The 144,179-nt window shown below is 39.7% G+C and overlaps 1 protein-coding gene across 5 annotated transcripts; it reads right to left on the reverse strand.

Moving 5' to 3' along the window:
• Positions 1 to 24,084: 24,084 nt before the first annotated feature.
• Positions 24,085 to 106,901, reverse strand: IGF1 (insulin like growth factor 1). 5 transcript variants are annotated; one of them, XM_015152532.3, is made up of 5 exons: positions 106,646 to 106,890; positions 101,998 to 102,154; positions 47,790 to 47,971; positions 46,214 to 46,265; positions 24,085 to 30,807 (listed from the first exon to the last, which is right to left on the reverse strand). In XM_015152532.3, exons 1-5 carry the CDS (start codon positions 106,706 to 106,708, stop codon positions 30,782 to 30,784), a joined length of 480 nt encoding a protein of 159 aa, XP_015008018.1. In that variant the 5' UTR covers positions 106,709 to 106,890; the 3' UTR covers positions 24,085 to 30,781.
• Positions 106,902 to 144,179: the final 37,278 nt, after the last annotated feature.

Raw genomic sequence — 144,179 nt, forward strand, 5'->3', positions numbered from 1 at the left:
ATTTAATTCAATAAACATTTACTGACTTGAGTTATGTCCCAGGCACTGTGCTAGGTGCTGGCGAGATGAAAAAAGGAAAATACTCACAGTTTAAAGGGTGTGACAGACACATAAAGAAACAGCCATAATATTGTGTGATAAATGCTTTAGCAGAAGCATGTACAAAGTGCTATGGAAACTCAGACGAGAGCGTGATTAATTTCTCCTGGGAAGGGTCAGGAAAAGTCACAGAGAAGAGTTTACATTTGGAAGGTAATCAAAAGTTCTCTCAGAGGTCAGAGAGAGGGGAGGGCATTCCAGGCAGAGAGCAAAGCCGAAACAAATCCAAGGAGAGTGAGAGTGTTTGATTTACTCGGGCAACTTGGACTGAGTCACCCAGTGGGCCAAGAGCAGTGTTTTTTCCAAGTGTGGTCCTCATGCCATCTTCATCTGTAATTCCTTGGGGAGCCTATCGGAAATACATATTTCAGGATCTTAACCTCATACTTACTGATTTGTAATCTTAACAATGTTTTTTCATAACTACCCCCTCAGTGATTCTTTAAACCAAAAATAAAGCAGTTGTTCTCTACCTTGGTACATTATAATCATCAGGGAGCTTTAGAAAATACTGAGGCCTGATCTCATCCTCCAAGGTTCCCATTTAAGAGGTTTGGGATATAGCCTGGGCGTCTCCATTTTTAAAGCTCCACCAGTGATTTTAATGCATGGAACCACTGCACCCAAGTTTGAGGACCACAGAACGAGAGCATCAAATTCAAGAAGGCAAAGCAGGCACTTAGAGACCTGTTACAAATTATAATGGAGGTGTAAAAAGTTCACACACAGTTTTCTATGCCATGTTGGGGAGTTTGGTTTCGATTTTGTAGACGGTGAAGAGACAATGCGGGAGGTGGCTCCTACAAGCTCATATTTCTGTATACGTCTCAATGAATGGTGGTGTTAGAAAACATGACTGAATCTGGTTTGTACATCCATGGTGTTGAGGGAAGGGATGCTTACTACCGCTCCTTGAAGTGGGCTCAGCTGTGCCCTCAGAGTAACTGTTCTTCTTTCAGATAGAGGCTCTGAATACTTCTGTTGCTTTCTTAAGAGACACAGTGGGCACCTATCCTGTGCTCACTGTTAAAAAATCCTCAACTGTATCCCAGGTAAATTCTGAGCCGTGCAAAGCTTCATGGAAGGAAGACCTAAGGGAGATCGGTGGTGGGCATTATATATTCACATGGTCTCCATTAGGCCCAGAAGTTACAGGTATTGACTTCAACCTTGAAGTTCAGGAATAGAAGAAAATGTGTTGCATGGACTATGGTGCCTGCAGAGCACAGAGAAGTTTTGGGATGGACCGCAATGGCATAGAAGAAGGAGAGGTGAGAAGTAAGGGGGGAAAGTGTAGTTATAAGCCAATCACCACTCCACAGTGAGGTGTTGGGACTTTTATGGACCAACTTGATTAAAGTAGAACCAGATATGTTGTGAGTACAGTTGTGAAGGAAAAGGAAAGGAGGTCAGAAGTCTAATGCCAGAGCCAGCTGAAGGCCCTAACTAGCAGCTAGTCACACAGAACTCAATGAAGTCTCTCCCTCTCATTGTCTCCTCGATTTTCTCCCCTTTCCCTCTTCTATCTTCTCAGTCTTTTCCCCTCTTCTTTAACCCTCTGCATCCTCACAACCCATAGTGCTCCCAGAAACAATAGCAAAGCCTACCAGACTCCAACATTTCTTAATGGGCCCACAAGTTACAGCCTTTGTTGAAACTTAGAGCTAAGAAGAATGTTGGTGATTCTTTGGTACAACCTCTTCAATTTGCGAATGGACAAATGGAGGTCCAGAAAGGAGACATGATTGTCCAGAGAAAAAAAGGTCACATAGCTAGTTAGTGGTAGAATTCAAACAGATCCGTATCTTCTGACTTTCTCTATGAGCCTGCATCTGCTGTGCTATGCTCTGGTCACAATGGGGAATTCTCATGCTTTGCATGCTTTGTGGGGTAAATTGTATACTCTTCATGTTTGGTTCCTACAACCACTTTGTAAGAAGGCTATAGCAATTAGTTCATCATGTGTGCTACGTTCACTAAAGAAAGAATGTGCTTTGCTTAAGAATGCAAGTTTCACCAGAAAGGAAGTAGAAATTTATAAAATAGGAAAGTTCAGGTTTACATAATTTCAGGCCATATGAGTAGAATTTTTGTATAGTAGATTCTAAATCACTGTTTTTCATTATCATGATGTGGAGTCCCAGAACCGTTACCCTAGGATAAGGAAAGACTTTGTCTGATGGTTGTGTGTGTGAGTGCAGGAAAAGACAGGATGTGGTTACATAACTTGTACAAAACACCAAGATGTTTGGTCTTGCTTCATTTTGAAGGCTTCTAAACTTGTTTGCTGGTGCCATCACGAGTAGGTGGAAGATGAGATCATTGCTTCTCTCATAAAACGGTGCAATGAGAATGTTACCTGTGACATTATGGAGTCTGGGAATCCAGTGTAGCATCTGACTCGGTGCCTAGCCCAATAGCAGGCACTCATGGGTTATTTTTTGAGTTGAGTTGAGATGAGGCCTGCAGGTCTGCAGCAAATTACTATTGATGTCATCTTGAACAAGTCGTTTTCTTTCTCCAAGCTCACTCTTCTCTCTTACAAAATAACAGACAAGAACAAGACAACTTCTGACATTCCTTCCCACTCAGAGATTGGCATCCCTTTTTAAAAAAAATCCCAGAAATTTGGACTTAGGAGACCCTTTGAAGGTCAATTAGCCCAACCCACAACTTGTTCAAAGCAGAGCCAGATTATTCAAAGAAGTAGAGATTTGGCAACTTCATGGCTTGTGTAATAGTGAAAAATCAGCCAAAAAGAATAATTGAGGTTAAAAAATCATTTGAGAGCCAGAATTACTCTCTTTGGTCAATATCCATCACATTAATGAGGAATAGTTAAATCTCTATTTTGCTTTGGTTTTCTCCTTTGCTCTCTACTGATATATAACATATATACATCAGCAAAATGCACAAGTCTTAAGTGTACAGTGTGAGGAATTTTTACATATGTATCCACCCATGTAACTATCTCACAAATTAAGATACAGAACATTTTGACAACTGGAGAAAATTTCCTCATGCCTTCACTACCCTCTGTCAAGGGATAGATCTAATTTCTATCACTGTAGGTTTGTTTTGCCTACTTTTGAACTTCATATAAATAGAACCACAGCGTATATAACCCATTGTGTCTGACTTTTCACTCAACCTTGTGTCTAAGATTTATCCATATTGTTGCATATGTCAGGAGTCCTTTTGTTGTTGCAATGTGTGAATTGTAAGACTACCACAACTTAAGAATTCATCAGTGCAGAGTATTAGCTACAGACAAGCAGAAAAAGTCAGAAGATTTGTGTCCTAATCTTATTATTAAGTAGTTACATGAACCTCTCTCTGGGCCCATTTTCCTCAACTGTGAATGAAGAGGTCAGGCTAAAGAATCACTGGCAATTTTTCTAACTCTAAAGGCCAAAGATTGTATATGAATTGGAGACCAAACAAGCGTCTGGAAGATATGAAAAAAATCACACATCTGACAAAGAACTCATACTAAGAATATGTAAGTGACTCCTACAAATCAATAAGCAAAAAAGAAAAGTCAATTAAAAATGGGAAACATGAGTGTGTGTGTGTGTGTGTGTGTGTGTGTGTGTGTGTGTATTTGCTGCTCTTGTTATAGTAGAGAAAAAATTGTTCAGTGGGAAACCTTAGGGTCATCATAATGACCATGTAACAAATATTTTCAAATATGCAGAAATGGGCCATCCACATGATGCAGGAACTGATTTTTGAAAAAGGATCCCTTTGTATTATTTTCTGTAAGGGAGGCAACATGTTTAATTTTAGTGAATACATGAAATGCATGTAAAAGGGCTTCACCAACTGTAAAGCTCTCTGCAAATGAAAAGCATTATTATTATTCCAGATACAATATAAGTGCAGCTGACATCAACCACCATTTATCCCAGTTGCAGGTGTAACAACCAACAAGGGTATTTTCCTTTGTTCCTTTGCCATGGCTGTGAGAGAGCATCTGAACCCAATACATAAATAACAGCTGTGATTTTAATTGAGACTTTTGAGTGGATAAGCAAGGTGTACACTGAACACATAGCAACAGATAAGTTTTCATTTGGGCAGCCACATTATTATTTCCTCAGACTTTGAAAAGGGAAAGTTTTAACAGGCCTCTTGGAAGTGACCCTTGTTTTTCCCCCCACCTGTTCGCAGTTACTGTCACAGAATGCGTCATCACTCTCCCACGCGCACAGTGGGAAAACAACTTTGCCATCCAGAGCAAAGGGAGTTTTTATGCTGTGTCAGGGATACAAGAGTCTGCGTTCATTGTCCATTTCCCAATTAGGCTCCCTCCCTAGGGGCTGGAGCTTCCTGCCCAGAGAGCCTGCCTGAAATCCTTATCATTTCAGCAGAAATATGTCAGCACGAGAAGTCACTGCAAATCAGATTTTTACCAGAATGCTTGTGGTCTCTGCCTTACCCTGTTTTTCCCCAAGATTTTGCAACTCTGGTCTTGTCTTAGGAGGGTGAGAAATTATCCCATCAACGTAATCAACCCAGATTGGTCAACCAAAGGGAATTTGCTTGTTGAATCACATTTGCTGCTAGTACCTTCTTGGACAAGGGTACCTCCATGACTCTGTCCCTCGACTGGGGTGTCTAACTATTGGGTATTTTCTTTCTTGTATTGGGTATAGATGTGTTTCAGACTTTGTATTTGCCCCTTAAAGCTTCCCTTATGATAGATTTAGCAGCTCTGTAGTAATACACACCGAAAACTAATCTAAACACTATATAGTTGTAGAGTGGAAAGAGTTTCAAAGCCCAGCAAATCTGAATTGGAATCAAAATTTATCACTATACCTGGGTGATAAGCCTCAGTTGCCTTATCTGTAAAATGGTGATAAAAATACCTCCCTAGCTCTGAAGATCATTGTAACGTCAAGAGAGGCAATGCATGTACACCTTCCCAGAGAGGGTCTGGCCCATAGTAATTGCCTCATAAATAGTGAGTGAGATGATTGTTCCATAAACTGTACAGCTGGGGAAGATCCCCCAATGCAGGCACACGACTAGCCCAAGTTTAACAATAGCTTAATGGCAGATCTAGGAGAAAAATTAAGATCTAGAGCTTCTTTCCACTCTGGAGCAAAGGGGGCTATATCTAAGAATTGTTTCCTCAGGTTTGGGGAGGAGACAGCAAAGCAAAACACGTCAAGGTAAATTAGGATGCTTTGATGATTTCTTAAACTGAGTGGTCTTCATTGGCATGGAAGGATGGTTTTTGTTTTAGAAATATCATCTCTGCTTATGTTTACAGCATATGTTTCCTGTTCAGCCAGAGGCATCCATATTGCTTTGAGGAGAGTTAGGGCTGTTAGATTAGGACAGCAAAAAGAAACTAATAAAATAGATTCTCGCATCCCACAATAAAACATGGATTCGAATGGTAAAGCTTTGACTTGCAAGAGCCAGGTTCTTTATGAGAGAGGAAAAAGCTTGAGAATCCAAAGGGAAAGTCTTTAAGGAAGCAAGTTGTCTGTGACATAAAGTTAGGTTACAAAGAGAATAGGGGAAGAGCCAGGTCACCCCACCCCTTCTCTGGGCTAGTGGGTAGTTGATACTCACCTGATTGGAGGAGGGAGAAAAGTGATAGGCTGAGGGTTGGAATGAAGATGCTAGAGGGGACTATGGGGAGGAGACCCGGCAAGTGTAAGGGGACAGTGTACCTTGCAGACCATGCTTGCCATTTAGGGGAGGGCCATGTTAGCTGTCTCTCTCAGCCTTTGCTGCTGAGAACCTTTTGTAAACATGTGCTTACATATCAACCCATAGATTTTCAGCAGAAGTGATACCCCACAATGTTCCCAGATTTTGCTAAGGTCCATATGAGTTATCTATTTGGATATCTCTTTTTCAGTGACCAAGGTCACTAATAAATACCATGAAACATAGGCAAGATTTCCAGAAGATGCTTGGAGATGTGGAGCATAGGCCCTCAGCATTTGTACTGGATGCAGTAACCATCCTCATGTCCTAGGTTTAATTTTAGGAGTTGATACAGCGTGTCAATTAAGAGTGTGGTCTCTGGCATCAGACCAACTACCTTAGATCCTGGTTCTCTCCTCTTATTAGCTGGGAAATTTTAAGGAAGTTTATGAAATGCGTAGAGCCTTAGCTTCCTTGTCTCCCAGATCACAGTATCATAATTTCTGCAACATAGTTTGCAGTGACTAAATAAATAAATACACAGGAAGGACTTAGTTAGAACAATGCCTGCTACATAGTATAGTTTAATGATAGCTAGTTGTAGTTGTTCTTACTGCCCGTGCCAGTCAAATTTGTGTGTGTGTGTGTTTGTGTTTGTGTATGTGTGTGTGTGTGTGTATGGTACAGATCTAACAATCTCTGACAGCTATTTTCTTTTTTTGCAATAACCAAAAGAGAAGTTATTTATTCACTATCTCACCTTTCTGGGGTTGTTAATTTGATTTTCTATTCATTGATTTGTATATGCTTTCAAGAAATATTTATGGAGTCCCTTCTACGTGTCTATCAGGCACTGAGCCAACTGCTGGGGATAAAATGGCATGTAAGATAGGCATATCCCTGCCCTCATGTAGTTTACAACTACAACTAGTCTATTCCAATAACTCTTTTCCCTTTATCTGATTTTGGGGCCTGGGCCAATCTCCTGAGCACATTTCCTAGTACTGGCAATTGGGGTCCTGCAGCAGGCCATAAAATGCATGGTATATGGGTTTAATAATGTCAGGGGAAATTTTCAGTTAATCCCTTGGACTGTGGGTACACCCAGGATTCAAAGGCCAGACCAAAACGGCACGAAGAGAAACAGAGAACTGGTAATTATCTGGTGAATTTGGGTCATGTGGAAAGCCAAACCAAATTACTTTCACGAAGGAAAAAATGATTTTTTTTCTCTTGAAGTGAATTCGTTTTGGTGAGATTTTGCTAGGGTCTTCCCTTCCTTGCTTTGCATTATTAAACCAGGTATTTCCTAGAAACCAGTACAGTGTGGGTAAGACATAAAGACAAGGACTTCGAGGGAAATGAAAACTGCTGATCCACGGGGTATCTGGGGAGCCCTGGTCTTATTCCCAATATATAACATATAAGGAACGTTGTACTAAGTTGGCAGTGCTACCATAAATCCAGTCAGCTCATAGGTGCTCTAATCTGACAGCTTCTGTTTATTTGTGAAACAGATGTTTTAAGTTAAACGTTTTCTTGTGTCTTTTTGTTCAAAATTATATCGTATTATAATTTTGTATTTCTAAGGCAAAAACAAATGAAGGGAACATGCTTAATTTTTAGGTTATGAGTAATTTATTGTACTTTTAATAGAGGATTTCAATGTATTCCCCATCCAGGAAATGGTAATGGAAATTGCCTACTTCAACATGTAATCTATAAAATCTAGTTAAATACTGTAATGAGAATTTGTCACTTTGTCACCTAGCTGACCTTTTACAACCCTGAAACTCAAAGTGAAGTGACACCTCCCTCAATTCAGATGAAATGCCTACATATTTTACTGTGTTTTCACCAAGAAATCCCTTCAGCCAAAATTTCAGCTAGTCCAAGTCAATTTTTAAGCAAAGTGCATAACCAGAAATTGGCACAAACATTTGTGTATCATCCTTTCCATATTCAAAAGCTGTCTGAGACTCATTTGATTAAGCATAAAAATAACTCTGTGAATGTCATTAGAAAGGCTGCTGAACATTCCATGTCTGGTCCCTTGAATTTGTATTCTGGGGATGCATTATTAAGTCACTGCTAAGTTGTTTCTCTTGTAAGAACCTGATCATGCTCTCTAGAGTCTGAAAAAATTATTTTCATATTGAGTTTAGAAGCCTTAGTTTTTCTATTTCCATTCAACAGAAAGGAAACAGCTGGTAAGTTAGGGAAGGCCAGTGTATTTGGCTACTGTAATCTCCACTGCCTTCCCTGGTTAACAGAATATCTTTATTCCAACCAGGGCTCCCTCCCTGCCAAATCTCCTTATTAAACTGAGTTGTGATTAGAAAAGAATAAATGACATTTTATTTCATATGTGGCTCCTTTCAAACTTCCATACTCCTCTTTAAGTTTTCCTCTTGCAAAACTTGTCCTTGGCCTTCAGCATTTCTTCTCTCTGGCAGACCTTCAACATTGCAAAGTTCCTGACAAGTCCACACTGAATGAAGCACCTCCTCATTCGTTCCTGTGGGATCAACTGTTATCCATGCACTTATTCATTCCACAAACATTAATTCTTACACACAAAATGGCCATGTGTATTCCAGACTCAAGTGGTCATCTCTGAGGATCATGTATTGGTTCAAAAATGGAATGCTCTTTTTCTGTCTCAGATTTGTTTTTCTGTTAGGTGCAGGTGCTTTATTTCAAAGTCAAGGAAGTCCAAAATACAGGTTGCATATGGTGGAATGGGTTCCAAATGTGGACAGATGTTGACAGAAGAAGTGTCAGTTGGGGAACTTATTACAAATGGATATTTAGGGTCCCAGTTTCTAGAAGTTCTGAGCCAGTTGGGTATGGCTCAGAGGTTTCTTATGTGCAGCTATATGTTGTCCCACTGATGTGTAGGGCTAGAGTGATAGCAGCAGATGTGGAGAAAGAGGATGGACTGAAAAATGACCTAGGAGGCAGAGTGTGCAGGGCTTGATGGCCACAGATAGTTGTAGGAGTGAGAACAGAGGAGTTGAAGATAACCTGTGTATACATATTTGTTCTTAGTTCATTTGTAAAAGAAAAAAAAGATACTACTTATTTCAGCGATGGAAAATTACCCAGGATTGTTTCAGCAAGGCAACACTAAAAATATTCCCCAAACAATTTTTTGGTCTCAAAAAATAAATACCAGATGGAGTGTACACTATTTGATTGACTGCAAGGAATTTCTTGAAGGTTGAAAGAAACTAAAACTTAATGTTGCATTTAGCAAAGACTTTGACTTTTCTCCTTTGTACTTTCAACCTGGGGCGAAAGTGACAGTCATATTGGTGTCACTATCTATTTGTAATTCAGAACTTCAAAAGGACCTTCTCTGTTGATGTATTTTTCTTTTTTCTACTAAAGTTGTCTTGCCTGCCACAATGAGCATTTTTTTTTTCTTTGTCTGAGACAGGGTCCCACTCCATTGGCCAGGTGCAGTGGTGTCATAATGGCTTACTGCAGCCTTGATTTCTCAGGCTCAATAGATCCTCCTACCTCAACCTCCCAAGTAGCTTGAACCACAGGTATGTGCCACCACACCCGGCTAATTTTTTTTTAAGAGACAGGGTATCACCATGTTGCCTGGGCTGGTCTGAAACTCCTGGGCTCAAGCAATCTACCTGCCTCCACCTCCCAAAGTGCTGGGATTCCGGGCATGAGCCATCATGCCTGCTCCATAATGAACATTTTATACCTTTTACGCTCACTTCAAACTTCCACCCTCCAGCATGCTTCTTCACCATTGTCCTCACTTTCAGTGATGGCCTTGAATTCTACCTCATGGAGAAGGTAGACACTATTATATAGGCACACCCTACTTTTTCTGCTAAGTCTATAAACCTACTTGCAGCTGCACTTGTTTTTTTTTCTTCTTCTTCCCTAGCTGTTATCATCAAGGAAGTAGCATTTCTCCTGCAAGATTCTGGATTTTATGCCTTCTCTTCTTCTCAAAGACTTCATTCTTTGAGTTTTCTCTTTTTTCTCTTTTTTCCCCTTAGCCTCTAACTTTATACTGGATCTTTTTTTTTTTTTTTTAATTTCCATAGGGTTTTTTGGGGAACAAGTGGTATTTGGTTACATGAGTAGGTTCTTTAGTGGTGATTTGTGAGATTTTGGGCAGTATACACTGAACCCAATTTGTAGTCTTTTATCCCTCACCCCCTTCCCACCCTTTCCCCCTGAGTCCCCAAAGTCCACTGTGTCATTCTTATGCCTTTGCATCCTCATAGCTTAGCTCCCACTTATGACTGAGAACATACAATGTTTGGTTTTCCATTCCTGAGTTATTTCACTTAGAATAATAGTCCAGGTTGCTGTGAATGCCATTATTTCTTTCCTTATTTATGACTAAGTAGCATTTTATCATTTACATAAACATACACACACACACACATATATATACACACGTGTGTGCATATGTATATATATACAGACACACATATATATATATCACAGTTTCTTTATCTACTCGATTGATGGGCATTTGGGTAGATTCCACATGTTTGCAATTGTGAATTGTGCTGCTATAAACATGCATGTGCAAGTATCTTTTTTGCACAATGACTTCTTTCCCTCTGGATAGTTACCCAGTAGTGGGATAGCTGGATCAAATGTTAAGTTCTACTTTTCATTCTTCAAATAATCTCCACAGTGTTTCCCATAGTGGTTGTACTAGTTTACATTCCCACAAGCAGCTGAGAAGTGCTCGCTTTCACTGCATCCATGACAACATTTATTATTTTTTGATCTTTTGATTATGGCCATTCTTGAAGGAGTAAGGTGGTAACATATTGTGGTTTTGATTTGCATTTCCCTGATCATTAGTGATGTTGAGCTTGTTTTCATGTTTGTTGGCCATTTCTATATCTTCTTTAGAAGATGTATAGATTGTGATTTTCTCCCACTCTGTGGGTTGTCTGTTTACTCTGCTGACTGTTCCTTTTGTCATGTGAAAGCTCTTTAGTTTAATTAAGTCCAAGCTATTTATCTTTGTTTTTATTGCATTTGCTTTTGGGTTCTTGGTCATTAAATCCTTACCTACGCCAATATCTACAGGGGGCTTTCTGATGTTATTTAGTTTCAGGTCTTACATTTAAGTCCTTGATCCATCTTGAGTTGATTTTTGTTTAAGGTGACAGATGAGGATCCAGTTTCATTCTCCTACATGTGACTTGCCAATTATCCCAGCACCATTTGTTGAATAGGATGTCTTTTCCCCACTTTATGTTTTTGTTTTCTTTGTCTAAGATCAGTTGGCTGTAAGTATTAGGGTTTATTTCTGGGTTCTCTGTTCTGTTTCATTGGTCTAGGTGCCTATTTTTATACCAGTACCATGCTGTTTTGGTGACTATGGCCTTATAGTATAGTTTGAAATCAAATAATGTGATGCCTCCATATTTGTTCTTTTTGCTTAGTCTTGCTTTGGCTATGTGGGCTCTTTTTGTTTCCATATGAATTTTAGGATTGTTTTTTCTAGTTCTGTGAAGAATGATGGTGGTATTTTGATGGGAATTGCATTGAATTTGTAGATTCCTCTTGGCAATATGGTCATTTTCACAATATTGATACTACTTATCCATGAACATGGGGTTTGTTCAATTTGTTTGTGTCTTCTATGATTTCTTTCAGCAGTGTTTTATAGTTTTCCTCGTAGAGATCTTCTACCTCCTTGGTTAGGTATATTCCTAAGTATTTTATTTTATTTTTGCAGCTATTGTAAAAGGGGCTGAGTTCTTGATTTGGTTCTCAGCTTGGTCACTGTTGGTGTATAGAAGAGCAACTGATTTGTGCATATTAATTTCACATCCAGAAGCTTTGCTGAATTCTTTTATCAGTTCTGGGAGTTTTCTGGTGGAGTCTTTAGGTTTTCTAGGTAAACAATCATATCGTCAGCAAACAGCAACAGTTTGACTTCCTCTTTACTGATTTGGATGCCCTTTATTTCTTTATCTTGTCTGATTGCTCTGGCTAGGACTTCCAGTACTATGTTGAAGAAGAGTGGTGAGAGCGGGCATCCTTGTCTTCTTCCAGTTCTTAGAGGGAATGCTTTCAACTTTTCCCTATTCAGTATTATGTTGGTTGTGGGTTTGTCATTTCACTTTGTCATTTCTGTTAGCATCTTTTCTAGCATCTTCCATTAAAAATAAATCTCTTAATTCTGCAGCCCTGTTTATCTGATTCTTTCTGGTCAACATTCTTTTTAAAAGTCTTCTACATATTTTTTTTTTCTTCATTTCCACACCTCTCACTCATTCTTTACTTCAGCCTCAATGTGATGTTCGTTCTAATTCACCAAAACTACTCAGGAAAAGCACAAATAACCTTACTGAATATTTTATTTCCCTTCAATGCAGTAGAGCACTAACGGGCTCCTTGCAACACTTTGTCATCCTGATATTAATTTGGGGAAATTCCCAGCCATTATTATTTCAAATATTTCTTCTGCTTTTTTCTCTTCTCCTTCTGGTGTTCCTATTATGCATATGTTACACCATTTGTAGTTGTCCTACAGTCCCTGGATATTTTGTACTGTTTTTGTCCCCAGTATTTGTTCTCTTTGCTTTTCAGTTTTTTAAGTGTCTATTGCTATATCCTCATGCTCAGAGGTTCTTTCCTCAACTGTGTCCAGTCTACTGAGAAGCCCATCAGTCATTTTTATTTCTGTTATGGTGTTTTTGATGTCTAACATTTCTATTTCATTATTTCTTAGGATTTCCGTCTGTTTGCTTACATTGTCCATGTGTTCTTGGATGCTGTCTACTTTATCCACTAGAGCCCTTGGCATATTAATCACAGTTGTTTTAAATTCCTGGTCTGATAATTCCAATATGGCTGCCATATTTGGTTCTGATGCTTGCTCTGTCTTTTCAAATGGTGTTTTTGTCTTTTGGTATGGTTTATAATTTTTTGGTAGTTGGATGTGATGTATCAGGTAAGTACGCCCCTTGTAATGTGGGGTAAGCTGTGGGGAGCAGGCAAGCAATCTATAGTCATATGCTTAGGTCTCAGTCCTTTAGTGAGTCTATGCCTTTGAACTGTGAACTTCACAAGTATTCCTCAGTTTTTTCTTCCCTTTTAGGTGGAACAGCATGGCTAGAGTGGGATACAGTTGGGTATTTCCTTTCCCCCAGGTCAGTTAGTTTCTGATGATATCCTAGGAGGTTAGAATCTGATTAATTGGTTTCTTCTGGGGAAGATCTTGTTAAGAACAGAATTCCCTGGCCTATTTCAAAGTGGTTTCCTTTACCCTTCCCCTGCTGGAAGCATGAGGGGATTTTTCCCTTAGGCTTACTGTGGGAACTTGGTTGAGCTCCTGAGACCCCTAAAGTTTTTAATTATCTGACTTGTCAGCACTGAGTCCCCAGTAATTAGTCAATTACAGTTCAGGTGTTCCTCCACAGCACCAGTTCCCATGGCAGTTTCTGCTCATGAGCCTATCCTGGGAAGGCATGATTCCCTGTATTTGCCTGTCTGTCTCCAGTCTTGTGGATAGCAATTTGCCTTGTGTCTTCCCTTCTCTTAGGGATCCGAAAAGAGTTGTTGATTGTTCATTCTGTTCAACTTTTTACTTGTTTTGAGAATGGAGTTTTGACTTCTAAGCTCCTTACCTGCAAGACCGGAAACCGGAAGTTCCTGTTAAGAACAGACTGTAGAAAATGAAAGGATGGCGTATTATTTTTCTAGGGATGCCACAACATATTACCACAAACAGAGTGGCTTAAGCCAATAGAAATGTATTCTTTCACAATTCTGGAGGCCAGAAGTAAGACATCAAGGTGTCAGCAGGGCCACACTCCCTCTCTGAAAGCTCTAGAGGAGCATCCTTCCTTATCTCTTCCAGCTCTGGTGGCTTCTGGCATTCCTTGGCTTGTGGCCTTTCCCCATGTATCAGTGTCTCTGTCCAAATCACCCTCTCCTTGCTCTTAGAAGGACACCATTTAATGGATTTAGGATCCACCCTAGATCAAGGATGATTGAGTCATGGGATTCTTAACTAACCACATCTGCAAAGACTCTATTTCCAAACAAGGTCACATTCATAAGTGTGTGTGTGCGGGTGGTAGGGCTCGAACATATCTTTTTGAGGGATACATTTCAACCCACTATAGCATTAAGTAACCAAATTAAATTTTAAGTGAGCAGTGGCAGGGCTTATGATGATAGTGCATATATGAAGATTGTAGGAAGTTGGATTTGGTGTATGTTTTTAAGAGAGAGATTATGAGATTTGTTGATGGATTTCATTTGCAGTGTGACAGAAAGAACAGCATCAAAAATGGCTTCAACTTTTGACCTGACATAGGGTGAATAGTATTTACTGATCTAGAAAGATGCAAGTTTTGGGGGGAGAGGACTATGAAGGACTTTCCCCAATTACTTTAATAATATAGCATAGAATTCAAGAGCAACACTTCTGGCGGCAAATTGACCTGGGCTCACAAATAATGTTATGCCTTGGGGTATGTTACTTGATCTCCCTGGGTCTTGGGATTCCCATTTGCAAAATGGGTATTAAAAAAATAATACCTCTCTCATAATATTATTGGAATGATTTCATGTGATTATACACATGAGCTATTAATAGTCAGGGGCAAACAGGCAGTACTTCCTCTGTAAATCTTATCTATTCATCTGATTTTGAAAGAAGCCTACAGAGGGCTGGGTGCGGTGGCTCACGCCTGTAATCCCAGAACTCTGGGAGGCTGAGGCAGACAGATCACGAGGTCAGGAGATCAAGACCATCTTGGCTAACACGGTGAAACTCTCTACTAAAAATACAAAAAATTAGCCGGGCATGGTAGCGGGTGCCTGTAGTCCCAGCTACTTGGGAGACTGAGGCAGGAGAATAGCGTGAACCTGGGAGGTGGAGCTGGCAGTGAGCCGAGATCTCGCCACTGCACTCTAGCCTGGGTGACAAAGTGAGACTCTGTCTCAAAAACAAAAAATAGAAAGGAGTCTACAGAAATTTGGAAGGCCCCTTCAAATATACCACTGTTTTATTCTGACATCACTTTGGTGCATTAGGAAGATTGATGTGGCAGCAGCATATACGTTAGACTGGAGTGGGAAGAGCAGGAGGCAGGGAGCCTACTAAGTTGTCCATTGAGAGATGTCAAGAGCAGTGGCATGAGAATAGTGGGGAGAGAGAAAACAGAGGACATTATTGAGGGAACTGCACAGGACCTGGCAAATGATGCACTGTGAGAAAAGATAAAGATGTCTGACTTTCTAACTCTGGAAAGTTGGAACACAGTAACTGATGAAAGTGGCAAAGTGGAAGGGTAGAGTAACCTTGGGATGAGAAAGGGGAAGGAGCATATTCAGTTTAGACTCACCAAATTGAAGTACTGACAGTGTAAGAAGTTAGGCACCAAGTAGAATCATGGCATGCGTAAGTGCTCCATATCTGAATGGTTGGTAGATCTAGGTCAGTACTGTCCAATAGACATATGAGAGCCACAAATGTAAGCCATGTGTCATTTAAATTTTCCTAGTAGCCACATTTAGAAAAGTAGAGTGAAACAAATGAAACTAATTTTAATAATATATTTTATTTAACCAAATATAGCCAAAATACTTTCATTCCAATATGTAATTGCCATAAAATATTGATTATGTTATATTCCTTTTTTCAGGCTAAGTTTTCAAAATCCCATATGTATTTTATACCCACAGCACATCCCAATTTGTACTAGCCATATCTCGAGTGCTCACTAGCTACCCTGTTGGACAGTATAATTCTAGGTGGAGGTGATTGTCAGGCAGTAGATTGTGATAGCTGCATTTCAAAAGAGAGACATCAATCTAAAATTACCTGCATGGAAGAGGAAGCCAGGTAATAGGATGAACTTTGTAAGAGAGAGAATACTAAAAGAGAAGGGAAACTAAGACAGAATGGGGGAACGATTCATTTTGCAAAGGTTTGGTTTTTCCCTTAGACTGCCCAGCCCCTGAAAAGTGGTGAATTGGTAATAGTGATTCAATGCATGTTTTTAACATATTCACCTCTTGGTTTTTTTCATTCTACTATTTGCAAGCATCTTGCTTATTTACTGTCCATCTCCTCATTACCATAATGTAAATCTGTTTTGCTCACAATTATATTTCCAGAATAACATCTCTCACACATTAGTGCGCAGTAAATGGCTGTGAGTTAGAAGTCAAATCTCTACCTTCAGAGAATTTACAATATGATGGGTAAGGAACCATTACATAGAGGAAAAATATACTAATGATAGATTCATAGAGAATTAGATTCCTAATGAATGATATTACTAATGTGGGGTCCAGGAGTTCAACAGAGAGAAAGAGTCATTGATTTTGAAGGAGCCTAGAAATACAGAATTGAAGCATGGTCTATGCCTTAAATGATGGCTAGCCTTTGAATATTTGGGAAGCAAGGGGAAGCTTTCCAAGTAGGGTAAATGACTTATGCAAAGGTGTGGTGCATGTGAATATTTTAGTTGCAATAGCTGCTAAGAAGAAGAAAGATATCAAATTGAAAATGGTGGCCACTGAAGTTTCTCATAAAGTATGCCAAGCAAAACTTTTAAAATGCTATATCAAGTGGATTGAGAGAGGAGTACTGGTGAGCAGCCATTGCAATTGCCCAGAAGGCAGTAAGGGTTGGATTAACAAGGGTGATGCCTTTGGGGGTAGGCAGGAGGAGAGATATAAAAGATGTTTGAATAATGGCCATAGCATATTTTGATCTCTATTTTTAAAAAGAGGCTGTTATTTGGCATAAATGACCTTGAAGGATGACCTAATGAGCACTGGATGTTTGAATGTGTTGCTGAGGAAAACTCCAAGGTTCTGAACTTGGTTGACTGAATTATGGTGCCATAGACAGAAAGTTCCAAATAGCAAATTGCTTTTAGAGGTGGAGACTGAGAGAGGAAAATGGGTTGAAGTCAAAGTGTTGGAAGATATCCATGTGGAAATTTCCAGTAAGCCTTCAGATGACTAAGGGATTCAGAGAATGTAGGCGCTTTCCAAATCTTCTGTTCTTTTTGCCTATATAGCAAGTGTTTACTTTATGTGTTTCCTTGTGGCTCTGTTGATTACATTTTTATGTGTGGTTTGGAGCTCCTCTGGCTTCAGACCTGTATTTGTTTTTGGCATAGTTGGAGTAGAGTGCTAACGAGCTCAAGGTCATGGGTTTGATCCCCAAAAGGGCCAGTTAGTTTCATGGAGAGGAAAATTGCATTCCATGGTTCACAGACTTCACCCCTAATCCTGTCTGCTTGTCTCAAAACTATCTAGCATTGGTCCCAAGGGGGCCCAGTGAGAAAGTGTGAGCGGTTGTGTGTGCAAATCTATTTAAACTGCTGGGAGAATAACTCCAGATGGGTGGTTTATCTAGGTTGCTTCTTCAGGAAGCTTTGTCTGCTCTTCTTCCTCAACTCTTGGGACAGAGATCACCTTTTCAGAGACAACACCATGAACAAATGACCGTGAAACTGTCATTCTCATGTCTGCCCGCATCTGCATTCCTATGTTCATTTACTTCTCAAGCAAAGGGCAGTGTGAGCATCCAGGAGCCTGTGGTTCTTTGGTACAAGTGTCTACTTGTTAGTATTGGAGTATTATCAGTTTGACTTTGAGAACTAGCTTACTAGTGTTGTACAAAAAAGCCCTAGAGAGCATGAATGTGTCCAAAAGACTCTCTAAGCAAACCTTTCCCCAACAGATTTTCCTTATCAGGCTGCTTTTGCTAGTTGCATACTTTTACTGGGAAATACAAGTCAACACAGAATTCTTGTGAAGTGGTCATACAAGGATACAGCATAGAATGCTCAGTGTTCTTAAGAAGAATGCCGGTATCCATAAAACAGCTCCTAAACAAACCCACAGAAGGCATCTTCCACACAAGTACAGAGTTACCAGCACCTGCTGGGATGCATCTAAAATCTGTTTTTGTGGATACTGCATTTTCGAAAATCAGTCTTAGAGGTTCTCAAATTGCTTTTTTTTAGTTGACAGATATACCCTGGGTCCTACAAGAGTGACCCTGAAGAGGAGTTGGAATAATGTTATGCACACACTGAAAGATTCAAAATAAATCTTCATGGCTTAAAAAGGACTTGAAAATTCTTTTCAAGTTCACTTCTCTTTCAGGGAATTGGAGACTGCTACACCAGGGGTATTTCTCTTATTTGGCATTATGGAACATTTTGAAGACTGAGAAGTAAGAGACCAGACCATCAAATCCTATTTAATTGATTTCTAAGAATAATAGTGATGTCTTAAAAGAATATGCCATGGAGTAAATATGACTAAAAGTAAAAGACAGAATAAAATTATATGCTAATGAATCCAGCAAAACTGGTTGAAAAATTCTTAGTGTTTGGTTTCTGCACAGTGACAAGCAACATACTTATTTGCATTGTTCCTTCAAATTGATTACATTGAGGAGAAATTATTTTAATATTATAAAGGGACAGCCTGAAAATATCAAGTAAGTAGTTAAAAATTATTATATGAAAACGTTGTGCGTCTGCTGGCTGGGATGGGCTGGAGTGAAGAAAGATAAAGAATTATGACACAGTAAGAAAGTGCTAGACTTGAAATTTTTACATCTGCATTGTGGTGCAAGGATCCGCACTAGCCCTTTTTACCTGATTTTTCTGGTCAGAGTCAAATTCGGGGAAATGTGGTCAGTGTCAGAAATGTTGAGGCCATCAGTTAAGAGTATATATAGAAAATGGTGTGACACACACCGGGGCCTGTCAGAGGGTGGGAGCCTGGGGGAGGGATAACATTAGGAGGAATACCTGATGTAGATGATGGGTTGATGGGTGCAGCAAACCACCATGGCACATGTATACCTATGTAACAAACCTGCACGTTCTGCACATGTACCCCAGAACTTAAAGTATAATTAAAAATAAAAAAAGAAAGAAAGAAAGAAAGAAAAAAATGGTGTGACAAAGCCAATGGAGAAAATTCTACTTTGGCTATCTTAGATCCTTAATTAATACTCTCATTCTTAATAACAGCAGAAGTAATGATAATAAAAGTAATAGTAAAAATGCCAGAAACCACACAAAACAAGAGTTGATAAGCAGACTAGTGCTGGACTATGCCAGTGGTTTCATCTAGCCACAGGAAAATTTAAAAGATAAAAAAAATTAATAATGAATTTTCTATAAAGCTTAATTTACACAATTAAAGAGTCTGCCCTTTTTTCTTAGATTATATTCATGCCATGTTTTTAAAAAATTAATTCATTTTTAGTGATAAATGGTGATGATAGATGATTTTTTTATGTCCTTATTTTAGGCAAATAAAGATTTTGCCACCTTAGATTTTCTCAATTTCTACTTTTATTTTTGGAAATTTCACTATTTTGAGAAATCTAGAAGTTTAGGAACTATTGTATGATAATGTTTAATTCTTAAATACTAATTTGAGGCAGATATTGCTGTTTTTATCAAAATAAGAGGAAACTAAACCCCACAGAAGTCATTTTAATTTGTCCAAAGCACATATTAGAGCATGACACAAGCCCACATCTGCCTGATTTCTGCACTTGTTTCTTACCACTATGTAATTCCTGTTTGTACTAGTTAGGGCCTAGTAAGGACAGCAGAAACCCTTCTAGGCTAGGCATTTTAAACAGAGAGGATTCTTCCTTTTTTTTTTTTTAAAGACGTCTCGCTCTGTTGCCTAGTCTGGGCTGGAATGCAGTGGCATGATCACGGCTCATTGCAGCCTTGACCTCCTGGGATCAAGTGATCCTCCCACCTCAGCCTCTTGAGTTGCTGGGACTAGAGGAGCGCACCACTACACCCAGCTTTTTTTCTTTTATTTTTTATTTTTAGGAGAGATAAGGTCTTACTCTGTTACCCATGCTGGTCTCCAACACCTGGAATCAAGCGATCATCCTGCTTTGAGCCCCCAAAGTGCTGGGATTACGGGTTTGAGCCACTGTGCATGACCAACAGAGAGGATTTAATACAGGTGATGGAAGAGATGAGTCGCTAAGTAAGAGAGGGGAGTCAACCCAGAAAAAATAACATCCTAAAATCACTACCATCCCTATGGCTAGAGATACTCGGGGGGCGGGGTGGTGTTTGGGAAAAACCATCTCCATGGATCTAGGTCCCCTAGGGGAACAGAATGCTGCTTGCACTGGGAGGAAGGGATTATGGAGCCAAGAGCTGCAAGTACTGCTGAAGATGCTGTTGGAGGCCAAGAGAAAAGGAGGATAATACCTGGCTTCTCCATTCTTCTTGTCTTTTGTCTTTTGCTAATGCCTCCTATTGCCCAAACTTTCCCAGAAACCAGAACTCGCAGGTGCAGAGAAATGTAGCTCCTTGTGAAAATGAGCAAATCAAGGGAATGTTGGGAAATGAATATGAGAGCAAACAAGTAATCAGCCAGCACATTCTAGCACATATCTGTATTCAGTTTTTCCACTGTACCTTTTACTATAGCAGTGAGGTCTAGACATACCAGAGGATGCTTTTCAATATTAACTATCTAAGAGAATCTACTTGGTGATAGTTGAGAGATGAGGATGTCTCTATTTCCAATTCATCTTTAAAGCAGAAGAAATAAAAAGAAATTTGGCTCTGGGGTAACCTTATTTTTGAGTATTTTAGATCCTATAAGGGTGGCTGAATTAGAAGCTCTGAACTAAATAGGATGGAGAAGCACAATCCTGGGTCATGTTTCTTTCTTATTGTTGTCTCCTTCCCTCTCTCCAGGAACGATCACCTCCCACCTCTGTTTCCGTTTTAGAGATTTGGGGTTGGGAAAGGCAGTTCCATATTCATGGGGTGGAGTGATAGGTTCAGTCATAGCACGTGTATAGGGATATTTCTATGATCCCTGTTATCACCTATATGTCCATTTGAAGGGAGAGACCCTACTCAGGGTCCTTTCTGAAGGAGGTTTGGACGTAAGCAGGAACCACTGAATAAAATAAGTGAGGTGGAGTTAGAAAATTATAGCACAGTTCCTCAATTTTTAAATCTCCTCTTAAAAGAGAAACCTCCCTACCAGGCCACATTTCCTACCTTACTTGTAGTTCAAGGTCAAATTTTACTTCTGATGTACTGCTTCAATTGTCTCAAATCCAATGTACATCTGCTTCTGTTTTTAGTGATTGCTTTATTCTTTTACAAGCCATCTCATTCCATCACAGGGTGAAGAAAAGAACATTTAGAAACCAGAGGTTGTATTAACTATAACCATTATCCTTTATGGGATCCCAGGGGTTTAATCTCTATCCATAAACAGGTGAGGAAGATACCAGCTTTCAGCTGAGCTTTATGCTTAGGATGCTTCACTGAGAAGGAGGCGAAGGCTCTGCCATCCATCTGTCATTATGACTCGGGGAGGCTCATACTGGATGGGTATAGCCCAGTAGTTTCAACTCTATCAGACCCAAAGCTCTCCTTTTTATAACATATATTTTATGATCTACCCTTTAATGTCCTAAAGTGAAATTCACAGGTAATATCAACATATGCAATTTTAACAAAAAACAAAATGATACCTGAACTGTAACATAAAGGAGAAATAAAAGGAAAAGAGTTTGTAATAAAATAACATGCATTACAAGATAGAATGCTTAGGACAACTCTCCTAGAAAACTCACTGAAGTGGTCGGTTGTTTATGCTCGTGGAGAATCATGCGTGGGACAGCTGCATGTGCAGACTGATGCAGATGTGGAGTGGAAAGATTCAAACAGCACAATTAGCATCGCCACTGATGATGTGATTTTCTAAAACAGTGAAAAAGACTTGGTAAAGTTCTACCTTTTCTTAATTTGTATGGTAATTGCATCCCTGAAGAACTAGGTTTATGTTAAAATTGTGCAAAAACACTCTGAGTTTATAAATAAATTGGAGTTATAATCTGGACTTAGGTGATTATAAACAGGATTATCTCCTACTTGCAATGTCTGGAGACCTGGTCCATACTCAATAACTGTCAGAAATACTCTCCCCAGTCATTGCAACAGTGCCAAATGTCTCCAAAATTATCTAGAACCAGCACCACTCCGCCCATTGTGAATGCTTGTATGGGCTGTCTAAGGCCACTTTGGAGGGCAGGGATATGGGAATGTGCGTCTCACGGAACTCTAGGCTCTAAGTCCACAGTGTTTCTCCAGAAGCCCTGATTCAACCATAGCACTTGAGACTACACTAACTTTGATAAGCTGTCAAGAGAAAAATAGGTGGATTGTTGCCAGAGGTCTTGGTAAGATTCTTAATAATCAGCTTCCAGTTTCACTTAAGTGGGAATGGTTTATTCCTGGACTGTATAAGAGCCAACACATAACCTTCCTCATGGAGGTATCCCAATATTGGCTCTATATCCCTGGGTGTTACCTACATAGTGTGAAGCACTATCCAGAACTGACGCACACACGTAGAAGAATGGCAGTGGGGAATGACACATTATTAGATACATTGGTTACCATGCAGAAATGCTTCTTTATCCTGATAATGTCATACTCAATAATAGGTCATCACTCGAAGGTGCCATTAGTCATGTGTCTGTCTGTAGTGTGTAAAGCCAGTTTTGAACAAGAAAGTATCAGTGAGTATTCTGAGCTGTCCTCATGTCTGGATTGGGTGTAAGTGGTGGAGTAGTAAAAGCAAATGTCTTCAGACTCAGGTTTAATGTCCTCAGACCCAGATTCAAGCCTTCTTTGCTGGTCTGTGACCTTCAGTAAACTAAGTAATGTCTTTGAGCCTCCATTTCCTTATCAGGCAGTGTTTACAATAGTGCCTGATGCATAAGCTTGTTGGAAGGTTGAATGAGATAATATAGGTAAATCACTTGGCATAATGACTGACTCACAGTAAGTGCTTAGTAACTATTAACCACCGTTATTGTTAGAATGGTGGTAATTATCTCCAATAAAGATCTTACAGAAGAAAAAGAGGTTCTTTTAAAAAAAAAAAAAGAGGCTGTTATTTGATGTAGATGACCTGGAAGGAAGATAGAATTCCTCTTAGGGATGGAATTGGTTTTTCCTTTAGGAAAGAACACCACTTGTACATATTCAGTAATAAAAGGTGAGCCAGCCCTGCCCCCACCCCTACCACCGGCAAAGCTGTGATGGTAGAAGATTGTCCTGCATAAGAATACAATCTAATTTTCTTATAAGTTCTTTCCAAAGGAGGGGATAAAGGGTTTGATAGAAAGTGGTTCCTGGGAGAGTTTGCAGAAGAGTGGGAAAGATCTTGCTAAGATCACAGGAGGCACATGAGCAGCCAGAAATTCCTTGGATTCATAGTAACAGTGATGTTTGCTGTTGAAATGGAAGGCGTTTTCTGTCCTGTGCTTAACTCACCCCCTTTGCATTGTCTACAAAATCTGTAGTGAAAGGCTGTGGCTAAATCACCCTAGTGTGAACGAAAGGAGAGAGGGATTGTCTGGAGTGGAGCGGGGAGAGAAGTGATACAGAACACCATGACTACAGGAGGCAAAATGCTAAAGGCATGAAGAAGACATTTGGAGGAAGAAGGGGCCCACACAATGACAGTCCCAGAGAGATTCTTGGATATCTTGAGGGAGCAAAGGTGGGAATGAATGTGAGATGGGACACCAATGGCACGTGAGAAAATATTAGAGAAAACTTTACTATGATTTCCTTAAAACTAAGTACAAAACTTACGAGACTTTTTTTATGTTTAGGTAACTTTCCAAATAGTTAATGAATTTTTAAAAAATGAAATGAGATGCTTTTAAACAAGAGGGAGATTACCAATCTTTATACCTTGTACTTCTATATCTACTGTTGTGAGTTTGATATTCACAGTATCTATTCAGTAAAAAATTGGAATGATTTATTGAAATGAAAACTCAATGCTGAGAGATCACATTCTTATAAATCTCTTGGTATGGGAATGTATTAGATGCCATTTATATATTATGTGCCTTATTTGATATGTTTGAATCTTCTGGCAGGAGAATATTTTCCCAACCACTTTGTGTCAGGGATTATAAGTCACTGTTGGGTGACAGTGAGGGGATTTTATGTACAACTGCTTTATTGTTAATGCATATATTATACAATTCATACATCTCTTACATAGCTTTTGCAAGTCCTTTGAAACATATTTACTTTTAAATAGAATCTGTAAATTCTATGAGATATCTTCGTTTTTGTGTATGATTAGTTTTATTTTTCTGGGTATGTTTTCATGTTTAATTGTTGCAATGACCTTAATAAAAATGCTATATAACAGTAGAATTCTTAAGGAATGACACATTACACCAACATTATCCAAAAGAACTAATTAATCAAACATGACTAATTTTAATGTAATTACTAAAGAAAGATATACCATTTTATTATGACACTCTAGCCATACATTTTCAAAATATGCTTATTAAACAGTAAATGTAAGATAATGATTCAATTAGTTACATTTTTAGAAGTCATTAGGATTGATATTCCTCTGCCATAAGTGAATTGAGTAATAATTTCAAATACAATCAGAATTAATTTAATAAAAAATATGCTTTTCAACTAAGACAGATATAATGAATGGCCAGTCATTATTTTCTGGTTTCAAAGTAGCAGGGGAAATTAATTCAGTGTCTGTAAGTTTATTTATCACACTTGGCCTATAAGTGTGATAAAAATACATGAGGCAAAATACATGATGTAATCCCAATTCTCATAGTTCATTAACTCTTTTACCAAAAAGAGATCTGACATGGTATTTGGGGCCTTTATGTAAACTGAATATAAGCTGCATGATATTTGAAAGGTTTTGATATTTCGAAGAGACATTTTCATGATACACAGACACAGATAAAAGATGTAAGTAGACAGCTTGAGGTTTCAGAGTCCCTCCTGTGGTGTGTTTAGCAGCGGGTACAAGATAAATATCCAAACAAAATCAGATTAAGGGATTAACGGAAGTGACTTTGCTATGAGTTGGTGAGTGGGGTCAATGGGTGGCTTGAAAGGGATTTTAGAGCTCTGTTTTTATTTTTCCTACTTTACATCAGTGCATTTTGGGCAAAATAAAATGAGTAATGCTTACTTTTAGGCCTTAGTAATATTTAAAAAAAGGCAGATTCTAAGGATTGTGGAAGGTCATGTTTTTGAAAGTGACAGCTAATTCAGCTCAGGTAATTCAACTCAGAGTTTCTCAGGAGAAACTCTATCTCCATCTTAACTCATATTTCAGTTGGGCAGTAACATTTGGTTTTGTGTCCTCTCTTTTTTTTTTTAAATTTTAAAAAAGCTTGGATTTTTTTCCCCTTGAAAGACCCCTATCAAAGATAGTTGAAGAATGAGGAGAGAAGGACCATGTTTACGATCAATGTAATCATACGTTAAGAGGGAACACATGGGCAGGGCGTGGTGGCTCACGCCTGTAATCCCAGCACTTTGGGAGGCTGAGGTGGGCAAATCACAAGGTCAGGAGTTCAAGACCAACCTGGCCAACATGGTGAAACCCCGTCTCTACTAAAAATACAAAAAATTAGCTGGACATGGTGGTGGGTGCCTGTAATCCCAGCTACTAGAGAGGCTAAAGCAGGAGAATCGCTTGAACTCAGGAGACAGAGGTTGCAGTGACCGGAGATCGTGCCACTGCACTCCAGCCTGGGGGACAGTATGAGACTCCATCTCAAAAAAAAAAAAAAAAAAAAAAAAAAAAAAAAAAAAAAGAGGGAACACGTGAAATATATGTTTTCAATGAGGTTCCTTTAATTCTAGAGTTTCAGCTTGGTCAGCCCTCTATAAAATTCTGAGGAAGATACTAAAATAATGACTGGGTTGGGATGGGGGCAGAATAAAGACAGCTTCAAAAATCCCCTGGGCCTCTGTCTTATCTGTGAGAGGTTTCTTTAAAAAACAAAAGCATTGTTCCAGATAGGGATTGATTATTTAAATTGATATCTTTATCCTGTACCATATGCACTTAAAGCTTCTGACAGTCTTCTTTCTTTTTTAAATAGAAATTACACAAAGAAAAGATATCTATGTATCACTTTCTAATACCTAACAGGAAGGTCTTATAAAATATTAAAATAGCAATAAGCAAATATGTACTACAGGATTAAACACTAGCATTGAAAACAAAACAAAATCCAAAACCAAGAATCAACAACATTTTCCTTTTGTTGCTGCCCCCCTACCAGATCTGGACTTTATGATCTTTGCAAGGGAGGGGCATAAAGTTTCACAATTCTTCTAATTTAAAATAAATGATGCCATTGCATAAATCAGATTTATCTATTGAAAATATTGGTGGAAAGCCCATGTGATCTGAATGGAAAGATTCTTTCTTATGAGGAGAGTCAAACAGGTTCTGCTCTAATAAATTAGCACAATCTTTTAAGATTAAAAATAGTAAAACATTTTAAATAGTCTGATTACAGCTTCAACAAGTCAAACATACATTTCTATCTAGCCTATAGTTTTAAAGAGTCTATGTGGGTTTAACTTATTATTCCTCATTCCAATATAAAAAAAGAAGAAAAGAACCAAGTCATTTTGAGTATTAAGAAATTCATAAAGACTGTATAAAAAAAAAAAACAAAAACAAAAACAAGAAACAAAAAATTCTTCACAGATTGTTAGCCATCTCTTTCAACGATTTCTCATAAATTCTTTCTTTATCAGTAGATAACCCCCATCTCATAAGGAAATACTTTCCAACATTTCCCAAATGAGATCAGTGACTGCTTTTCATGAGAGCTACTGCTCTTTGAGATGTCTGGGTGAAGGGAGAATATCTTCTATAAACCAGTAAATGCCAAAAAATACCGAAGGGGATTTGGCAGAAGCTTTTTTTTTTTTTTTTTTACAGGTAAATCTATGTATTTTTTTCTCTTTGTTCTTATTTTCTCCACTTGCTGAGTATCTGTTTTAGAGCAGAGAGCACAAAAATCAATAAGGAACTTACTTATCTTTTAAGTTCTTCTATTTGGCCGTAAGATCTTTTTTCCCACATTTATTCTCCATGCTCTTGATCAACTTCAGAAGATTGGATAATATATTGCTAATTTTGCTAAGTTTGAGAGCCAACAAAACAATGGAGCCTTCTAACTTTAAAAAATTTCCATCTCCTGCCCCTGCACCCCCAAATTCACAATTTGGTGAACAGTACACTACTTGTGAGTGATAAAAAGTTGAAAGGTGGTGGTGGCTAGATAGACCTAATGCTATTTTATTAAGCCATCTATCTATAGAATTGTTGTTTTTATACTTTAAAAAAATATGTCTATGCTTTCTTTTTTTTCTTTTTTTCTTTTTTTTTTTTTTAGTCAAGTACTTTCTTAAAGAAACAATAGCACCACATTGGCATAGCTGGCCAAACAATAAATGGGAAAGCAAAATGTGCTACATCTTTTATTCTAAGCCTTCTCCCAAGTGCATAAAATAGTAACAGAAACCCTGGAGCCATAGAGCATGAAATGGTTTCATCTACACAAAGATTGATGTTCCAAGGACAGGAAGGATTCTCAAGGGAAGACAGGCTTTTGTTTGTTTGTTTTTTAATAAAATTTCCAAGGAAGTGATTTCTTTTCAGTATCCCATTGGATCCTGAGGGTGAACGTGTGTGTGTGTCTGTGTGTGTATGTCTGTATCTGCGTCTGTGTCTGTGTATGTAGGGTGGGTGTTGAGAGATTTTCATATCCCTAGAAGAGTGGATTCTGATGCGGCGCTGCATTAACTTTTCAGGGGAACCACCTCATCTTAAAAAGTTCAAATAATACTTTGATACTATTTGGGGAAGAGAGAACAGAAATTTGACCTAAGTATCGAGGATGGTCAATTAAATTGGAAATAAGCCTATGAGTTGAAAGCTCATTCCTACCAATGTTTACCATTCTTTTACAAATATCTTGAAATGGCCTCATTCAAGAATTATAAAGCAATCTAATTCTGAAGCAAAGCTTGTAAAATGTTGGGTTGTGATATTTTGTTTGCTCCTTTCTATGAAATCCGAGTCATTCTGCTGGAGTATATAGTAATCGACTGACTTCCAGGGTTTGCATCAATTTGTCTTCTAGTGTTAATTCATTAAAAAATAAAATAGTGAATTGGTATAATGAGTTATTTTCAATTTATTTATGATCCAGTTGGGGAGGATTATGTGTTGGAAAAAGTTAAGAAAGATAATATGGCAATGCATCTTTCAGCTTTTCTCCTTGGGGGATTTTTGACTGTGGATAGAATTAAGTGAAGGAAATAAGTCATAGACAGTCTCAGAATTATCACATCTAACTATGACAGAAAACACGTAAGTCTGCAGAAGTCTGCCTATAAAGTTTTGTTGAGAGGGAATACTTTTAAAAGGTACACACTGTGGACAAGAAATAAAAAGAAGTGCCATCTTGGGAAGAGGAGTCCAGTATCTTATTCCACAGAACCTGTATGTCTGGAAAACAGGTAGAGGGCAAAAATGATGTATAGTTTCTTTTACATCTGTCCATAGTGATTGGAATATTGCTAAGCATGCTTGAGGTGCTCAATTCAAATAATGTTAGACTGAGAGTTAAAATACTTGTTGACTGAACAGGAGTGCTGGCTCCACTAAATGCGGCCTTCTTTTTGCAGATATTCAGAGATCCAGGGAGTCTTTTTTTTCCTGGCCTCTGATCCTTGAGGTGACCCAGTGGGAGAAAAACTGAAGATGTTCTTTTTGTTTTTCATATAGACTTTCCAAGAATGTAAAATATACAATTTGCATGAAATAATTAAGCCTGGGTACTTTTAACCAAAAAGTCCTAAGGTGAATAAAAAGATCTGAATGTTGGATAACTCATTGTTCTAATGAGAAAATCTTGATCTACAGATGGGGATCATTTTCTAGGCTATGATGGACTAGTACACTAACCAGTGGACTTTCTTGATACCAATTTTCAGCTGAATGGATAAAACACATTCACAGAGAGCTAGGGGCTACCCTTCTAAACAGGCATGGGAAATTTCTTGTTTTGATGGAAGTTTTTGCCTTTCAATTGGCAACTCTAGTCAAGCAAGTTTTAACACAATTTTTAAAAAATGTATATACAGCTAAGAATAAGAGTAAAGTTTTTTAAAGAAGATAACTTTGTGACTTTTTATTAGATATTATTTTAATATTTCAAATTTGGGGTCATTTTCCTTATATTGCCTAGAAAAGAAGGAAGTATCATGTTTTTCAAAATGAATAGAATATTATTTATAGTATTAAACAAGGTTTTACTAGATATATAGTAACTGCATAGAAGAGTCAGTGAGTGCTAACAAATAGAGTAATTAACTCCCCTTTCACTGGTAGAAATCTCTTTGTTTTTCTCCTTTTTTCTTTTCCTTTCTCTCTTTTCACTTATCTTTGTATTCATAAAACCAAATGCAGAATTCAAAATCAAATTGAAAATCACATGCTTCTCACATATTTTAAAAAGTGTTTTAAAAGAGATTGAGCTGTTAGCTTTTAACAACTAGTTAGTTGGCCAGTTATTTGGATAGTTTCACTGACAAGAACTGAGATGTCAGGAGCATTCAATTCACCAATCTCTAGCTATGCTATGAATGGGTTATTTATAGAATTCCTTGCATCTCAGCAACTCAAGCACCCTGATGTTGCACCCTTACAGCAACCCAGGGTAAAAAAAATCTGAATCTTTATCTTTTTAAACCTTATACCACCCCTTTGAGGTAGGTAGATGACATATTGCCCCCATTTTGCAGATGAGGAAACTGAGGCACAGAGAGGTGAAGTGACTTGCCCAAGGTCACACAGTGGTGAGTCCATGACACAGCTGGCAGATGTTTGTTTCTTCAGTGAGAAAAAGAAACCAGGACTGCTAAAATTCCTAGCCTTCTGCTTTTTCCATTCCACAGTTTCCTCTCTGGACTTGCCAGTCCAATTTGCATCAGTGGACTTTTGTGTCTGAAGTTCCTCTTGGAAGGCATAATTATGGGGACTTTGCCTTCTTTCCCAAATGGATGGCGTTTTCAGTACCCTTCCCCTTGTGTCATCTTTGGCTCCAGGCTTCCCCTATTGTTTTGCTTTCACCTATTACCGTTTTGGCCAGACTCTTTCATATAACAAACTACAAAATAGCACCATTATACTAAAAAACAGAGTTTTACATACTGTTTGATATATCCTGTATAATTGATATGCTAAATTTACATAGTGCTCTATATGGAAAAAATAAAAAGAGGAAAGTTACTAATTAGGTTGCACATTAACTCATCATTTGAAGGAACTGTTTTGAGTTGAAGAAACTTTCTATGTTTAAAATATATGCCTGAAAATGATTGGCCTCAAAGTTGCAACTATTTGCATTATTCTTTTTTGTAAGCATGATGTGGAAAAATAAAGCTTTGTGTCTAAAATAAAATGCATCCAACTTATATTTGGTACAAATGCCACAGATGGAATCTTGTGGGTTAGAAATTGGTGTGCTTCTTGACGACTTGCTGCTGCTTTTGAGGAGGCCAAATTCGGCAAATATAAAGGTTATGAAGGGAGGTGGTGGGTATAGACTAACAAGATTATCAGACACTGTAAAACAAACAGCCCGTGTTGTGTAGAAAGAAGTGCAAATAAGGAAACAATTCATAAACCACTTAGACAAGGTTGCTGAATGAATGGCTCCAGCAGCCAAGATTCAGAGAGGAATTTAGTGCAACTGGATCTATACAACACCCATGCATTTGTGGCTCTTGAGAGGCAGGGACTAAGATATATATATATATATATTTTCTTTTCTATAGAACATTATTGATAAAGGATCAACAGCAATCTACCAACTCCAGGACCATTTTTGCAAGGTGCAAATCACTCCTAAAGACAATGTTGGAATGTTTACTTGTGTATTTCATTGGGGGAAACGCCCATCTTTTAAATGTTATCAAACTTATTTTTTGGTAGGTGTTCCAAAGTTTAACAGGTAACTCGTGCAGAGCAAAGGATCCTGCGGTGGCATGTCACTCTTCACTCCTCAGGAGGGTCTTCCTACATTCTGTAGTTCTTGTTTCCTGCACTCCCTCTACTTGCGTTCTTCAAATGTACTTCCTATAAATAAGGAAGAAAAAGTGACATTAACTCGATGAAGTTTTATGTAACCATCTATTTCTAACACTGGGTTTCAACCTTCCGTATCATACACCTTACCAGTTGAGCTAATAGAGAGCTTGAACCTTGGTTTTCCTGAGAAGGGCATATATAGGTGGACAGGCCCTTAGTACTTTTGCCAAATCTCACTCAGTGACCTTTATGTACCCCTGGTGGCGTGAATACCACAGGCAGCTTTATAATCACACAAAGATGAGATTTGATTCATCTGCTTCTATCACAGATTCATTGATTAAAAGGAGATCCTGAAAAATCCAGCCCTCTGGCCTCTAGATCCTTTCCTAGGAAGAAAAAAAATCAATCACATTCTGGGTTCATCCTCTGTTGTTTTATTGCAGTTTGTTCTGTTTTAATTTTTGTAAAAAAGAGATATTTATTTTTCATTGTTTTTCTTGTTTTCCTCTAGAGCAAGGCAGAGTTTTAGAAATCGAAGATTAGGAAATCTTATAATTTTAAGTCTGTAAAATCACAGACATACTGGGCTGAGCTCAACTCATAGCTCTTCTATTTTCTAGCTATGTAAACTTGTACGAGTGGCAATCTCTTGTGTTTCAGTTTCTTCATCCATAAACTAGGGTAACAATAATATCTACCTTATAGGATCAAAGATTAAATTATATATATATATACACACACATACATACATACACTCACAATAGACCTGGAACATGGTAAGCACTACATAAGTATTAGCTGCTGTTATTATTATTAACTCATTTTTCCTCTTCTTAGTATTGTCACCTTTATTGGAAAGTAACCGTGCCAAGACTAAAAGTCCTGGGTTCCTAATTTGGTGTTACCATTCACTGATCAACAAGCAATGATGTTATCTTAAGGATTTTGAGGTTTTTTTTTCTTGAACAGGGTCTCTCTCTGTTGCCCAGGCTGGAGTGCTATGGTGCCATCTCAGCTCACTGCAACCTCTGCCTTCCAGGCTTACACAATCCTCCTGCCTCAGCCTCCTGAGTAGCTGCGACCACAGGTACATGCCACCATGCCTTGATAATTTTTTTTTTTTTTTTGTAGACATGGGGTTTTGCTATATTGCCCAGGCTGGTCTTCAACTAGTGGACTCAGGTGATCCACCCGGCCTTGGTCTCCCAAAGTGCTGGCATTCCAGGCATGAGCCACTATACCCGGCCTGGATATTGAGTTTTGTTTAGAATAGAAGCCCTGTGAGAGCAGAGATGTGTCTGTCTGTTCACTGTTATAGTCCCAGTATCTAGAACAGTGTCCAGGTTATTGCAGGTACTCAATAAATATCTGTAAAATGAGTGAAATGAATGAATGTGTATGAGGGACCCCCTCGTGATGTGTAGAACTAAGTCATTATATTATAATACTTTTCCTGTAGTTATTATTTTATCCTTGAATGTATTTAAATTGCAAAGTATGTAGACAGGAGTTTTGAAATAAAATCAAAGAGGAACTGGCACTTATATGCATAAACCTGAGGTACATCTTTTTTTTGGTTTTACCTCTAGGCAGAGAGCCCTCTACAGAAGGATGTAACGGATAATTATTGGTATAGAATGAGGTTCATAACCAGAAACAAAAGTTCTCTCCATGATACCTGGAATCTTCAAACTGTTCCTTCTGGCTAAGGTGATGAACACCCACACAGTCACGACATTGTGAGGAGCTAAAGCACATTTGAGATTACTCAGACCTGAGACCTGGAGAAGGTGAGAGGTTTTAATATGAAGGCTGGGGAAAAAGATCAACTGCCACCCCTCGGAAATAATGCCTATTGGCCAAGGTTCACAGGGATCTGGCAGTTTTTCTTACACATGTTTTCCAGTTCTACTTGGAACATTAGAGTTATCACCAAGTCCTTCATGAAAGGTAGTTAGCATTGTATGAGTTGATGGTCAACATCTTGTACTGACTGAGTAGAAGTAAGATGGCATTATTGTGTAAAAACATTCAAATAGCTCAGTGACCACTGCAAAAAGGAAAAAAAAGCTGGTAGAAAGAAACTGGGCATTTGCATAGAATAACTTGAAATGCCATCTGTTTTAAATCCTGGCACTTTCCCTCAAACATCACAAAAGACCACTTAAGATATATTTGTTATGGTGCAAAGCATCTACTGCTAAGCTCCCGGTAAACTTGTGTTTTTCTTTTGTTTTTGTTTTTGTTTTTGTTTTTGTTTTGAGTTGGAGTCTCGCTCTGTTGCCCAGGCTGGAGTGCAATGGTGCGTTCTCAGTTCACTGCAACCTCTGCCCCCTGGGTTCAAGCGATTCTCCTGCCTCAGCCTCCCTAGTAGCTGGGATTACAGGTGCCTGCCACCATGCCCAGTTAATTTTTGTACTTTTTAGTAGAGATGGGGTTTTATCATATTGGCCATGTTGGTCTCAAACTCCTGACCTTGTGATCCACCTGTTTTGGCCTCCCAAAGTGCTGGGATTACAGGTGTGAGCTAAACTTGTGTTTTTAATCTTACATTGGGTTCTGCTTTCCTTTTTTTTTCTTTTTTTTTTTTTTTTGAGTTGGAGTCTCACTCTGTCACCCAGGCTGCAGTGCAGTGATGCGATCTAGGCTCACTGTAACCTCTGCCTCCCGGTTCAAGTGATTCTCATGCCTCAGCCTCCCAAGTAGCTGGGATTACAGGTGAGTGCCATCATGCCCAGCTAATTTTTTTTATTTTTAGTAGAGACGGGGTTTTGCCGTGTTGGCCAGGCTGGTCTTGAACTCCTGACCTCAGGTGATCTGCCTGCCTCAGCCTCCTGAAGTGCTGGGATTACAGGTGTAAGCCACCATGACTGGCCGTGTTCTGCTTTCTTATAGGAGTTCTCTAGAAAAATGAGAGAAGGACACATGGGGCCACAGAATAGCATCATTAACGTTCCCAAATTCCTTGAAACGTTTTTGTTCAATTCTCAATCAACACTGTTGATGGTCTGTAGCTCATCAAATCCCCAAAATAGATATTACTAAGGATGCCATCTCTCTGCCTAACTACTAACCAAATTAATTAACAGGCAGAGAAACACACTAATTTGAATTTTACCTTTTGTTTTTCTGTTTAAGAGACATACCAGCTCCAAATAAGAAGATCTTTAAGCATCTGCAATGCCCAAACTTAGAAAATATTCAGGAATGAAATGGGAACAAATTAAAAGAAAGCCTCATAAAGCATTTAATCTCCATTCTTCCTCTCAAGCCAAATTAATCCCAGATTTCTGCAAGAAAACATTAAGGCACCATCTATGCTTTACTCTTTAAATTAGTGGGGGGCTATAGCAAAAAGAATTGAGGTTAGATTGGCCAACCACATACATCTTACTTTTCGTATCCAATAGAGAGATTCTTTTTCTTTTCTCTCAAAGCACAAGGCATAAAGTGTAAAGTCTGAGCAGAGGGATCCCCTGGTCTGTTTCTTCTGGGTCTGTCTCAGCATCACAGCAAAGCCAGGGGCTGAGACTCACTTGAGTGAAGCAGATGCTGTGCCAAGTAGCATGGTTCCCATGCACACACGTGCACGGTGGAGGCCATTCAAACCAGCTGGGTTGTCGTCTGGTTTGCATTTGGCTCTCTTCCCAGGCTGTCACATGTGACTTCTTTGTTGCAGACAATGACAGTGACAAAACAAAAGCACTCAGGCACTTGGTCTCAGTTGCATCTGTTGCTTTGCTCATTGTCTTAACTTAATTACGCTGGCCACCCTTGACAATGGGCGGCAAGTGGAGGCATGTTAGAAGCAGCCGTCATCATCGGAGCTGGCACCCACCTTCGGTGCACTTCTTGAAGGGTTATGAAACTGTCCCACATTCAGTCAAGCAAAAACTTTTCACTTCAACAGCTTGTCCAAGACAAACAAACCAGCTGAAACTGTTTCTAGTATGCAAGTAGACAGATTTTTAAAAGGAAAACAGTAGTGAGTAAATACTGTTTCCTATTGACACCGACGAAGGTAAGACTATTAAGAAAACGTTGATCCTCCAGCTCACTGGGGTTGGTTAAAGATGTTTACCCTTCAGAAGGAAAGGTTAACCAACTCATTAGGAAATAAGTTTGTGGAGGGTTTAATTTGTGATATATATGATTACCCATTATGTACAGACACACATATTTAGGGCGCTAGAAAAGGCCCTGAAGAGGCCATTCACCTTCTCCCATTATCTCTTGGTTCTTATCCTAGCTCCAAGCTTTCCTTTGGAAACCTATCCACAGACTTTTCAGATAAGATCACTGTGCCAAGTGTGGTGGCTCACACCTGTAATCCCAGCACTTTGGGAGGCTGAGATGGGCAGATCACTTGAGGTCAGGAGTTCGAGACCAGCCTGGCCAACATGGTGAAACCCCATCTCTCCTAAAAATACAAAAAATTAGCCTGGTGTGATGGCGTGTGCCTGTAGCTTCAGCTACTAGGGAGGCTGAGGCAGGAGAATTGCTTGAATCCGGGAGGCGGAGGTTGCAGTGAGCTGAGATTGTGACACTGCATTCCAGCCTTGGCGACAGAGTGAAACTCTGTCTCCAAAAAAAAAAGATCACTGAGGACTAATAACAGTGGCAATAATAATAATGTTGCTTAACATTTGCAGAGGCTTTACAGTTTACAATATAACATCACTGAATCCTGACAATCACCATGTGAGGTGATGCGGTGTTATTCCTGTCAGTCCCATGTACAAGCTGAGGCTCGCTAAGATTTAGTAATATGCTTGAGGTCACAGAGGAACAAACTGATAGACCAAGGGCTAAGATAATAACAGTTCCCATTACTTGAACATTTGTTATGTGCTGGGGATTGTGGTATGTACGTAAATTACATATATTTTCTTTTTTCCTATAGTTCTCTCAGGGATAAGTACTACTGTCTTGACTGTTTTATCTTTAAGGAATCTGAAACCTAGGGTAAACAACTTGCCTAATTTCTTATGATGGAGATGTAATAGTGGTTGGAATTTGGACCTATTCCTTCTGATTCTGGAGCTCACCAGTTAACCACTCCGCTAAACTGCCTCCCCAAGAGGTAAAAAATATCTAGTGCTTTCAAGTCCAGATCTCTTTCCAATAGCAATAGTTGATAATATCATGAGCTGCCCCTGCTCCCAGATGGGGGAAGATGCTGGTTTAGAGGGCAAGGCCGTGCCATGGGCCAGAAGACTCAACGAGGAGGGGGAGTATTACCACAAGCTGGGACCCATTTGTAATGGTATTTATAGAAGTCTAGGAGCACAGTATTCAATTAGCAAAAGCAAACTCCCTGGATATTATAACCCCTTTTTTTCTTCCCCACCCCACCCGCCGCCCCCCACCTGCCCCCCAGCTATCTTTATGAGATTTTGCCTGACAGATAGAATCTAAAAGGATAAAAATAGGCTCTTTAAACTTCAGGGAGGAAGCAGTGATGTTTTCAGTAGACTATGTTTCCATCTCCACCCACTCCAAACAAGTTAAGTATTGTATGACATGAAGTCTAGGAAAAGCCTGGCACTCTATAAAAAATACTGGGAAAATTCTGTCCAGCATGGAATATCAGCAGCTTATTGTACAGCATAAAGTACTAACTCAGCATTGACCTTCTTCCAAAAAGGGCTAAATGAGAAGAAAAGAGCAGTGGATGATTGGAAAGCGGGCTCAGATATCAGCCCTTTACCTGTTGAAAGGGACGTGCTATAGCAATTTTGCTGGCTTGGCCTGGGGACATGTGAAATGGTGGAGGATGATTTAGATGTCTCAGTATTAACTTTGATATCTCTGCTTCAGGGAATCACAGTTCAAATTCCAGGAGAGTTGGATCAGTCTTTCCTCTCTGGCAGCCAGGTAAAGCGAGGGTCATGCGATCTACTCAGCACTTTGGGATATGACTTTAAAACCAAAGAACAAGGTGCACATTTTGAGAAACCTGTACTCCTCGTTTATGTGGCTGCTTCTTTAACAGAGTAAGGGACATGTACTTACTGGACACAGTTTTGGTCAGCCCAGCGTCACGTTTTTTTCTGGAAACCTCACCCCACTTTTTATGTGGTTGTGGAAATTCCCCCACCCCCTGCCACTACAACGCTCTTCTTTGGCTCTAGTGGATTGGACCAGGGCAGGCCCCTCCCAAGAGCCAGTGACCAAGCGTGGTGGGGACATCGAGGCAGACCTATTTCTGAGAGACACAGAAATTTGTTGGGCAACTTTATTGCCCAACTTTAGCTCAAAAACTCTGTGATGACTTTACTGAACTTTCCTTAGACCATAGACCCACCTAAAATGTTTCCAACCAATCTGCTCTCCCTCTCTTCTTCCCTTGGGCTCAGGTTTGCCTTGCAATCTGATGGCTTTGCCTATCCTCCCCTATTTCGGTTCACACATTAATTCCCCCTAATAAAACTCCTGTTCATTTAACACCTTCTCATCTTCTGTTCCTTGGAGGACCTCGTCTTACGCATCTGGTTTGAATCCTAGCTCTCCCCCACAGTAGTTGTGTGACCTTTGATAATCACTACATTGTGCTGTCCTCAATTTCCTCTTCTGTAAAATGAAAGGGTGGGGTAAGAGCACCTACCTCAGAGTGGTGTTGTAACTGGATGTAATAACCCTCAGTCATTTACCCGGCGTGGGGTAAAAGTTGGGTACAGGAGGGTCTACTGTTTAGAAAAAACTTGAACCTAATTGTTAGCACCATCAGTCTGTTCTGGCTTGTGTGCTGTAAGAGCCCTCTCTGCGTCTACGTTTGTTCAAGCATTGATGTTCTGTAGGGTAAATTCTGCATGTTTGTCTCTCCACTAAAACATCAGTTCCTTGAGAGCAGGTAGAATATTTCCTTCACTTCTATATCCTCCCCAGACCCAAGCAAAGTGCTTGAGCAAAGTGGCAAACCAGGAAATGCTCATTAAATGGACGCAAATTTCCTGCAGGAATGATGGAATGGAGTCAGGTCAACAGCAAATGTTGCATGGCTGCTTACTTTTCCTCCTGTGGTATTCTCTACAAGGACAAATAGCATGGAACCCCCTTGCATCTCATACAAGTGACAGGTTGTATATGGTAAATATCAACTAAGAAATGCAGGAGAGAGTGCAGTGCTTGATTAACACACTGTGGTCTGTCTATCTCGGGTTTGTATTCTGCTCGACCACTTGTTAGCCCAAGACGTTGGTGAGACACTTAGCCATACTCAGCCTGAGATTTCCTATCTATACAATAGTGATAATTGTGGTACTCACTCTGCAAGCTTCATGTGAAGATTAAATGAGGCGATTCCCTATAATCCTTGCCACAGGGCAAGTACCTAATCAATATCAGCTATTATGATCTTTTAAATTTACTTTTTAATTGTTACTACTGTCAAAGCAGTTTCCATGCTAGAGTGCTGCCCTTTCTCCTGCTGAATGTGGGGAAACAGTAGCTACCTCCTTAGTTTCCAGAGCTCCCTTGAGTGCTGGGAGAGTGGACTTACAGCTCTGTTTTCTAGTGACTGGGGCATTCCTAGGAATCCTCAGGAGTCAAAGGACTTTATTCCAAGATTATCTTGACTTAGCAACTTTCTTACTCTTTAAAGACTACCACCTGACTCTATTTCAAATATTTCTGCCTGTGATTTAAAAAATCTCTATCAAAATGTTTTAAAAGCCTGGGGAACAAAGAAAACAAAATGCCAAGGGTAGTTTCCCTTGCTGACAAGCGGTGTTTATGTTGCCTTTAATAGTCATGAAGGATGTTGTAAAATGCTTCAGGATCAGGGCTCCCCAGACTGTTGATTTCATGGGCAGCTTGTTTAGTTAGCTGTTTGTTTGTGTTACATTTTTAAATTTAAAAAATGTTTAAGCTTAGTATCTTTCGCAGAGGGAGTTGATTTTGGAATTGTTGAAAGGTTCAAATGTGGTATTTTAAAAAGTGAAACACCAGATTCTAGCGATTCTGCTGATATATGTTAAAGATTCAGCACATTTGTACCTAAAAACTGGATTTGGTTATTCTTTTTCTCTTAAGCCTCCGAAATGTCGTTGTTTCATCTGACATACAATTTAGGCTAGAGTTACTTAAACTGGTGTATGCAGTAACTCCTATTACAGTGTCCTTGGGAGATGTGAGGCCTAGGGTTTTTACTTTTTGGTGTCATTTCAAAGCAATAGTGATGAGTTCACAGGGTTAGGAGGAAAGGGTGTTGCCCTCTTTCACTCATTCCTTGTGTGTGTGACAAATCTGGGCAGAACATTCGAATGCTGTGTTCTGAATTTTCCTCCTCACTGACTTGAGAGAAATTCTGGAAGTTTGGAAGCCTCTCTTGAACTTTTAGGATGAACAAAATAACACTGTGACAAGTTAAATTGATTTGCATCTGTTTGAGGTTGACGGCAGCCTTCAGCATATAAAAGTAAACATGCAGAGTGCCAGCCAGTGCTATTCCAAGGCAGAGAATACCTCAATAACATTTTATGCATGCATACAGTTTTAAAAAAATCAGAATTGTGGCATTGTGCCAAAAGCACCTCTACCTTCATTATTATTTATAGAGAGACAAATCAGAGCATTCAGTAGTGACCTAGGTAAAACAATACTGACAAAGTAACAGTAATTATACTATGCATTTATTGATTCATTCATATTTTTTATTCCTTCTAGTCTTCCAGTGCCTCATGAGCTAGTCAAGCATGGCACATACTTACACCACGATATAAACATTGCATACCCTCAACTCTACAATTGTCAGCTGATTGAGAACCTTACTCAACCCTCAACTTGCCATGGTCTTGCCCCTAATCCTTTGGAACTTTTGTCTTGCTATAATTGTGAACTAAAGCTGTGAAAATAGCACATCATATTTTCACAGATGGCAGGGCTAGTTGGTCTTCAATTACTTAACCTCTTGGTGCTGGCAAGACAGAAAACCCCAAGTGAATGTTTATACATTGTACAGAGAATTTTGTAGAAACTTTTGCCATGGATCCCAGCTTGGAAGCTTGGACCGTTTGGCTGGTTTCGGTTTGATGTAAAATTTCTTGGTCTTTCGCTAGTAACTTTGGAGTTATTTTATGAGACAAGAGTTGCCATCACACTCAGCTTTTCATAGATCTTGCTCTTAACATTTTATCTTCATATGGACATTTTGACCATGTCAGTTAGAGAAGCCCAGGAGGACAAGGTAATCCATTGCCATCTTTTTTCCAGAGTGATCACAACAGATGCCTACTCAAATAAATGAATGTTCCTTTATCTGACCTGATGGGCATGAAGGCATATGACAGACTGAATAGAGGAAGTTAGAGACTAATGGTTCAGACATGGGAAAGTGGTGTTTAATGGGTTTTGTCAATAACCCCAGTCCCTAATAGAAGAAGGGGCAGGGGATGATAGAAGGAAGATTGGCTGGATGCATTGACCTTCGGTTGTAATGGGTCAATAATTAGACCTAGAAGTTTCTCAAGTTGCAGATTGGTTCTATGGGAAAGTTACTGCGATCTATAGATAGGGATCTACAGAATCCTTCTGTGTATATTAGATGGAAAGTGGTCGAAGTCCCTGTATCCTTGAAAGATACCATAAAAAGAAAACCAACTCCTTTCCACCCCCCCAATAATGCCCCTTTATTTCCTGAATAATTTTTAATTTAGGATGAGAAACAGGCTTTTGAGAAGACAAAGGAATCCTGCAGTTTTTACTGAATGATGATTAGTTTTTACATAGGAATTTACCTTCACTGAAAGAAAAGCCAGGAAACTGTTCTCACTTATAGTTTTGGAAAGTATTTCCCCCCGAGCTCCCTAATGGGTGCAACAATGCTAGAACACAAAGGTGCACACAGACACACACACGTGCGGGCACAGACACACACACACACACGAAGAGGAGAATAGTCCCCTTCCCCTCAAAACTGTTTGCTATAGTTTATTACAGATTCTAAATTGCTGCCAAGGACATTTAGAATGAAAATCAGTTTGATGCACCTTTAGCATTCTTATTTCTAACCATCATACTACCACTTTTTAAAAAGTTAGCTTCTTGGCCCTGGTTCTTAAAACTATAACCATACTAATTAATAAAATAAAGATGGGAATTTCCAAAATGTTTTCTAGCTCCTGTTACTTATCTAACAATAGTCAATGAGAGTTATAATTGAGTTCCTGGTATGGTAAGAACTTTTTTAGGGGCTCTCTGGAAAAATCAGACATGGACTCATAAACCTCTTGTCCCTTGTCTCTCATCATTTCCCTGCTGTTCTCAATCTCCATTTCTCTCTTCTGGAATTTAAACATAAGTTTATATTTTTAAATAATCTCTTTTGGTCACTGGATGAAAATGGGATGGCACTAAAGGCATTAAGGAGTCCCATTAAAGAAGGACCCTCAAATATGTGGGCATCAGGGAAAAGTTCTGATTCTAGTTAGGCCTTTGGGGATGATGGAAAAGCTGATTTTCACCTCGCAGGTCTGGAAGTTTAGTGGACCTGGAGAATTTTTGCTAACCTCAGCTACTCCCTCTTTAAAAATTGACCTGTCTTGCTTAGGCCAAAGGAATCAGTAACTGGGCTTTAAATACTAAGGTGAGCATACAAACTGGGTATTTCAAATCTCATAAAAAGGGATTTGGATTCTGCTTCATCTAAAACTATTAATCTTTTCATTGCTCCTGAAGGCTTCCCCTTTAACTAGAGACTATCAATGTTGCCCTTGGATTAAAAGTCAACTCTGTGTTATCTAGTGAATATTGCAAAAAAGCCCTACTCTTTTCCTATGGGCAAGTAAAAAGAATAGACCTCATCTTCCCCAGTGGATGTTAATGGACTTGAGACATTGCAGAATTTATTACCTAAGAAAACAATGTTTCTCTTTAGTGGGAGGGAGGTCTTCAAGGGATGGAGGTGAGAGAAGGGGAATTGCTCTTTGGGAGCTCATTTATTTGCCTCCTTTTCCACCCTTACATTCAAACAGTGCACACATTAGAAGCTGTGTGAGGTTTTGTTTGTTTTCAAGAGATGTTTGAAGAAAGATAAAATGCTTGTGAAAGGCACTGGATTGGCAGCCCTAGAAACGAAAGTGCCCCGGAAGCTGTGTGAGCCTGGAAATATCCTGCATTTCTATTTATTTTGGCAATTTTACTTAAAACTACCAAGAACTGGAGTTCATTCTACAATTAAATTTTCCCAAGGCACCATGAAATGAAAACACATATTACATTTAATTTTAACTAGTTGAGAAAAATGATGGTTTTCCGAAAGTTCATTATATGACCCGGAAACAGAAGCAATGGCTCTCACTTGGGACAGCCAAGCTACCCATTTAAGTTGGAATTATTCATAGAACCAGGGGTTCTCTGGGTTGGAATGTTTCTTAGGTCATTGAGTTCTCTTATTCTCCTACCACATGCTTGAAACTCTACTACCACATCATGGAAAAGGGTTGGCAAGCTTGGGCTTGAAGGTTTTGGTGACACAAGACTGGCTTCTACTTCAGGAGACCAACTTCTTTTTCACATAGCTCCAATTTTCAGAGGTAAGAAATAATGTTAACTAAAACTTTAATAATGCTTACTATGGGCTAGATGCCTTTTAAGCACTATAATATGTTTTTGAATATACACCTCCCACTCCTTGCACAGACACACACATGCACACTCTACACTCACACACATACACACACACACAATCTCAATAAACCCTCACAACTATATAAGGTAAATTCAGTTGTTACCCCTATTTAACAGATAAGGAAACTGAGGCACACATAAGTTACATGATTTGCCCAAAGCTACAACGCAAGTAAGAGCCAAGATTTGAACCCAGGTAATCTGAATCTACATTTTGTACTCTTAATGACTATATTTTATTATTTTTTTTGAGACAGAGTCTTACTCTGTCACCCAAGCTGGCATGCAGTGGCAGGATCTTGGCTCACTGCAACCTCTGCCTCCCAGGTTCAAGCAATTCTCATGCCTCAGCCTCCTGAGTAGCTAGGATTACAGGCGCGTGCCACCACACCCAGTTAATTTTTTTGTATTTTTAGTAGAGATGGAGTTTTGCTATGTTGCCCAGGCTAATCTTGAACTCCTGAGCTCAGGCAATCTGCCTGCCTTGGCCTCCCAAAGTGCTAGGATTACAGACATGAGCCACTGTACCAAGCCTTAAAGACTATATTTTAGCATCTCCAATGCTTATAACTCTTGTTCATGCCTAGTACAGAGGTTTGCACATTGTAGTTGCTCAATAAAAAAATATTTTTCACCAATTTTATTTCAGGATGATTATTCCATATACATTCCAATTAGTTGTACACACAATTATCAATTTGCCCTAGGAAACAGTTGAAGTTGAAACACTGGAATTTTAAATGATTATTAATATTCTGCCTACTTCAAAGAAACATTAAGAGGAGTAACAGGTATATAACATTCACTATGAAATTCTTAGCCAGTTGCCACCTGTAGCAGTAGGTCCTTAAACAATTTCAATTTGGCCAGAGAAGGAAATTTCAAACATGCAAGACTTGTATAAACATAGCTCCTATGCCTTTCCTTTTTTACTCTGTACTTGCCTCACTGTCTTATGCAGGAGAATAAGGAATCATTTCATCTCAGCAGTGCCACTTGTTTTCATGGTATGTCTTTCTACCACTATTCATCAGCCTATGTCACTCATTTGTCCCACCCATCCACCCATCAGTCCATCCATCCATCCATCCAGCCAGCCAACATTACATGCCATGTATCACTAGACGCTTGGGTATTGACACTAGAAAGAAGGTAATGGAAAGATAATAATAGATTCTTTCTGTTTTCTTTGTTCATATTATTCAGTAATCACATGTAGGCATTCAAGATAATTGCTTTAGAGTTGATAAAACTCACTCCGAAAAGAACTGTCTTGTAGCACGTAGTTTGCTAGTTAAGCATTCTTTAACTAGAAAGTCTTTTCATTCTTCCTTCCCTCCTTTCCTTCCTTCCTTCCTTCCTTCCTTCCTTCCTTCCTTCTGTCCCTCCCACCCTCCCTCCCTCCTTCCTTCCTTCCCACCTTCCCTCCCTCCTTCCTTCCTTCCTTTTCCTCTCTCTCTTTGCCTTTGCTTTAGTTCTTCTTGAATGAAGTTTATGATTGGGTATAATTATAGTTTGTTCAAACCTTTCCACAGGACATGAATTCTTAGTTATTCAATGGAACTGTGGTCCCTTGAAGAGCCATCTGTGTTTATATGCTACTCTAAGGTGATGGTTGTAGTAGGAATTGGCCTCTGCCTGCAGCTGGTCCCAAAGCATGGATGTCTTAGCTGGAGAACTTAACATCTCCTAAATAAGGTGACTGGCCACTTGGGCTAAGGCACCAGCCTGGCTTCTCTCTGCTCTGATAAGCCAGGATCTACTTTGCAACCACAGCAGCAGTGGTTTGGCTCCCATGAGGGGCTTCGGCATGCTTTCAGTTCAACCTTTTCCTCCTGGATTAAGCCTTGAGCATGTCCATCATATTTAAGTAATCCTGGATTTTAGTGAACCACTAGAAAGGGTGATCCTGGAATAAAAAGCATGGCAGGGGCATGGAGGACCAGGCAGAAAGGAGGTTCCTTTATACCATGACATCTTCAAAATAGACTACCTGGATGAAATGCTTCACTTCTGGGTTAGTCATATTCTTACCCCAAAGTGTCATCATTTGTTTGCTTGAGAACTTCTGTCTTATACCCTTTCTCAGCTCTTCTAATTCGCAACTTGGAGGATGGCGAGACTTTTTGCTTTATTATCTATGAAGACCCCAATCCTACCGATTAAACCAAGGGATCTGAAGGAGAAGATCTCTAAAATCTGAATTCTGTGATTCTATTTAACTTGTCTTCACTCTCAGGGAAATCCAGCACTCTTGCTCTCATTCACTCCTTTTCTTCTGGTGGAAAAATATTAAATTAGTAATGATTTTACACAGCATTTCTGCCCTCTCTTTTCCTTCTGGAATTCTTTCTTAGTTGACCCACTTTGATTATGTGCTGTTGTCTGCTGGCCAGAAGAAGAGCAGCTTAGAACCCAAGCACATCGTTACCCACTTCAGGATCTCAGTGTCCTAGTCTTCAAGATAAGGTGATTGAACCAAATGATTTCTGAGGCCTCTTCCAGATCTAACATAGTATGTTCCCGGGGTTCTCATGGAGCAGAGACTCAGGATTTCAGATATAAAAATAGATCTGTGGTGGGGTGGTGGAGGGGAGTGTTTTCTAGGAGCTGTAATCAAAATGCAGTGGTTATCGTCAGACATCAGAAGTCTTCTGTCACTGGCCGAATTGTGTCCAAATTCATGTGTTGAAGTCCTAACTCCCAGTACGTCAAAATATGACTGTATTTGGAGACAGAATCTTTACAGAGATAATTAAGTTAAAATGAGGTCAGTGGGGTGGGCCCAAATCCAATCTGGCTGGTGTCCTTTCACACAGAGGACATTTAGACACAGAGATATGTATGGAGGGAAGATGAAGTAAAGACATAGGGGGAGAAGAAGGAGGCCACCTACAAACCAAGGGGAGGAGCCCATGACAGAGCCTTCTCTAAGGCTCTTGCAAGTGCTGAGACTTTGATTTTCAACTTTCAACTCCCAGAACAATGAAAAAATCCATTTCTGTGGTTTAAACTACCCAGCCTATGATACTTTGTTATGGCAGCCCTAGCAAACTTATACATCTTTTATATCTGATTCCAAAGTGCAAAAAAGATGAAGAAAAGTGCAGTGACCTCTTCTCAAAAGTTACCTCACAGGGTTTTAGGCAATACCAGATGCCCTTTGGCCTAAACCCTGGACTTGACTAAGAAATACAGCCTCCAATGACGCTGCGGGAAAAGGGAATCTGGGAACTTCTATGACACAATTCAGTCTTGCTGAGCATTTGGGGCTAATATTTAACTCTGAACATATATTGACATAGGCAATTCTTCCATAACAGATTCATACAAAATTTAAAAATGCATATAGAAGCCTTAATTTTTATTTGAATTCTTTTATTTAATTGTGTTTTAGAGGCAGAGAATAGTGTGTCTTTTTTGCCTCTTTTATAATCTTTATTCTTTTTTTCATTTTTGCCACTGTCTTTCTTTAGGCTTTCTAGGGCATTACATTTTTGTTTTCCATTTTCGCCATGTTTCTTAGCGACATTCTCTAAAAGGTTACTTCTATTTCCATCACATCATCATCTAGCTTCAGCAGGCCTACTTTTCTTCATTTCCTCTATTGCATTTTCTGCTTTTCATTCTTGCTGTCTGCTCCTCTCTCATCATCCTTGCCTCTGTCTGCTTAGTCCTCCTGTCCTCCATTTTCCTTTTTTGCCTCTGCATTCAGCATTTCTACTTCCAATCTCCCTCCTCTGCTCTTTCTTCTTTCCTCTGATCTGCAGACTTGCTTCTGTCCCCTCCTTCTGTTCCCCTCCTGGATGTGTCTTTGGCCCACCTTTCCTTCTCCTCTGAGACTTCGTGTTCTTGTTGGTAGATGGGGGCTGATACTGTAAACATCACAAAAATAATTGCATTGAGAACAAGTGGTTCCCATGGTGTCCCTGAAGACAGAGCCTTTGAATCAGTTCAGAATGCCCAGGCTCCATATGATGCAGGCGACAGCACTCGTGCTGGAGAGGGGTCTAGACCTCAGTCACAAGACCCACCATTCCAGAACTTTGGGACGCATCTCTTGACACCTACCCCCTCCCCATTTAGAAACCAAGAGGTGCTGGGTCACCTGGGAAGAGAAAGAATGAATCTGCCTTTGCCCCAGCAAGCACACTTTCCTGCCACATTCACCTAAAAGTCTTTTCTGAGATCCTTGCTTCCTGCCTGGCCAGTGGCTACTGTGTTCTGTGTGTGTTGGGTCTTGCCCAGTCCCCTTCCATCCTTCAGAGGGACTCCCTGGGGTCACATCTCCAATAAGCCACCATGGTCCTCTTCCAGCCTCAGCTGAGGTTTAAGACCAGGAAGCAGCGAAGGTGTCATTGTGAACTTCTTGATCTGTCATCTTGTGCTTTTGCACAGTATTATTAGTTCTAGCTCCAAAGATTAAAACCACATGTTGGCATTTCTTTTTTCAGCAGAGTCCCCAAAAGACTGAAATGAGAGCTATTTCTTTCCTTACTCAACTTTCTTGCCTTCTCTTTTTCCTCCTTTACCTTCTCTTTAGTTCGTATTCTTTCTACTTAATGGCTAAAATTTTAATCTCTTATATTCATTTGTTCATTCATTCACTCATTCAAGAAAAATCGATCAAGTAATTAAATGTGCATTGGATGTTTTATGTACTTCTGATGGCATAGATGGTACCTCTGAGGTTTGTTTACAGTCTAGCTCTTAGGAAATGATGCCTGCAGATTTTGATCATTACAAACTTCTAGGCATTCTTATAGCCAAACAGAAATTTCTATTTTTAATGTTTCTTGTTTAATTATGTTTGCTACTAAATATGAATTTTGAATAGTTCCCATTAGCCTTTTATTATCTTTGCAAGATTACAGAATCTCAGAACTTGAAAGGTTACAAGCTTTGTTATTAAGTACAATTATGACCGACATTAACGATGGTCCAACAATTACTTCGTGCAGGCATGTGTAAAGCATCTCAAAATATATGCACGAGCTACTTAATTTTGACAACCAACTGATGTGGTAGATATTATTGTTATCCCAATGTTACTGATGAAACTGAGGCTTGGATATGTTACATTATTTGGCAAAAGCTCTCAGCTGGTGTATGGGAAAGCCAGGACTTCACTTTTGTCTGATACCAAAGCCCATGTTTGTTTAGCCACTGTTTTGTTACATCTTCCAATCATCACATCGTCCATAGCAGTGGAAGGGGAAATTTGCAATGCAGAGTGACCAAAGCGATGAGGACATGAAGACGTAATCCATCCCTTTGGTGCAAATGAGCTTTTTTGACTTGTAAGCCAGGAGACTATGGGGCAGGGTTTCTGCTTGGCCCACCCACATGCACAAGAGAGACCACTTGAGGATGGGTGGATCCCACCCAGGTGGGCTTACCTTCTGGGTCTTGGGCATGTCGGTATGGCGCTGGGCACGGACAGAGCGGGCTGACTTGGCAGGCTTGAGGGGTGCGCAATACATCTCCAGCCTTCTCAGATCACAGCTCCGGAAGCAGCACTCATCCACGATGCCTGTCTGAGGTGCCCTCCGACTGCTGGAGCCATACCCTGTGGGCTTGTCTGTACAAATCAAACAGAGTGGCCTTATGTTAGGGTGGAATCTGTTTTCTTCAGTCTTCCACCCAGCTCCTGCCTCTCCTCACATCTAGTTAACCTACGTACTCTGCAAAGTCTCAACCTCTTCTTGAAACTTCCCCAATGATTCCTGACCCCGCGGATCTTTCTGAATGCCAGTATGTCTCTTGGAGTCTGTACCACATTCATTAGCACTAACTCATTCACCACGCTATTTGTGGTAATTCTCCCCAAGTTTTGCAACCTGTAGGCAAGGATCTTGTCTATGCCCAATCCTACTCTTTTCTTATATATTGGCTCAGAGGATGATAGAAATATTAAAAGAAGACCGTGCATTGTTTTCTTAATCTTGTTGGCAACTCTGCATTGTTTTTATAAGCAGGACAGCTCACATGTTTGCCTTTTTGTTTAACTGCTTTGACTACATAGTCAGGTTGAACATCAAGGAGGTTTTAAGTTTGGAAAGGGCTCCTCATTTTACTAATGTGAAAACTGAGACACACAGGTGGCAAAGACTTGCTCAAGGTCATTCATGCAGTAAATCGTGGAGTCAAGATGCAAACTCAGATCTACTTGCTGCAAAGCCCAAGTGCCTCATTGAGGAGCCCAAGAGAACTCTTATATGACTCTGGAAAAGTCACTAAGCTCTCTGGGCCTCAGTTCGCCCATTTATATAATGGAGTTAGTAATATCTCCCTTGTAAGAATTATTTGAAGATTAAATGAAATCAAGTATGAATAATGCACAGCACAGCACCTGACATATAGTGTAGGTCCTAAATAAATCATAGCCAGCTTTCTATGAGCACCGTTTCCAGGGTCCTATGTGGTTTGTGGAGAAGCATTGTCACTATTGACCATATACAGAAGTCTTGGGACTTGAAACTAATTACAATACCAATCTAGTAGGGCTCCTGCTCTTATCACCCCAAGAGACCAGAACAATGAATTCTATTTCTTATCGAGTAACCACCAAACTGAAACAGTGAACAAAATGTCCATCTTTCATGTGATTCTGTTCTAGCTCAGGCAAGGGCAGAGGAAAAGAAACTTGCTTTTTCTTCTCTTCCCTTATCTCTGCTGGTCTTCTCCATGGATGCTCAGGCTTTATGGAAGACATTTTATAAATCACAGGCACAGAAGAATCCAATTAATTAATCTGACATGTATTCAATCTTAATTCCTGACAGAAGAAAACATTATGTTTTAAATCACAAGTCTATGTTTTTGTAATAATGACACCATTACTTGAGGATAGGGTTTTGAAAGTCAGAATCCTCATGTATTTTGCACTCCCTCATTGGGGGAGATCAGGCCCATGGTAATGGCCTGCTACCAAACCAGTTTGGCTGCCTCCCTGCTGGAAGGGCCAGCATTCATGGCATCCACTAAGAACCCAAATGCTTTCCTGATGCTTGGCACAGGACCCTGGTGGCTGCTTCCTCCCGTAAGGCAGGTTGATTGTCATTCTTAGGGCAGCTGGAGGTAGTAACTCAGTGAGGGTTCATTTGTGGTCTTTCTGGGCGGGGTCTGCTGTGCAGCTCTCGGAGCAGACCCTGTGGGGTCTCGATGGCTGTGGCATTTGGGAGGGATTGGGCCCTGGCAAGCCGCGCCTCAGTGGGTCCCCTGAGCAATGTAAACAATGTTTTTTTTGTTTTTTTGTTTTTAAAATCTTTTCCTGGAACTATAAATTAGAGGAAAGACACAAATGGGCTTACATGGTCCTTTGTAATCCGCAAAGGACTTCTACATACTTTTTGCTGAGTGGCTAGCCAGTAAAGCACAGCTGATACCCTTTGGCTTCTCTCTTGAGGGTGGGGAGGAAGGAAAAGGTGACTTGGCCTATTTTGTGATCATTGTATCTTTTGTCCATTACAGGTAATGATTGCCCTTTGTTGAAACTATAAATTTCTTAATGGGATGTAATTGGGATTCGTTTGTTGATTATGAAATAGTAACTTGGTATTTGGCGGTGGGCTGGTAGGAGGAGCTCCAGAAACTTTCAAGGTTAGCCAACTCAGAAACAACTGATTTCAAAATTCATGGTTAGCCTTTGAAGACAGACAAGGGCAGGCTTTGGGATTCCAGGACCTATTTAGTATTTCCCTTTCAAACTCCTCTAACTTTCAAGCTCCTCCGAGGTCCCACATGTGTTGGAGCTCCTTGTCTGCTATAAGAGGAAGACACTAACCTTCATCTTGGGATGGCAGAGATCATTTCTATGATTGTATATTCGCTTCTTGGTGACTATAAACAACCATGAAACTCACCACATGTCTATTTCCTCTTGTAAAATAGAAAGTCATCATCATCACAGAAAAACAAAAACAAAAACAAAAACAAACCAGGAAATACCAGGTATCTGGTTTATCACCTTGCTTAAATGAGCTCAGAGTTTGACATGACTCAGTCAAACTCTGAGCTCATCTAACTCTGAGCTCATGCTTTTTAGTCTGTAGATCGATGGGTTTAGGTACAGAGAATTTTAGGACTTTTCTGCAGTGTTCCATAGAGAAAGTTGATCTTTTGTTCTACGTTTGTTTTTTTAAAAAATATTGTTGAAATAGTGGTATACAGACTTAGATTTTGCCATAAATATAATTACCAATTATCTCTAGTGGCCACAATCCTAGAGAGATGTTTTTCTTTGTCTCCTCATAATGTCTACAATGGACTTATTGTACGTCATTGGGAATATATGAATATAACAAGTGTTTACCTATTGCCTTTTGAAGTTTAATTCATCCTTTGAAGTGCCCTGTAAGCTTGATTTCTTCTGGCTCTACATCAAAATATTTAACAAACAAAAATCTCATTTCTCACCAATTGAAAGATCACAGTTGAAGGTCAAAGTTTTGTTCCATATCTTCAAATGCTACATATTGTTTCTTTTCCCAGAACCACAATAAAGATATTTGCTGCTATGGTCTACAACTAGAAGCCTGATACAATGTAATTTATTAGAAAGGTAATAAAACAATTTGCTTCAGTATTTGACATTTTCCTATTTGAGATAAATAGTTATTTTTAATGACTTCTAAATTATAACTATTGTCATTTTGACAAATTTTTAAATGAGATAGAACTAATTGTTCTATCTTTGCCTTGAGAAACTCTTCATTAGGTGCTGTATAATTCTGTTCCAGTGGGCAGAATCAGAGCTGGTAGGTGAATGAAAAACAAATATTGGCTTAATATAAGAAAAGCATTCCTAACAATTTGAATTTACAAGTGTTAGATGTGGGACAGATTTCAGTGAAAAGTAATGAACTCCCCATTGCAGGGAACAGTTCAGTAAAGGCTGTAATAAACGTCTGTCAGAGATCCTAGCAGAAGATTCCTATGTTGAACACAGTGGATGACTGCTATGGTCTTTTCTATTCCAGACATTCCATAACAAGTGAAGAGATGAAGGAGAAAACTGGCTTGGGCCCAATATTCAGTATGGTTGGAAACCACTTCAAGAAAGAGGTTCAAATATATTCTAATGTAGAAGGTGAAAAGTTGTTTTCTATCTATTTGAAGTTCCCCAAGATGCTCTAAACACTTTTTAATTGTCCTTACTCGATGCTACAAAAAAAAAAAAAAAAAAAAAAAAAAAAAAAAAGACAGGTGCGTATAGTCCCTTCTACACAGCAAGGTGTGGTCCAAGAGTTCTGTTGTACCGGCGTGATGAAGTGTTCATGCACTTACTCAACTGTTAGAATGAATAGGCATGTACAACGTGCCACATAATTTTTCTTGCTGACAAAGTCTTGACATTGAAAATTTATATATTTATATATTTATTTTGTCAGTTTGCTTCAAAGGTTTCATAGCATGTGGACCAAAGATTGCTTACCAGACAAGTTGGCCACCACCTAACCTAGACTTTGACTCCTCCATGAGTAGACATAATGTTTAGTTACAATATACTGCTGTATCTTGAAAGTTGGCCAACAGACAGAATTCCAATGGTTAAACAGCTGGCTTCTATAATAACAGCACTTCCCTTTAAATAATGCATGGTCAGGGGAGTAATTCAATAATCTTCAGGGCAAACTTGCTAGTTACAAGGGTTTTGGGCAGAACTGTGGCATCATCAAAACCACACCAATTAGCTGAGTCTCACATTTTGTCATGGATGCAAGCAACTCGCTCCCCTCCATCTCTGAAGGGAAATGTGTAATGCTGAGATTTAACTGGGGTCATCACTTCTAGAACAAAGGACTCCGGTCGTTCATCACTGGTAAAAATGGTACTACCTCCTCTACTGATGCTGCCTAAGTTTGTGTTTCTTATAGATTTCTGGGAATGCAGTTGACACAATGTATTCAGCTTTAATTTCCTTTGAAAATTCCCATCTTGCTTGTTTTATTTTAACTATTTCAACTCTATCATTGGAAAGGGAAGACATTGATTTGAAGAGTCAGTATTTAAATAATAAAAAATGCAAACATTTTCGAGTTGGGATGCAACTAGTTCTTAAGATATACATTTGTTATTCTTTGATTTCTAAGGAATAAAACTATTCTTTAGAAATTTGCTAACAGGAAGAGTTTCCAAAGTTGATCACTTTTTTTTTTTTTTTTTGAAAGGAGGAAAAAAGAGGTAAGACAATTAACTTGGATTTTAAGGGCTATTTCTAGAAAATGCTAAATTATGTGTCTGATAAAAAACACAAATGAAATTATTAGCTAATAAGAAATGAATCTGCATTTCACTTAGATTAACTAAGGATTGATTACACAACCAAATATTACAGTTCAGATCTGAAGAATCTGGAAACTTAGGTTTTTCACACCAGTTATTTATTTCAGAACTCCAGACACATTGCCAATTTAGAATAACTTGGAACGGTTAGTTTTTTAGGGTGAGATTTTCTCCCTGGGCTGCCTTATTTAATATAAATTCACTTGGTTTGCATTATTTTGCGTGGGATACCAGTAAGGAAATTGTATAAGATATGAATAATCTTAAAGTAGTCTTCACTTTAGCATTTTAATTACTATTTTCATTTGTGGAAAAGGGAGAATCACCTCCCAATATTTCCTACATCTCTGATGGCTTTATAAGGAAAACTTGAGTCCTTTCATAAATTTCTAATATAAGGAAAATTGTGATTATATTATTACCAAGACCCCAATGTAATACATTGAATGGTTGATAATTCCAGAATTCATAGGATTTGCATTCACTTTAAAAGCTTTTGACAGTCAATATTTTGCCTTTAAATTTTTTTCTATTGAAATCGCAACTTGAATTAAAGTAGTTATTGAGTTATACATTGTCATGTGCTTAGTAAAGATATGGAAAGAAGCTTTTAATACTGTCAACTGGCCACATCTTTTTACATTTAGAATAACATGAGTATGTACACACATATACTCAAACACATATTAGGGAATTACTGTGGTATCAAAGCTGCTGTAAAACACTTTGAAATTAGGATTTTTTTAAAAAAAGATTTTCTAATATATCTATTGCCTGCCTTATACTTTGCTAGAAGACCCTGTACATTTCTGCTTTTCTGTGGAAGGATCTTTCCAAGTAAGACTGACCTTTGGCATCTGTAAAAGTGAACACTGAGAAAATGTTCTCTTTTCTATGAACTGCATGTCATAAACTTTTCTCGAAAACCTATCAAATTTAGGCATCGATTTCACTTTTGGCCTGTGTTAATTTTTAATTGCCAGTGTTTGCTGTCTCACTACCTCTCAATTGGACGAGGTCATCTTTTTCTAGGAATTATGGCTCTCTATGACCTGCCCCCACCCTCACTACTCAGCAACTTTTTCTCAGCTACTAAATCCCCATAACCCAAAAGACGAAAGTGTTCTGTTACCCAATGAAGTCAATGTCTTTGTTTCTCTGAGTCTAAAAGGAATGAAGCAGAGTTCTATGGGACTGCCCCTTTGTTGAGAGCCTCCTCTCTTTTGGAAACCCAAGTCAAGAGCAGGTGTGAAAAGAGTGCTATTCAGCTCACCTTGGTTTCCAAGGCCAGGAAGCTAAAGTACAAGTCCTGGGGGCAATAACAGCAAGAGATTCAAAGCAGAAACATTACTGTTTTAGGACTCTTTGGAGAAATGGGCAGACAGAGTGGGAAGCAACATGATGTATTACTTTAGCCTGATACAATGCCCTGGAGGATGAGCGTCTTGCCAGGACAGCACAATTTACTAGCTTAGGTCTGATTCCAGGGCTTGGAGGAGATAGATGTAGCCAACAAAATTATACTTTGGCAAGAGAAATGCTTTGCTGGACAGAAAAATGTTGTCCTAAGGGAATGGTTTGGTTTATCAACGTCTAAGGTGAAAGATAATCAAATGCCAAGAGGTCATTTTTATGTTTGAATTATTTCAGTGGGGCCTGCTATATAAGTTAGCTACCATTTTCTAGTTACATTGTTTGTATTATTTAGAACATATTACAGAATTTGAGTATGATCTGCCTCTGACATCTGTCATACCAATGACAGAAGCAATATGTGAAGTGGCTAAAAGCACAAGTTTTGGAACCAGACAGTCTGGATTCTACCACTTTTTTACTATTAAGCTTTGATTTGGCAAAGCACTCAGTCATCTAAGATTCGGGTACTCATATGTAAAATGGATATATAAGAGTACCTCCCAGGACCCGTGTGAAGATTAAGTAAGAATGTATGCAAAGTGTTTTGCACAGTGGCTGGTGTATGGTAAACTATATAAATGTTAACTATTATTATTATGGTGTTGAGTTGGTTAACATAGCTAGTTAGGCAGGTATCCTCTTTCTCCATTAATCTTAAAAATGCATCCTTTCCAAAGTTTGGCTGAAGCAGATGGCCTTTCTAGATATTGTTGTTCACTAAAGTAAATGAATAGCTGTTCTTTTGAAAGAATGTTCAAACTTTCTGTTGTATAGACTGGTCTGAATAGTTTTAATCTAGAATAGACACTATGAGAATGAATCTTTCAATCATGTCAAATAAGGCATATGGGCTTATCTTGACCCCTTGTTACCTTTGATTTGTCCCAAATAATCCACTGGTTAAAATCATTGACGTTTTGGTATTTATATCAATGCTTCTTATTTCAAAACAATGCTGCAAGGCCTGGGATGAATGTGGTGAAACACACGGTCAGAATGGTTTCCCAATCACTTTCATCCAGCATAGTATTTCTCTCATCTCTGTCTACTTCGTGCCTCATCTCATTCTGTTCTCTTCTTTTTCTATTTCCTTTCCTCTCCTGCTACTGACAGCCTTTGACATTCTTTTTATTCACTGATGTACTTTTGAGCAAGGCTTATGCCACTGTGGAGTTTATGGTAGGCTAGGTATTAGCATTTCATTTCCTCCCTGGAATGACTGAAAACCAGGGCTCCCTCTCCTGCCAGCCATGCTTTGGGAATAAACAGTTACCCGGTATACAATATCACCAGGCCCGCTTAATCACTACTCCATCTTGGACCCATGCCTGAATGAGATGAAAACAGACAGCCAGAGAAGGAATAAGAAGGGATGTTGAGGAATCGCATACATGGGCCTTAGCTATCTCATTTTTTTTTTTTTTTTTTTTTTAGAAAGACTGACAAAAACTGTAAGCTGAGACTGGCTCCAGCCTGGAGATTGTAGCTATGCCACCAGCATTATCTCCTGTACTTACACTCTTATTGTTATTTTACTCTTTCAGATGTGGGAAGAGAGGCCTTGTAACAAAACGTAAGGCATTTGTGAGTAGAGGGTAACGCCCTCTTTCTGGTGCCACAGAAAGATGAATCAGCCAAAGGGATATTAAAACACATTCTCTTTATTTTTAGTTTCTCTCTAAAGTCTTTTATTTCATTTTTTCTTTGCAACTTGGCACCTGCCCTCTGTTCTCAGGGGCCCTGATCCCCGTTAGTCTCCTCACTCAGGGATCTGTTTTTTGCTCAGGGCACTTCTGGACATTGTCCCAGGGGTGGGAGTGATATGGTCAGGATGGCAGGTGAAGGGGTGGTGGCTGCCAGGGAAGTCTGGCATGTCTGGAGGGAGAGTGTTGGGAGGTGGAGGCTCCTTAAAGAGAGGCATCCGGGCCTGCATCAGGGAGTAAACTGTTGGAAGACAGCCTCCACAGCAGCAGAAGCAGCCCTTGGCACTGTCGCAGAGAAGGGAGCAGCCAGAGTCAGCGACAGATTGAACACAGGAGAGAGGGAGGGAGGGAGGGCGAGTGGGAGGAGATGGTATGGTGTTACATGATATAAATAACTGCATGGTGCAGACTTGAGTGCCAGTTGGGTTGTGTGTGATGTCCCTTTCATGCTGGTGTATCAACAGTGTTGTTCTTGGATTGAGAGGTCCTGGGGAATGTTTCTATAGCACCTAGCACAGTGCCATATGCAGAGAGGGAATAAAAACAAGGCAATATGGTATATTGAAAACAACATTGGATTACAGCCCCAAATCCTCTGTGTGGATGCACAAGTCACCTAAATTCTCTGAGATTCAGTTTCTCATGTAAACAACCAAATGTACTAGATAATATCAAGCACCCCTTCTAAAAAGATGACCCTAAATATCCAGATGGTCATGCACTACCCAATTTGTAATCAATAATGTGTGTGTGTGTATATATATATAATATATATGGCATATTAATGTTTGTGTGTATATATATATGGCATATTAATGTTTCTCGATAATAATAGGGGAGTACAGTAGTGAAGAAAAGTTTGATGAGAAAACCAAGAGTTTCCTCTTCGTTCAATTTAATTTTGGATGTAAACAAGATTTATAAGCTGAATTTAAGGAAAGCAGATATTGGTGTTGAGTTTGATGAAGGAAAATGTCTAATTTGGAGTTAGGCTTGAGTAGGGGAAGGTGACAAGTCCATCTATGTGGATTGCAGAAGCCAGCTCAAGGTAGGGCACAAAGAGCCCTTAAGAGAGTCATTTGCTGGAGCTGTTGAAGCAGGTGATAGAATCAAACTATACTTTGAAAACCAGAGTCCTAAGGAAAGAGAGATGGCCCTCACTTCTGTGGGCATCCAGAAATGAGAATTAGTATGAGAAGAGTCTTTCTAACAATCCTTGGGCATGGCCTTTTACTTTTATTCTTCACAAAGCCGCATCTTCATAAGGTAAGCAAATGACTCTTTCTGCCCTAGGAGGACTGTTAATATTGTTGACCAGATTGCTTAATTTCCTAGTGTTCAACATAGACCAGTGTTTTATTTCACTAATTTCCTTGGTGTCTGTCAATGGTACATGAATTCTCTGTGTGATATTCACTTATTTTCAGGTGGACAGATGCATAGTTTCCTTGGAAAGGTCTAGCCATAACTACATGTTATCTTTGGTAATATGAATGGGCTTCCAGACAGGACATCATCTATGCCATTGGTATCCAACATCTGCCCAGAATATAAAATCAGAAGATAAAGATTAAACATAGTTTTTCAAATGCCATCCTCTTTTTTTTTGGTAAAATAAATTACTGCTAAGGTCAGTAAAATTTAAAAGTCTATACGAAGAGTGCTCAAGCATGTTGTGGTATTATTTTTTCAAAGTGCCAAGCAAGTATGCAGACTGAGGCTGAATGGTTCATTTAGGGTGTGATTATATTATTTCAGGAGATTTCAGATAAAATCTGGACTCATCAGACCATTATTTCTTTTCTTTCTGCAGGATTTTGCTTCTATTATTTCTCTCCCTTTTATTCTTAATATGTTATTGCTTAAACATGACTGTGAAACTTTAAGTGCCTTCCTTAAATTATTGTATTTTAGAATGCCATATATCTTAGGATATTGTAGCAAACTCAAGGCCAACTGAAGAAGTTCTTAGTAATATTCTGGCCTTCACTGAGCCTGTTTTTTAGCCATTACACTCCTCCCAGTCCCCTCCCCCCTGAAAACTATTTTTCTGAATTGAAGAAATGAACTATGCATAAGGAAAAAGAGAGAGGTGTGGTTAAGTTACAGTTTTTCTCCAAGCTAAATCATGTTCTCATCTTTATTTCATCTGGGACCAACATCATGCCCAGATTCCCAAACCTCCGTAAATGCTTTTTAACAAATATAATTATCCATCGAGAAAAATCTCTGATTTGTTTTACCGAATTCAGCAAAGAGAAATATTCTTAGCTTATGATATTGGCAGGAGAAATCATACTCTTTCTTATTTTTCTTTTTTCTTACATACTCAAACATGCTGTGAATGGCCACATCACTCTGCTTTGGGATCCACTCTGAGGCAATGGCCTTTTGGCCTTCTGGCCAACTGCTCACTTCTGTGAATTTCCTTTCTGAGAACTGGAGACTGTTGCCCCAGAAGTCATTTTCCAATTTATCACAGAATCTATCCATGGTTACAGAATTAGTTGGCCTCCTTGAGAATACGCAATGTGAGACCTAATGTGACACACAGCTGGGGAAGCTCCTTTGGTGCAGGGACACTGGGCCAGGATAACTGCTTGTGGGCCATTTTATTTCCCTGGACACTTGCCTTCTGTCTGCTGTCTTTGTCTCACATCTGGGTTTGAGAAAGCTGTGTGGAGGCATCAATTATGCCAATACTTAGGCATAAGTAACTCTGCCCCGCTCTAGCAGAAGTGAGGGCCTAAGTTCAGGATTTAAACATTCCTTTCTGATACATAGTCTTTCAACAGGGCAGACTCCATTCTCTCTTCTCAGCTTTCCTGTCAAGTACCTGCTACTTTGTAACCCCAATGGGAAGCCTCTTCCCCTTGGGGAAAAAGGAGAATATAAAAATCCACTGACCTCTTGCTGGGTATGGTCTTTTTAATCTCCACTATGTTAACTGAATGCCTATTTATATAAAAGCTACATTTAAAAACCTTTAGGCTGATAAATGAAATGACCCTCAAGGTGTTGTAGCAGCTTCCATATGATAAGGATAGGAGGAAAGAAGTGAAGCTTTTGACTCTGAGCAGTAGGAATTCTGATAAGAGAATGTAGACAGAGTTACACACATCCTTATAACTGAACTGTACGTTCAAGTCATTGAAGATGACTTAAGAAAAATAATTTTAGTAAAAAGCGGACTGCTGGTTCAGGAATATTTTAATCTGCTTCTAAAGACTTGCTAATTTATTTTTCTTCTCGAACAACTTGTTCATCTTCTCCTCATCTCTCTTCCTTGCTCTGGTTCAGGAAGACACTCTGGTAAAAGTCACTTATGAAGTCCTAGCCTCCTCATGTCTTCTCATCAAGCCAGTGCTCCCACGGTCCACTGAGATCTGCCTTTGGCAGTCATTTCCCTCAGTTGGATTCCAAGCCATCATAAATTCTTCGCATTTTTCAGAACATCTGTGCCTTCTTTTGCCACATCTTTTTTCTTGGTACTCAACAGGTCACAAATCACCCTATACTTCTCTTTCCAGGCTGTTGATGTCTTAATACTCTCTTTTCAAACCAAATTCCTCTCTTGTGTCTGGCTATGGCTCTTGGCTCCCCAGCCTTCTCATCTCCCCCATCTGGGTTAGTCATCTGTGGCATCACCAAGGGGTCTCTTTCTCTTAGCCTTCTATCTGACCTGAACTTTTGCATTTCTCTAAATGTCAGAGTGACTACACATACCACATTACTAGGCTGGAAGCTTAGTTAAGTTCTCTAATGTGATTTAAACACAGGAGTGCAGAAAACACTTCCATGGAAGCATGAACGCCTGAGAAGACTCAAACTTAGAGGATACTAGTTAGCTACTGAGACAGAAGGCACTATAACAAGACCCAAAGATATAATCAAATGAAGTTGAAAACTATTCCATTAAACACAAGTTTCTCCTTGACATTTAGAAAAACCAGGGCCTTTGCAATGGTACATTACCAATAGCTTCCCTTTATAGAGTGCTTCCTACTAAGCTACTATAGTAAATATTACTTTTCTTGTCTTATTTACCCATGTGCAGTATCTACATGGAGTCAGCATTATTACTACATCCATTTTACATTTTAGAAAGCTGAGGCTTAGCAAGGTTAAGTAACTTGACCCAAATCATACATCTAGTAAGTTGCAGAGCCAGGTCACCTTAATCGGGGCCACCTTGAAAGTGAGAGAATTCCCTGGTGATGAAGAAATCTGAAGTTGATACCTTTACTGGGATCCTTGTGGGCACATGATGCTAATATCAATGAAGAATATGGGTGAAGGCATCTAAGTGGACCCACTAACCCCAGGGTTTGAGCACATGCAGTGCACAGAGTTTTATCCTAGGTATTCTAGAGAATGCCAGAAGGAATGCCATGCATAGCTTTTTCCCTTGAGACAGAAGTCTGTGCACCTCTGCAGTTTAGGACATGGCTCTTGGATGCTCACATCTTACCCAGTACATTGTGACCCTTTCAGTTTCAGATGGGGCAGTCAGCCTTGTTTCATAGCTGGCCAATACCCTTGAATTGCATAAAGTTATAACAACTTTAGCAGACACTGAAATAGAGAAGTTTTTACCCATAATCTTGATATCCCAGCAAATCACTTTATCTTCATTTTTCAAAATTGTTTCTGTTTCTCATCCAGATACATACATACATACATTATTTTTGCATAGCTCCAGCCACAATCTAAATTTAATGCAGTATTTTATTTTTTCCCACTTAACATGACATTGTAAGCATTTCCCATATTGTTTTCATAATTATAATTTTAAAACTGCAGAATATTTGAGTAGATATGCCATCATTTGTTTCTTTAACCATTTTCCTATTACTAGGCATTTAGGCTATTTCTACTTTTATCATCATTTTAACTAATGCATCAATAAATGTCTTTGTACACATAACATTCTACTACTCATAGATCATTTATAAGAATAAATTCCCAGGAATGGAATTACTGAGTCAAAGGGTATTATCAGACAATCCTATTTTGATGAAAGCCCACAATTTTGCATAAGGACTAGAGGAATTTAATCAACAAAGCAGAGAATTATATCCAGATTTTCTCCCGGGATTAGAAAAGAGACAGCCAAGGTGGGGCACAGACAGGGATCTTACCTGTGTCCTGTGAGTTAGAATAAACGAACGAATTTCTGTTTTCAATTACTAGTGAAGTTTCCTTTGAAGGAAACACGGGGTGTAACCAAGACTTAAGTTTGGCATCCAAAGGTTTTCTAAGTAGAAGTGAAACCAAGGAAAATGAAATTGATGACAAGAGACTCTGGTTCTCTCAACTTTGAAAATCACCAAGTACCTATGAGGTTTCTTCTCTAGGGTAGGGAGATGGGTTCATCACACAGCTGCCAAGACAGCACCACACCTCAGTGTATGGGAGTGGGAGAGTTTGCATCCTAAATAACAAAGCCTCTGCTCCTGTGCTCCTTCTGAACCCAGGTCCTCTCTGGAGAACCTGGCTCCTCCCTAATCTGGTGTCTCTCCACCTTTGTTTGGGTCATGATATCCCTGACAATCTGCCTTCTCATTCAATCCAAAATTTGGCTGAACACTCCTGTCCTTCTTTCACCACATTATTATTCTCCTTTTTATAAACATTCGATCACATATGTTTCTTGAGCACCTACTGAAGTCTAGATGCTGTTCTCAGTACCAGGGATAAGAAGTTAACAACACAGACAAAAACAGGATAACAGGTCACTATCTCCTTATAATCAGGATAACTGTAACAAACTTAAAGGAAACTGCAACACAGGGATGCTGTACTCAACAGTTCAAGGATAATTGCTCAGAGAAATTGTTGAAGTCTCAGTCTATCAACACAAAATTTCTTCAGGCCCCCATGAGAATTCTTGTCTGATGACTTCATTCCCATTAACCTTCTAAATATGGAAAATGATTACTTTGTGTATCATAAACAAGGTCTTAACTGTATATTAGTCTCTTTTTTTTTCTGTTTTGTGAAGACTGGCATATTCTTTCCAGTTTGATTTTGAGCATCTTGAGGGCAGAAAGTGTCATCTCATGCTTCTGTGTTTAGAAGCCCAATACTGGGCACTTGGACACTTCACAAGTACTCACTGATTGGTAGATTGACAAGTTGGGTACACAAACGGTACATAGAGAGAAGCAACAGAAGAAATTCATACTTTGGAAAGAAGAAACCTAACACCAGCCAGTCTCTGTGTCTCCATTTCCTTTCTTGTTAAAAGAGGATGATCATCGTATTTCCCTCTCCAAGGTTGTTGTGAGTTAAGGCACAACGAGAGCTTGAGACAGCTTGTGGCACTGAGCAAGCACTCCCAGCATGTCATCTCACATCACCCTCCTTAGCATCATTATGATGAACTGATTGTGACGTTGTGTGGTGAAGTGTTTAGAACACAGGCTCTGGAGGAGTTTGCCTGGGTTCAGGTGCTGGCTTAACCTTTTTTATTTATTTGAAAAACAAATTTTTTGATTTCACATGTTTCATCATTTGAGTTCAGAGAGCATTTCAAAAGTACAGTCATCTCTGTATTTGCAGATTCCATGTCCACAACCATGGATAGAAAATATTTGAAAGAAAATTAAAAATAACAATATAACAATTAAAAATAATACACATTTTAAAGATACAGTATAACAGGTGTTTACTAGCATTTACATTGTATTAGATGTTATAAGTGATCCAGAGATGATTTTAAAGCACACAAGAGGAAGTGCATAGGTTACATGCAAATATTAATATCACACCATCTTACAGAAGAGCCTTGAGCATACCATTTCTAACTACGTGATGTGAAGAAGCTCCTTAACTTCTCAGGTTGCATCCAAAAAGAGGCACATACTCACCTCACAAGGTGCTTGTGATGCATGCGTAAGTGAACACTTACCCAATGTTAGTTAATATTATTCAGCAAAGACTCAGTGAATGGCCGTTCTGTGCATGCACCTGGTGCTCAGAGTATAGAAGAGGACACAGGATACACAGTCTCCCCACCTCCCCCTGCATGCCTGCAGTCCATAATGTGTTTTGGCATCATCAATCCATATAGCTAACTCCAGAGAGTGCCTGGCAGTTCAAAAATCATTTTCACATACATTTTGTGCATCAGCCATTTCAACAACCTTATGGTGCCAATGGAATTATTCTCACTTTCATAGATGAAAAAACTGAGAGTTTAAGTGGCTTATGAATCTGGAAGTTCCTTTGATTTCAAATGGCAAGGCTTCTCCACCCACATACTTGTCCCCAAACCTCATGAATGGATGAAATTCAGGCCCATAAATCTGTGGGGGTTCCTGAAGCAGGTAGTCCCCAAGATAACTAACACATACTAGTGGTTTTCAAACTTGAGCCTGCATCTTTATCACCTGGAGGGCTCATTAAAACACGACCAACAGGCCCCACCTTTAGAGTTGCTGTTTCAACAGGTACTGGGGTGGTGCTCAAGCACTTGCATTTTCCACAGGTTCTCAGATGATGCCAATGCCTATGTGCAATATCAACTTCTAATATGTGTGTATAATATATGATTAAGTCCTGGAGCACTAGAGAGAAGGGAAGAGTCAATAAAGACTACAGTCCTGGGAAAGACCTCTTACACTTTCTTACACAGAAAGCCTTCATATCACTTGTGATAATTGCCTAATAAAGGTATCTATATGTCAGTCTGGTAGCAGAACCAGTCTTATTGCAAAACAGAAAGAAAAAATTTATAACCCTTCAAAGTAAGAAACTGAACTGAAACAAAAACACATGTTGACCTTTTTCCCTTCCCTGCATTTTTTATTTGCACAGTCTGTGTCCTTCTGAATTCCAGCTAGCACCTGAAGACAACAAGCCAGGTCTCAGGGAAGGAAATGAGAGCCTTAATAGATTCCCCAGCCAAATGGAAAGCTAGAAACACAAGCCCGTCTTCTGATATTGAAAGCTGCCTTTTCTAAATACCAAGTTCAATTTATTTTTAAGCTTTCAAAATTGTCAGATGGCCAGTCAAGCCAACCTGCTCAATTGTAAAATTCAGCTCAGAAGACAGACTTCCCAGGAACCCAAATCGACCTTTCCTATGCATTTGCCCTATAACCTCCTAGGGTAATGCAGAGAAGCCAAAAAGGTAGTGTGGGTTTGGGGCACCTTCAGTACCACATCGTCAAAATATCCTTCCATGGATCATTCAAACTTCGTGGCAAAGGAGGGTGAAAGGGAATACACCACTGATGATTGCCCATAGAACCATGGTAATTAGACAAAGCAGAGGACATTTAATTTTGCAAAAATAAATATAATTTGTTATTTATCAGTTAGTTTACACCTAATCAGAATTTCTCAAGCGAGTGATAGGATCAATCTCACTGAGGAAACAGGGTTAATTAATCCAACTGATTGCATACATAAGCGGCAGGAAGAAGGCATATGAAGCTCTGTTTCTTTTCTGAGCCCTTCTGATGAGACTGTGTATGCAGCTCTCATAGCTTTAAATCCAACAGTGCCTGAAGGCAGGAAATCCATATTGGGAGTGCTGGGAGGGAAGGCAGGGGCCACTGCTGGCTTCCCAATTAGAGCCTTTCTCCAGGTCCCTGTTTCCGTTTTCCTCTAAATAAGAAGTTGGGTTTTTAATGATTCTCTTTCTAGTCACTTCCTTCCTGCTGCCTTGCTAGGTCATTTCAGCACATGCCTTCTCAACGAATCTATTTCTGGAAAAGACAGAGGAAAAATGACCTCATTCACTCATTGAGAAGTCAACGGGGCATCCCCAGGGCTGGCTGGTACCTCTGTGTGGAGGGGTCTCCCTGGCCTTCCTAGCGGTTTCTCATGCAACAGCCACCTCGGGACTCTACAGAGCAACCTGGCACAGGTGCACAAACACATATTAGCACCACTTCTGTGGTGAAGGCTGAAAGTAGCTTGAGAGGTGGTAGGATGCTTGGTCTTGTCCCAAGGAGCACACAAGCTAATCAAAAACACAGACCGAGATTGTCTCTTCACTCTGTTAATTTTTCCTTTGCTGTGCAGAAGCTTTTTAGTTTGATGTAATCCCATTTGTCTATTTTTGCTTTTGTTGCTTTTGGGGTCTTGTCCAAACTAATGTCAAAAGACAAATACTGTATGATCTCACTCGTATATGGAATCTAAATAAGTTAATCTCATAGAAGTAGAGAGTAGAATAGTGGTTACCAGAGACTGGGATGTGTTAGTTAGGTGGGGAGATAGAGAAACTGTTCAATGGGTACAAAGTTAGTTAGACAAGAGGAATAATTTCTGGTGTTCTATTGCACAATAGGGTGACTCTGGTTAACAATATCATAATGCATACTTCAAAATAGCTAAAAAAGAGGATATTGAATGTTCTTACCACAAAGAAATGATAAAGGTATGAGATGATCAGTATGCTAAATACCCTGTTAGACTTTTACACAATGTATGCATGTATCAGAACATCACGTGTACCCCATAATTATTTATAATTGTTATGTGTCAATTAAAAGCAAACATACAAACCAAAACACCATGGACCAAGATGTCAATATGACTAGAGCAGAAACCTATTTGAACCTTAGCAATGGACAGACAGGTCCTTAGAAATCCTCCAGTTCAGAGATGCATTTTGGTAAGAGGCATATCAACCCTCTGCATGATGTATAATTAGGTATGTTTGTGGATTTTCCTGGAAAGAAGTCACTCAGAAGATTCTCAAAAGACTCCATGATCTGAGAAAACTAAAGAAGCAGAGGTCACATGTGACCAGGGTCACAAGAGAAGCTGAGGCAAAGTCAGGAAGGACTCCCTGCTTTCCTCTGCAGTCTTCTTTCTATCACGCTCTTCGGAGACATCGACGACTGGCCTGCACATTGGCTGCTGGTGATTTGGAATCACATCCCAAATGCCAGATCCAATGTCAAAGGACACCTACAGATCCAAGAGATCTCAGCTTAGCATTCACCGAAGAGTTTTCTTCAAGGAGTTCCATGCAAAAAGCTTAGGAAACGGCTGTAAACGTTATCTTATTTTGCAGAGTCTTAAAGTTCACCAGCCTATTCAAGATTGTGGGAGAACAGCCTATTCAGGTTCCACAGTGAAGAAATCTGTTTCATGGTACTAAAGTCCACTTTCTCCACACAATAGACCACCGGACTCTCATTTTCCAGGAATGTCCATTGACTTCCTGAGGAACAAAGGCGCCTGTATCCTGAAATTCCTTCTTTTATCTTTTCTTTTGATTAAAGAACATGAGAGAGTCCTTTGGGAATGTAAATAATTACTGAGTAACAAGGCATTATAAACCACGAACAGCCCAGAAAAAGTTACTGCTGGGTCTGTGAGAGGAAGACGTGAGGGAAGTAGGTTTGCTATAGGGGATTGGTTCAGAATAACAGAACTCTGCTAAACTGAAAGGTCTTCAGGGCTTCCTTCTGAGGGGGATCTCCTCCATCCAGTCCATCTAAGGCAGTACCACCCGCAGGTTCATCATCCCATTATTTCTTTCAAAATGTTGATCAAATTTGACACGGTCTTGTTTATTTGTTGCTGGACTTGTAATTTGTCTCTGTCCTCCCCCAAACCCATTGGAATGTGGGATCTATGAAGCCAATAGCCTTTTATTCCCTATTCACTGCTGTAGCCACAACGCTGGCAAGTTTTACACAGAGTAAGTGCTTAAGGAATATATTTGGTACACACGTAGGAACACGTTAGTGAACGGATACAGAAACTGTTCATCGCTGTGTGTCCAGTGTCTACCCTGTGTTCAAAAGATGTTTCATGAATAAATGAATGGAGAAGGGGTGGCCTGCATTGTTTTTCATGCTCAAACTATGCTTGTGAGTATTGGGAGAAATGAGTGCTATTCAGGCCCTTCTTGGATTGATATAAAATTGAGTTTCCTTCCTCAATGACGAGTAATAGACTAGAATGTTTTTCAGATGGCACTAAGTCAGGTAAAGAAACATTAGAAGGTAGGATTTGAATTTAAGGAGACCTTTAACAATTTAGAAGCAAGGAGTCATTAAAAACAGAAAGATGTTTAAAATAGACAAAAATGGGCTCCATCTGGCAGAGACAAGTACTATAACAAAATAGCTGTGGGCCCTGAGTGAGCAGGAAAGTACTACAACAAATTGTAATATGAGGCGGGTGTATGTAGAGAATTATGAAACGAAAGCCTAGAGAGTAATCTTTCCACAAAACTTGGCATTGCTGAGGTTTTAATTAGAGTGGGAACTCAGATTTCATTCTCCTATTTTAAGGCTCATTTGGAGAACCTGGAAAAGATCCAGCTAGGAGAGAAAAAAAAAAAAAAAAAAAAAAAAGATTAACTGGGTGGAAAATGAAGTTAAGATCTAACCCAAAAAAGAAAAGGCTAAGAAGTGACTTAATCACCAGCACCAGGTATAAGAAGAGTGATTAGTACACAGAAGATTCTTCCTCATCTCTTCTGAGGACTAGACAAGGGTAAACAGACTCGGGCCACATTGGAAGCATTTCCACTTAAACATCGGGAAGAATTTCTTGATTATAAGGGGAAACATGCTGACCCCAGGCGCTGTGGGAAGCTGAGCAATTGCTACTCTGGAGATCTTTAATCGTAGGATGACAACCATCTGCCTTGGAAGGCTTAGCTAGAGGCAAGGGACCGGACCTAAGGACCTCTTGGCTTTCCTTCCATCTTTGATTCTTACGGCCGCTAAGCATCCCCATTCTACAGAAATCCTCCATTCCCGTCATAAGACAGACCCCATACTGTCCAAATCAGCATAGCTTCCCCTGGGAGGAGCTCGATTGTTCTCTTCTGAACGGGAAGGAAACCGATCGTGTTGCCTCAGCTGCTTCCCTTCTCCAGCCCCCACAGAGAGAGGACAGCTTTGGTCCTGATGGACCTCCACAAATACTGGGATGGGCCTGCTTCTCCATTTGTGTGGGATTGGAAGATGTGAATTCAGTTGGAGACAGCCGCTTTCTCCAAGAATCATGGAGTGTCAGAGCTGCAACACATTTCAGAGCGAATCTACACCCATCTCCTTGCTACTCAAATCAGGAAACTGAGAACTTGGAAGACTAAATGATTCTCTCCAGGTAGTGCAGCTGGTTCTTTTTCCACGGGACTAAAATCCAGGCCTCTGGCTCCTTATTCTACACTATATCCTTGCTACCTGTGTTTCTGCTGCAGTTAGAAGAAACATTTTTAATGTAGATAGAATGTCTAAAATCCTATCTTTGGTAGCTGGACTGCAGGTGAAAAAATGAGCAAGGGAGAGCAGAAATTCTAACAATAGAATTTCTGGCAGCATTATTCAACTTGAGTGAAAAAGGATAGGTCACTCAGACTCTCCAGCAGGTCAGTTTCCCTGTATTTAAGTGAGGCATTTGGGCCAGGAACATTTTAAGGCTTATACAAACTGCAGCATGTTATGATTCTGTGATTTGAAATTTTAGCTACGAAAATAATAATGAATAGAAACTCAGCTCCTGGTCTACAGGAATGAGTTTTTTGGGAGATCATTTGTGATGTAATTGGATGGTGGTCAGTCCTTTTGAGACTCGAAAATGGCAATTTTCTTTCTATTTTTAAAAGTAACTTACAAATTTAATATTGTGATGGGGAATATGCTTTAGCACCTGTACAAGGAAATCTCCAAGCCTCTTCTCCTATGCAGTCCCTTCACTGAGCTTCGGACAGGCACCCTAGTGACTCATGGGAATTATTTTCTGAAAGCTCTATTATACATCAGTATCTCTGAAACCAAAGTCAATGTCAACCAGAGTCAAATCAACAAAGTCAAATCCTCCTTTGGACTTGCTCATATCTGCACCATTATCTTCTTGCTTACCCAGACTCAAAATGTTACAGTCATCTTTGACTCCTTTCTGCTCCTTTAACCAGGCAGGCAATATATTGCATCATGTCTTTCACTATCATAGATCTCAGGTCCTCCCACTCATACTGCCTGCTGCTCTTGCAAAATTTCAGGCACTCATGACTCTCCTGCTTCCAGCTTTTTCCTGCCCTTTAGATGAGCTGAAGCAAAGGGGCCGGGAAATATAATAATGATTTCAGGAATAACAAGTGGGAGTGGGCCATATTTGGGAAACAGACTACAGAGTGAAATAACTTGAGAGAAGCATGATACCCCAAATCTTCAGAGCTCTTGGGCAGAGCATGGGCTGCCCATGGAATGTGAAAAGGGGTCACAAGTTATTTTATGTAGATATTGGAGAAAAGCACAACCCAAGGAGACTGGAAAACCTGAGTGCATCTGGTTTATACATATGCTATATCATTTACCTTTTACAACAATCCTATGAGATAAACACTGTTATCATCTTCACTTTACAGTTGAAAATAGTGAACCACAGAAAAGTTTCTTTATTTGTCTCAGGTCACCCACTTATTAAATGCCCAAACCAGGATCCACTCAAGACTTTCTGAGCACTAAATCATTCTATTACACTTCTTCTTCTTCTTCTTCTTCTTCTTCTTCTTCTTCTTCTTCTTCTTCTTCTTCTTCTTCTTCTTCTTCTTCTTCTTCTTCTTCTTCTTCTTCTTTCTTCCTCTTCCTCTTCTTCTTCTCCTTCTCCTTCTTTTTCTTCTTTCTTCTTTCTTCTTCCTTCTTCCTTCTTTCTTCTTCCTTCTTCTTTCTTCTTTCTTCTTTCTTCTTTCTTCTTTTTTTTTGAGACAGGGTTTTGCTCTATTGCCCAGGCTGGAGTGCAGTGGTACAATTACAGCTCACTGCAGCTTCAACCTCTCAGGCCCAAGAGATCCTCCCACCTCAACCTCCTGAGTAGCTGGGACTACAGACATGCAATACCATGTCTGGTTAATTTTTAATTTTTGGTCAAGATAGGGTCTCACTATGCTGCCCAGGCTGGTCTCAAATTCCTCGGCTCAAGCAATTTTCCTGCCTTGACTTCTCAAAGTGCTGGAATTTCAGGAGTGAGCCACTGCACCTGGCAACACTGCTTCTTAACTTGAGTAGAAACTTCCTGCCTAGACAGAAGTCATTTGAAAAGCTTAGTGCATCTTAGAGTATCTTCTAAGAGAAAATTGGTGTGAAACCATGGGGAATAAAGCCCAGTACTTGACATGGGATTTCAATTCATTTACTTGATATGACATAGTGGGTGATGCAAAATAGGTACATTTTTCTTTACCGTTTTCCACAAGTGACTTTTCACTTCAGTTTGCTTGGCCTGATAAATAGAGTGAAGTGAAAATGCATGCTCTTTGCATTCTAAAAACCCCACTACCTCAACCCTATCATTTTAGGCTCCTTTTTATTAAGCTCTGCTGATTCTAATTGTCATCTCTTATGATACTGACAAGTTTATCAACTGCTTCTGTCTTGTTTGACACCATCCAACAATAACAGGAAAAAAAAGGCAAGTGAGGATAAAGACATTCTTTTGAGCAGCCACTCATTTGCTCTAACACATCTGGCTAATGCATAGAGTATAAAATTGCTCAAGAAATATGGCCGCCAGGAACTTTGTTAATATTTTTGTGCCCAAGTTGATCTAAACTCTGAAGCTGAGCCAGTCTTATATGCAGACAGAATGATAATAAAAAATGTTGACTAAGTATCTACCATATATGCCAGGCACTGTGCTAGGCACCATTGGTTATCTTATATCATCCTACAGGAACCTAGTAGGGAGGTGTTATTGCTGTTTTTGATAGCATGGGAAATGGTTCAGAGATCACACAGCTCATTAAGTGATGCTAACAGGACTGGCATCTGGATCTGGCTGACACTAGATCAGTCTTTCATTTTGTAGTGTCTTGATTTGGGGCACTCAAGTGATAGAACGTAAGAAGCTCAGGGATAACTTCTTTGGCAGAGATTCCTAGTAACTTCCCAATAGCTATTTTCCCTCTTTCTGCAATAACAGAAACCCTAATTTTCAGCTAACTGTATTTTCCAGCCTAACTTAGAGCTCTGTGTGGCCATGTGCTCAAGCCCTAGAAAATGAAATATGAGTGAAAGTGTCACATGAAAGCTTCTGGGATCCTTCATTAAAAGACAACCAAAATGCATCCTTTGCTTTTTTTATCTTCCTGTTGGCTAGAGCATGGGTATAATGTTGAACCTCCAGCAGCCGTCTTGGGTCCTGTAGATGAGGGCCACCATGCTGGGATGGTGAAATAGAAAGCTAGAAATTGCTGGGTCTTGAAGATTTTGTGGCACAGAGCTACTTTGCACAGCAGATGGTTCAGCAGCCCTGCCTGAACTATGTATCTTGGGACTACTACATGAAAGAAATAAACTTCCATATTGTTTAAGCCAATGTAATCTTGGAACTCTGTTTCTCAGAATATTTTCATGATAACCTCCTCTTAAATGAACAAAGAACAGATCACTGGCTGGTTACTAATGCCTCAAATGTCTCCATTATGGCTTTGTTCATTCAATTAAGATATATTTACACAGAGTTTCTGGAAAGGAAGGTAACAGATCACTTAGAGTACATAACTGAAGCAACAGTAGGCAAAAATCAGGCAACCTTGAGGTGCCTATAACTTTTGTTGTTGTTTTTTTTTTTGAGACAGATTCTCACTCTGTCACCTAGGCTGGAATGCAGTGGCACACGATCTTGGCTAACTACAACCTCTGCCTCGCAGATTCAAGTGATTCTTTGCCTCAACCTCCTGAATAGCTGGGATTACAGGTGCCTGCCACCATGTCTGGCTAATTTTTGTATTTTAGTAGAGATGGGGTTTCACCATGTTGGCCAGGTTGGTCTCGAACTCCTGACCTCAAGTGATCCACCTGCCTCAGCCTCCCAAAGTGCTGGGATTACAGGTATGAGCCACCATACCTGGCTGAAGTGCTCATAATTCTGTGGCAGGCATTGGTGCTGCTATTGGGTGTGAGGAGTCAAGAGGGAGTGGGCAGAGTGAGGTCCTCTCTGCTCTTGACAATATGGAAAAAAGAAATCCAATTTCCTTTTTCTTTTCTACCTAACAGTTTTGTCCAGGGCAGTTCTTTTCTAGGAAATGTACCCCATATCTGTGATTACACAGAGCAAAAGTTCAGATTACATCAGTTTGGGATTAACGGTAATGATGACACCTTTGTATTGACAATACTAGACTGAAACAGGAGAGTTAGGATCAGGAAATGAAAACATTCTCCCCATACCACCTCAACTTCATGGGCAAAATGGGGGGCACCCTCCATGAGCAGTCAGTCATTGATGTATTTACCAATAAGTTTGTTCAACAAACTTATTTACTATCTACTATGTGCCAGGAATACTTTTTATGGATTAAATATTAAGAAAATGTTAAGGACATTTTAAATTTATGATTACAAAATCATCTCATCTAGATAGTCTTCTTGCAGAACTAAGCTGAAAGTCAATTTAAAAAAAACTACTATAAAGCAAGCAAAACAATTGGTTACCTACTACATTGAAGGCACTGCCCTAAGTGCTGTGTAATATGTGAAAATGAATAGGCAAGGCAAAGTTGCAACCTTCAAGGAATTTAGGACCCAGTAAGGAGATGCATTAACTCATAAATAACTATGATATAAAGCAGAATATACTTGAGTGCCTCACGAGGTACAAGATACAAGGACCATGCAGAGGACAAATTTTGCTGAGTCACTGAGGGGTGGCCTCCACTCAAGAGTAAAATAACCATCTCATAAATTGGTATGATACCCCAACATCATTTATTAAATAGGGAATCCTTTCCCTATTGCTTATTTTTGTCTGGTTTGTCAAAGATCACGTGGTTGTAGATGAGTAGCGTTATTTCTGAGGCCTCTGTTCTGTTCCATTGGTCGATATATCTGTTTGGGTACCAGTACCATGCTGTTTTTGGTTACTGTAGCCTTGTAGTATAGTTTGAAGTCAGGTAGCATGATGCTTCCAGCTTTGTTCCTTTTGCCTAGGATTTCCTTGGCTATATGGGCTCCTTTTTTGTTCCATATGAAATTTAAAGTAGTTTTTTTCTAATTCTGTGAAGAGAGTCAATGATAGCTTGATGGGAATAGCATTGAACCTATAAATTACTTTGGGCAGTATGGCCATTTTCATGATATTGATTCTTCCTATCCATGAGCATGGAATGTTTTTCCATTTGTTTGTGTCCTCTCTGATTTCCTTGAGCAGTGGTTTGTAGTTCTCCTTGAAGATGTCCTTCACATCCCTTGTAAGTTGGATTCCTAGGTATTTTATTCTTTTTGCAGCAATTGTGAGTGGGAGTTCACTCATGATGTGGCTGTTTGTCTATTATTGGTGCATATGAATGCTTGTGATTTTTGCACATTGATTTTGTATTCTGAGACTTTGCTGAAGTTGCTTATCAGCTTAAGGAGATTTGGGGCTGAGATGATGGGGTTTTCTAAATATACAATCATGTCATCTGCAAACAGAGACAATTTGACTTCCTTTCTTCCTATTTGAAAATTATTTCTTTCTCTTGCCTGATTGTCCTGGCCAGAACTTCTAATGCTATGTTGAATAGGAGTGGTGAGAGAGGGCATCCTTGTCTTGTGCCGGTTTTCAAAGGGAATGCTTACAGCTTTTGCCCATTCAGTATGATATTGGTTGTGGTTTTGTCATGAACACTTCTTATTATTTTGAGATATGTTCCATCAATCACTAGTTTATTGAGAGTTTTTAGCATGAAGGGGTGTTGAATTTTATCAAAGGCCTTTTCTGTATCTCTTGAGATAATCATGTGGTTTTTATCATTGGTTCTGTTTATGTGATGGATTATGTTTATTGGTTTGCATATGTTGAACCAGCCTTGCATCCTAGGGATGAAGCCGACTTGATCGTCATGGATAAGCTTTTTGATGTGCTGCTGGATTCAGTTTGTGAAAAGGGGTCACGAGTTATTTTATGTAGATATTGGAGAAAAGCGTGACCCAAGGAGACTGGAAAACCTGAGTGCATCTGGTTTATATATATGCTATATCATTTACCTTTTACAACAATCCTATGAGATGGACATTGTTATCGTCTTCACTTTACAGTTGAAAATATTGAGCCACAGAAAAGTTTCTTTATTTGTCTCAGGTCATTCACTTATTAAATGCCCAAACCAGGATCCAAAATGTTTATAGTATTCTCTGATGGTAGTTTGTATTTCTGTGGGATCACTGGTGATATCCCTTTTATTATTTTTTATTGTGTCATTTGATTCTTCTCTCTTTTTTTCTTTGTTGGTCTGGCTAGCGGTCTATCTATTTTGTTGATCTTTTCAAAAAACCAGCTCCTGGATTCATGAATTTTTTGAAGGGTTTTTCATGTCTCTATCTCTTTCAGTTTTGCTCTGATCTTAGTTATTTCTTGTCTTCTGCTAGCTTTCAAATTTGTTTGCTGTTGCTTCTCTAGTTTTTTTAATTGTGATGTTAGGGTGTCGATTTTAGATCTTTCCCACTTTCTCCTGTGGGCATTTAGTGCTATACATTTCCCTCTAAACACTGCTTTAGCTGTGTCCCAGAGATTCTGGTACATTTTTTCTTTTTACTTATTGGTTTCTAAGAACTTATTTATTTCTGCCTTAATTTTGTTATTTACCCAGTGTTCATTCAGGAGCAGGTTTTCAGTTTCCATATAGTTGTGCAGTTTTGAGTGAGTTTCTTGATCCTGAGTTCTGATTTTATTGCACTGTGGTCTGAGAGACTGTTTGTTATGATTTTCATTCTTTTGCATCTGCCAAAGAGTGTTTTACTTCCAATTATGTGGTCAATTTTAGAATAAGTGTGATATGGTGCTGAGAAGAATGTATATTCTGTTGATTTGGGGTGGAGAGTTCTGTAGATGTCTATTAAGTCCGCTTGGTCCAGAGCTGAGTTCAAGTCCTGAATATCCTTGCTAATTTTCTGTCTCATTGATCTGTCAAATACTGACAGTGGGGAGTTAAAGTCTCCCAGTATTATTGTGTGGGAGTCTAAGTATCTTTGTAGGTCTCTAAAAAGTTGCTTTATGAATCTGGGTGCTCCTGCATTGGATGCATATATATTTAGAATAGTTAGCTCTTCTTGTTGCATTGATCCCTTTACCATTAAGTAATGCCCTTCTTTGTCTTTTTTGATCTTTCTTGGTTTAAAGTCTGTTTTATCAGCGACTAGGATTGCAACCTGCACTTGTTTTTTTTTTATTTGCTTGGTAAATATTCCTTCATCCCTTTATTTTGAGCCTATGTGTGTCTTTTCACATGAGATGGGTGTCCTGAATACAGCACACTGATGGGTGTTGACTCTGTCTAATTTGCCAGTCTGTGCCTTTAATTAGGGCATTTAGCCCGTTTCCATATGCAGAAAACTGAAACTGGACCCCTTCCTTACCTTGTAGAAAAATTAACTCAAGATGGATTAAAAACTTAAATGTAAGACCTAAAACCATAAAAACCCTAGAAGAAAACCTAGGCAATACCATTCAGGACATAGGCATGGACAAAGACTTCCTGACTAAAACACCAATAGCGACAGCAAGAAAAGCCAAAATTGACAAATGGGATCTAATTAAACTAAAGAGCTTCTGCACAGCAAAAGAAACTATCATCAGAGTGAACAGGCAACCTGCAGAATGGGAGAAAATTTTTGCAATCTATCCATCTGACAAAGGGTAATATCCAAAATCTATAAGGAACTTAAACAAATTTATAAAAAAAGAAAAAGAAAAAGAATAAACAACCTCATCAAAAAGTGGGCAAAGGATATGAACAGCCACTTCTCAAAAGAATACATTTATGCAGCCATCAAATATATGAAAAAAAAGCTCATCATCACTGGTCATTAGAGAAATGCAAATCAAAACCACAATGAGATACCATCTCATGCCAGTTAGAATGGCAATCATTAAAAAGTCAGGAAACAAAAGATGCTGGAGAGCATTCGAGAAATAGAAATGCTTTTACACTGTTGGTGGAAGTGTAAATTAGTTCAATCATTGTGGAAGACAGTGTGGCGATTTCCCAAGGATCTAGAACCAGAAATACCATTTGACCCAGCAATCCCATTTTTGGGTATATACCCAAAGGATTATAAATCATTCTGCTATAAAGACACATGCACATGTATGTTTATTGCAGCACTATTTACAATAGCAAAGACTTGGAACCAACCCAAATGCCCATCAATGATAGACTGGAAGAAGAAAATGTGGCACACATATACCATGGAATACTGTACAGCCATAAAAAAGGATGAATTCATCTCCCTTGAAGGGACATGGATGAAGCTGAAAGCCATCGTTCTCAGCAAACTAACATAGGAACAGAAAACCAAACACCACATTTTCTCACTAATAAGTGTGAGTTGAACAACGAGAACACATAGACACAGTAGGGGAACACCACACAGTGGGGCCAGTTGGGAGGTGGGGGTAAGGGGGTGATAGCATTAAGAGAAATACCTAATGTAGGTGACGAGTTTATGGGTGCAGTAAACCACCATGGAACTTGTATAGCTATGTAAGAAACCTGCACATTCCTCACATGTATCCCAGAACTTAAAGTGTAATAATAATTTTAAAAATTGGTATGATACCCCATTGCTGCAGTTTTCTGTTTGCAGAACAGGAAGACAGTAAAGTTATTTTTCCCCCCCATCCCCACCCTCAACTAGAGGAATGTCAGCACAGGCCTCTCTCAGGATGTCAGAGAAGGGACATCCTGAGAGAGGCCTGTGCTGACATTCCTCTAGGGGTGAATCCTAACCCCTTCTCTGAGGAGGGATTTTATGAATTCGAGGTCTTTTACAGCCGTGTAATTCGATGGTTCTTCTACCTCTATTCTTGACACAAACTCTTGCTCTCTGGATTACCTGGGCTTTCTAAGCCTTGTCATATTATATTCACTTGGCAGAAGTGAAGCACAAATGTGCGTAGGTAGAGAGGCCTCCAAGGAACACCAGGCTCACAGATTCTCCTTTTGTCTCATCCAGTAGCATAGAGAGAGGGTGAATTCCCAAGAAGAAGTGTTCAGACATGTCAAACGTGAGGTTATGAGATGAAGTCTTCAAAAGTATTTTATTAAAGTGATGGACTCTTCCGAATGGAGAAAATCCATCCTGAGTATATGTGTTTTAGAGGAATGACTTTTCATATAGTAGATTCTCTACAGGGTAAGTGCTTTCTTCCCAGGGTTTTTATATTATTCCCCTGTCATTCTTTTTCTTTTTCCTCACTAAATTTCATGCTGTCCTTGCCCAGTTCACTTATTTGCTGCTCAAAGCTAAAAATCTCCCTACTTTTATGCGACTCTCCTAGAAATTGCTCTATGACAAAGAGTAAGAGAGTAGCATAAAGAGCTAAATGAACTATTTTGGATGTGACAGGAATTGTGTTTGCCTTTTGGCGCTGCTTTCCAACTTTCTTTGTGAAGCCTCTCTTGCTCCGATGGCCCCAGCAGCTCTCTGGCACAAATGGAAACACAGCCATCGTACACTGCTCCACTTGGAGACAAATGGATGCCCAATTGCTCTGGGACTAAATTCTGCTTGATAAAATGCTGTGTTTCCAGATTTTTCAATCTCTTCTTCACCCTCTATCTGAAGGCTAAGACCATCATCATCTAATTTGAAGGTGGTTATTACTCTTCTGCGTTGGCAAATACAGATACAGGGCATATTTGCCTTTCTTTCAAACTCATTTGGAAGACTTAAATAAGTTCTCTTACTGCATTTAATTTCATTTTCTCAATATCTACATGCTGTTTGTTGATGCAATAATATACTTCTGTCTGTGCCTCTAGTTTTGAATCATTCTTTCCAATTTGAATAAGATTCCAATAATACTTTGGATGGGTTTTCAGAAGAAGGATCTTGGGTCATTTCTCCTAAACCTCTGTTAATTGAAGACAGGATTTGGGATTTAGGAATACAGAGTCACAGAGGTTCAGCCTTGAAAGAGGCTTTAGAAGATCTTTATAGTAGATTAGTTATAGTTGCTTAGTCTGTTAACCTGTTATAGTAGGTTAGTCTGATGGTGTCAGTGGATAACAAGGAGAAAGATTTTGGAAAACCAGAAAGGCTACTGGGAAGAAAATAAGCAGGTGTCAAAACATACTCTCTAAAGTTATATCAAGTGAATCACAGTTTCGTATGCAGAATTTCAAGAATGGTTCCGCACACCTAGTGTAGCTTTTCTATTCTCAGGACTCTTCTACATAGACCAGATGATTCCTGGGTAGGAATTAAGTTCATCAATGAAGTTTTTATCAAACCTGTAACTCCCTGACGCATTTGATCTTCATGGATCAGAGAGTATAGCTCTCCTTTCTGTAGATCATTTCAGTATATGTCAAACAAATAATGTGAGAATTACTGAGTGTTTTTTATTACTCTCTATTTCATTTGTTTACACAGAGTATGTAACGAACTTCCAGGAAGCCAGAACTTCTAGAAGCTCAAGACCAAGGTGCTGAGATGTAGGCCTGTGGACAGTGAGGCTTTCTTGCTACAATAATCTAATACCAGTTTTTGTAACAATGGGCATGTAACAATGCATGCTGTAGATGATGGAAAGAAGAGAAAGTGAAAAGAAGATGGGAGATTGATGAGAAAGATATTCCAACCATTGGGAAGGAAAGAAAGCTTGGGGAATATATTGTATAGCTCACCGCTCACATGATTCCAGTGTACAGGGATCTCTCCCTTCCTTGCTCTTCTTTGGCACTGGCCGTGTTCACCTTTCTGGCTAACCTCTAAACATCTGAGGCAGGAACCCTGTCAGTTTGGTTCAGTGTTGACGGTGTGGCTATGCCCCCACCCAAATCTCATCTTGAAGTGTAATTACCATGTGTGGAGGGAGGGACCTGGTGGGAAGTTATTGAAGCATGGGGGTGGTTTCCCCCATGCTGTTCTCATGATAGTGAGTTCTCATGCGATCTGATGATTTTAGAAGGAACTCTTCCCTCTTCGCACTCTCTCTCCTGCCACCATGTAAGATATGTCTGCTGCTTCTTCTGCCATGATAAGTTTCCTGAGACCTCTGCTGCCATGTGGAACTGTGAGTCAATTAAACCTCTTTTCTTTATAAATTACACAGTCTTGGGCAGTTCTTTATAGCAGTGTGAAAGTGGACTAGTACAAATGTCATATCCTTATCATCTGTTATAGAGCCTGTCATATAATAGATGCTCAGTAAATATTTGTGCACTAATCAATCATATTTTAGCACTGAACTTTGCAGATCTATAACACTCAATCTGTGTTAGGGCAGTCTTGCCAATTACAAAATTGTAGGCCATTCAGCATGCTTATTTGACATCCTTCCAGAAGGCATGGTGCTCCTCTTACTGTGGTTATTGACCCTCTGAGTTTGAAGATAACTAATGAAGACATTGAAAGCGTACTTTTTAAAAAGATAGGACATTCTCTTCTTATTGGCTAACTGCACCTATGGGAAAAAGAAGTCTTCTGAGCCAGAAAGAGTTGGGTCAAAGAGGAACGCTTGGGCTGGAATCTGCCAGAGAAACTTGGCCCTTCAAGACATGTAAGCAGCAAAGCAATTTAAGGACATGGGCCCTAAAAAGAAAACAGTACCTGCTTTGCTGAGCAGCCTTCTCTGGAAATTGCTGGGTTAGCAACACGTTGCACCCTGTGAAAACTTGTGACTTCAATGTGAGAAAAAAACGTTTTAATTAAATTGGGTGTTTTTGAATCTTCCTCAGGGAGTTAGAGTTTGGGGGTAGAAAAGCTGAGAACTTTATTACAATGAAAGGAGTCTTCTCAGAAATCCTGGAACCCTACAGTTCTTAGTAAGATACATCATTCATGTGTGGCTGCACTTTTGCCTTTAGAAGCACTGCTGCCATTAGCATTCTTTCACAGTCAAGCAAGGCTAAAGCTGGAATACTGTGTTAGGTGTGTGGCCTAGAAGGGGCTACATTGTGCTTTTACAAAGTGTTTTTTATAGGATGTAGGTTCTCAGGAGTGGGAGAGTTCCCCATAGGGCTTGGCATTTCTTAGATTTGTTTGCTTGTTTTGCTTTGTTTCGAATTTGGAAAGATGATCTTAACGAGGTACAGTAGGATTAGGGAACTTTTCTTCAGGTCTCAGTGGCCTCTGGTATTCAATTATATTCAGGCAATGTTAATTGAGCACTTTCTACATGCAAATCACTGTCCCAAGTTCTGAGGACATGCAGAGGAATATGATGCCAACTCTGGTCTGAAGAAGTTCACAGATGAACACATTCTTAACCCTAATATAAGTAAGGTTGGGAAAATTACTGTATGTACAAATAAAGAGAGGCCTGTAACAGGGAAAGATAAGTTTCTCTTGAGATGAAGTTGGAAAAGGCATTGCTAAGAAAGAGATGAGCTTGGCCTTACAAGTTACTCAGCATTTCCATGGCTAGGGATGTGGGGATGGAAGAAGAAGCAAAGAATAAATATATGCTATGGAGAGCATGCTGTCAAGGTTGTCAGGTACCATGCATGCTTGGGTAGGCTGCGTGGATTTGTTGCACTTAGAATCTATGTGCCTTTAAGCACATTCTGTACTTCTCTGTGTCTCAGTGGCCTCAATTGTAAAGTGAGGATAATGATAGTGCCTATTTCATGGAGTTGTTTGGTGATTCAGTGAGTTAATACATGTAAGTGCTTAAAACAGTGTCATGCATATAAGAACTTGAAAAGTGCTCGCTATTATAATTCTTCAGTATAGATGTTCAAACCTATCTTTTTGGGCTTATCTTGCACTGCTCTTTACTAGCATAACACCCAAACAACTGGCTGGCTGTCTCATGCACCTGCAAACATACTCCTTACTTTGCTGACTATGTGCTCTTCTATTGAGTTAGTTTCTGTGTCCAGAATTTCTCCATCTATCAAAATCCTCCCTGTTGAAGGCCTACCTTAAACACATGATGTGACTTCCAGAGAAACATGAGTACCCTCATTGCACTTCACAGGCATTGTGGCAAGGTTTTGGAAGCTCTCCCCTTCTGAAACTTGCCATTAACCATGGCTACTACCAACCCTGCAGAGTGACGCATAAGGTCTAGGGAATGACAGGGTTTTTTCTTCGTACCCCCTAGAAGGAAGTACATGCCCCATGGGGAAGGGAAGATTCATCTTTCTGCTATTCCTGGATTTCCCTGAAAGATAACAGCAATACAGAGGAACAAGATAAACATTAACATTTGATGGCCACCTGCATGTGCCAATGTTTGTCTTAACTGAGTCTGAAGGCCATTGCCACCTTTGTGAATAAGCCAGGGCATGACACTCTCTATGAAGCTCCCAAGAATATTTAGGCCAGCCTATTTAACAATGGAAAAGGGACTTGTTTCCTCAATTTTGAAAATTGTTCATAGATTGAGCCAGTAGAGTTATCCAATGTGGATGGAAGGTTCCCCATGAAGGGGTCAATTGAGTCAGAGGCAAATGTTTGGTGTAGAGCCAGGCTGTTGGATAGAGCCCCAAATATTTGGGAATACACGGATGAGAGGGAAGAAGAAGGCTTTCCTATTTGCTTTTTACCTATCAGTCTGAGGACAAATTGGTGATTTCAGGCTCATGCCTCTGTATCACAGTGTGTTAGCATCCACCATTAATGTGGTGCTTGGCAGAGAGGTTCAGGGCTGAACACACAAGGGCCAGAGCTGCTTTTCCACATCAGCTCTCTCAAGCCTGGAGAATCTTGGCTGGGAGTGTGGGGGAAGGGAAGGGGAGGAAGGGAGGACATGGCCCCAGCCACCCACTGTGCCATTCCTGGGTTTTGATTAAAGAGGAAAATATTGGCTCTGACATTCTCGATTTGCAAGATCCAAATGTATTTTGACTTTTTAGAAGAACTAAGGGTTCAGGTTTCACAAGAATGATCTTGCCTAGAACTTCTGACTCAAACCTAAAGCTGTTTGGCTTCTCAGTAGTTGAATGCACAGCAAGCGCAGTTAGCAAAGTGACATTGCTATGGCTGCAAGTTGCACAACAGCATAATGTCAGCCTTCTGATGAGTGCTGGGCTGTTGAGCAATGCCACTTGGAAGAGAGAGGTCACACACAGAAACGTGTCCAACAGTTCTAAGAATGTTATATCTTTATAAATATTCAATATATTTCTTTATGTGTTACAACCTAGACTTTCCAAACCTCTGATTCATGTTTTTCCAGAAATCTCAGGTCAGGCAGTACATTTTCAATTGACACGTTCATTTGGAAATATCTCACAGTGAAACCAGAATAGGGCATTTCAAATCAAGGAGGAGTTCCACACAGAGGTCTCCACTCATTGCATCTACCCTCTCTTCCAGTCTCTACCTGCACCCCTTTCCTTAATGCTTAGTTTGTAGTAGCTGAAATCAAAAGCCTCCATGAGGCAAGGTGGGCAGACTCAGGCAAAATTCCCCATCCTGTCATCCTAGCAGGGAAGACACAAGCATTCCAGTATGTCCAGTAGAGGACTGGGGCACCCTGCAATCTCTCCTCCCAGGATGAACCTAGCAGTCAGCTTGGATGGGATGTTGTCATTTCTCTCTCTGGCCCTGGGAAGAGAGGAGTCATGAACACAATCAAGGACAAGAAGTTGGCTAACCATATGTAGAGTTGGGATCCCATTGGATATTGCTTCCTGGAGAATGAAAAAATATGGCTCCATATTGGGCAGGTGCTCAGCAGCAATGGCTTATGGCCCTTCCTCTACTGATCTTTTCCTTTATCTCTTTGGTCATTATGCTCGGTGTTAATATGGGTTGCTAAGGATCCATATGTGCATGGTAATTTGGTAAAACATTTCCCTCATAGAAAGCAGAACTTTTGGAGCAGGGCATAGTGGCCATCTTAGGAGCATCTGAGGAGAAAGTTTTGCCCCCTTTTAAATTCTTAAAACGGACATTCAACTTATTCAATTTTTTCCATTTAAAAAAGGTGTGTGTGTGTGTGTGTGTGTGTGTGTGTGTGTAGGAGCTAATAAAGTATGAACAAATGCACTTCAAAGACTAAACTGGACTGTAAATTCAAATGAGAAGACAGTCTTCATTTAGGAAAAAATCAGAGAAAATACCTCAGGGAGGAAAAGGTATCAAATCTAACTGTTAGCATGTAATAATATTTTGTCAGGAGTTTTTCCCTCATTTCTGCTCAACTACAGAGTTTCAGCTAGCATTAATCTTCTAATCAAAAGGGAACAAATCTATTTATAATTGACATAAATGATAGTCCTATTTATAGTTCTCTTTGGCGTTCCATGTTTCTCTGTGGGAGATTTTCCCTGAAACAAAAGCCTACTTTTTGAAGCAACTGTGTTCCAGGGACAGCCTTGATCATTTCTGCTGCCCGAGAGATGTATTTAATTAACCTCTTATCCCTACTCATGGGATGGCGGAATGTGAAAAGTACTGACCAATATTACAGCAATTCCTACATTTGCCCTTGTAATTCCAGTCCACAGAAATCATACATGACCCAAAAAGGAATGACAGTCCCCACGTTCCAAAGGAAGGGGCATGAATGCATCTTGGCTAACCCACTTTCAACTTCAGGATGTACTGTAGCCTAGCCCTCCCTCAATTCTAACAACACTTAACTCAAATTACCTCTGGAAACTGGTAGCGGGTTCTGATTTTCTAAGAATTTTGTGGCAATTCCACAGGTATTATCTCACCTGGTACTAAAAAAACTGTTTTTGGTAGGCAGGTGGGGCTGACTGTATCCATTTTACAAGGGAGAGAATTGCCTGACGGAACCCAGCTGACCTGTGAATTCAAGGCTTTTCAGTGTGTCCAGGTCTCCTCAGCTCATATTCAGAACTCTTTTTGATATCCAATATTGTGCTGATAACAAAATAAATATTATTCAAATATACCCAGACATTCACTTAAATTCTCAAACTCTGCCAAAATTCACTCAAATTCTGCTTAATTTATTAACAAAACTCTGTTTTGAGGAATCCTCATGCTAAAAGAAAAGCAACCAACAGTGCCCATGTTATCTGCATCAAATCCTATCTGGACCGGGGGATACAGAGGATAAGATGGGAGGGGAACCTCATGACTCCAGGTAGAATTTTGACGCATCATTGAACTTGAGTTGGAAAGACTGGCCTGGCAGCTCTACAAAAGGAGGGATTTTTTCCTGAGCTTTTCATCAACTCAAAGTCAAAGCAGCTTGTTCGCCCAGTATTTCTGGCTTCTCTCAGGCTATAGAACACAACCATACCTCTACCTAGCCAAGGACCCAGGCAGACAGTACATGAAGGTGCAAATTCCACCTACTTTTAAACATTAGTAGACAATTTCACAAGACTGTATACAGAGAGAGAAGGATGAAAATTTTTTGTATTCTTTTGGAAATTCAGTAAACATGTTTTGAGATCTGCCATATCCAGGAAGAATATGAGAAGAAATGTTATTTTTATATATTGTTACTTACTTTAATTGTATCGGTTTATGATGATTATTCTGACATACGGGTAAGAATTGTTTTCTTAACCAGAGTGAAGGTAACCTTAAGGCAGATTTGTATGTTACTTTTTGGGAGCGTGATGGACGTTCATGAACATTAGTTTTTTGCTCTGGCTTTTTCGTTTCAGCTTCCCCTTGGTTTCTAGCACAATTCTAGGTACACAGTTATCCATAAAACATTACTGAATTTAATGACATTGAAAATAATGACTTTCTTCTTTTTGGTCAATATTTTGCAACTGGCATTCCAGTCAAAATTCACTAAGTTGGATCCATTTCTGGCACCTGAGATTTGATTCTATAATCTTGTAACTTGTTGACAATCCTTCTGCAGGGCAAACAGGAATGCGAGCCCCTTTCTAGTTACTCAGAAACTTTAGAAATTAATACTTTTGAGTGTAGCACATGGAGCTCTTTTTGTTGCATTTTTTCTAGTGTATCTGTGCTCTACCTGGCATTGACTCAATTCATTATCTCAGCCCAGCCCCCAGGAATAGACTGACTTCTGCCATTCTAACACAAGTTGCGCATACTAAAGGATTTGCTGATGCTCTTCCTGAGGCATGCAATAGTGTTTTAAGCTGGAGATCACAGCCAGCTTCCAACAAAAAGGATCATGTTCTGTTTACCTAAATTCCCTCAGTAGTTTCCTTTAGATACAGCACTTCTCACTCCATACTTGAAAATACCGAAAAGTCCATGGAGGCCTTCCGACTCAGCCATGTCTACATTTCAAATGAGTTACTGCCTTCTTAAGGGCATACATAAGTAATCTAGGCCCATAAGGCCAAAGAAAAATGAATAACAATTAATTTCATGCAGACATGGATAGTGCAGTGTATGAGGGAATAAGTGGGATCTTACAGAGATTAATAAAACATAGCCCTCACCTTTGTGGAGCTTATAGTTAAGCAGATGGTAGGAACACTGACCAAAAAAACACAAAGTGCTGTAAAAGTAATATTATTGCTTCTCTCTCAGAGGAAAGAGAGTTGACATCTGATGGAAGATTTTACAGAGGAGCTGACATTTGAGAGAAGAAGAGAGGAAAGCCCAGGAAAATAAAATAGGTGGTAATAAGTCACATAGGTTGGATGTTGGAATATGTAGGGGGGCATTTGTAAACTCAGTGAGTCAATCAAGTCAATGTCTCAATGACTATGGCAAGTCATGCAGGCAAGTGAAGTGGACCAGAGCAAGGCAATTGAGAGTAGTGGGGGTTTTTGGTAAAGCAGAAAGCATGTGCCAATATGAAGTCATTTAGTAAATACTGGCAGATGATCAAATTTTAGTAAAAACACTGTATTCACCACACAAAAACACTTATGTGGACTAGATACAACTTACAGACTGCCAGTTTGTGAACTGTGCTGTAGGGATACATTAAGAAAGTCAGATAGAGATCTTACATAAAATGCCTTACTGTCAAATTGGGGAGTTTGGACTCACTCAATTTACATAGCCATGAATGGCCCCTGGATGTTGTTTAGAAAAGGGATAAAGTGATAAGAATTGCTTTAGAAAGATTAATCTCATGGGTGGGATGGTTGGCCTCAAGCAGTCTTGCACACAGCATGATCATGGAGGAGGTTGTTGCAATAGTTTTGGTGGGCGATAAGGAGGATCTAAACAGTGATGGGACTGGAAGGATCTTCCAGTAAATCAGTAACAGCTGTTCTGCATCTTGGTGCAAAACAAACTGTAATGCTACAACTTGTTTTGTCTGAAGAGTTGAGTTGATGGTCTCCACTGTGCTCAACACTAGGGGTGATTGTGCAACCCATCCATTGAATTGGCTGGGAACCTGCCCTTTCCTGCTTTACAAGGTCACCGGCCAAAAACTCCACTTGCTCTTGAGGAAATATCCCTTTGATGATGTCTAAATTTTTGAATGTTCAGTTTTTAAAATCTGCCTCCTTCCTTCACCAGAATGACTTGATTGTCCTTTAAATTCTAGCTGAGCTGCACCCTTGCTATGTTTGGGGAGGGCTATAGAGTTCTATAAAGGTAAGGTTTGTGTCTTATTTATATAGACCAGCAGCAGTTAGTCTGGTAATTATGTGATAGCACAAAGGGAATAGATATGTCTTGAATGTAATAAAAGAGACAGGTGTATAGTTAATATCCAACGAGATCTTGCATATCTGGAGCAGGAGTGGCATAGATCAGTGTATGCTGAGTCAGATAGGTATATAATGAATAAATTAATCCTGCAGGGGCACACACTTCACATAAAAGGGTAACCAAAAACTGCCACTCAAGAATGCAGGCTCAGCCATGCTGGATTGCACCATTTTTTTTTATAAGACAAGTTGTTAATCTTTGTTTTTTAAATAATCTCTTGATTTTTATATTTCCAAAATTAAAACAAATACATATTGGGTGGACCAAACAAAACATGTCTGTGGACTAGATGCAGATGGGGTAGGAGTGGAAACATTTTGTGACCTGGCTCTAGAATATCAATTCCATGTGTATAGAGCTGTACTTTACTCATTTCTTTCATCATTAGCTTTGGCTAACCAGAAGACACTCAATAGATGGTGTGTATTGGGATACCATAGGGGACAAATACTCCCATCTGACTCAAGCCTGCGGCTGTATGACTGAAATTTCATGGGTCCTCCCACAAAGAAACCTCTTTGAAGATGGTGTCATTGTCCCTTGGGTATTGCTAAATACAGAGCAGGTGCCCAGCTGATGATTCTGCAATTAAATTGGGCAGAACTGTTATTTTACTTCCATACATTACTAAAGCACCCAGCAAAAGGAATGAGAGAATGCTAACAAAGAAACAAACAATAATCTCCATATCCAGTCAGATTTCTTAAGGGATTTTTTTTAGAGATTTTCATGAACAACAGTAAATATTCATTCTGGAAAAGGTATCAGAGATTATCTTGTCAACACCAATTCAATGGGTGGAGTGCCAATGAGTCAGGGATGTCACTGTATTAAAATAATTGCATTAAATTCAAACAAATCAAATATATAATCTTGGTCTAAGTCCAATACTGTCTTATCCTTGTCAAGAATACAGTCAAGAAGTGGCATGTTCTTAAAGTTCAAGTAAAATGTGTGTGAAAAAAATGTGAAAACTGTATTAGTGACTTTTTTTCCCTGCCAAACTGGAAAGAGAGATCATAATTATCACATTTCAAAGGTGGAATGTCTTGGTTCATTTACATATCATTGTTTCAATGGCAACAAATTTTGAGACCCAGATGACTAATCATCAAATCTACCAAGTTATTTAGTGGTAGAGTTCTGAGTAAATCCAAGATTTTCTAACTCTCCAATCCAAAGCCCTCCCTTTCTTTTTATTGTAATTTCAAGAAATACAGGTTAAAAATTGGTCCTCTCTCACTTTACCAGCTCTGCTGTGGGACAATGTCCTTTTGAAGAAGCACACCCTTCAGATATCAAGGCCTTCATTAAAAACCTTCATTAAGGCTGGGGAATTTGAGTTTCAGAATGACCCTCATGAAGGCCGGAAGCCAGCTGTATCTCTTTGAAAAGCAGCTTTAAAGTTTACCCTTCACCTTCTGATAGGTGACCAAAATAGACTTTTCTTACCTTAAAACCATTTCTCTAAAATCCCAATGCAATGGGAACCCTAATAGAACTAATTAACTCAGACCCATAAGAAATAATATTAGAATCTGGCTGAGTATAACAAAGGATGATATTTGATATGAGTAAAACACACATTCGTCCACGTAATGCAATTAGATTTTTTACTCTTTTTGAAGCACTCTTGCCTGGCTGTTCTTGAAAAATGTAACTATTGAAAAAGAAACTGGCAAGATCTTAAGGACTGGGGCTCAGTTCCTGGCCCCAGTGATGGGCTTGGAAATTGCAGCTACAGCAATTAGAAGTTCCAATTTCCAGTTCACGGAAGGTCAGGCCATGGGGTTATCCTTGGAGCAGTCCTATAATTCCTCCAAGGAAAGGTTCCACCAACTTGAGGGAATCTGGACTGAATACAAGTGAATCAGCACATATATTGTTAATGGCCACAAGCAGGTTTGACCTCAACATCATTTTTGAAATCTGCAGTGAGAGTTGAGCTCTGATCTTTTTGTATTCTCTCTTATCAAATGTGAGCCACGAATTAGCACGTACCTCTTATTTCCTGCCATTCTCTAGATGGGGCTTCTCAAACCTTAACATGCATCCAAATCCTGTGGGTATCGGGTGAAAATGCAGATTTTGATTTAATCGTTTTGGGGTCAGGGGCCCTGACTCTGCATTTCTAAAAAGCCCTCAGGTTTCTTTGAGTAGTAAGACTTTATGTCTATGTCTATTTTCACACACTAAGCTTTTTTTTTTTCTATGCAACATTGATACATTCCCCTTAAACAATTTGTTAATCAAACCAATTAGCCCATTGTAAACAAGAGATACAAGAGATTTTTTCTTGCCACAAAACACTTTCCCTAGCCAGTAATCAAATCTGGTTTCTTTTAAGAGATAGATGTTTCTGTTCTTTATTATTACTATTGTTTTTGATATGTGTGTTGGGGAGGGAGATCAAAATCATTTATATTCACTGAAACCAATCATCCACCGAAGGACTTTAAAACACTAAGTGGCCAATGTCTACTTCAGAACCAGCCAGAAGTAAGCCTTTCTGTGTCTTTAGCTTACACATCATGATGCTTTTGTGCAATGTTACTGAACCCCCATCTGACTTATCTGGTAAGGGAGATTTTCATAATTGCATGCAAAGCACTGATAATCTACAGAAATGCCAGCCAGATTTGTGGCACTAATACCTTTCACAAGTCTTATGATTCATACGACTCAGGGACCACAGACTGTCTAACTTAAGGGAAGCCTGAAATGATACTTATTGTATGTGTGTCATTGATCTTCTCAAAATTCATCCTCAAATATATGTTCCATACTAGGAGGTAAGAATCAGCAGAAAAGAAGGAATCTTTGGAGAGCCAAAAACATCTCTACACCAAATTGAGAGAGTGGAATTATAAGGTGAATGCAATTAACTGGCAGTCACATCTATGTTGAAAACATAGTCATCCCTTTAATAGGGAACATTTGCTGTGCTTGACAAACTCACAGTGAAATGGTTGGATCCATAGGAAGGAACATGCTGAAAATGGTTTCAATATGATCCTGTTTTTTCACTCAATAGCCATTGATTGAGGGTGTCCAGCCAAAAACAATGAGAAAATGAGCCAACAATAGTCTTACCCTTTGACCATATTAGATAAAGTTGCAGCTGAAATTTGTTATATGTTTCAGGAATAACAAAGCATCCATATGGAACATATATTTGGCAGTGTGGCAGCTGATGAAACCAGGAAAATTATACAAATTATCAATTGCTCGCTCCCAAATTACCCCAAAAAGAAATTAGATCCATTTTCAGTAGCTTTGCCTTCAAATTTCTTCATTCCATGAGTCACCACTACCTTCTGCCAAACTAAATATGTCTATGAACGGCTGGAAACTTTAATGGAAAGAAACATAAAACTCAAACTACGTAGGAAAATTTAAGCTTCTTCATGGAAGACCTTCATGGAAGACTAGCAAGTCAGGAATGTGTGAAGACAGACAACACATGGATAATACCTTTTGTTTGGGGTCGCTTCTGAATCAGCGAGCAATACAACGTGCTGGCTTGACTTCAAATTAAAATCAGTTCTTTCCTTTGTTTCTTTTGTAAGCCTCCAATCTCTCAAACTACTAGGGTTTATTAAGGTACACAGTCCTACAGTCAGGTTGATCAGATTTGGGATAAAGAGACTTCATGATGTTATCCAATGGATGGTAGAAATTAGTAAATGAAGATTTCATGAATGGTTAAGAGCTTAATTTTCTAGAAACTATTCTGAGGTGTTATACCAGAAGCATATGACATAGCAGTTCACTTTGAGTTTATGGACTGTGGTTATGAGCACTACCCTCAGATGAGTTTACTGAGTTTAAGTTTAAAGGGTCCAGCTGTGCAAAGAGCTCTGGACCAAGCGTGAGGTGACTGAACTGTAGCCCTGGCTTTCCGACCAGTAGCTCCGGCTTTTCCAACCAACTTTTGTGACCTCATGCACATGATGTTTTTTCTGGACCTCGGTCCCCTCATCTGGGAAGTGAGAGCACTGGACCAGATTGCTCTATATGGTTCTTTCTAACTCTTTAATTTTTCAATTCTGCGTTGGCAAATAGAAACCATTTGTAGTGTTCTCTAAGGGCTGGTGCTCCAGCTGTGATTCATACATTAGCCAGGGATGTACCAATTGTTGCATACCTTCCCTTGCCCACCACTGCTCCTATTAAATAACTCAGATAGAAGTAGAGAGAAACTGAGTGGAGGTTCCGTTCTCACTTTCATAAGTAGACCTTATTGGTGAGGGTCTAGTAGCCTTTGAAAATTACCTGTTGACTAGAATTAGCTTATTCTTGAGCTAGGCATTTTCAGTGGAGCAGCAGTGAAGAGGTCCTAAGAGGCGACATCTACAGTAGACTTGTTGACTTTTTTCTCCTATATCTTCAATCTCAAATGCAAAATGATGGCAGTAGCAAATTGTAAGTCATGGTATATATTCAAGGGACTGGAAGAAGGAAATAGCTTTTGGAATGACATTTTCAATATCAAATCAAGAAATTGTATTTAGTGCTCCATATTAGATGCTGTGAAAAACAGGGCGGGAGGGAAGCCCTTAAAACTTAGTCTGTGTTCTTCTGAAAATGCTCAAGATAAAATAGAGAGAATGAAAATTTACAGTAGCAGCAGTAGCATTTGATTGTGTTGTTCAAAAGTGTTATAAGTGCATCAAATGCTGTGTCTCTGGGAGCCATGGGATGTGAGGCCCCTGGGATAGAAGAACCACAGAGTCGCTGATCCATATGGTGATAAAACTCACAATTTTGATTTCATGAAAGCCACTCTCAAACCAAAAAAAATTAATTCCCCTAAGTCAGGCTGTGATAAGAAAAGAGTTTGGATGTACAACTTGAGAGTGCAAAGATACTTTTTCTGATTAGTGAGTACATTTCCTCTGCTGAATGCTGCTTTTTGAGACTAAGCAGAAATCACCAATAGCTGACTTGAGAGAACAGAAATCTTTTGCCTATATGTGATATCTCTCAGTGACTACCCAATCACCTCGTGGAGAACAAAGTCTTTAAGCAAGCTCAGTGTGGTAAAATGATAGGCCCCATCTCTTTGCTGCTTCTCCCAATGAGAGGAAATAAATGGTGATACTGAGTGAGCATTCTGAGGATCCATTAATTAACTCTTGGGTGGTCTCAATGTAAAGTGATATGTGAACAGGAGGCAGCAACATGCTTTTCTTTTTAATTAATGAGGTTGAGAAGATATATTGCCAAATTAACTTTTCCAGATTATAATTGTTGCCTAAGGTTTTACAGAAGTCAAGCCATTGATCTAATTTGTGAGCCATGATTAGGGATACAAGGCAAAAAGCATCCAATTCAGTTCATCAATCGTGACATATTTGGATGGCCCTTCGTTTCCAAAGCCCTACTACAGCTGAGCCTCAGAACAACTCAGAGGAGTATTTTTATTCCCATTTTATGATAAGCTATGTAAGGCTCAGGGATGTTAAGTGACTTCTCCAAGGTCACAGAACTGTTCAGTAGGGGAGCTGGGTCAGGCCCAAATATGGAACTTCTGACTGTTTCTGAGCAATTGAATAACTGTGATAGGACTCAGATAGGAAAGGTATAAGAAAGAAGGAGAAAAATTGTGGTCATTACCTTTGAACCAGGCTTTTTCACTTGTGAAGAATTGAGAGTTTATTTATTATGTGCCTGACAAGGGGACAGCCACGTATGTTAAGGTCAAAGACAAGCGGCTGGGTGCGGTGGCTCATGACTGTAATCCCAGCACTTTGGGAGTCCAAGGCGGGAGGAAAACCTGAGGTCAGGAGTTCTAGACCAGTCAGGCCAACATGGTGAAACTCCATCTGTACTAAAAATACAAACATTAGCCGGGTGTGGTGGCACATGCCTGTCATCCCAGCTACCTGGGAGGCTGAGGTGAGAGAATTGCTTGAACCTGGGAGGTGGAGGTTGCAGTGAGCCGAGATCATGCCACCGTACTCCAGCCTGGGCAACAGAGCAAGACTGTCTCAAAAACAAAAACAAAAAAAGATAACCAACTTCTTTTTAATTTGCTCCAGGTGGTCTCAATCAAACTTCTAAGCACAGGGTTCTGCTCTGAACCATTTCTGCCTGCCCTTCCTTTTCTTACTAAAATACATGAATTCCATGGCTACAGGGCAAAAAAGAAAAGGCCTGCAAAAGGTTTTAAATAGGCTATAGGAAGAACTTTTATTTTTCAGAGAAAAGCTTTCAAAACCACAATGACTCTTCTCATGGCTTGCTCCAGGCAATGGACCACAGGCTCTGGATTAAAGAGTGACTGAGAATTGATGTGTTACTTTCACTTATGGTCTTCCAATCTCTCTAGTTGCCTCTCTTCTGGAGATTTGTCTAGTCTAGGAATCTTGACTGGGGGGTGATTTTGCCCCCCAGGGTACATTTGGCAATGTCTGCAAATATTCTTGATGGTTGTGACTGGGAGGAAGGGACTGCTGGCACCTAGTGGGTAGAGGCCAAGTACATTGCTAGATATTGTATAATGCATGGGGCAGCTCCCTCTCCCAGCAAAAAACAGTCTGGCCTAAAACGCCAATAGTGCTGAGGCTGAAAAAGTCTGTTGCCAATGGTGCTTGGGGAAAGTTGAGTGAGGAGTATGAGAATAAGGTAAGATTTTAAAACAGTCTGGGCACGGTGGCTCATGACTGTAAATCCAGCATTTTCGGAGGCCGAGGCGGGCAGATCACTTGAGCCCAGGAATTTGAGACCAGCATGGGCAACATGGTAAAACCCCATCTCTACAAAAAATACAAAAGTTAACCGGATGTGGTGGCATATGCCTATTGTCCCAGCTACTGGGGAGGCTGAGATGGTGGGAGGATCACTTGAGCCTGGGAGGTTGAGGCTGCAGTGAGCTTTGTTTATACCACTGCACTCCAGCCTGAGCAACAGACCGAGACCCTGTCTCAAAAACACAAAAACAAAAATGAAAAAAACCCACATCACTTAGTCTCATAAAGAAGTTGGGGATAGGGTCAGCAAGGAGGGAGAAAGAAAAATCTATAGTGTCCTTAAATCCATTTAATCCAGAATTCTAACTCTTGGTGGTCCTTTCCCCAGTTTTATAGGTAATCAGGAGGGGGCTGCGTGTGGGTTGGCTCAGTGCACACTTTCTAAATCGCTTGCCTCTGATGAAAGACCCATTTCATCAGGGTAAATGGCACAGAGGTAGTACGATCTTCCCAGCAATACTCTCTGGATTGCTCCTATGTCTGACAAATTTTCAAAGTTTAAAAAGGTCCCTCAAACAGCCTTTTAGTACCTCATAAAGATGAGAGATGAAAGAAGAAAACCAGAAGAGATTCATAGAGTATTTGCTTGGGAGTCTGCAGAAAAATCAGGTGTAAATTTCTTTTGGCTTGGGACAGTCAGAGAAATCTCCAGAAAGAAAAACTGATCCAACAACTCGTCAGACTGTTTCAGATTTTCCGGGAGCGCAGCTTTGCTAAGTCATTCCAAAGCAGTTCTACCAAAGTTGACATTGGAGTGAGTGACCAAAGAGTCAGAATAGTATAATATACAATAATAGTCAAATTATGACCTTAAGTGGACTTGGAATGCCTGAAGTACATGTGAATGCTTTTCACACCATATAGGAGACAGGCAGGGAATTACTTTAGTTTGTACAAATTTCCACAGCAAGGGAATAAAAGGGTTAATCTAAGTCTCAGGTGAATTTATTGAAAGGAAGGAACCAACAAGATCTATGCTCATTTGGATGAATTTGATTGGAGACTTCTTTTGGTCATTTTAATTTGCCAGGTAACTCTGACACAGACATGGCTAATTGCTGCTAAATGGAGGAATACTGCAGTGGGAGCAGAAAACAGAATGACAGTATCTTCTCCCTTTGTCACTAATTAGCTGTGTGACCTTGCACGTGTCACTTCTCTCTGGACTTCAGTCAGCCTTTGGCTAATTCTTCTTATTATTTTCATTTACATGAATATATGGGGTAAAATTGCAGTTTTGATACATGACTAGATTGCATAATATTGACAAGATTATTTTTCTAAAGGACTTCTAAGTTTGTAGCAATCTTCAATTTTATTTTCTTTGAACAATCAAGTAGTCTTAAGAGGGAGAGATTATAGAGATGTATACTTAATCAGTAATCAGGTTCTTGGGTATTTCCTCCCCTCTTTTTGACCCCTCTTTTTTTGGCATGGAAATCTTTATTCCTGCAGAATGCCTGAGCATTTAATGCAAAAGATTTTAATTTAAAAGAGGTTGTGTGGTCTCTGCTGGTTGCACAGTTTCTCTTTGTGTCTGTGCTGCTGATGATCAAATATTGCAAAGCCATTAATTACCTTAGGACAAATGCAGACGACCATGTGCAAAGGTTCTGGCCAGTTGCAGAAAGCAATATGCCAGATATAACGTTAAGTGAAGGGTTTTTCTTGGTATTTAAGGTTCAGTGAAAAAGTAAGAGGGGCAGCTATGCCAAGAATGAAAAGCCAGAGCTTGCCAAGTGCTTCTTTAAGTGGCTTTAGCCAATGTGAGACTAAACAATGCATTAAATAGGCATACAACTTACTGCAGTTAGGGAATTGCATGTCAAATAACACCTCTTTGCTATGTTTTAAACATGATCTCACATATAGATAAAGACAAACAAAATGCTGTGTTGTCATCTCCTTAGTCTAACAGCTAATAAGGCCTGGGGGTTTGAACTTTCCAGGCAACCTAAAGTAATTCTTTGGGATGTCTCAGGGAAAGGTGTAGGATGGAACTCTGCCAGGGTGGCAGCTCAATGCAAAAATGATTTTTTGCCACCATGGGTTGTCAAAGACGTCTGGCTGCACAAAGGAGCAAGGCCCTTGCAGGCTTTTATTGAGAACAATGAGACATCTCCTTGGGAGAGACCTTGTGGCCATTTTCACTGTGTCTGAATCTTTGGTGTGGGCTGTAAAACCAGCAGAGAGGCTGCTGGAGAGATGAAGTCAGCTCTAATGGAGACCTTGGGCAATGATGGCATGACACAAGATGTCTGGTCAAGGTACTGGAGGCCCATTGAAGTAGCAGAATGCCAAAATTCTCTCCTGCATCCAAAATGTCTCCCCTACCAGCCACTGAAGATAGGATACATTTCAATACCAATGGTCTTCAAACAACTGGTTGAATAATACCAGCAAAGGTGGTGGTCTTGCATCCCAACCACTGGCTGCTCCCACATCTCCTTTTATAGTCAAGTTGGGGAAGTTTCTTCCTGTCTGGATTATGGTGTCTGTCACCACCTCCTACCACTCTAAAAGCACCCCAAGAAAAAGTTTAGTCCAATTAAACAGCAGTTTTTTAGTAGGTCTTTGAGAAAAACCAATGGAAGAAATGGTTGCAAGTAATGAAGCACTTGAGGTTTGCAGGAAGAGGAAGAAGATTTGTAGTTGGCCAGAAGAGAAGCTTCCCAGATCCTACTGCATATCCTGGTGTACACAGGTGAGGTGCAGTGTTCTGTCTGAATTCAGCCTGTGAAAGGTCTTGTACAGCAGCAACCTCTAATCAAAGAAGACTTTTCTTGTGCATCCTGAGCAAGTTTTCTTAGCATTTCTTCAATTTTTCCAGAAGCTAAAATATAGGGTCATTAAATAGATACCTCTCTCATGCCTCTTTTCAAGGAAGTGTTCAATATCAATTTAGTCATCCTGGGATTCTTGCTCCTTATCTCCCATAAGACTACCGGGATTTTGGAAGTATCTCCCTATGCTACACACTTCTTGGAGGCAAAAGAACTTAGCTTTGTTTCTGGAACCATTCAGTGGGGTAAGTTACAAAATGTTCATGTCTCACATTTCTCATTTGTCCCATGAAGCAATAATCTTTGCCCACCAAGACTGGGGTAAAGACAAAGTGAGAGAGCTGACACAACTGGATTTTGAAAAAGTAAATATACTAGATAAACATAACATTCTTCATGTTATTATTACTAATACTACTACACAATTCTTACTACTCATAATAGATTTTTAATCAGCTGCCTCCAAGGAGAGGAAATGAATGTGTAATTAATTGGGCAGTTCATATACTTCAGCATTGGCAACAGATTCTGCAATTGATCTCAGAAGAGAATAATTAAGTGTAATAGCTCACATATGTGGTGCTTACTATGTGCCAGGCAATATTCTAAGTTAACATATTCTAATATAATTATAACTAATTTAATCCTAACACCAACTCTATAAGGCAGGCTCCATTTTACAGATGAGAAAATTGAGGAACAAACAGGTTAAGTAACTTGCTCAAGATCACTCACCAAGTAAGTTGCAGAGCTGGGGTTCAAACCTGAAGTGTTTGGCAATAGAGGCCATGCTCTTGGTCTTGAACCCTTTGCTTTCCTGTTTATAACTCTCCCTCAGGAGGGAGATGGTCTCGAAGGGCATTAGCATGTCAGAAACAAATGCAAATTATTTTCTAATTTTGCATCATTTTCTTAGTGGTCCTATGGTTGCAGAGACTGGTCCTTTACTATTTAAAGATAGTAGCAAGCATTTGGGGTCAATATAAAAACACATTGCTTTTCTTTAATAATATCTGTGGCCTATTAGCTTAGTGGTACTAATGAGGCCAGGGTCATAAGGTCAAACCCCACATGTACCAATTAGTTTCAAAGAGAAAAGCTTTCCCACAGCTAGTGACTGTACCCCTAACTTTGACCAGCTGTCACACAGACGCATAGCAGGCCTTCTAAGGGGTACCAATAAAAGGAATGAAAATGGTGCAACTCAAATCCAGCCCCACTCAAAACAATGCTAATGGTGGGTGAGTGTGATGCCAGATTCCCCGATTATATACTCTCTTCTTTAATTGAAAAGGTAATAGGCTGGGAAGAGGCTTTTGGTGAAGGTTTAGAAACCTGTAGATTCTTATTTGTCCCCTCTAATTTAATAAAGGGCATCTAAAAATGAATGTACTAACTCGACCTCACAGTCAGGAGAGTGAGAGAATGTAAAGATGAGAACTGTCAATGGGTCTATCCTAACAAAGAAAAATGACAGTCTGTTTTCATGAGGCGTGTGCTTCTTTGGCTCCTTGGTCCAAAAGACCTGCATGTATTTGGTCATATCTAAGCTTCTATTCCATCCCTGAGGGGTTGAAATCCAGCTTAAAGCAAAATAAAACGAAGAATCTGGCTCCTTTTACTTTAAGTGAGTGGAATCTCCTATCTCTGGGGACCAACAGAAACTATATAAATAAGATAAAAGAGACTAAACGTTATTTAGTCACTACTTAAATCCAAGGTTCTTCTTTCTTGAATAGCACCAGAGCTTTGTTAATTACAACCTAGACTATGAGTCTGTTAAAGTTAGAAGAGGTCATTTATTTTAATAAAATTCCCTTGTTTTATGGACAAGGACATTTAGACCCAGGAAGTTTAAATGCCTGCCAAACTCCTACAGCTAATGAATGACAGGTCTGGGAGTAGTTTTCTGGACCGTATATATCAAAGGAAAGAAGCTTGACTTAATAATAATAACCTAGATCTAAGAAGGTTGTTGCAATCAATAACAATGAAAGTTCGTTGTAAAGTTTCACTTAAAGCCCTTACAAAACAGTCTGTTTTAACACATGAAAAATGCCATTCGTTTATTCAGACCTGTTCTTAATAACTATACATTGGAAGTATGTTTTACAAAACCTATAAATCCTGAAGAGCTGAAAGAATATCCAACTTTCTTTTCTAATTGATTTACTTCTCCATTTCCCCAGACCGCCAAGGTAAAGCATATACAGTTTATTTAAGGGACTGTTTATAGACTCTTAAAACTAAAAAAGACCCCAGAAACTCTCTTTCAGTTGCTCTTAATTGAAACCATCCAAGATGGTTGGTTGTCTGTCAATTTTTTAAGAATCTCCAAGGAGAGAAATTCCACAGGCCCATAGCAGCATGTTAAAATGGTTAATCACCATGGCTGTCAAAAATTATATCTATGGTAAGCTTCACTTCTCCTATTTCATTTGAAGCTCTTTTTTTTCTTGGTGTTTTTCATGCAAAATGAGGTTGTAATGAGCCACCCTTTATAAGGGCTCCATCAATCTAGTAAGAAAATCGCTAGCTCCTTCCCAATGTGCTTTCATCTCCATTATGCCACCATTTTTCTCACAGGACTACAAGAACACAAGGCTGGCTGATAGGCTCTCCTATCTTCCCTGTGATGCATAGGAAAGAATGAGTAATTAGCTCTTCATTGGGTCTTTCATTTCATAAAATGTCTAGGGAAGCTGCATTAATTATACATGAACTGTTCCATTTATGATGGGATAATGTTCACAAACAGATAATCTAGAAGGTTGCTTTCACTGTGCTGTAGTGGAACTTGGGCTTGAAGGGAAATATGAGCTCATTCATATCATTGGGTCAATCTACACACAATAAGCATTACAAAATATTTTATTCAGAACAGTTCTAATAGAGTTAAAAAACTCTCCTTGTTAAATATTGCAGATTGACAAAAATGATAGATATGGAGGCAATTTTCTTTTAGATGTTTGAATTTCAAACTAAAATCAGAAACTGCTTTCTACAACTAAAAGAATTGTACTTCCAAAATGGATTTGAAGCAGTTTAAAATAAAAGGCACAGCCACAATCAAACTTTGAAAATAAGTGTAAAGAGAATAATAAGAGTCAACTGACAGTGTATAGAGGTGGGGAAGAATGCTTCCCTCTAAAAAGTATTTCAAAGACTATGCTTACAGCTGACTTCTCCACACACAGTAAATCTCAGGGGATGAAAAGGAAACTGAATGAAATTTGTTGACAACAGTTAATGCCTGTAGGAATAATTGGCTCAGACACAAAACAGACATCAATGTAGCTTGGGGATGACCAAAATGCAGCAGCCTCTAAGTCATTGTTAGTATATATTTTTTCAGTTCAAAAAAATAAAAGCAGTTTTATTAAATAACTGGATAACCATGAGGTGAGAAGTATTGTCCACAGTATTTGACAACCTTAATTCTTGATGGTTCTTAAGACTAAGATCCCAAACAAGTAATTCCATGCTATTCAATTGGATTCAACTGGATTCAATTCAATTCAATCCTGTCAGTTCAACAATCAAATATGGGCAGCTACTATAGCATCCAGGCAATGAGCTAGACACTTGGATTCAAAGGTAAATAAATATGTCCTTTGGCATCAAGGAACCCATTGACAGGGTATTATTCTTGGCAGGGTAGACCCTTGTAAGGTGAGACCACAAATGGGACAAAATATTCAGGAAAAACATAAAGGATATAATCTATTCTCCATGGTTATTTTTCTATTACAACAATAATACTTAGTTGCATTTTTCTTTTACCACTCAACACAACTGTAAGCCCCTTGAAGTCAAGGTCAACCTCTCATTCATTTCTAGGCATCTCATTCATATCTCATCCAATGCTTACACATAACAGATGCTCCATCAATGTTTTGAATTAAATTAAAATAATCTAAATGGATTAACTTCTTTTGGGCAAATAAGATTGTCCAGTTGATTAGAAAGAATACTTTTAACAAGTATTCTCATTAACAAGAATACTTTTGTGCATGAGGGTATGTTGGACACTTTTGTGCATGAGGGTATGTTGAATTAACATAAGTCATGGAATTCTAGAAGGCAAAACTCATGACACACATACTTTCAATGACAATACTGATAATATATGATTTATAAAACCACTTTCTAGCTAAAGCCATACAGTAAACATCAAGATTTGCTATATATAACATTTCCTTTTCAAGTTATTCAGACACAATTTTTTAAAATTTGCTGAAATTTGATTGTTGTAGTAACAGAACAAGAGAACCTGGAAATTGGTTTCCATTTTAGTTGTCCAATGTTCTTAAGTATCTGTGCAAAAACATGTAAGTATCATACCGTTACTTAGGAACAATCATTTTTTCCATTCTCATTTTTCATCATTTAATGCAAACATCATAGGCATAGAAGGATCCAATTTTCATGCACTGTGCATGGAAATTCTGGAGCATGTCATGTTGAACAGCACAATTCAACCTGGCACGTAACAGAGGACACTTCTAGGCTTGGCAATTACCTAGTGAACTGGATCAAAGGAAATTGCACAAATGGATTATCAAGGGGGAATAAAAGTCCTCTTGGGCATAATAAGTGAGAAACACGTTTTCATTTTTTAAAAAAATGAAGATCAGTAGCTGCAAATTATAGAATAATTATGACCCACTGTTGGATCATGTGATGTCCCACAGTTATCTTCCACAGGGTATTTTAAAGGTAAAACAAGTCTGCTATTGGAAAACCACTCACCCAATGCACTCATTCATCTGCTCTGCAACAGAGAACTGGATAGAATTGCTTTATTGCCAGAAAAATAAATGAGTTCATTCAATTAAAGCACTGGCTGGAAGCAAATAGTGGGAATTTGCCTATTCAAATAGTAGAAGGTACTTCTGATTCTCTGTCACTAGTGATTTAAAAACTGTTTGTTGCCAAATCCACTGCAAGTACTGATCACCAATCCCCTCACAAGCCTCTTCCTTCCCATCTCTCTTACTGATCTCCAGACCGGTATACACAGGCCACCCTCTACCCTGCCAGTCATACACATACATACCCCACCTGCCTAGAGAGAAGCTGACATTTGGGAAGGATGAGAGAGACTTCAAGTGTGTGAGTCATTAGAGGAGCTATTCAAAGCATAGTGGGTAACTGAGGTAAGCTGTCTACACTGGAGTGATATGAACCTTTAAGAATGACTCATGCTCAGTTTCCTGGAACTCTCTAAAACTCCAAAGAATTATAAGGAATGAGCATCTGGCTTTAAATATTTTGCAGTCCTATACAGTGAGATAGATGCATGGGAGCTAGATTCTTTAAGTGATCAGTTCCCATAGGAATCATTGACTTTTGCTTGTGTATATTATTTACACACCTTGACTTGGCTGTCTACTTTTCATTGGCTGTTGACTTTCTAATCACCTAAGAGCTACTTAAGAGATAAGTGACCCTGTACTTGTCAGAGACCCTTTTCCAGATGGTGACATCATTGAAGGGTCCCAGAGAAGAACTATGCCAAAAGAGAGCAACAACAAAAAATCAAGGTCAATTGGCATAGAGGGCAAATTCGTATGGCATTTCAGTTTGCATTTAGAGACAGTCTCTGTATTTGCAAACAGTCCTGCCTTTAAGTGGAGTTCACCTTCTGTCTGTTCACGGTGATTTCATGGTGAATGGAGACATCTAGGATGCGCCCTTTAATATTTTTTCCCAGATCCACATGACTGGAGAGTCCTTACTAGTTTACACCAGATCACATGGCACTTAAAGCAGCCCTGCATGTGTTCCATATGTTTATATGTGCAACCATAGGTTTTGAAAACAAAAACATCAATACCTCAGGGCTATTTTTTCCCATCCTTTCATTGAAAGGAATGAAATAGTGAGGGTAGATCATAATAGTTGAAAGAAGGCTTAGCAGGAAGTAGTTAAAGACGAATTGTAAAGGAGGAAAATTCCATCCTAGATCTGCAAAACCTGCCAAAGCCCCGCCGAAACACTATGCTTACTTTAAGGTGAGGAATCTCAGAGGCCTAGGATGGTTGCCAGACACGGGCAGTCATTCAGTTATTCACACACTCTCTGCGGTTGTAAATCCACAGAGCTGTACACGTTAGACTTGAGCAGCACAGTGAGAGGGAGGGCTACTTACTGAAATAAAAGCCCCTGTCTCCACACACGAACTGAAGAGCATCCACCAGCTCAGCCCCGCAGAGCGTCTCCGGTCCAGCCGTGGCGGAGCTGGTGAAGGTGAGCAGGCACAGTGCCAGGTAGAAGAGATGCGAGGAGGACATGGTGTGCATCTTCACCTGCCCAAGAAACAGAGGGAGGGTCAGGTTTCTTCCTTGGTCCTTGCAAGGGGAGTGGGGTTGGACAGAAGTGCATTGACTCCCACGATTCCACGACTGTCATTAATCAGGACTGCCCAGCACAGAAGTCAATAGAGTACATGAGAACCCAGTGGGAGTTGTGGATGGAGCATGTCTCGGCATCCAACAATCTGTGTTTATTCCCCTGGCTACTGTGGATCCTTGGAGGAGTCCTCTCTGAACCCTTTCATTATGGGTTCCTATTTCAATGAATTGAGATAAAATATCTAGAAATATTTACTACGGAAATGAAAGATGCTATTATTACAGTGGGATCCCATATCACTCTGAGACTCTGGTAGGACTTTTGAATTATCAAAGATTGTGCTCAGTACAGATTCGAGGCCAAATAAGTTTTGTTAATTTAAATTTCTCAATATTGGCCATCCACAGATGGTACATGCATTCATTATTGAGCAGAATATTTTTAACCAAAGCATTATTCCCTATTTTTGACTAAAAATAATTTGCTATGGCAAAAAAATGGCTTTTGACAATACTATATATCATCATAGGGTTTTTTTTTTTTTTTCTCTTATTATGAGAGACAGACAGAGAGAGAGAGAGAGAGAGAGAGACACTGATTCCTTACCTGGGGAGTATCAGCAGTTGACACAACCACAAATAGAAGAAAATAACAGAAACAGAAAAAAACATGAGAATCAAAGAATGAAATTGGCTCTAGTAGAAGCCACTCCTGCATAACTAAAGCCCCTGGCCTCAAGTCCAATATCAAATCAACACATGTTGAGAATCCCTTCTGTGTGTTTTTATTTTATTTTTAGTCACAGGAATTCTTGGCTTCATCTCTTGGAGGGACTTATGTGTCACTGTAACTATTTTATAGCAAAATATACCCAGGGACCCCTGGTTGGCATGACTTAGTCAATGATAGCCAAACAGCAGCCTTGCCAAAAGCAGCAGTCCTGTGGCTCAAGTCTCCCATCCTCACTCTAAGTAGTAGAAACCATGCTGAGGCAATCATTAAGTTTTTCCATATTGTAACTTGTGGCACAAAGATGTGGCTTTTTCCAAGAAGCCTCCCAAGGTGAGTTGTTTCACTTCTCTCAGATGCATCTACTTTCAACATCACAGGAAGAGTCACTGACAGGGTGTTAGGTGAGGGGCCCTATTAAAAGGGTTGTGGAGTCACTCTGGAAGCTATAATTATAAAAAGAGGCTTTTTTGAACCTCACAGTAGTGGCAGGTCCATTCAACCCCATCAGTTTTGAAGAAACAGTCATTAATTTTCTGACCACCTCCTTGCCCTCCATGGACTCTCAATTTAATGGCTCTATATCAGTGGCAAAATTTCCCCCATCATTCTAATGAAGATTTCCATTTTTGTAGTCAGACCTTCACCTCAGCAATTGAAGAAAAAAAAAAAAAAAAAAAAAAACCCAAACCCCTGTCTCTTGTTAACAAAATGTAAATATTTAGTTAATGGTTGTAAAGCAGTTGAAGATGAAAAGCGCCCTCTATTTGCAAATGATCATAAATAATGGACATAAAATAGAAGAGGAGGTAAAAGCTCAACTGAATATTTACTGCATTTTTCTCAACAGGATCTCTACATGGAAATCTTCCATCCCCCTACATAGCCCAAAACACTGGGACTGGAAGAAGCAAGTTATCATCCAATTCTCTTTTTTTTTTCTTTTTTTTAGTTGTAAAATTAGTGGGGTTTTCCTGTTCAGTATTTCCATTAGAAACCTCAACAAATTCAACCCAACTGGACCTCATGGCATTTTTCAAAAGAACAAACCTGTGATTGACCTTGCAGAGCATATCCCCGCACTGCGGGAATGGGCCAGTTCTAGAAAGTATGTTATTCTACCAAATCCTATTTCTCCACCCCTCCCTTCTTTGTTGAGTTTATAGCAATGCTGAAGTCTAAGCACCTGCAATGGTAGATGCCTTCAAGTTCTTCAGCTTTCGTGAAATCCAGGGAATAAAATTACTCAAGTTATAGCCTTAGTGAATTTCAAACTTCATTAGATGTCAAAACCATATTTTTAATAGTGAGCTCTAGTATAACACATTTAAGTGCAGCAATACATATAAATCTCTAGAACTTAAGAATTTAATATTTTTTAAACAGATTTTTCTTTTCCTTTTTTTTTTTTTTTTTTTTTGCTGAGTTATATTGTCAGATAAATCTCAGTACTTATAGTTCTAGGACAAGATAGAACCTCTAGTGCATTTTCTTTTAGTTTAGGGAACAGTCCAGTACACCCACAGAGAACCAGATAATTTATCACATTATGTTCCCACAAGGGAAAACAATACCGAACTTGCTTAGGAGTTAAAAGTGTGAAACAAGTGGTCCCATATGTTCATTATTTTCTTGGCCTTTTATTTTGCCAAACACAAAAGAAATGAATAGAGAGAAAGGAAAGATATGATAGAAAAAAAGGGGAGAATCAGAAAGACATGAGAAAAAAAGAAAAAAAAATCAGAAAACACTTTCTCAAAAATCATTCACAAACCCAAATTTTAAAAGTTCTTTCTTTTTTAGAAATTTTAAATAAATGGAATATTAATTGATTCCAGATGTCTGGGCTACAATGAAAATGCCCTGTAAAATTTGAGGGCAACAGTCATAAGAAAATACTCACTGTAGGTGTAATCATTTTTGTTTGTTCCAGGTCTTTTACAGCAGGTCAGGGTGGGTATTATGAGGCCGATGTGAATAGAAAACTGAGGTCTTAAAAACATGTGCTGCTTTGTGGGTGGGGTTTGTGAAAGCATCTAGTTACATTTGGACACCCAGGCAGGTATGCTATGAGCCTGGGTAAACTGCCTTTTGTCCATTGAAACAATGAACAAATTGCACAGCTGGGATTTAAGTCAATCTTTTTTCCCCAACCAAGCCACCTATTTCCATTGTATGCCTATTGTAGCCGCCCAGATAGTGACCCAAGCTCCAGTCCACTCCCTTACTCCCTTCCCCCGACTCACTCACTTGGAAATACCTTGAGACTCAGAGTACAATCAGTTTGTGAGTTCTGCCTCTGGGCAGGACACCTTTACTCACTGAATTACATGTGAAAGACCACGCAGCTCCCTCAAACCACTTCCTGCTTCAAGTACAGAAAAAAGTAACAACTTATTAAGAGCTCCACTTCTGAAGTGTTCAGCATACACAGCATGAAAAGTGCATTTGGAAACAATTTTCTTAACTTGTAATTAACGCAGAGATAACGTTCCACAGCCTCTTTTATGATCCCCTAAGTAGGGAGACAAAAACTCCAGCTGCTAGATCACATAGTATGTATGCACAGTGACGTCATTTCTTTGAAAGCAAGGTGGCCTGCATGTGTTGGCATCTCAGGAACAGCAGAATCAGGTGCCTGACAAGGGTGTATCTTTAACTCCCAGAGCCACTTACTTGACTAGGGAAAGTCCTAGCGGTGAAGTGTTTGAAAGCAGCAACTGAATGCTGCACTAAGTGGCAAGACGTCTTATGAATTGAGCCCTCAGGCAATTGAATCGGTGGAGCCAGTGACAGCAGCTTAAAAGCGCTTGCAAATTGAAAAAAAAACACAAGTCTTGAAGGACATAATTTTGCTGAGAATGGAAACTAGAACTACGGCCAGCAATCGGAAACGAGAAGTCGGTGCACCGACAGCAGCAGCCAGATTTACCTAAAGGGACTTCACGACACCGAATATAAAATCAGAGTTTTACAACACAAAACCCCAAGTCCAAACTCTGCCCATGAAAGTCCTCTTCTAAACAGAAAAGTTGGGCGAGCAGCTCTTAGAAAGTTTCTGCTTTCCATATACAGTATGTATTTGTTTAAATTATGCAAATATGCAAGGTCAGCAAGAGTTGTCAAGGAGTTCTTTTTTGGAAGAACAAATTACACTTTACTCTAACTTTAACTCTCTCTCCGGGCATAAGTGCAGAGTTCCGGGACCTTAGCTCCAAAGATCATATTTAAAAGCTTTAATATCATCTAAAATATAACTCTTCATATATAGCATGTCTTGTAAATAAAGTCCTGATGAGTTACACACACACAGACACACACACACACATGCACAAGAACATGGTCTTAAAAATAAAACATCTGCACCTGCAAAAGAAGAAAAAAATCCCCAAGTTCATATCCACGCTCTATAGCCCTTAGCCATAGACAGGATTTAAAGGAATCTTCTATAATGACACCACGGAAGCCTTGCAGAAGTGGGGGATTTAGCATAGTACCTTGCAATAGTTTCTACTCAGACAGATATCTGTGCAAATGCATCCATCTCCCCGAGCTATTTTTCAGATTCCACAGAATTGCATGTTCAGCAATTTATAAATAACTCCCAGTTCCGAAACAATGAAAATTTTAAAGTGAATAACAGTTCTAGGCAGAAGCAAACAGTACACAATTTAAATAAAATTCCCCAATGACTTCAAAGAGTAAGAAATATTTACCTTCAAGAAATCACAAAAGCAGCACTTAAATAATTGGGTTGGAAGACTGCTGATTTTTCCCATTGCTTCTGAAGTACAAAGTCTGAAAATGAATTGGTTAGCAGGAATAATGAAGCAAAAAGAAATCCAGAGAGATGGGAGATGTTGAGAGCAATGTCACATTTCAATTTTGAGGACTTTATTCCATTGCGCAGGCTCTATCTGCTCTGAATTTAGCAGTGACAGTGAGATTTAGCAAACAGAAGAGGGATTTAGAGAAAATCCTCACATTTATCTACAAAACACAGACACTGTAGACAGGAAACAGCTGGGGGAACATTTGCCTTCTCTCTCTCTCCCTCTTCTGGCAAAGTTATCGAGTAAGGACTTTTTTGGGCATGGTGACAAATAACATCATACCTTTGCATTTTAAAACTAGAGCACAGAAGCATTTTTTTCCCTTAAAAGAATGTGTGTTAGTGACAGGGTTAGCAGACTTTAAAATACTTATGCTGCCATAGAAAATAAGGATCTGTTTTCTGATTAACTTTCTGCTGGGCAGGAAGACACACACGTCTGCTCATACACCTTACTAGTATTAAAGGAATGTATACATGGGGGATGGGAGAGCAGTTTTACATTCTAGAGCAAATGCAAAATTTAAAACAAAAAAGAAAGAAAGAACGATAAGACCCTCTCCAGCAAACTCTAAATTTTAACCCCGAAGTGACTGGGGTAAAGCAGATTGGAAGACAGCACTCGGGTGACCCCTTGTCCTAGTTGCCAAGTGAGCGGAGTGATCTCATTTCCTAGAACCTATGGAGGGGCAGGCAGCATCCGATTGGTCCCTTTAGGACACTGTCTCATACTTTCTCTCCTGCGATGAGGCAAAGACTATGCCGAGCTGTAGAAACCAACTGAAATAGAACATTTTTCTTTATTCTTTAACTAGGCTGCCTGTCACTGTCCCCTCCCTACCCCAGCACTCTGGGAGAAGGGGACCTGGGGGCCAAACAATTTTCCTGTTGTTTGAATTTTCCACATAACTCAAACCTGTGTGTGCGTGCGTGTGTGTGTGTGTGACAGAGGGAGTCTGTGTGCCAGAGTGTGTTTTCTTTCTCTGATTTTTGTGTATTCTAAATAACACCAGCTGGCTAGCAATACCCTCTCAAGGGTTATGATGTCATTCAAATCCCTCAACTGGGTGACTGGCCGGCAACATGGTCCAAGCCAGCTGTTTTGCTATTTATAATGTACACTTGCCTTTGCCATTGAGAATTCAGTTCTGATCTTTTGTTGATACAGCGTGTACCTATTTCCCTTTGGTTTTGCGAAGCAGTAGATAAGAAAGTGGATTATAAAATAAGGTTGCAAAAGCCCAGAACAGACATACCTCTTTCCCTAGAGAGCTTTCCAGGCCTGGTTTCCCAGGAGTGGTAGAAATAACCTAGACCTTGAATTTTTTCTTTGCTTTTTTTTTTTTCCCCACATGACTCTCAGGGGACTGACACATCAACTGAAAACAGAGTTCTGCTTGAAATCCTACTCTGGCTCTTTATGTTATCCTGGGGCCAGAAATTTGTTTGTAGAAATGGATGCCCTAACAAAAATCAAACAAACCTGTTTTGTTTGGAAGGGGGTTGGGTTTGTTTGGGTCTTCTGTGTGGTTAATACCTCGTAGCAATGTTTACCTTTCAGAAATCAAAGTTAGAAATCTGGAATTATGTTGTGTCAATGGTGCACTATGTTCAGCAACATTTTGTGAGCTCTACCATGTGCCCAACTACACACATCCCTAGGAAAACACAGAGGAAGAAGATATGGTCAAGTCCCTTCAGGGGCTTGCAGCTGAATATCAGAGACAAAGAGGAAAACTTCACAGTCATGTGATGGGCATGTGCTCTTTTTAAAAACATGAACAGTACACAATGAGAGGGAGTGACACATTCTCTGGGAAGACAGGGGAGTAAAATATTTTGGAAAATCCAAAATGAGGGAGGCAAACTGTGACATGAGAGGCTTTGGGGTACCATGTTGGGAAATTTCAGTGGATGGGATTTGACCCAAAGAGTATACTAAGAGGTATCATCAAGAGGTGGCCCGGTAGGTGGCCCTGGATTATTCTTAATGCAGGGATTACCCACATATGCAGCTGTGTGAGTAATCCCTGCATTTAAGAATAATCTGTGGCTTCCTTTAATAAGCTCTCCTTGTGCACTTGATTTTCAACAAATCTTTTTCTTTTCTGCAGTTTTTGTGGATCATACCCTTTCTGAAAAATATCTATCCTCTTATGGACTTTGATGATGTAGATTGTATGGAACAAAAGAGCTGATCTCACCTGTCTTCCAGATGAGAAAGAACCTCTTTAACCAAGTTTGGAGAGTCAGACACTGGCTGGAGTCTTGGTGCTAAGTTCCTTGTTCCAACATTGGGCACCATTACAGGTGAAGGCCAGGACTTTGTTTAACCCCTTCCCACTGCAGTTTTAGCATACTTTAATTGTTCCAAGATGTCCTAGAAGCTAACTATATGTCTTCAAGTCTGTCACCCACTTTGATGTGCTCTCTTGACATGCTCAGTGCACAGATAACCTTATCCACAAGCATTTCATATGAAAGGCTGTTTTGGGGACAGATGCTGTACTCCAGCGATATTGACACACTGACTCACAGTCTCTCGGTTTTATAACCCCAATTACCCGTAAAGGATAATTAGGTTTTAATTTATGTCCCAGTTTTTATGTCACAATCAAAGAAAACTGAAATTTCAGTGAGTCGTAATTGTCATCAGCTGTGCTTTGGAAACATTCCGATGAGAGCTATCAGTTTCCAATGCGGGAAGCAATTTCCTGAAGTGATTAATGTATATTTCAATTGGGAGAATGGTCTATATTTTTGGACAGGGTGAGCCAGCAATGGAGCAGGGCAATAATTCCTAGAGAAAAGGTCATTTTCTTTGCTAATTCCAGGAGTCAATACAAAAATGAAAGAGCAATAAACGTGCCACCAGATTACTTTTTAATGGTCAAGTGCTGTACCTGCTTAGGAGTAAAAGAAATGAATGCACCTATTACTACAAATTCAAGGTAGTAGTAAATCTAAAGTCCAAGAAGAGTTCAGGTTATGCAGTCCCATTGGAGAGAAACATCTAGGGTCATTATAAAATCATGGAATGATTATGTAGTCTCCTGCCTGCAAAAATCTGACAGTGAGATATGGCCACCAAAATAGCTAACTGCAAGGATGTGCTCATCATAAGAATATCCACTCCTGGAAATTCAAAGATTCACAGTTTCACCTTTTGCATGTGTAATGCCTGTGGGATATAAATAACTCTCCCCTAAAGCCTTCTTCTTGAGTAGCATATTTGCATAAAGCTACAGCCTCAGAAGCCTTCTGACACCTTTCGAGCACACACAGAAAAAATTGTTCATTTCCTTAAAGGGCAAGCTGGCTAAGGTTCACAGAAAGCATGGGTGGGGTGGGCAAGGAGGCCCTGTCTTCTCCCTAACTTTTTTTTTTCCTTCTCAAGCCATGTTCCCAGTCTCCTGTGTTAACTGGAGAGGCGTTAGTCCAAAAGGTAATTTCATATCCATGTACAATAGGGCATGTTTACAATTTATTTCATTAATGTCTTTGCTGATTCCCAAGGAAAGCTCAGAATGGACATTTGGAGGTAAGGGAATTTTGGAATCAAATAAAGGGTGAGGCGTAAGGTTCTAGGGCAACCACCAGGCAAAGAACTTGGGGGAAACTATTGGATGTTTCTCTTGGATCATGGTTTGTGAGGATGGTTGGTCATGGGTTGCTCAAACTAATGTTTGAGGTCAAGAACTTGTCAATTCAGAATATAAAACTCAGAGGAAAAGACAGAGTCTCAAAAACTCAACATGCTGCCGAGCAAGTGGCCTAATGTCAGCTCCAAAACATCTGCTTAGAAAGATTCCTGTGATTCCCCAGGAAGATTTGCTCAAAGGAGCTGCTCTAACTCCTTGAAGAAGCGTTTCGCCCACGACTAGGGAAAACAGATATAGGGAGGAGAAATCCTCTCACTAAAGAAATCAGTGCTTTCTTTTCAACATCAAACTTGGATCTTATTTCTTCTAAAATGTCAAAAGGACAAATGCTGGAAACAGAAACGAAACTGTTGTGGTTGTGTGAGCAAAGTTCTTCTTCGTTATGGCACAGGAGAAGTCACGGCATGGGGTAAGGGTGGGTTGGTGGAGTGAGAGAACTTGAGGACTCGTCACACTTGCCCCACGTTCCGTAGAAGGTGGGGAAAAGAGACACCGATGCCAAACTGCAGGGGCAGGACCCACGTAAACGCTTTCTTGGGGAACAAAAAAATGTGCGCGCCCTCTAGTGGACTTCTGAGAAACTGCCACTGCACTCTTGACCGTGGCTGTGCGTTTTGGCAGGAGTGGGGGTTTTTTTGAAAGTTCTGGATTTAAATACATTTTAAGCTGCACTTATCTTTAGTTTTATTAAGTCTTTTGAAATAAGTAAGATAGATATTCAATTCACTGTAGTTTAAAAAGGGGAAGATTGATAATGGGGGAAAGAAAGATCATAAACTTCATCAGGGCATGGATGGATTCCTCATGGCCATATTCCCAGCTCCTAATTCCGGGTGCATGAGCTCGAAACATTTTGTTGAATGAATGAAAGTCTAGAAAACAAATGATGATAAAGGTAAAATGTAAAAATTGCATAAACCCCTTGAGGGTAAAATAACCAACCTCCTCATTTTATAAGAAAAATAAGACCAGGAAGAGGGGCTGTTGGAGGATAGAACAGATTTAGGTGCGCACAAAATAGAATTCAAACCCAGTCTCCTTGTCTATTCTGCAGTATTTCTATCATATTAGTTTTCAAAATGTGGGTTATAACACTCCTGGTCAAAGACGTGGCGTTAACGAATCACTTAAGTATAGAGGTGGTTCCATTTACAATTCTCTTTCTGATCCTGAATTTCCAAAGAAGAAAGTCTCAGTTTGGCACTAGTTTGTCTTCAGTGCTTCCCTAGCACTCATTAGTCTCTCTTTACTTTATTATTTTTTAAATTTAAGTTTTAATTTTTGTGGGTATGTGGTAGGTATATATATTTATGGGACACATGAGATATTTTGATACCGGCATGAAATGTGAAATAAACACATCATGGAGAATTGGGTATCCACCCCCTCAAGCATTTATCCTTTGTGTTACAAAAACCTCTCTTTTTAACGACCAAAAAGTGACTCTCCAGTCCAAAGTCTTTCCGGCAGAAGTTTCTATCCAGAATTTAATACTGTTTTGTTTTCATGGAATTTGCTTTTAAGCAAACCTTCTGTTTAAAGCAAATGATGCTATATTTAAAATAGATATTTTAAAGTTTAGTTTTAAAACATATGTATATAAGTCTTAAGAACATCAAGTTAAGAAAAACATATATATTTAAAGTAAGTAAATAATTTGACAGGTGGCCGATGGTTATGACACACAATTGTAGGTGGTGTTTGAAAGCCTGGTGTTTGGAAATCATTACAATAACATGCCATTGTGTTAGAAAAACAAACACATAGTCACAACATAAAGGCAGGGAACAAAGACCCTCTACATAAAAAGATGCCAACATATAAATGCATTAATTACATTTCTAGATAATTTTGATCTCCATTAAGCTCACTCATTTTTCACTTCAGTCTTTCACAGAGACTGGAAATGTTGAAGAGGGGTTGTCAGCCAGAAAAGCATCTGAGTTAGGCCTTGAAGCATGAATTCACCTCCAAGATGGAAAAACAATGATAAAGGCTATTCCAGGCAGAGGGAACAGCATGAGTAAACTTATGTAGGGATGAGAAAGTTCACAGCGATGAGGGGATGTGGGAGATGAGACTGTGGCTGTGAGCTCAGAGTCCTGCCCTATGGAACCCTTTTACCTCCCACTCCCCATCAATAGCCTCCTTCACACAGTTGGAAGACTGGAAAACAGTCTTAATTTTCTCATGTTCCCTTGTACACAAAGATTTGTGTGTAACTAAGTCTGTGATTAGCCCTGGGACTGGCAGAGTGCCTCAAGGTAAATAGCAGACGTGGGTTACATCAAAGCCTAGGCCCACGAGAGGCACGCCTGGGTAAGAACTGAGGTACATATTGATCATCTATTCACCTTTCCAGATATTCCATTTGTAAAGCTTAGTTGCAGTGTTTATATTTGGGAGGTAGATTTTAATAGAAAAATGAAATGATTACACTTGATAAAGATTTTCCACTGTAAGAGTTGAGGCAAGATCTTGTTTCTGGGGAGCAGTGAACTCTCTAGGAATGCAGGTTCATCAGAGCATCACACACTTCATGTGGGCTGATTAAGGAAGTTTTATTATGCTCCATGAAAGCAGGGCATGCAGCCCCAGTCTCAATCTTTTACCTCCAGATGGCTAACTGTGGAACTTCTCAGGGTGCTTCCTGTTGGGGTCCCCTGCATAAACAGAAGTTAGGACATTCAATTGCAGAGGGGACGCTGCATCCAGAAGAGCCCTCGTAATGCTCTATCTGGGAAGCACATACCCTTCAAAATAGTATTTTGTCCTGGCTGGGCACAGTGGCTCAAGCCTGTAATCCCAGCACTTTGGGAGGCCGAGGCAGGTGGATCACCTGAGGTCAGGAGTTCGAGACCAGCCTGACCAATATGGAGAAACCCCGACTCTACTAAAATAATTAGTGGGGCATGGTGGCTGGTGCCTGTAATCCCAGCTACTCAGCAGGCTGAGGCAGGAGAATCTCTTGAACCCAGGAGGCAGAGGTTGTGGTAAGCCAAGATCGTGCCATTGCACTCCAGCCTGGGCAACAAGAGCAAAACTCTGTCTAAAAAAAAAAAAAAAAGTATCTCGTCCTTTGCCCAGCACAAACCCTTTAACACGGGTTAAACACCTTGCAGACACTCAGATATTCCTAGGACACCCTTTGCTCCTTTTCACAATACCTTGGTGAAGGCCTCAGCTTCTTTTGGAGCTCCAGATAAAATGTTAAACCCAGTTGTATTAGTCACGGTTCTCCAGAGAAACAAAATCAACAGGATGTATACAAGTATATATAGAGAGGTTTATTTTAGGGAATTGGCTCACATGATTGTGGCAGCTTGGAAAGTCAAAGTCTGCAGGGTAGACCAGCAGACTGGAGAACCAGGGAGGGGAGCAAAGGCAGTCTGCTGGCAGAATTTCTTCTTCTGAGGGAGAGGTCAGTCTCTTTTTACTAAGGCCTTCAACTGATTAGATGAGACCACTCGCATTATGGAGGTAATCTCCTTTACTCAAAGTCTACTGACTTAAATGTTAATCTCACCTTAAAAAGCCACAGGGACATCTACAGTGATGCTTGACAAAGTATTTGGGTACTGTGGCCTAGCTAAGTGGACACATAAAATTAATCATCATATCAGTGCCTCTCAAAAGGTGCACTCACTGGTCCTCCCTCACTAAAACTGAATAGTAATAATAATATTTTCCAAGTGGCAAAAAAGAGAACCCAAGTTAATAAATTATATTTTCCAATTCTAAGTTTTCTTCTCATTCATTTTTCTTACACCTATGAATCCTGCACTTACTGTTTCTTGATCATTGCCAAAAAGAAGTTGTGGCCACTTGCCTTGGCTGTGTCATTAATATTTTATGAAGATGACGCTCATTGGCAACCAGAAAATAAAGTGGCTTTTTTTTGTCTTATTCTAGAACACACATGCACACCACTCAAACACATGAAAACAAATACAAAAATAGGCACCTGTGCTTAGTTTCTCTAGATAATGAAAGTACACTCATTCCCTGATAAGAAAGTTAGCTGTTTAGACCAATGGAGAGAAGTTTCAGGCCTAAGGTGATATTTGAGTTGGGATAATTTCCTGCCCTTTAGCAACATTGGGAGAGAGCTTTTACATGTTTATGCCTCTAGAGACTGACTCTGTGCCTGACCCTATGTGGGGCTATGAACCTTTGTGTAGTATGAGGCAAGTGATTTTTAGCACCTCTAATACTTTTCTGCATTTTTTTTACATTAAGCCAGCATTTTACAGTCAGGAAAAGTCTCCCAAAACAATTATTGGAAACATGATTGATAGGTGCTATTTGTACCATCTGTTCTTAGTGTTGACTGAAAATGTAGCATATACATGTGTGTTTATGTGGATGTGTATTTTTTTTTTATTATACCTTAAGTTCTGGAATACATGTGTGGAACATGCAGGTTTGTTACATAGTTATACATGTGCCATGGTGGTTTGCTACATCCATCAACCTGTCATCTACATTAAGTATTTCTCCTAATGCTATCCCTCCCCTAGCCCCCCACCCCCAGACAGGCTCTGGTGTGTGATGGTGCCATCCCTGTGCCCGCATGTTCTCGTTGTTCAACTCCCACATATGAGTGAGAACATGCGATGTTTGGTTTTCTGTTCCTGTGTTAGTTTGCTGAGAATGATGTCCCTGCAAAGAACATGAACTTATTCTTTTTTATGGTTGCATAGTATTCTATGGTATATATGTGCCACATTTTCTTTATCCAGTCTATCATTGATGGGCATTTAGGTTGGTTCCAAATCTTTGCTATTGTGAATAGTGCTGCAATAAACATACGTGTGCAAGTGTCTTTATAGTAGAATGTTTTACATTCCTCTGGGTATGTACCCAATAATGGGATTACTGGGTCAAATGGTATTTTTGGTTCTAGATCCTTGAAGAATTGTCACACTGCTGTCCACAATGGTTGAACTAATTTACTCTCCCATCAACAATGTAAAAGCATTTCTATTTCTCCAAACCCTCTTCAGCATCTGTTGTTTCCTGACTTTCTACTAATGATTGCCATTCTAACGGGCGGTGGTTTTGATTTGCATTTCTCTAATGACCAGTGATGAAGAGCTTTTTTTCATACATTTTTTGGCCACATAAACGTCTTCTTTTGAAAAGTGTCTACTCATATCTTTTGCCCACTTTTTGATGGGATTGTTTGTTTTTTTCTTGTAAATTTGTTTAAGTTCCTTGTAGATTCTGGATATTACCCTTTGTCAGATGGATACACTGCAAAAATCTTCTCCCATTCTGTAGTTTGCCTGTTCATTCTGATGATAGTTTCTTTTGCTGTGCAGAAGCTCTTTAGTTTAATTAGATCCTATTTGTCAATCTTGGCTTTTGTTGCAATTGCTTTTGGTGTTTTAGTCATGGAGTGTTTGCCCATGTCTATGTCCTGAATGGTATTGCCTAGGTTTTCTTCTAGGATCTTTATGGTTTTAAGTCTTCCATTTAAGTTTTCCCAACATCATTTATTAAATAGGGAATCCTTTCCCCATTGCTTGTTTTTGTCAGGTTTGTCAAAGATCAGATGGTTGTGGATGTGTGGCACTATTTCTGAGGTCTCTATTCTGTTCCATTGGACTATTTATCTGTTTTGGTACCAGTACCATGCTGTTTTGGTTACTGTAGCCTTTTAGCATAGTTTGAAGTCAGGTAGCATGACGCCTCCAGCTTTGTTCCTTCTGCTTAGGATTGTCTTGGCTATACAGACTTTTTTTTTTCTTTTTTTTTTTTTTTTGGTTCCATATGAAATTTAAGATAGTGGTGGTGGTGTTGTTGTTTTTCTAATTCTGTGAAGAAAGTCAATGGTACCTTGATGGGAATAGCATTGAATCTATAATTACTTTGGGCAGTATGGCCATTTTCATGATATTGATTCTTCCTATCCATGAGCATGGAATGTTTTTCCATTTGTTTGTGTCCTCTCTGATTTCCTTGAGCAGTGGTTTGTAGTTCTCCTTGAAGAGGTCCTTCACATCCCTTGTAAGTTGGATTCCTAGGTATTTTATTCTCTTTGTAGCAATTGTGAATGGGAGTTCACTCATGATTTGGCTCTCTGTTTGTCTGTTATTGGTGTATAGGAATACTTGTATCCTGAGATACAAGTATTTTGTATCCTGAGACTTTGCTGAAGTTGCTTATCAGTTTAAGGAGATTTTGGGCTGAGATGATGGGTTTTTCTAAATACGCAATCATGTCATCTACAAACAGAGAAAATTTGACTTTCTCTTTTCCCATTTGAATAACCTTTGCTTCTTTCTCTTGCCTGATTGCCCTGGCCAGAATGTCCAATACTATGTTGGATAGGAGTGGTGAGAGAGGGCATCTTTGCCTTGTGCTGGTTTTCAGAGGGAATGCTTCCAGCTTTTGCCCATTATGTATGATATTGGCTGTGGGTTTGTCATAATTAGCACTTATTATTTTGAGACACATTCCATCAATACCTAGTTTATGGAGAGTTTTTAGCATGAAGCACTGTTGAATTTTATTGAAGGCCTTTTCTGCATCTATTGAGATAATCATGTGGTTTTTGTCTTTGGTTCTGTTTATATGAAGGATTACATTTATTGGTTTGCATATGCTGAACCAGCCTTGCATCCCAGGGATGAAGCCGACTTGATCATCATGGATAAGCTTTTTGATGTGTTGCTGGATTCAGTTTGCTATTGTTTTATTGAGGAGTTTTGCATCGATGTTCATCAGGGATATTGGTCTGAAATTTTCTTTTTTTGTTGTGTCTCTGCCAGGTTTTGGTATCAGGATGATGCTGGCTTCATAAAATGAATTAGGGAGGATTCCCTCTTTTTCTCGTTTGGAATACTTTCAGAAGGAATGGTACCAGCTCCTCTTTGTACCTCTGGAAGAATTTGGCTGTGAATCTGTCTGGTCCTGGGATTTTTTTTTGGCTGGTAGGCTATTAATTACTGCCTCAATTTCAGTACTAGTTACTGGTTTATTCAAGGATTTGACTTCTTCCTGGTTTAGTTTTGGGAGGGTGTATGTGTCCAGCAATTTATCCATTTCTTCTAGATTTTCTAGTTTGTTTGCATAGAGATTTTTATAGTATTCTCTGAAGGTAGTTTGTATTTCTGTGGGATCAGTGGTGATATCCCCTTTACTATTTTTTATTGTGTCTATTTGATGCTTCTCTCTTTTCTTCCTTATTAGTCTGGCTAACAGTCTATCTATTTTGTTAATCTTTTCAAAGAACCAGCTCCTGGATTCATTGATTTTTTGATGGGTTTTTTATGTCTCTATGTCTTCCAGTTCTGCTCTGATCTTAGTTATTTCGTGTCTTCTGCTAGCTTTTGAATTTGTTTGCTCTTGCTTCTCTAGTTCTTTTAATCATGGTGTTAGGGTATTAATTTTTGATCTTTCCCACTCTTTCCTGTGGACATTTAGTGCTATACATTTCCCTCGAAACACTGCTTTAGTTGTGTCCCAGAGATTCTGGTACGTTGTGTCTTTGCTCTCATTGGTTTCAGGGAACTTATTTATTTCTGCCTTCATTTCATTATTTACCCAGTATTCATTCAGGAGCAGGTTGTTCAGTTTTTATGTAGTTTTGAAGTTTTGAGTGAGTTTCTTGATCCTGGGTTCTAATTTGATTGCACTGTGGTCTGAGAGACTGTTTGTTACAATTTCCATTCTTTTGCATTTGCTGAGGAGTGTTTTACTTCCAATTATGTGGTCAATTTTAGAATAAGTGTGATGCGGTGCTGAGAAGAATGTATATTCTGTTTATTTGGGGTGGAGAGTTCTGTAGATGTCTATTAGGTCCACTTGGTCCAGAGCTGAGTTCAAGTCCTGAATATCCTTGTTAATTTTCTGTCTCATTGATCTGTCTGATATTGACAGTGGGGAATTAAAGTCTCCCACTATTATTGTGTGGGAGTCTAAGTCTCTTTTTAGGTCTCTAAGAACTCGCTTTATGAATCTGAGTGCTCCTGTATTGGGTGCATGTGTATTTAGGATAGTTAGTTCTTCTTGTTGCATTGATCCCTTTACCATTATGTAATATCCTTTGTCTTCTTTGAACTTTGTTGTTTTCAAGTCTGTCTTATCAGAGACTAGGATTGCAACCTCTTCTCTTTTTTTATTTCCATTTGCTTGGTAAATCTTCCTCCATCCCTTTATTTTGAACCTGTGTGTGTTTGCATGTAAGATCGGTCTCCTGAATACAGCACACTAATGGGTCTTGACTCTTTATCCAATTTGCCAGTCTGTGCCTTTTAATTGGAGCATTTAGCCCATTTACATTTAAGGTTAATATTGTTATGTGTGAATTTGAACCTGTCATTATGATACTAGCTGCTTATTTTGCCCATTAGCTGATGCAGTTTCTTCATAGTGTTGATGATCTTTAAAGTACCAGTTTTTCCTTTACACATGTTGTGCTTCCTTCAGGAGTTCTTGTAAGGCAGGCCTGGTGGTGACAAAATCCCTCAGCATTTGCTTGTCTATAAAGGATTTTATTTCTCCTTCACTTATGAAGCTTAGTTTGGCTGAATATGAAATTCTGGGTTGAAAATTCTTTTTTTTTTTTTTTTAAGAATGTTGAATATTTGCCCTCACTCTCTTCTGGCTTGTAGGTTTTCTGCAGACAGATCTGCTCTTAGTCTGATGGGCTCCCCTTTGTGGGTAACCCAACCTTTCTCTCTGTCTGCCCTTAACATTTTTTCCTTCATTTCAACCTTGGTGAATCTGACGATTATGTGTCTTGGGGTTGCTCTTCTCAAGAAGTATCTTTGTGGTGTTCTCTGTATTTCCTAAATTTGAATGTTTGCCTCTCTTGCTAGGTTGGGGAAGTTCTCCTGGATAATATCCTGAAGGGTGTTTTCCAACTTGCTTCCATTCTCCCCATCACTTTCAAGTACACCATTCAAATGGAGGTTTGGTCTTTTCACATAGTCCCATATTTCTTGGAGGTTTTGTTCATTCCTTTTTATTCTTTTTTCTCTAATCTTGTCTTCACGCTTTATTTCATAAAGTTGGTCTTCAATCTCTGATATCCTTTCTTCCGCTTGATCGATTTGGCTATTGATACTTGTGTATGCTTCACAACGTTCTCAAGCTGTTTCTTTCAGCTCCATCAGGTCATTTATGTTACTCTCTTAAGTGGTTATTGTAGTTATCAATTCCTCTAACCTTTTATCAAGGTTCTTAGCTTCCTTGTATTGGGTTAGAACATGCTCCTTTAGCTTGGAGGTGTTTGTTATTACCCACCTTCTGAAGCCTACCCTGCCAATTCATCAAACTCATTCTATGTCCAGTTTTGTTCCCTTGTTGGTGAGAGGTTGTGATCCTTTGGGGGAGAAGAGGCATTCTGGTTTTTGGAATTTTCAGCCTTTTTGCACTGGTTTTTCCTCATCTTTGTAGATTTATCTACCTTTGGTCTTTGATGTTGGTGACCTACAGATGGAGTTTTTTGTTGATGTTGATGCTGTTGCTTTCTATTTGTTAGTTTTCCTTCTAACAGTCAGACCCCTCTTCTGCAGGTCTGCTGGAGTTTGCAGGGGGTTCACTCCAGATCCTGTTTGCCTGGGTATCACCAGCAGAGCCTGCAGAATAGCAAAGATTGCTGTCTACCTTTCTCTGGAAGCTTTGTTCCAGAGGGGCACCTGCCGGATGCCAGCCAGAGCTCTCCTGTATGAGGTGTCTGTCAACCCCTGCTGGGAGGTGTCTCCCTGTCAGGAGGCATGGAAGTCAGGGACCCACTTGAGGAGGCAGTCTGTCCCTTAGCAGGGCTCAAATGCTGTGCTGGGAGATCCACTGTTCTCTTCAGAGCTGGTAGGCAGAAATGTTTAAGTCTGCTGAAGCTGTGCCCACAGCTACCCCTTCCCCCAGGTGCTCTGTCTCAGGAAGGTGGGAGTTTTATCTGTAAGTCCCTGACTGGGGCTTCTGCCTTTCTTTCAGAGATGCCCTGCCCAGAGAGTTGGGTGTGTATTTAGTTACTCAGTTTTGCGCTTTACTCTTGAAAGCTTTTGAGCCTCTGTAAGTATTACCTTGGTCTTGGCTTGCTTATTTGACACCTGTATTCACTTGCTCATCAAACCTCACCCTCATTCTTCCACTTTCTTTTATAATGCTTCTCAGGTCCATCTTCTTCCTTTCCAGTTGCCTGGCATTGTTCCATAATGGATTGATGAAATTCTGATTATTGCATGAGCTTCTAACTAGTCTTCCCTCATGGCAATCTAGCCATTGTCTTGTTGCTGAAATCGTCTTCCACACATACCACATTCAGCAACATGCAATGACTCCTCAGAGTCCTTTGATCACATCTAAGTCCTCCTCCTGCCATTCAAAACACTCTCTTCCTCAGCAGCCTCATCTCTTGCTAATGTTCAGAATGGCTTCTTCATAACTAACCTGTTGTTGTACACCAGTATGCCCCAACTCCCAGCTTGGTGCTTGGTTTTTAATAGGTGCTGAATAAATATTTATATATTAAGAATGATATTAATATATGCTACCATTACTGAGTTTGTATTATGTTTAATACTTTATTTCATATTAATTTTAATAATCTCATTTAACTATCACTCTATTTCCATTTTTAGTTCAAAGTGGCTGGGGGCAGTTCTTGGAACATACTAGATACCCAAAAATGTTTGTTGGATGAATGAAGAGAAAATTGGGCTAGAAGTTAAATGATTTGGCTGATGTCATATGGCTACTAAATTATAGATTCCAGATTCAAAATCAGGCTGTTCTAATACACAACACTATGTGCTCTGCCAGCCCAACATTACAAATTCATGCAGACTTTTCACTATACTATGTTACCTATAACAAAACAAAACAAGCAGCCAGAGAAGCATAAATAGACAATTAGTCTCCATAAGCAAGAGTTGGAAGAGCCCAAGCCAGAATCTCAGGCAAAGTCTGATCCTGTCAGGAAGCCACTTATACTCTTCCAGTTATAGTAAGAGCAAAGAGCAAAGGATAGGTTTTCTGGGGTATGTCTTACTGGAGCCTTAGATGTGGGAAACTGAAGTAAAGCAAATCATAATGCCAAACTTTTATCTAGTGTGTCACACTCTGATTTGGATAGGCTTTGTTCTGATGAGACGTAAAAGCCTTAACATTCCCACTTAATAGCCTGGAATGCTCTATTTACAGTCCTAGAGTCTTGGGTAAACTCAGTCTGTACTTCCTAAGGTTAAAGAAGCATCTACATGTTGTCCTAGGATAAATAACATAGCAAATTCCTTTCCACCTTCCCCAGAATCAGTGCAGTTTGGGAGTTTTCAGAAAGCTATTACTTTCCCTGTTTGGCAGTTCTCAAATGGGCTCATGGTAGATTAGAGACAGTTTCTGAAGTCATGCTGACTTTCTTGAAATTCAAGATAGTATGGTTTGACCGGGTTGTATGCTTACTGACTAGCATTTTGGCTTTTTGCTCCCAGTTCTTTGTGGGTTTTTTCCCTCTTTTCTTTTCCCTCTTTTCCTGGCTAATGAATACTAGCTGAACTAGTTCCCTTTAATCAACTACTCTGGCTTCACATCCCTGACTCTTCACAAGGAAAATGGTGACTTCAGATTTGGATCTTGCAGGGGTTAGAGCATGGCCAACCCACTGGCAGGCTCTTTACCAGCTTGGGTTCCCATCGAGGTAGCAATCCCACATCCTGGACTGGTGAGCTTCTCTGCAAGGTGCCAAAGTTGTTAAATTCACTCCACTGCTTTGGAAAGCAGAAGACATCCAGAGGCAATTGTAGCATTTGCAAAGTTTGGAGAGAAGTTAGGGCTTCTCAGTGAGGGGATCTATTTTTCCCAAGAGGACCGCTATTTTTCCCAAGATGTTTTCCCAACATCTGGCCTTTTCCAATCCCCTCACTTTTGTGGATTTTGCAGATAAAGCAAATGTTTCCAAACCAGTGACTATTCAGCAAGTGGTGCCCCCAAGGACAGGCTCAGTGGGGCAAGGAACTCCTGTGATCCAAATTCAAACAACTCTTAGGACCCAAACACAAAACACACAAAACATAAAGCCCAAAGCTGCTGGGAATTGAAGGGAATCTTTCCAGTGGGAGGGAAGAACTGATAATCTATGCTAAGTGAAATCAGGAATAACTGGACAATAGCAGTTGTTACCATTCAACACCAGTGGTGGCAAATTTGCATTTTTGCTCTTTGTAAATACCAGTTCCACAGGATCTGCATTGAGCCCTTTTGAAAAAGTTCAGTGGCACTCATGTCCCAAGCATGCTAAACCCAGTGTTGTTTTTATCCTATAATACAAGAGGGAATTTCTTTGTGAAGGGATTTTTCTTTGTGAACCATTACTGAAATGCATGACTGCAAGATGCAACTCTTTAGTGGGGACAATCCAACTACTCGCATGGAAGCCAGGTCACCCCAGATTGGAGAAAACTTCATTCTCTTGGAACTACTAAATTATGTTATGTTGCCTGGAAAATATGTTGATACCGTTCATTGTCAAACAAGTTGGTTAAGTCCAGAAAACAGGCAGGAAATACCAGGCTGCATTCACATAGGTGCCCTGAACTACAGCATCTCTTTGAATGAGACTATTATTTACTTTCTTAAATAAATGTCATGGGGTAAAATCATGCCTTATGCAAACCAGCTGAAATGTGTGATGTAACTATGTTAGCACGTTTTTATAGCCCTGAAAGAACGCAATGGGGTGGGGTCTATCAGTAATCATCTAAAGACACTGAGTATACATTCCAGATGTTCATTATGTCCCAACCATTTGCTGGGAGTAAAGTGGGGGCTTTCTTCTTGTCCAGGAAGTCTGATTTTAGTAATTGAAACAGAGACTCACTTGAAATATCGTATGTTTGGAATTATAATACTAAATCTCATAGTTCCAGTTAAGTAAGTGTATATGTGCAAAATAAAACAAACATATAAAAAGCAATGGGGAGAGAGAGAGAGAGTAAAGGAAAAAAGAAAGAGCAAGAAAAGGCAATACTATAGGACCTTTGCACCTAAGCTCTTTCTTTCCCATTTCAACCTCACAACACCTTATTCATTTCTACTGTCAAGCTGAGCCTTTACCGATAAGGTCCAGGGACATAGGAAATAAATGCACATGCATATCAGATTGACTGGATCACTGAATAATAGACCTGTGCAAAATCAGATTGTTCAATGGCCTGCACTATTGGAAAAAGACACTCACTCGTTGTGCTGCTTAAATTGCAAAATCTCCTCCAAAAGGAATTAGTTTTGAGCTGTCTTTAATGAGTTCCCTTAAAAACTATTTAGACTTTTAGACTGTAGAAATCTGCTTCAAACGCTCTTTATCCTGGAGGGTAATGTGTTGAATTGCACTAACTTTTTTTGTTGGAGATATTATGAAATCAATACAACAACCCAAGCCCTTTACAATTCTACCTGGCTGACCTTTGCAAATGAATATACATACATGCCTTCCATTACATAATTTCACCCATCCTCTGATCAAACTGGATTACTTTCTATACTCTAGACATGCTTCATTCCATGTGCACGCTCAGCTCCTGCTAAAGAATCCTCATCCCCACCTCAATCCCTATGTTTTGGGCTGAAAAGTTGAGCACATTTACCACCTGTCCTTCATTAATCCTCCTGCCGTCTCTTCTGTGCCCCCAACCCCTGCACCAGCTAGAAGCGATGATTCACCTCTATGAACTCCCATATCACTTGAGTCATGACTTCTTCTTTCTATGCATGTATGTAAATATGTAGACACATATCCATATATTTATTGATTCCTTCATTCATAAAATATTTATTGAGCATAATAGCCAACATGCCATGAAATAGAACATGTTGATGAGTGAGTAAAGCCACACCCCATCTCTCCTCTTATGGCAGTTTACCATCTACTGCAGGGAGACCATTATTCATTAAATAATTATATTAATTAAAGTATACTTACAAGCTGAGCTGTGAATCATACAAGAAATACATGTTCCTTCTTTCTGTTTGTTGTTTTAAAGAGTGTAACAAAGGTACTTGATCCAAGTACCTTGAAAGGAAGGAAAGGGAAGGAAGCAAGGGAATCTTCCTTAAGGAATAGATATAGAGGCAAAGGGTTAAGTTATCTCAGTTTCTTAAGGGAAGACTTTACTCAGTACTTGTCTATGCTAGAGCTTCAAGCAGAGCTGGAGGGACTCAAAAAAAATTTTTTTTTTTAATGAAACAGCATTTATAAATACAGGTCAGAAGAAGTGAGAAGCAGAGGCTCAAAATACCTTCCTCCCCATCTACTTAAGGAAAACTGTCTCTCTTAAAAATACAAACAATCCCTGGAAAGGTTACATTCACTGGGAGCTTAATAGGAATTGCTTTGGGGTTTTACATAAGACTAACAAAGTTTATGCTTTTCATCAACACTATATTGCCTTCCAACATCTCCCACCTCCTCACTGAAAACTGCTTCCAAGACTAGTCTCAAAAAGGAGGTTACAGTCAGAACTGGTTACTCACTTCTTTCTTAAAGACCACATGGTCATCCTACATGCTTTTAATCCTTCTTGACATCCCATCATGGGGACTCTCTAGACTGCTCTGTCCATCTCTCAATATGACTTAATCTTCTATACCCCTCCCCCAAATCTTTCTATTGTGCCCCTGGAACTCATAGCAGGTCGTCAGCAAAATTCCCCATTTCCTCATCTTCTTTTGCTTCCTCTTTTTTCTTTAACTGAAACCCATGTGCCTCTGGAGGAAAGTGATTCTGCCTAGTCCTCTCTGTGGAGACTGTTTCTTTTTCTCTTGTATTTCATGCACACCAGGGTCTGGAGATGATGGATAGATGTCCTCTTCAATCCCTACGACTATTTTCAGATGATTTCTCTCCCTCTTTCCCAAACTGCTCCATCTCCAGCTCCTCTGGAGCACAAGTTATCAGAATATACCTCCTGCTCTCCCACCTTGTTGCCACTATCCATTGTCGTTACTGTCAGTCCCCTTCATTCATTAAAGATTTGTTGTCTGGATCACTGCCTTCTTTCCACCATTGACTTTGTTAGCATTCTTAAGTACTTTGGCATCTATGTAGACAGTCTCTTTGACAATCTGGCTCCTCAGCCTTTTTGCCTCCTTGCATTGAGTCACCTGTTCTTCCATCGTACCTCATATATCAACCCTACTTCTCATACCCTAAACTTTGGGTAACTTGCATTACCTCCAAGGTCTCCATTGTAAGTATTCCACTCCCTGTATTCCATTTTCTATTTTTCCAGCTCACCTCTTCTAGTACTCCATCTCTAACCATTCCTTGCCACTATTGGGATCTCAAATCCTTTGATTCTTCTATATTTCCTTATTCCTTATCCCATTATGCCCTCAATTTCCCCTTTACTCAACCCATCATTCTGTGACCCATTCCGTGATCCATCACTTTACTCTATCCCCTGTGTGTACGTACCTCATCCATGTCTTTTCCCATCACATTTGTAAAGGAAAAACCACAGTTCTGAATCTCCATCAACTCCATGCCTACACCTGTACAGCTGAATATGGTTGGAGAAAATGCATAACCAAGCTGAATGGCCTCACTTTAGATTTTTGACCACAAACATCAAATCAGCCCTCAGCACTGTCTGGAAATGCAAGACCTTTTCAGAAACAATGTGAAGAACATTGGGGGAAAGGACAAGACTAGGAGCAAGAGGACTGGGTAGATTTCATATGAGAGATTCAGATTAAGAGATGATGGGTCTATGGATTAGATAAGTGGTCACAGGAATGTTGGTCATACTTGTTATCAAAAGACAAACGATAACAAGTGTTGACAAGGCAGCGAAGAAAAGGGAACCCTTGTACACTGTTGATGAGAATGTAAATTAGTACCAGCCACTATGGAAAACTGTAAGGAGGTTGCTCAAAAAACTAAACATAGAATTACCATATGACCCAGCAATTCTACTTAAAATATTTGAAATCAGTTTGTTGAAGATGCACTCCCATGTTCATTGCAGCACTATGAAGTGAATGTGTCTACAACAGATGAATGGATAAAAATGTGGTATATATACCACAGAATATTAATAGCCTTTAAAAAGAAGGAAATTCTGCCATTTGTGACAATATAGATGGCACTGGAGAACATTATGCTAAGTGAAATAAGCCAGGCACAGAAAGACAAATACCACATATTCTCACTTACATGTGGAATTTATAACAAACGCATAGAAGCAGAGAGTAGAATGGTGGTTACAGAGGTTAGGGGGAAGGGTAAATGTAAATGAAGAGATAATGGTCAGAGGGTACAAAATCTCAGCTTGAAAAGAGGAATACATTTTTGTAGTTCTATTACCCAGTGTGGTGAATATAGTTCATAATAGGGTATTGTATACTTTGCAATTGCTAAGAGTAAATTTCAAATGTTCTCACCACAAAAAATGTTAAGTATCTGAGGCAATGGATATGTTAACTAGCTTGACTGAACTATTCCACACTGTATTCTTAAATCGTAACATCATTTTGTACCCCACAAATTTATACAATTATAAATTATTGATTTACAATAAAAATTTTTAAAAAAGAAACGTTAGAATATTAGTTTATAGAAACCAAGTGGAGAAAGTGTTTTAAAAAGAATAAGGAGAGGTTAGCAATATTAAACTCAAACTCAAAGTATGAATCAGAGTCACCTAGAGGACTTGCTAAAACATAGGTTACCGGGTCACATCTCAGAGTTTCTAATTCAGCAGATCTTGGGTGGGGCCCAAGAATTTAGGCTCTAATATGTTCCCAGGTGACATTTGTTTTATGATGGCAAACCACTGCTGTAAAGATTTTGAGTGAGTTGAGATTTGAAAAGAGTTAATTGGTTTTGAAAATGAGGAAAAGAAAAACATATCTATGTTGTGTTGGGTGGAAAAAGATGCAGGGAGTTAGGAACAATTGGGAGGAGAAGATATGAAGAAAGTGAGGATGGACAACTCTTTCAAGGCATTCAATTATCAAAGAAATGAGGCCAGGTGTGGTGGCTCACACCTGTAATCCCAGCACTTTGGGAGGCCTAGGCGGGCAAACTGCTTGAGTTCAAGACCAGCCTGGGCAACATGGTGAAACCCCATCTCCACAAAAATTATGCCTGTGGTCCCTGTTACTCAGGAGGCTGACGCAGGAGGATGGCTTGAGCTCAGGAGGTAGAGGCTGCAGTGAGCTGAGATTGAGCCACTGCACTCTAATCTGGTGACAGAGCAGGATTCTGTCTCAATCAATCAATCAATCAATCAAATAAGAAAGAGGAGTCAGATAGGGGCCTTACAGGGAAACCCTTTTCATTTAAAGTTAAAAGAGATTTGGGCATGTTTATCTGATGACGCCAAAGAGCTGTAGTGAAGCCCTGAGAAACAGAAGGGAACGGGAGGGACAGGAGGCAAATGCTATCTTAATGAGCTGGAGGGGACCAGAGAAAATAGGCGAGATTCGCAGATGGAGGGGCAGGTAATTGAGAGTCATGGATGGCAGCAGATGTGGAGAGGTTTGTGAATGGAGGAGCCCATCCTTTTTTTGTTTTTGTTTTTGTTATTTTGAGATGGAGTCTCCCTCTGTTGCCCAGGATGGAGTGCAGTGATGCGATCTCGGCTCACTGCAACCCCCGCATACCAGGTTCAAGTGATTCTCCTGCCTCACCATCTTTGAATTGCCCAGTTTTTCCCTTAAGATAGAAAACAAGCTCCTCTGCTTAAAGCAAAGGAGAAAGTAGCAGAGCAGGAGGTTTAAAGAGAGGAGAAAGCCTGAAGTAGCTCCTGAGGAGAAAGGGAGAGAGTTGACTATGGACAAACACATGCTGTATTCAGAGCAGCAAGGGCTCAGCTGTGGTTGGACTCCATGATTGCAGAATAGACAGACTTCTCCCAACACTTGGCAGCTGTGGTTTAGAGGCAGAGAAGGCTGCCTGGAATTTACCCAGGTTAGGGGTGACTTTCTCTCTTGCTCTTTTGAGAACAATAATACCTCCATTAATGAGCGCTCTGGGAATAAAGCTCTTTACTATGAAAACAGGCAGTCTGAAAAACAAAAACATGTCCATAAATCACGAAAGCAGAACATTTGTAACCTTGTGACAAAATTGCTCAGCATGCAGTTTCTTTTTGTCCTGGATCAGACCCTAGTCTAGATCAACATGTAAAATCTTTGAAGATTGTCTTCTGTCCCAGGTCCCCTTGACCTGCTTCAGGGGTCTGACATCTCCCGTTCTCTTCAACCCCAGCCTTTAGCAAACCTGGGAAGGATTTGATAATCAATCTTGTCACTGCTGATTACAGACTCTTGGAATTCCTCACTCATGTGTTGCTTTAGTTGAGAATATGTATTTCAAATGTATTTTCTCCAGCTGTGGAATGATATTGGACTTTCCTTCTTTAAAAAACATTTAGTAACAGCAGGAGTACAGGAAAAGGAGATAGTATATCTGATTTCCAGTGCCCTGTATTGTATGCAACAGCCAGAAAGGTGTCTGATACAGAATATGCTTAGCAGGCATCTAGTGAATGGATGAACAAATAAGCAAATGAATGAATAAATAATGATGATGAGTTGGGGTAGAGATAAAACTGATGCAGAAAGAGAAAACACACACTGTTGGTGGAAGTACAAATTATTACAACCTTTGTTGGAGGGCACTTCTTAGCTGGGTTTCCTTAGAAGTCAACCAAGACAGAAATTTGGAAGGTAAGTACTTGCTTTAGTCCATTTTGTGCTGAGTCTGGGTAATTTATAAAGAACATACATGTATTTCTTGCAGTTCCAAAATCAAGGTGCTGACATCTGGTGAGGCCCTATTGCTGTGCCCTCATAGAGTGGAAGGTGAAGGGCAAAAGAAAGTGCACCTACTCCTGCAGGCACTTTTTATGCGTGTATGGATTGTAGTTAATAAAACAAAATGCAAACTTCTTCCCCTGCTTCTATTACCCACCTCTAATCTCAAGGGAATTGAATCTTAAAGAATTCCAACAGTTATCTTGGGGCTCTTAGAAGCCCTGATGTTGGGATTATTTCATTCCTAGCAGATTGCAAAAGTGACTCCTCGAGGCTTCTTTCCCTGTTGCATTTTTTACAGGTCTCTGCTTTTCTGCAACCAAAAGACATGATGGCTGATCAGTGTCTTTTTAAGAGAAACACAAAAAACAAATTACATTCTGCCTCAGGCTGTACTAGATGTCCTTGATAATTGGTTGCCAGTTGAAATGTTCTCATCCTTGAAGAAAGTCCCCTAAGTGGTTATGACACTTTTTCAGGCAGGGAAGGCACTCCTTGGGGGTACCTTGAGGGTACTCAAAGCTTTTCAACATTTGGCTAAGAAGTGGTGTGTCACAGAAGTGTCTGATTAACGTAGATCTTCATTTTGAGGAACTGCTGCTTTTTCTGGTATGCTGGGGGACAGAGGAACTAATTTGCCCTCATGAAACTCCTGAACTGCTGCTGTTTCTTCTGCTTTCACAGCCTCTCCATGGAGGAGAGGATTAATCAGCTAATTGCTCCATGTAATCAGTATAGGAAGCCACATTTAGAATAGAATGCCCAGCTTAGATGGTTTAATTTTGGGCAGGGAGTAGGGGGAGAGGTGCAGAATCCCCATTTCTCTTTGTCGGCATTACTGAATAATAATAATGACAAAGATAATAATTTCTCATCTGAATGATCACAACAGCAACCCTGAATGCTCTTCCCATCTCTAGTCTTGCCACTTTTAAAATCATCTTCCAAGATGTGATTACAGTGATCTTTCTAGAATGTGCACTTAACTCTGATGATCCAATTCCTGAAGACTTTCAGTGGAACTCTATTTTCTTACAAAGCAAAATACATACCATTAACCAGGGTACTCAAAGCCTTTCATAGTCCAATCTTTGTCAAATTATCTAGCCACATCACTTTCCACTTTCCATATTTTTGTGCTTTCTGCAGTGTTTACTGATCTTTACATGAAGCTTATGTTCTCCCGTATTTGCAAGGTCAGAGATGCTGGCCCTTTGGGTTTCCATGGCCCCGTTAGAGTCTTTCCCTTTCATAGTACTTACTACTATGTATTGTAACTTTATGTTTTATTGCCCACATCCTTTATTAGATGACAAACTTTTCTAGATAAATATAATCTCTTGTCTTTATAGTCACAACATGCAGTAGTCATTCAATAAAAGTTGTTTACTTAGATTAACTTCCCTCTACTCTTTTCCCATCAAATGCCTTTGCTTGAATACCTCAGTTCACCCACCTTTGTAAACACCTCATTCCACTCTTACTATTTTAGGTGTAGTTAAGAATAGCATTGCAGATTGGGATCCCCAAGCAGAAGACACTGCAATGAAGATTCACATGCTGAAATTTTGGGGGAGGTTTCTCAGGATCAGCACCTGTGGAGGAAGTGAAAGAAGCAGATTGGGAAAAGAGAGAAGTTGGGCTGTTGTATGGAGGCAACAAAGCCTTAGCTGACCCCATGGAAAGCTCTAAAGCTGAGGTAGTCCTTGAGGGTTGCCCAAGTTGGGGCAGAGAGGCTGAGTTTTTATATCCCTACATCAACCAAATGTTGGGTGCAGACTGGCCCTGGAAAGGGCTTTGACCTTGGCAAGGTTATAAGTTCTCTCTTCACCCAAGAGCAATTGGCGTAGAGGCCTCAGAACTCAAGTGTTGATGGGCAACACTTGCAGCATTTGAGGTAGTAATCAGGAATTTCAGTCCCGAATAGGGATCTGGACAGTGCAACCTTCTGTATCAACTATAAATATGAACTCTGGAGTCAGCATGCCTGTGTAAATGTGAGCTCTACCATTTGCAAAGTGTTTCAGTTATCTATTGCTATGTTACAAGCCACCCTGAAACTTAATGGCTTAAGAAACAAGTCATTTATTTAGATCACAGATCTGCAATTTGGGTAGGGTTCAGTGGGGATAGCTTATTTTTCTGCACATGGGGTTAGCTGGGATGGCTCATCAAATGTTCAAAGAACCACCTCCAAGATGACTCACTCATATGGCTGTCAATTTCAACCTGGACAACATGGCTTGAGTTTCCTTATGGCACGGTGACTGGATTCCAAGGATGTATTCTCAAGACAGCTAGGCAGAAGCTGTATCACCTTTTATGGTCTGGCCTCAGAAATCACAGAGCATCACATTTTGATAGAGGGGTGTTGCTATGGTTCCAGTATTCCCCCCACCCCAACCAAACTCATGTTGAAATTTAATTGCCATTGTGACAGTATTAAAAGGTGGGAACTTTAATAGTAGTGATTAGGCCATGAGGGCTCTGCCCTCACGAATGGATTAATGCTGTTTTCTTGGGAGTGGGTTTGTTATTGTAGGAGTGGGTTCCTTATAAGTTTCTGTTCATTATAAATTAGCCAGTCTCAAGTATTTGATTATAGCAGCACAAAATGGACTAAGACAGGGTTCAATACTACTTTGTAAGAAGAGCATGTGAGATTGAATTTACTGTTACAACTATGTTTGAAAAATACAATCTTCCACAATTTGCCCTCTGGCCACTATAATTCATGCCAATTTTTATGCAAAATATACTCATACCCTTCTCCCAAGACCCCCAAGTCTCATCCTATTATAACGTTAGGTACAGCCACTTGAGTGTCATTCTGAAGACCTATGACTAAAGAGTCAAGTTGTCTGTTCCTCTCATACCCAACATATAATGGGGGACTTCATACAATAATCCCCATAGATATTTCCATTCAAAGAGGGAGAAAATAAGAAACACACAACTGTTATCACACTACAACAGTTTTGAAATACAGCCAGATGCTTGCTGCTAGTTCTTTGATTAAGCCTCATTCTACTACCCGGGAATGGTTCTACAAAGCTCTTGGTTCTGCCCCCTGACTTTTGGCTCCATGCTCTAAATTATCCTTTATCTTCCTGTAGCCATATTTGCAGCTGAATGATTTTCTCAGTCTACATCTTAGTCCAAAGCACTCTTTTAATTGTATGCAGTTTCCATCCCTTTTAGTCTGAATTGACAGTGCTTTTTACCAGAACATTTCTCTCTCTCTCTCTTTTTTTTTTTTGAGATGGAGTTTTGCTCGTGTCACCCAGGCTGGAGTGCAGTGGCACAATCTTGGGCTCACTTCAACCTCCACCTCCTGGGTTCAAGCAATTCTCCTGCCTCAGCCTCCCATGTAGCTGGGATTACAGGTGCCTGCCAACACGACGGCTAATTTTTGTATTTTTAGTAGAGACAGGGTTTTGCCATGTTGGCCAGGCTGGTCTCGAACTCCTGACCTCAGATGATCCGTCCTCCTCAGCCTCCCAAAGTGCTAGGATTATAGGCGTGCACCACCATGCTCAGCTCAGAACAATTCTCTTAAAAACTCTTTGGATTTTCTATGAATCATTTTGACATGTACCCACTAGACAAAAGTCATCCACAGAACGATTTGAGGCAGGTATTTCTTTCCATTGGACCTCTGTGAGTGTCCTAAGGAACATCACCCTTATGATTCTTGGAAGCCTTATTGTTTAATGGAGAAGATCTGTGAGAGATGACACTCATACCCTCAGAAGTTATTTTGTCTGAATACATCTCTGAGGTACCACCTTAAATATTTCTTAGGTCTTAACAAGGGATTTAAAGCCACACCCTGTATTCAATCCTCTGCCTTGAAGCCATTTATAGATATGAAAATCTTGGAGAGGCTGGGGATGAGACACAGTTTTATTTCCAAACCCTGAAAATTCTGGCTCTTTTGTATGTAATGGTTTGTCCTTTAGCTCATCTCTCTCCTCTCACATTTTATCATAGGCAGCTAGAAGAAGCAAGGTGACTCTCCCAATATTCTTCTTGAAAGTCCCCTTGGTTAAATCATCAAATCTACTAGGCACATTTTATTTTGACCATGCTACCCCAGGTGACTGAATTACAAAATTTTCTGCCACTACATAATATAACATGGGGATCACTTTCTGTAGCTTTGGATAACATTTTATTCACTTTACTTTTGGATATAGTAGCTCCTTGAAGCTTTTTAGGCTTTTACTAAAATTCTCTTCAAGATCTTTTAGGATTCTGCCTACTGTACCAAAGCCAATGCCACATTTTTTACATTTTTTTAGAAAGTGGCAACATCCAATTCCCATACAAAAAAAATTAATTTATCTCTTACTCCATAACAGACTATCCCAAAACTTATGGCTTAAGGTAAAACCAACGATTTATTTGGTTCATGAATCTTCAACCTGGGCAAGGATCAGCAGGGATGTTTCATCTCTACTCCACTCAGTTGGGGTGGCTTATCTGGTGGCTGGAAGATTCACTTGCAAAATGGCTTATTCACAGAACTGGCAATTTGGGGTTGATTACCAGTTCCTCTCCATGTGAACTTCTTCATAGGGTGATATGGTTTGACTGTGTCCCCACCAAAATCTCATCTTGAATTGTAGTTCCCATAATTCCCACACGTTTTGGGAGGGACACAGTGGGAGATGATTGAATCATGGGGTGGTTTCCCCCACACTGTTCTCATGGTAGTGAGTAAGTCTCACAAGATCTGATGGTTTTATAAGAGGAAACCCCTTTCACTTGGCTCTCATTGTCTCTTGCCTGCCTCCATATAAAATGTGCCTTTTGCCTTCTGCCATGATTGTGAGGCCTCCCCAGCCATGTGAAACTGTGAATCCATTAAACCTCTTTTTCTTTATAAATTAACCAGTCTCAGGCATGTCTTTATCAGCAGCCTGAAAACAGACTAATATATAGGGTGAGCTAGGTTTTCTCACAGCATGATGTCTAGGTTACAAAGATGAGAGTTCTAAGAGAACCAGGTATAAGCTGTATCACCTTTTATGACCTAGGTTCAAAAGCCATGTAGTACCACATGTGCCATAGACATAAGTTTGCCCAGAGTCAAAAGGAGGAGACATAGACCCCAGCTCTTGGTGAGAAGAATGTCAAAGTCTTATTGTAAGAAGAGAATGGCCATATTTGAAACATATAAGCTAAATCGGGCATATTATTTAACCTTTGTGTACCTCAGTGTATTCTAAAAGTGTAGTATCTTGGAGAAGACACACTACTGCAGTTGTTTTGATTAGCACAGAGTGGAGAGAGCCTACCTTCTCCTTTTACCCTTTACATCAGAGTTCTGGTAGACTACAGCCCAGGGGCAAATATGGTCCATTGCCTGTTTGTGTCAATAAAGTTTTATAAGAACACAGTCACATTCATTAATTTACATGTTGTTTATGGCTTCTTTCACATTATAACAGCAGAGTTGAGTAGTTGTGACAGAGACCATACGGCCTGAAAAGACTAAAATATTTACTATCTGTTCCTCTACAGAAAAAGTTTGCCAATTCCTGCTTTATATCCTTGTCAATCATAGAAAGTTAGAACTGGGAGGGGCCTTATAGATGACCTCTTTGAGTATACTCTATTCCATACTATGGATGACGATGCTCAGGCCCAAAGAGGAATAAGTGACTAGTTAGAAGTAATGACTTTTAGGCCAAGGCAGGAGGATTACCTGAGGTCAGGAGTTTGAGACCAGCCAACATGGTGAAATCCCATCTTTACTAAAAATACAAAAATTGGTTGGATGTGGTGGCAGGTGCCTGTAGTCCCAGCTACTCAGGAGGCTGAAGCAGGAAAATCACTTGAACCTGGGAGGTGGAAGTTGCAGTGAGTCTAGATTGCACCATTGCACTCTAGCCTGGGAAACAAGAGCGAAACTCCGTCTCAAAAAAAAAAAAAAAAAAAAAAAAGAAGTATTGACTTTTTTTTTTAAAAACTGTTTACAGTGTAATTTGTTCTATGCTGCTAAACACTTTACAAATACTCTCTCCTTTCATCCATAGCAAACACAAGGTAAACCCTATTTTCATTCCCAATTCATGTCTGAGGAATGCGGGAACTCAGTTCAGTAATGTGTCTAATTATATACAAGCAGAGCTCGAATTCTAACCCAGGTCTTGCTGAGTCCAGAGCCAGTGCTCTCAACCACAGCCTTTCTCAAAGTGTGCCCTGCAGTCCACTTGTCTCAGAACCACTCACATGAGACCCCCTGTACCACACATATGCTATACTCAGGGTTCTCAACCCAGGCAGTACATTGGAATCACCCGAGGAGGTAGTTTAAATATACAGGTACTTGTTATAAATATAGTCCTGCAGACTGAGAAGGCCTGTGATGGGTCCCTACGCATCCCCCTTTTTGGTAAATTCTCTTGGTGATTCTTTTCTCATTCAGGATTGAGAATCATTTTCCTCTACCCACTAGAACTGGGTTTTTCTAATTGCTACTTAGGAGTTTAGTAGATAGTATTATCGTTCAACTGACATCTTTACATCAGTTCCCACTTACTGCATTTTACTATTGCATCTACAAGGATACCGTGAGAAAGGCTATTATGAAAGTCGAGCCAAACCTTAAGGTGGCTTTAATGGAATGACCAGGAGGAAGGCACATCTGTTCCCTCCTGGTCTGACTCTTTCTCTTGAGTACGCATTCTCCTCTGAAGTAAAAGGAGCACAGAGAGTGGCAATCCAAATTCTAATTCTGAGAACAGGAGGGACTAGGAAAGAAAAAGAGAGAAAACCTGGGAGTGGGAAAAGTTGGCAGCTTCTGGGGACTGGAGAGCAGCTTCTGGCCCAGCAGAATGATTGTTGAGTTTTTCCCCTTCACTTTTCTTTTGCTTTCAATATTCATGTATTTGCAGAAGATTTGAAAATGGAAAATAAATGCAAACAGCAGCCCTTTTGGCTCTAACCAGCCAAAGCCAGAGAAACTAACAATTTTTAAGTAATCATTACTCATATGAACTCATTTAAACCTCGGTACTTTGAAGGAGTGCAATAATTATATCTCCATTTTACATATGGTTGTTTGGTTTTATTTACAGAAGTTGTATTTCTACATACATCACAGATGTTTGGTGAGTTGCCCAATAAGCAGGGCAGGAATTTAATCCTTATTCTTTGAGCACAGGAATGGCAAGAGAGAAGCTTCCTAATCAAGGCTCTCACATTTATCAATAATGTTAAAGCATTGTTATGACTTAGGCAGTGGCTTTTGAAAAATTATAGATTCTTTGTATATAAGAAGAGATATTCTCATTCTTATTTTGCTCATTTAACCTGTTGGTAAAATTTGACAATGTTTTGCAAAACTTGACAGTCTCTTGGATTTGTAAAAATTTACTTTGTAATGCAGATGCTAGAAGAGGCCTCTAACTCCCCATCCACATGTTGCCCTTGGTGGATTAACCACCCTGGTTTGCTCAGGACTGAGGGGCTCATGGGACACAGGACTATCACTGCTAAAAGTGGGAAGGTCGTTGGTAAAATCAGGTGAGCTTGTAAGCCTGTTGGTTGCTCCAACTTGTGTACAGAACTCAGCTATTTCCTGAGTTCACAAAAAAAGATCTACTCACCAACATTTTATGATTGACATTTCTCATCTCTTTCCTCTTTCCCCTCCCTCCCTCTTTGAGGAACAAATACAATTCTTGTACAGAGGAGTTTGCCCCTCTTCCTGAAGCCATGGTACCACCCATTTCATGGCCCCAGGGCCTCAGCGTCTACTCCAAGTAAGCTTATCACAACATTTCTTGAAACAGACACTGTGCTCTCTTGAAGAGGAATGCTGGCAAATAGTTTTATCTTGGCTTGTTGCTGCTTTTGTCTATATATCACCTTGTTCCAAATTGATATATTTTGTGACAAGTCCACCTAATCTGTGATAATCCTTTGCTATTCATCCTATGAACCCCAATGTACTTAGTACAGAATGCCATACAGAATGTCATACACATGACCAGCTTGGTGGCCTAAGACAATTCACTTGATTTCTCTGAGCTTGGATGCCTCACTTAAGAAAGGGAAGAGCAAAACAAAATGATTTTAAAGATTCCTTCCTACCCAGACATTCCTTTGTGTTATGCACTGAGTTGAATACAACTGGGTCATGGGAATCTTTTCCATATAGCTTGGAAAGCTCACAACAACATCGTTTAAATATGCACTGATGCAGAACATGGAAATTGCAACAAGGTTGATCCTCAGACCTTTGCTAACAATGATATAACAATGGCCATTAGTGTCTCCCTCATTTTCAGAAGTCTCTGCTCTCTGCTCTGTTGTCCTGTGGCAGGGTGCTATTTAGTTACTTATGTGTTAAGTACTTAGAAACAAAGAGGTGCATTCTTTCTACCCCTAATTTTGAAAGTACTTTATACATATTGCAAAAATTTTGGAAAATGTAGAAAAGCACGGAGGATGACAAAAATCATCAATAATCTCTCGATGCAGATATTACCAATGTTAAACTTTTGGTGCATTTTGTAACTAAAAAAATGTACTATGCTCTTTTATAATCAGCTCTATTCACTCAGCAATAGATTATCCTTTCTTATTTTATGTGAGATTTCTAGTAGCTCAATTGGATTCCATTTTATGAGTAGCCATAATTTATTTAATCAAGCCTCTCTGGTTGAATATTGGGGGTGCCCCATCCTTCAGAATTTTAATAAACAAACATCTAAGACTGAACGCGGTGGCTCACACCTGTAATCCCAGCACTTTGGGAGGTTGAAGTGGGAGAATTGCTTTAGGCTGAGAGTTTGAGACCAGCCTGGGCAACCTCCTCATCTTTACAAAAAAATTTTTAAAAACTTAGCTGAGCCTAGTGTTAACTTGTCTATAGTCCTAGCTACTTGGGAGACTGAGGTGGGATGGTAGCTTGAACTCAGGAGTTCAAGGTTGCAGTGAGTTATGATTGTACCTACACTCTGGCTTGGATGACAGAGCAAGACACAGTCTCAAAAACAAACAAACAAACAAACAAAAACTCCAGACATATAATGAATTACCTTTTTAAATCAGATACCCTTATGTCTGACTACTTTCTTAACAGATATTCCTAGTGGAGAATTCTTAGGGTAGCATTACAGACATTTTTGTTTTAAAAAACTGTCTAAAAGTGTTGTCTTCCAAAAGTTTTCTCAATTTGCACTTCCCCTAACAGGACAGAATTGGGGCTACTCCTTGCAGCTTTGCCAACAATTAGTTATGACCAAGAATTACATTGGTCAAGTGCTTTCGGTGGGGGCAAAGTCTAAAGTGGCAGCCAAACTGCTATTGCTCTTTGATCTTGCCATGTTTATGTAATATGTCTGGAAATAGAGCAGGAAAGCAAACAGTGACATTGATCATTTGGGGTTAGAGTTATCCAGTAAGTATTGAAACACCCAAATATATATCAGGGATTCTTAACCTAGTGTCTGTGAACCTTACTCCAGACTTTTATCCCACTTGATATAATAGTCTGCTCCAAGCTGAACAGGCCGATTTAAACCAGACGCCATGACTAGCCACCAGGAAACTTAAGAATAAATGAAAGGTTTATAGGAAAAGGAGGAGTGAAGGAAAACTACCCGTAGCGAGTGCACTTGTCATATGGGTCAACTTATTTCATCCTTAATACATGGTGCAGACATGTTTATACCCATTTTATCAGTGGAGAAACTGATAACTTTGAGAGTCTGGGACTTCCTTCATGGTCATGCAGCTAATTAAAAACAGACCTGGGAGCCAAACCGTGATTGTTCTGACCCTAAACCAGTGCTGTTTCCATTATAACACCAGCACATGTTTGCCTTCCTGGAAAGGAAAAATAAGGCTGGGAGTAAACATAGTGTAAAAAGAATATTATATTAACAGCATAATACCTAGCCTGCAATAGAACTTGAATGTATTTTTGTGGAGGGAGTAAATGAATGACGAGTATTTACTTCTACTCCTTTGCGTAAAGTGTCCTAAGCAATGGGAAAAGAGTTGGTAAGGCCTTCTCCTCCACAGAGTTGTTTGGTTCAAGACTTCACCCTTTAATTATACCATACTTTCTTCACTCCAAATTAGTCCAAAACAGCCTACAATAGCTTTGTGTGCCTGGGTGGGAGAGGCAGTCTAGGAGATGTGTTAGGGTGATATGAATTTTCTGATTTTAGTAGGTAGCATATTGGTGATTTCATGTGGTTCAACTTAATAGTTCAAAATGCTGGTGTTTCTTTCCACTTTTAGTACTTATGAGGGAAAGAGAACCACTTCCTCTTCCCTCTCAAGATCTTATGGACACCCCTTTCTCCTTCTAAACAGAAGCGGCAAGGCCAAGTTGCTTGCTCTTGATGTAACAGCACTTAACATAGCTCACCATCTGGGTGTTGGCTGCAGTGGGCAAAGGTGGTGGAATTGGCAATGGAAAAAGCTTTGATGGGAAGGTGTGGAGGTAGATCCAGAGAAGGACCACCTGTTCAGCAGGGAGCATGGCCCCAAGCACAGAGACTGAGATAAAGACCAGGACCCTGATTCCAAGAGTGGGAGGAAAAGGGCAGAGGGAGAAGCAGAGGAGAACAAGACAGAGTCTACATAGGACCTGAGAAATCACATGAATGTTTAGAACCAGGAATAAGCCACAGCCTCAGAAGTTAGGCCTCAGGTTCAAGGTAGAAGGAGGTGCAATCTTTATTTTGTTCTTTAAATGTGAACAGGAGAACACATTTTTCCACATTGCACTGAGTCCAACAGAGCCCAGGCATTGGGGCTGTTGCTGTTAATCCTCAGGGGAAGCTTCAGGCTTTCCCACTCAGTATATTCTCCAGGGATCTAGTTGCCTGGTCAGGACTGAAGCTGTACAAAGAGACATTCTTCTCTTTGCCAAATGTGTGGTGGTTCCAGAGCTCAGGCTGCATGTTGGGGCATTCATGAGTTAAGACGGGCAGGTTGGGGTTTGTCTTTTCACTTTCACATCGTGTTTCTCCACGGAGTCCCTGTGAGCTGGAGAGCTTAGAAGGTGGAGGCAGCAAGAAGGGCCACTGATGCATACAGTTTTGTTTATTTTGCCCAGCAATATGACAAGGGCAGCAGCACAGGGTGCCTATATAACATATGAGGCAGTTGCTCACTATAATGCAGTCTCTATGACCACGTCCTGGAGCTTGGGCCCTCTTTCACGCTCAATTTCATACCATGACAGCTCATGTTACTAGGGCTTTGCGGGACTTGGTTTTGCTTTTTTAATTGAGTCCTCTAAAAAGAGCAAGCGTCTCAGAAAATTAACATACCAAACCATGACAGAGATACTTTAAACTTCATATTATAAAGTGTTTAACATATCATCAGTAAAGGAGTAGTATAACTAGCCCTCATTATCCATCACTCAGCCCCAACAATATACACATTTTCCTAGTCTTGTTTCTCCTCTATCCTCCAGACTTTTTGTTTGTTTTGTTTTACTAGACTATTTTAAAGCAAATCCCAGGCATCAGATCATTCACTCACCTGGAATTACTCCAGCATTTCTCTCTAACACCTAAGAACTCTCTTTTTTTTAATCATGGTAGAATAAACATCACATAAAATTTACCATTGTAAGCATTTTTAAGTGTAAGTTCACATGCGTTAAGTAGATTCATATTGTTGTACAACCATCACCATCCAACCATGAGCTTTTTTCATCTTCCCAAGCTAAAACTCTGAATCCATTAAACACTAAGTCCCCACTTCTCCCTGACTCTGGCCCCTGGCAACCACCATCCTACCTTCTTGTCTCTATGAATTTGACTACTCTAGGTACTTCCTATAAGTAGAATAATACAATACAATATTTGTCCCTTTGTGTCTGACTTATTTCACTTAGCATGATGTGATCAAGATTCACTTATGTTGTAGTATGAAACACCTGAGAACTTCTTTTCCTTTAGCCAAACCGTAGGACCATTATTACCCTTAACAAAATGAATAATAGCTCTTTAATGTCAACTCATACCCAGTTTGGGTTCATTCTTCTTTGGTTGTCTCAAAAATGTCGCTTTACATCTAGCTGTGGAATGAGGACCCAAACAGGATCTATCATTGCTTTTGGTTTAATCTAACTCACCTTTAATCTAACTCACCCAAAACCTGGCACTTTTCTGTGTTTAAAAAAACAAACACAAAAACAGATAATTTGTCCTGTAGAACTGTCCACACTTAGAGTTGGCTGGTTACATGTTGTGACCTGTGATGCATTCAACATGCTTCTCTTTCCTCATTATCTCCGGTAAATGGCAGGTAGCTCTAGCAGCTTTACCAATAGCAAACTATTGTCCAATTTTCTGTAAAGAAAACTTCACAGGGAGTGCTACATCCATCATATTGTGCCATTTAGGAGGTCCGCACATAGGTCATCCTATGTTTAGCGATGCTAAGATTGCTGAGCTGATGTCACCCTTATCCTTCTATCCCACTTCCGCATCCCACTTTTAACACTGAAAGAAGACTTACATGCCAGCTACTCAGAGTTTACAGCCCTCTGCCCAGCTGTTCTCTTCTGTTGAAAGCAAGGAACAGGTCCAGAGATGTTAACAACTTGTTCAACATCAATTGTTTGTCAATCAATATTTACCGAGCTCCCACTCCTATGAGAACTTGAGGCTCTTCCCATGTGACGTCTCCACTCTTCCTCATGCTTGCATTTGGCTCATTTCTTTTTTGTTTTCATTTTCCCTTTTTATGCTTCACTGAGGTACAATTGATATACAAATAATTGCACATATTTATTGTGTACATTTTGATAAATGTGGATATATGTGTACAACCACAGTACCTGTCACCACAATCAAGGTACTAAACATATCCATCACCTCCGAAAATTACCTTGTGTTACTTTCTGAGTTGGTTTCTTTGTTTGTTGTAAAACAATTTAACATGAGCTCTATCCTCTTAGTGTATTTTAAAGTACACAATACCGTATTATTAACTATAGGTAATATGATGTACAGAAGGTCTGTAGAACTTGTCTTGCAACATGGCTGAGTTCTTAAAGGCTACGAAAACTTCCTAGAGTAGACCACAAGCCCCAAGAAGGCAGAAGATACTATCCATTTATTCCCCCATTGAATCCCTGGACAGACCGCAGTTCCTGGCACAGAGTAGAAAGATGATAAATATTTGTTGTATAAAAGAAAGAAAAAATGAATAAATGAATGATTCATTAATTAAAAGATGCATAAACTTTTGGGGTACTTCTCCAAATGTATGTTTTTTTCTAATCTTTATGATCTTCATAAAAGAGTGCCCAAAAAATTCTTATTAGATTCTCCCCATGATTTCATTTCAATATGAATTTTAGACACTTATAAAAAGCAGTGACCCCTTGCCAAGTGCTTTTTCAAGGAGATCTCACAAGAAGTCAAGGACTGGCACTGAGTTTGCCAAAGGGCTTTGAAATCTCTTATCTGGATCCTCCATTGCCCATTTGTAATTCCCAGAAAGGAGCCAGAGTGACATTTTTAAAAGATGATTCCTATCATGCCAGTCTACCACTGAAAACCCTCCAATGTCCTTCCATCGTGTTACGAATAAAACCCAAACTCCCAGATGGGGCCCCCAAGTCCCTGCCCATCCTCCCTTGTGTTCTTCTTTCTAGGCTTATTTCTTAGCATCTCTCCTCCCACTCTGGCCTTGTTTCATTTCACTGGCCCCGTTTCATTTCACTGGCCCCAGAACATACCGGTCCCTTCCCACCTCAGGTCCTGGTAGCTGCCTTTTTCTCTTCCTGGCCTGCTTTTTCCCAGATCCTCCCAAAGCTGGTTTAACCTCACCTGTTGGACCTTCAATCAATTGCCCTGGGACAACCCTATGTAAAACAGGCCTCTTCTCATTACTCTCCAGTCCATCACCTTGGCTATTTACTTCATAACATTATCACCATACAGAATGAGATTACTTATTTGTTTCCTTGCTTACCCCTTCTTCATTAGAATAGAAGCTCCATAATGACAGAAAATTTATTTGTCTTATTCACTGCTATGATCTCTAAAATTAACACAATGCATGGTAGAGAAAACAGGCTCAGTAACTATTGGGTGAATGGATTAAGGTAAATATTTATTTATTTATTTATTTATTTATTTATTTATTTATTTATTTTAGATGGAGTCTCGCTCTTTTGCCCAGGCTGGAGTGCAGTGGCACAATCTCGGCTCACTGCAACCTCCGCCTCCTGGGTTCAAGCAATTCTCCTGCCTCAGCCTCCTGAGTAGCTGGGATTACAGGCGCCTGCCACCATGCCTGGCTAATTTTTTGTATTTTTAGTAGAGACGGGGTTTCACCATGTTAGCCAGGATGTTCTCGAACCCCTGATCTCATGATCCACCCACCTCGGCCTTCCAAAGTGCTGGGATTATAGGCGTGAGCCACCACGCCCGGCTAAGGTAACTATTTAAAAGCTGTGAATGCAGGATGCCTGAATTGCCTCACATCAGCCTGTCTACCCCGTCCCTGGTCCTCACCCCAGTACACTGCTAAGCCTCTTGACACATTGCCTTATTCCATTTGGGTTGCTATAACAAAATACTATAAACAGCGTGGCTTATAAACAACAGAAATATACTTCTCAGAGTTCTGGAAACTGAGAAGTCCAGTATCAAGACCCTGGGAGATTTAGCATCTGATGAGATCTTGTTTCTGATTCACGGATGTTGCCTTCTCTCTATGCCCCCACAGGGTGGGAGAAACAAGCTTCCTTGAGTCTATTTTATAAGGGCACTAATGCCATTCATGGGGGCTCTACCCTTATGTCTAATCACTTCCCAAAAGGCCCCATCCCCTTTTACTGTCACCTTGGGGGTTAGATTTCAACATTTGACATTTCGGGGGAACACACACATTCAGACCATAGCATACATTATGGCGTGGCATGGCCCCAGACTCTAAAAAAGGTTAAAAGAGCCCTGATTTGCTCAGGTCTCCAGCTCCATATTT

Source organism: Macaca mulatta, chromosome 11 (assembly GCF_049350105.2).
Source record: "Macaca mulatta isolate MMU2019108-1 chromosome 11, T2T-MMU8v2.0, whole genome shotgun sequence".
In the NCBI taxonomy this organism is placed as follows: Eukaryota; Metazoa; Chordata; class Mammalia; order Primates; family Cercopithecidae; genus Macaca; species Macaca mulatta.

Excerpts from the sequence above, each read along its gene's own strand:
- IGF1 (XM_077952489.1), bottom strand. The coding sequence starts at position 106,708 with ATGGGAAAAATCAGCAGTCTTCCAACCCAATTATTTAAGTGCTGCTTT. Across the intron at positions 102,155-106,645 it reads GCTTTTGTGATTTCTTGAAG|GTGAAGATGCACACCATGTC; the intron begins GTAAATATTTCT and ends TTTCTTGGGCAG. Across the intron at positions 46,266-47,789 it reads ACATGCCCAAGACCCAGAAG|TATCAGCCCCCATCTACCAA; the intron begins GTAAGCCCACCT and ends TGATGTTTACAG.